The sequence below is a fragment of the Nyctereutes procyonoides genome, unplaced genomic scaffold (assembly GCF_905146905.1).
Source record: "Nyctereutes procyonoides isolate TBG_1078 unplaced genomic scaffold, NYPRO_anot_genome, whole genome shotgun sequence".
Taxonomy (NCBI): domain Eukaryota; kingdom Metazoa; phylum Chordata; class Mammalia; order Carnivora; family Canidae; genus Nyctereutes; species Nyctereutes procyonoides.
The window spans coordinates 15948841-16093019 of NW_026575043.1; the positions used below are offsets into that span (position 1 = coordinate 15948841).

At 42.4% G+C, this 144179-nt stretch overlaps 3 protein-coding genes and 1 non-coding gene across 5 annotated transcripts; all 4 read right to left on the minus strand.

Moving 5' to 3' along the window:
* Positions 1-27181: 27181 nt before the first annotated feature.
* Positions 27182-59960, minus strand: LOC129508007 (N-acetyllactosaminide beta-1,6-N-acetylglucosaminyl-transferase-like). Its single transcript, XM_055322877.1, has 3 exons — positions 58776-59960; positions 34274-34366; positions 27182-29792 (listed from the first exon to the last, which is right to left on the minus strand). The coding sequence occupies exons 1-3, from the start codon at positions 59683-59685 to the stop codon at positions 29602-29604; spliced, it is 1194 nt and encodes a 397-aa protein (XP_055178852.1). The 5' UTR covers positions 59686-59960; the 3' UTR covers positions 27182-29601.
* A 1252-nt stretch (positions 59961-61212) lies between these two features.
* LOC129508008 (N-acetyllactosaminide beta-1,6-N-acetylglucosaminyl-transferase-like) lies at positions 61213-108036 on the minus strand. 2 transcript variants are annotated; one of them, XM_055322878.1, is made up of 2 exons: positions 107081-108036; positions 61213-62025 (listed from the first exon to the last, which is right to left on the minus strand). In XM_055322878.1, the coding sequence occupies exons 1-2, from the start codon at positions 108003-108005 to the stop codon at positions 61883-61885; spliced, it is 1068 nt and encodes a 355-aa protein (XP_055178853.1). In that variant the 5' UTR covers positions 108006-108036; the 3' UTR covers positions 61213-61882. The 2 variants fall into 2 exon arrangements, with proteins under 2 accessions (XP_055178853.1, XP_055178854.1); XM_055322879.1 differs by lacking the exon at positions 61213-62025 and adding an exon at positions 92735-94443.
* LOC129507811 (N-acetyllactosaminide beta-1,6-N-acetylglucosaminyl-transferase-like) lies at positions 82676-83695 on the minus strand. Its single transcript, XM_055322555.1, has one exon. The coding sequence runs from the start codon at positions 83693-83695 to the stop codon at positions 82676-82678; it is 1020 nt and encodes a 339-aa protein (XP_055178530.1).
* TRNAK-CUU (transfer RNA lysine (anticodon CUU)) lies at positions 94510-94581 on the minus strand. Its single transcript has one exon. It is a non-coding gene; the product is annotated as a tRNA-Lys (tRNA).
* Positions 108037-144179: the final 36143 nt, after the last annotated feature.

Here is a 144179-nt window from a genome sequence, read left to right on the forward strand (position 1 = left end):
TAAAGGAAACTTTTAGTGTACTGAAAATGTGCCTTGCAGACCAGGGCTAGTCCACTGACTCTTTACCAGTCTGCAGCAAGGTTAATGCAGAAATTGAGCAGCTTTGGAAGCTTTTATAGCAATCATCAGATTGCTGCAACATCCAAGCAACATTTTATTTTTCTAATAATTTACGTCATTGGTTTTTTACAAATTCATCACTACACAACTTGTTGGAGAGAAAATACTGGCTTTTCACCACAGATGGTTAACAACCACTTTATTTTTTTAAGATTGCTTGATTAATTGATTGATTTAGAGAGTGAGAGCATGGGTGGGGCAGAGGCAGAGGGGGAGAGAATCCTAAGCAGACTCCATGCTGAGCCTGGAACCAAAAGCGGGACTTGATCTCATGACCCTAAAATCACAACCTGAGATGAAACCAGGACTTGGATGCTGACTTTGCCACCCAGGCTCCCCTAACAACCACTTTTAAAAAGACCAATGGCCCAGAGACATTGTTCTCATAGACATTTTGATTTCACAGATTAAAAAAAAAATTTAAGATTTTATTTATTCATGAAGGATACAGAGAAAGAGGCAAAGACACAGGTGGAAGGAGAAGCAGGCTCCCTTCAGGGAACCTGATATGGGACTTGATCCCGGGACCCCGAGATCATACCCTGAGCGGAAGGCAAGAAGTTCAACCACTGAGCCACCCAGGTGTCCCCCCCCCAAAAAAAAATTAAGTGAAATCTATATATGATGGCCAATTTTCTGTTTTAGCATTTATTTGTTTGTTTCATTGTTTTCAGATTTCCATCATCCATTCTCATCATTTCATTTTTAAATGTGGCATCTTAAAAATGAAAGAGGAAGAACTTAATTTCAAAGAAGGGACAGTACTTTACAGTTAAGAAATCTAGCTTTATGAAAAACTTGCTACACTTTTTTCTTCTCATTTTCCCAAAGACCAGTGAGACCTTGTCACCTAATGACATTCTCAGTAAACCAAGCTGTGAAAACGACTGACAGAGAAATATGAGTTGTTGGGTTCTGACACAGAGAGGAAGAGGTAGTGGGAGGGAGGAAGGGCTTTCCACAGACTGTTCTCTAGAAAGTGACTGAGAACAAAAGCAGAGCAAACCTCTGTTGTGGTTCACAAATAGGAGGTCATTTTCATACCGTTGTATATATCAAGGATGAGGCATGAACCAAGAAGACAAAACATGTCAAAGAATTTTTGTAAATGATGCCATATCAAACATATGTACGTGAGTGGGGAAGGCTGGTCAAATGTTAGCACTTAGAGTGACCTCCTAGGACTTCCAGGGTTCTATGGAGCTATTACTACAAGAAACTAGATTTAAGGGGAAGCGGGTTATGGAGACGAAAATCTTAGACTCAAAGTTAGGATGGCCACATTTGGTGCCTGGTTCTGCCTCTCACTAGCTTGTCATTTAGTCTCTCCGTTTCAATGTCTATAAAATGAGGGAAACTAGAGGATTTCCAAAGTTTCTTAGAGTCCTAAAACTCTAAATCTCTAAGATAAAATAATTACTGTGGATCCACTGCCATGTTTTTGGAGCTATTAATTCTTGATCACTCACTCTGTGACCCAGACACAATTATTGTAGCTAGACCTTCTCTTTCTGCCATTCCATCTCCTCTTTTTATTCTCATGGCAAAAATGTGGCTCCAATGAGGGGGAAAAAATGAGAGGGTGAGTGTTCCCACGGCAACTTTTATGAATATTTTTCTGGAAAATGCACTTGATGGTTCTAAGACTCCTATCTGAGATTCCTAGGGTCCTGGGTCCAGGGACACTTGGAGAATCAGTGAGGAGAAAGCCAGAAGAACTAAAATAAACCACTGGAACTTGTGGAGTTTCCCTGAACAAACCATGTTTGGAGGGACCTTTTATGAATTTGAATGGTTTTTTTTTTTCCTTTGCTGTTTGTTCTTCCATTGGCTCTTTTTCTTTAAAAAACAGATCAACCAACCAACCAGAACCACTCTTTCCTTGATCCACCTCTGTTCATCTTTGACTTAATGAGATACTCAAATTTAATACATTAATTAGAGATTTCATTTTTTAAAATATAATATGTTGTTAGCCTTTTAATAAATATGATTCAACATCTATAATAAAGATTCAAACACAAAAGCCTCTTTGAATTTCTCATGAAACAGTAAAGGAAAATTGTAGCAAGGACAGCACCTCTTGAAGGTCAGCATGCACCAGTATCACCTGGCCAGCCAGCTAGGTAAACACATATGGCTCTCCTCTCACCCAGAGCACTTCTGATTCTATAAATCGAGGCCGGAACCTGAGAATTTGCATTTCCAGCAAGTTTCCAGGTGGTGCTATTGCTTCTCCAGGGACCATATATACTCTGAGAATTGCTGAGTTACAAAGCACCCTGCATCTTGATGAATTTATTTTTTAAAAAAGATTTTATTATTTGAGAGGTGAGTGTGAGTGTGAGTGTGAGTGTGAGTGTGAGAGGGAGCTTAAGCAGGGGGACGGGCTGATGGAGAGAGAGAAGCAGACTCCCTCCTGAGTAGGGAGTGTGACACGGGGCTTCATCTCAGGACCCGGAGATCATGACCTGAGCCAGAGGCAGACACTTAACCAACAGAGCCACCCAGACAGCCCTCAATGAATTATTATATTATGTGTTGTATACTTGTTTTGTAGAGGAAGAGGTAATACCCCCCCCCCCACACACACACTGGAACACACAGTCTTTCTAAGATAAAGAAGGAGTTGGGGAGATTGGGTCCTATCAAGTTTCCTTGTAAATAAAGAGTTTCACATATAAATACTAAATCTGCTACTTCACCATCCTCTTCCTCTCTCCTGGTATTTCTGTGGCAGCAACTTTGAGGTGGTCAGCCCTCAGTTCCAACTCCCCTTCCCATCCTCCTCTTATTCTTTTGTAAGCTGCCTGTTGATGCCATTTGCACAATTTTCTATGGAGACAGTCCTCTCATAGATTTATAATTGCCCTCTTTATATAAAAAGAGAATATTAAATCGGTGTCAGTTATATATGCTAAAATTATTTTTCCCACCTTGTCTTTTCTCTTGAACATTTCTTGTTCAGATTATTTATGTGTACTTCATGTTACTGGGATCTTCTCCTATTATATTTCTTAGAGATATTCCAAGAAAGGGATTGGATTTCTTATGTTTCAGTTTGTTCATTTGGCTAACTTCTCAAGCTCTCTTTTTATTTCTAAGGCAGTTAACCTAGCCTAGTAAGAGGCACCAATGTCCATCTTTATAGGAAGTCACATAAGGATAGAAAGAAATCAGTAGTCACTGGGGTTCCAGGTAACTCAGAGATTGCCCAGCCCTCTGACCAGTTCTAAGACAACCACTTGGCCAGCCTCTGCTGTGCTTAAAAAAAAAAAAAAAATGAATGTTTGGTGGACAGTGTGCAAAGGAGTCCAAGGCCTTGAAGAAGAGGGGATTTGTATCATAATATTCTGATGTGTTGGGGCTCCTGGGTGGCTCAGTGGTTGAGCATTTGCCTTCGGCTCAGGGTGTGATCCCCGGGGGTCCTGGGGTTGAGTCCCACATCGGGCTCCCCACAGGGAGCCTGCTTCTCCCTCTACCTATGTCTTTGCCTCTCTCTGTGTCTCTCATGAATAAATAAATAAAATCTTAAAAAAAAATTCTGGTGTGTTGTGATAGCTTACTAATGTTCAACTAGAAGGAAGGCTATTGACAACATTTCTGTGTCTAGTCCCTGCATGCTACCACTACCTGTGAATGAATTGCTGGGCTTTTGGAAAGCTCCCTAGACTACACAGTCTCCAGGTTTAGGGAAGATGTAATTCATTTGTCTCAGTTTCTCCATTTGTGATCAACATTTATGACCAATATTACCAGAATGGGAGGACTCAGATTGTAATCTGGGGCTCATATCTGAACACACTGTCTGTTTTTTGAAGCCACAGGTTACAGGAGAAAAAGTGTTCATAAACATGTGGTCCTCACTCTTTCCCTCTGCCAGGAACACACAGAGTCTGGGGCCTTTTAGCAAATGGCTGCCTGTGACAGTGAAAAAAAAAAAAGACCTGGGGAGAATGACTTTAGGGCATTCTGAAAATTTCAGGAAGTTCAACAAAAAAAAAAAAAAAAAGAAAAAAAAAGAAAGAAAAAAGAAAAGAAAAGCCTTATTTTATCACTGGAAGCTCTCAAAGGAAAGATGATTCAAAAGGGGACAGGAAGTTCTAAAGAACAAGAATCAGACAACACAGTCATGAATGACTCCAGGGAAGAAGAGTGGGAAGTGGCTTATGAAATTTGGGTAAGGTCTATTTGATGGTCCCGGTTCTAATATAAGTATAGGGGTGCCTGAACTGCTTAGTTGGTTTAGTGTCTGCCTTCAGCTCAGGTCATGACTCTGGAATCCTGGGATCAAGCTGCACACCAGGTTCCCTGCTCAGCATGGAATCTGCTTCTCTCTCCTTCTGTCCCTCCCCATACTCATGTTCTCTCTCTCTCTCTCTCTCTCTCTCTCTCTCCTCTCTCATTATCTCAAATAAATAAAAATAAAATCTTTAAAATTTTAAAAATAAAACAATAAGTATAGAAGGGCATACAAATAAAAATAAATTGTGTGAGCATTGGGAAAACAAATTTTGATCCTGAATGAACGAAGGCTTGTAGAAATTTGAAGAAAAACAGAAAGGGCCTCTTTAATTATATTGAGTTCAAGGAGAGAAAGAAAGAAATAGATTAAGCTTAAAAAGCCAAAGACTCTAGAAGAGTCAAAACAATCTTTAAAAAGAAGAAGGATAAAATCAGAGGACTTATACTTCCTAATTTCAAAATTTACTACAAAATGATGGAAATCAAGATGATGTGGCACTGCCATAGAGTAGATATGTAGATCAATTGAAAAGAATCACCAATCCAGAATAAACCCTCATAATTATGGTCAATTAATTTTCAATAAGGTTGTCACAACAATTCGACCGGAAAGAATAATCTTTTTTACAAATGATACTAGAATTGGGGCCCCTGGGTGACTCAGTTGGTTAAGTGTCAGACTCTTGATTTCAGCTCAGGTCATTATCTAAGGGTCATGAGATGGAGCCCCTTGTGTGGGCTCCACACTGGGTGTGGAGCCTGCTTAAGATTCTCTCTTTCCAGAATCCCTGGGTAGCTAAGTGGTTTAGCACCTGCCTTTGGCCCAGGGTGTGATCCTGGAATCCCAGGATCAAGGCCCACATCAGGCTCCTGCATGGAGCCTGTTTCTCCCTCTGCCTGTATCTCTCTCTCTCTCTCTCTCTGTGTGTGTGTGTCTCTCATGAATAAATAAATAAAATCTTTAAAAAAAAAAGATTCTCTCTATCCCTCTGCCCTCCCCCCACTCTCTCTCATATATAAGAAAAAAGATACTAGAATAACCTACTATCTACATGTAAAAGAATGAATTCAGACTCCTACCTCACATCATTAACACAAATTAAGTCACTTCCTGATAAAATTTTATATATTCACAAAGGCAAAATCTTCAGATTCCATATAGAGGAGAGAGAATAAATTAGCTATAAAGATCTCATTGGGGATCCCTGGGTGGCGCAGCGGTTTGGCGCCTGCCTTTGGCCCGGGGCGCGATCCTGGAGACCCGGGATGGAGTCCCACGTCGGGCTTCCAGTGCATGGAGCCTGCTTCTCCCTCTGCCTGTGTCTCTGCCTCTCTCTCTCTCTCTCTCTCTCTGTGACTGTAGTAGGTAAATAAAAATTGGGAAAAAAAATCTCATTGGTAACAGATTACTCATTAGTGACACTAGATGCTACAAGTGATCAAAGCAAAGCTCCAAGAGAAATTATTTTAAAATCAAAATTATCTATACAACTAATACAATATTCAAGAGTGAGATCAGTGCATTGACCCAAATAGTTTATACTACCTTCAGGACATTTATTTAAAAAATCACCCAAGGATATACTCCAACTCAATAAAATATCAATCTAAGAGAAATGAGGGGCTCTTGGCTGGTTCAGTTGGAGGAGTGTGGGACTCTTTTTTTTTTTTTTTAAGATTATTTATTTGAGAGAAAAAGAGAAAGCACATGGGGAGGGGCAGAGGAAGAGGGAGAGAAGTAGACTCTGCTAAGTGCAGAGCTCAATGCAGGGCTTCATCTCACCACGCTGAGATCATGACCTGGGCTGAAATCAAGAGTCATTCGTTCAACCGACTGAGCCACCCAGGTGTCCCAGAGTGTGGGACTCTTGATCTCAGGGTCATAAGTTCAAGCCTCACATTGGGTGTAGAGATTACTAAAAATAAGTAAGCTAATTAACTTTAACAAATAAGAGAGAAATGGCATAGAAGAAAAAAATAGAGAAATTAAATGCATAGCTAAGTCTAAGTAGTTGTTAATGACATTACTTTGAGGCTCAGGGCAATTGTGAAGAAAATGTTCCCAGAAAGTAGTAGAGATTGGATAGACATTGTGAATCCTCCCCTCCTACGCTAAATCCTACCTACGCTAAATCCCTTCCTACGCTAAATCCAAAGATTTCTCTCTTTCTTAGGAAAGATATGTATCTTTAGATATGATTAATTATTGGCAGCACTGGAGGATAGTAAGAGTAACTCTGGAGGTCCTTTGGAAGGCAGAGAGCAGTAAATCAAGTTCAGAGCTTATCTGAGGGATGTGTTCTGGTCAGAGTAGGAAGGGTCCTAGGATGGCATCAGGCACAGAAACAAGTGGTCAAGAGGAAGAAGGTAGGACCCTGGGCAAATGTCAGAATAATTGGTTATAAAATGAAATTAGCAGGAATCTGATAAGTAAGTCCTCTCTTTCATCCTCCACTTATGAAAGAGACATTTATTCCAGGTTAGAGGAAGAATGTAGAATCAGAGCAAGGGCTGGCAAACCATGGTCCACAGACCAAATCCACCTGTGAGCCTGCTTGTGTTGGCTGCAGGCTAGCTATTTTTACATTTTACATTTACATTTTACATTTAAAACATTTTACATTTAAAACATTTTAAAAAGGCAAAGAATACACAACAGAGACCAGAGGAGGCCTGCAAACCCTAAAAACTTTATAGAAAAAGTTTGCTGGCCCTTGTTGTAAATGTCTGGGAAAAAGAAGTTGTGCTCTATCTGAATGACCCGTGATGCTCAGGACGAGTAAGAGCAAAGCTATAAGTGAAAGGGTACAACCTGCACTAGCTGCAAGCACATCTTGCTGGTTCCCCATAATCACAGGCCATGATGAATATGACCAATGTGCACAGACAGGAGGACAAGGCATCTTAAAAACAAGGAAGCAGACATACCAACAAATATCAAAACAATTGAAGAAAATGGAAACATGAAGAATCCCCAAATTCAATAACAGGAGCATGAATACCTAAGAAAAACAGTTAATAAAGAAAAGGACAACTAAAATAAAACTATAGAGCCATTCTGTTTGGGGTTCTTTTACTGGCAGATCAGTACTAGGAACAGCTTATAAAGCTCTGTTAAGAATCCTGCTGTGATTTTTATTGGAACTGCAGGGAATTGGGAAATTAATTTGGGAGAATTGCCATCCTTAATATATTGAATCTTTCAGGGCACCTGGGTGGCTCAGTCAAGCATCTGCCTTCAGCTCAGGTCATGATCTCAGGGTCCTGGAATGGGGCCCTGCATCGTGCTCCCTCCTCAGAGGGGAGTGTGCTTCTCCTTCTCCCTCTGCTGCGCCCTCTGCTTGTGCTCTCTCTGTCAAATAAATAAATAAAATCTTAAAAAAAAAAAAAAAAAGAAGAAGAAGAATCACACTGGCTGGTCCAGCCACAACATTGGCCCTGTGAGTAATACAGTTGGGATGAGTGGCTCAGGCATTGCTAGCCGATAGCATCATTATCAGGAGACTGGGACCCATACCACATGAACACTCCAAATGTGGCCTCACATCTTCCTGAGCATCCTTTTTCTATTCTGTGAAATATTAGGTTGTAAATTTTTTCCTACATCTTACATCAGATTAATATTACGAACATAGCGGGATGAGCACTTGGTGTTATGCTATATGTTGGCAAATTGAACTCCAATAAAAAATAAAAATAAAATAAAGATTATGAGTATAAAACTGAATTTAATATTTTAAACATTTAAACATAATTTAATAACTAATAAAAAGAGCTGGAAAACATACTACTTATTCAAATACTTATACTACTTATTCAAATGTTAAAAAAAAACAAAAACAAAAACAAATGTTAGTACTGCCTGTAAGGGAAATATTCATTCAACAGTGAACATTTAATGTAGCCAGGTATAAGGAATTTAGGGCATCAAATAAAATCTGGTTTCCTCTAAAAGGATTTCCATCCTGGATATGAAGAGAAATGGACACTAAATTTATAATGAGATATTTCCAATCACAGAGGAATAACAAAAGTGCTATGAAAATAGAGTGATGATTATTCTATCTGCGAGAGTCAGAGAAATGAATCTGTGTCTAGTTCTATTTACTTCAAGCTTACTCAAATATCTCCATTCTGGAATGTTCTCTGGCTAAGGCAATGTGGTATACACAGAGAAGAATCTGATACAAGAAATGCTCCTTGTTTAGAAACTAACTGGAATATGGTAATCAGTGGAAAGAGAAGAATGCAGAATGTCTCAGAACATTGTGCTTGAAGATGAATAAAGGAGGAAAGGCAGTTTGGGCCAGGATGGGGGAGCGAGGGATTGGGGAAGGGGGAGATATCTTTGGGAAGAGATATGTTGGTGGGGAGATATCCTGGAGATATGTTTATGGGGGCAGTTAAAGGAAGTGAATCTCCTGAAGTCACCTGTGAATTTTTGAATCCCTAAAATGGAGACAACCAGACATGATATGTATCCTGACTATGCAAGATGATCCCCTTGACCTCCTGGCCAATCTAACCTTAATCTAATCAAGCTTTTAGATCTAATCTCCAGTCTGTAAGCAACTCATGGGATAGAGAAAATGAAAATGAAACAGGAAAGCAATTAGTCAAATCTAGAATGTGGGATGTTCTGCATGAGTAAAGATCTGTTCTAGAAGAAAAGAAACTTAAAAGAGCTTTGAGATGTCATAAACAAATTCAATTGGTGAAACTTGTTCAGATCCTTATTTCAACAAACTAACAGTACAAACCTTTTCAGACAATTAGGAAATTTGAATTTGAATTGAGTATTCAGTGACATTGAAGAGGTATTGCTAATTTTCTTATATGTGTTAATGGCATTTTGTTGAGTAAGAAAAGGTGTTTTTTTTTTCTTTTGAGATGCATACTGAAGTTTCTAGAGGTGAAAAGAAATAATGACCTGGGATTTGTTTTCAAATATTGAAGTTAAAGAAAATGTGGAGGGCAAATAATTGAATCAAGTATAGATAGCATTATATGGATCATTCTTTTTTTTTTAAAAAAAAAAAGATTTTATTTATTTGAGAGAGAGTGTGCATGTGCACACCAGGGGGAGGGATAGGAGGGTAGGGATAGAAGAGGAGGGTCAGAGGGGGAGGAAAAAAAAACAAGCAGATTTCTTACTGAGCACAGAGCCTATTGTGGGGCTCAATCTCATGACTCTGAGATCATGAGCGGAGCTGAAATCAAGAGTCGGACACTTAACCAACTGAGGTGGCCAGGTAACCACCTGGGTGGCCAGGTGTCCTGGATCATTCCTAAATCTGATTGATAGGATTATGAGGTTCATCATACTCTATATTTAAAGTATGTTTGGATGCTTTTATATTAAAATATTAAAAATAATTTGCACCAGGAAAAAGGCTGGGCATGGAGCTGAGTAGAGAGTAATAAAAGTAATAGGCTAGTAATAGAAATATACGGCAGGGTTGCACCACTCAAAGTGGACAGCTACAGCTTTATATTCCAGTTGAGGGTGACTGAAGGATAGTGCTAATGGGAAATCCTCCAATAGGCAGACGTTTGAGTGTATCTGGTAGTTTGCTTTGTCTGGAGGGAGAGATGGCCAAAAGTATGGATCTATACTCACTACATGGGCAGCTGCATAGTTGGGCTGGATGTTAGGGACTTGGGGAGAAATAGGATTGGAAGATGGGTGACAAAGAAGTCTGGGGAAGAGGCATGTAGATGGGTCTCTCACAATGGGAAAAGACCATGAAGATATTTGCGTCTAATGTGAATGCCCACCAAATGCCATATACTGCAATGGAGGCTCTTAATTATCAAGTGAAGCAAATGACACATTCTGTGTATATTAGCCAGCCACTTTTCCCCGTCATCCAATCTGTCTTCATTGGGCCCATGAACAAAGTGACTCTGGTGGAGGGGTGGAAACTAAGCATGGGCTCAACCATGTGGAATTTCCATTACCAAGGCTGACCTGGCCAATGCTACCGCTGAATGCCTAACCCACTAACAGCAGAGACTAATACTGAGCCAGCTATATATATATAGCTATATAGCTAGCTATCAGGTGTCAGGGTAATCACACTGGACCTCTTTCATCATTGAAGGAGTAAAAATGTGCCCTCACTGGAATAAACATACATTCTAAATATAGAATATGGATTTGCCTTCCCTATCTGCAATGCTTCCACTAGCCCCACAATCCATAGACTCATAGGATGACTTATCTATCATCATGTCATTTTATATAAAGGTCAAGAAACTCATTTTAGAGCAAAGGAAGTTTGGCAGTTCACTCATGTCCATGGAATTAACTGGTCTTGCTACCTACCTTATCAAGTATGAGTGGCTGGCCTAATTTAAATTTATAATGGGTTTCTGAAAACTAATACCAGCTCCTCTTGGAAGGCAAAATCCTGAAAGAATGGAATTCTTTTATAAGGGATGCCATATATACTTTGAATCAGAGATGTTTATATTGCGGTCTTTTTTTTTTTTTTAAGATTTTACCCATTTATTCATAAGAAACAAACACACAGAGAGAGAGAGAGACAGAGATACAAGCAGAGGGAAAAGCAGGCTCCCTCCAGGGAGCCCTAAGCAGGACTCGATCCCAGGACTCTGGGACCATGCCCTGAACAAAAGGCAGATGCTCAACCACTGAGCCACCCAGGTACCCCTTATATGGCAGTTTTACCTGTAGACAGAATACACGGGTTTGGGAATCAAGGACTGAGTCCCATAGAATTTTCACTTCTCATCCTGGCAACGTTGAATTCTATGATTTGGAAGTCTTGGTTTCTAAGGTGGAGTGCTCCCTATAAGGGGCACCACAATGGTTCCACTGAATTCAAAGGTGAGATTTCCTCTTGGTCATTCTGGACTCTGTGCACTGAACCAACAGGGAGAAAAAAATATTACTCTAAGAGAGAGAAAAAGAAAAAGCATCACTCTACTGGCTGGAGTGATGACCGTTTTCAAAGGTAATTGCATTGCACTTCCCAGTAGGGACAAGATGGACACTTTTGGGAACTGCGGGAATTCTCTGGGCATTACCTCTTAATATTCCCATGCCCAATAGTAAAGGTTAATGGAAAACTATAGCAACCAAAAAGAGGCAAGATGATAAAGGACTCGTACCATTTAGGATTGAAGACTTGAATCATGAGGAAGCTGAGAACATGAGGAATATGGGATGGGTGGTGGAAGGAGGAAGTCATAGCTATAAATGTGCAAACTTGTGACTTTTTATAAAAGTGAGGACTGTAGTTGGGAATGTAAAATGGTGTAGTCACTATGAAAAACAATGTGGAGTTTCCTCAAAATATTAAAAGTAGAATTATTCTACAATCCAGCAATTCCCACTTATGGATACACATTCAAAAGAATTAAAAGTAGGATTTTGAGGTTGTATTTCCATACCCTTGTTCTCTTCAGCATTATTATTCTTAATACCCAAGAGGTGGATGCAATTCAAATGTCCATCAATGGATAAATGGATAAAGAGAATGTGGTCTACACATACAAGGAAACATTATACAGTCTTTGAAAAGGAGAGGAGAGAAGATATGACTCTACTTTTATGAGAAATCTCTAAAGTAGCAAACTCATAGAAACAGGAAATAGGATGTTGGTTGCCAGAGGCTAGCAGGAAGGGAAATGGGAAGTTGTTCAATGGGTATAAAGTTTCAGTTTTAGAAGATGAAAAAATTCTAGAGCTCTGTTTCACAATAATGTGAATATTCTTTTTTTTTTAAAATTTTTTTTTATTTATTTATGATAGTCACAGAGAGAGAGAGAGAGAGAGAGGCAGAGACACAGGCAGAGAGAGAAGCAGGCTCCATGCACCGGGAGCCCGACGTGGGATTCGATCCCGGGTCTCCAGGATCGCGCCCTGGGCCAAAGGCAGGCGCCAAACCGCTACGCCACCCAGGGATCCCTAATGTGAATATTCTTAACACAATAGAACTGTACATTGAAAAAATGTGATGATAAATTTTATCTCATATATTTTTATTTTTTAAAGATTTTATTTATTAGAGAGAAGGAGACAGAGTGCATGCATGCATGCATGCATGAGAGGAGGGAGAGAGAATCTTAAGCAGACTCCACACTCAATGCAAAGCCCAACTTAGGGCTCGATCTCACGACCATGAGACCATGACTGGAGCCAAAATCAAGAGTTGGATGCTTTACTGACTGAGCCATCCAGGTGCCCCTGTTATAGATTTTTAAGCACAACTTAAATAAATGATTTAAAAAACATTGAGGCCTATGGTAGTTTTTCATGTTTTCTCATTGCTTGTGTTTATTTGTACATACTAACCGTTTCTCTCATTCTTCCCATTATTATGATTATTATTGTATAGATTTTTATGTACACAAGTTATTTAAGGTTAACTTTCCAATGTTTTCCTTAAGCAATGGGATGTTTAGTGGGACTGTGACTACACTTGAGTAATTAACATAGCCAGTAACTGTTTCGACTGTGGGTCCCCCAATTTTGAAGTGTGAGGTCCTCTTACATAAGTGGTAGCCAGATCTTGTTGGGTGGAAACAAAGAGTTGTTTAATTGTTACAGGGAAGTTCAAATGTGTAGAAAAAAACGACATCTAAGCTCCAAGTACATCCCGTGTGATACTAGAACTGGACCCTCGCTTTCTCTTATCATTTAGCTAATTCAGCTCTGAGTTAAAGACTTGAGTAGTTCACAGAGGGATATAAAGAAGAGGCAGGGGGCACCTGGGTGGCTCAGTGGTTGAGCGTCTGCCTTCAGCTCAGGTCATGATTCTGGGGTCCAGCGATCAAGTCCTACATCAGGGTCCCCTCAGGGGTCCCCTTCTCCCTCTGCCTATGTCTCTGCTTCTCTCTATGTCTCTCATGAATAAATAAATAAAATCTTTCTTTTTAAATGCTTTAAATAGAGAAGAGGCAGATTTTCCTTCATAGATGTGTGTGTGCCTTTGTACGTATGAGTGTGTGTTCCAGTTTCTTGACACTGGCATGTGTAGCCAAAAAGACTAACTATATAGACTCCAGATTAATGAGGTGTTACTATACATTGATATTTAGTTTTCAAATAGTCTCAACCCAGGGATATGTAAACACTATGCCTTTTCCTCCCAGGAGGCATGGCTCCTAAATGTGCTACTTTAACTCTCCTTGTCTTCTCCAGGGCAAATTTGTTAATAAATAGCACCGTGAGCAGATTCTAGAATTTCCAGGTCACACCCAGTTATTAAAAATCCATTCCCTTTAAAGCTACAACCCCATTCCAACCTAAGGCTTTCCTTCCCCTACCACTGACCACGTTCCTGAATCGAGGAAGCTAAGGTCTGTCTTTTGAGCCCCCTTGCACCTCACCTCTGAGTGTGTGGTCTGGTGGAGAAGAGAGGATATGTGGTCTGGCCCTCACTCTTCTTGGGAACAGATGAGTGTCTCCTACTGATCTGGCTGCTGGTGTGGCCTTTTGTTGGCTGTGGCTACTTGTTTTTTTCACTCCAGCTGGTTGTGGATACCTACTTGTTGGCAGGTCACCAACGACTCTCTCTTTGTGGCATGGTGTATATTCTTGGGGAAGCCTGGAAGCCTCCCTATTTACCACGTTCTCTACCCCGGGAAGTTTGACCCCTGTTCAAACGCTTTTACAACTGATTGGGTAGTCTTTGGGGCAGGATGCAAATCCTCTTAGATGAAATTACAGCAAAACCAATCAAATCCAGTTTCCTTCCATAGTGACCCCTGGAACTAAGGGAATCCTGCACGTCTTCGTCACAGCAATTGGTTGTTCCTTCCTCCGCTATAAACTACCTCGCTCTGCCCTGCCAACTCCAGTTCTTTAGCTTGTTTACCTAGATGAAGTTCAGAGCTATAAGTTCACTCCCTGAAAGAAGATCTAACTAGAGCAGGAGACTCCAGTCTTCCCTTCAGGTACACTTTGTATTTTCAAGTGATTTTCTTGTCTCCCTCACTTTGCTCAGGAGTAGAAAGTGGGGGGGGGGGGCAACCACGGCATTCTCGTTGGGCTGATAATTCACATCTTTGATGATGCTCTTTCTCCTTCATCAGTCTTAGCCTGATATTAGGGCTGTGTTTAGATCAGGAGTCAACAAACTATAGTTCATGGGACAAATCAGGCCCACGGCCTATTTTTGTAAATAAAGTTTTATTGAAACACAACCACATTCACATATTGTCTATGGTTGCTTTTGCACTACAATGCAGAGTTGCATAGTCTTAACAGAAACCATACCCACATAGCCTGCACTATTTACTATCTAGTCCTTCACAGAAAAAGATTGCTGACCTTTGAGTTAGAGAATCGTGGTTGATTGTAATAAGACTGGTTTTGGGGATGCCTGGGAGGCTCAGTCAGTTAAGCATCTGCCTTCAGCTCAGGTCATGATCCCAGGGTCCTGGAATCTGGGCCCCACATCAGGCCCTCTACTCAGTGGGGAGTCTGCTTGTCCCTCTCCCTCTCCCTCTGTGATCTCTCTCACTCTCTCCCAAATTAATAAATAGAATTTTAAAAAAAGAAAAGATTGGTTTGCCATATCTTAAGAATCCCTGATGAAGATTTATGACCCCAGGAATGTGGAACTTAACCCCTCTTTGACCTCAGTTCTGGCTCTTGTCACTAATTCCATGGACAAGAAGCTAAATCCTATTTAATATTTTGTTACAGTTGCTTACACACACACACATGCACACACACACACCATTCGAAATTTAACTTTTTGCTTGATACTTTATTCTTTGGTTCATAGACTAAAGTGACCCATTTAAGTAATAATTAGATGAAACTTTTTTAAGATCTTATTTTTAAGTAATCTCTACACCCAACATGGGGCTCAAATTCACAACTCCGATATCAAGATTGCATGCTCTACCACCTGAGCTACCAGGTGCCACTAGCTGAATTATTTATAGCCAAGATTCAATGTGAGTTTCAGAGACAGAAAGAAATAGAATTATTTCTCACTCTACCCTTCTATCCACTCTACCTAAACTTATGTCTGAGACTTCTAAATAACAAAGAATTAGCTCTTGACTTTGTTATCTTTATTGTATATTATTTCTTATTTCATTAATTTCTGCTATCTTTATAATTTAATCTTCAGGTGCTTAGCTTCTCTAACATATGCATTTATTCCTATAAATTTCCCCCTTAGCACACTTAACTATAGTCACATACATTTTATCAAATTATCAAAATTGTAAATTATCATTATCAAAATATTAAAAATATCTTCTACATTATAAAAATATCTTCTAGTTTTCATTTTGGTATCTTCTTTGACCCACGGGGTATTGGAAAGTAAATTGCTTAATTTCTGAACATATGAGGACCACCTAGTTACTTTTTAAACATTTCTTACTTAATTGCTTTTTGGTCAGAATATATACTCTGTCCATTACCAATTCTTTGAAATCTGTTGATTCTTATTATATGAAAGATAAATTATTGTAAATGTTTCAGGTGTGCTTGCCACAAAAATTGTTGGTTAGTGTTCTTTTTATGGACAATAAACCAAATTTGTTAATTGTGTGTTCTTAAGTAGACTCTACCGGCAATATGGGGTTTGAACTCACAACCTTGAGATTCAAGAGCTGCATGTTGCACCCACTGATTCCAGGAAGCATCCCTGTTAATTATGTTTTTAAAATCTTATGTAGCTATACTGTTTTTTTCTGCTTATTTTATCAATTAACAAGAGAATGTGTTAAAATCTCCTCTTATGATTATAAATGTGGCTATTTTCCCTCATTCTGTAATATATTTTGAGGCCATGTATTGGGAAGGTATAAATAAGAGTAGTTTTATCTTCATGGTGAATTAAGCCTTTTATGAAATGACTCTTCTTATTTTTTTTAAAGATTTTATTTACTTATTCATGAAAGACACACACACACACACACACACACACACACACACACACACACAGAGGCAGAAACCCAAGCAGAGGGAGAAGCTGGCTAGGGAGCCCGACGTTGGACTCGATTCAGGGTCTCCAGGATCACGCCCTGGGCTGAAGGCGGCGCTAAACCACTGAGTCACCCAGGCTGTGCCCAACTCTTCCTATTAATACTATTTTTTTCTCTCAATGACAGCTTTTTTTTCTATATTTACGTGGTATGCCTCCCATTATTTCAACTTTTGGTTTCCTTATATTTCTGATGTGTCTATTGTGAAAAACAATTTTTTTTCTTTTAAAAATCTTATCAGACAACTTAACTGGGACATTTAGTTTACTTATAATTAACTTGATAACTATGACATTTGAATTTAATTTGCCATTCTATTCCATTTTATATTTTCCCACCCTTTCCTTGTTATCGTCCCTTCGTTTGACTTTTTTTTTTTTTAAGTTTTATTTATTTAAGTAGTCTCTACACCCAATGTGGTGCTTGAACTCATGACCCTGGAATCAAGAGTCACATTCTCTTCTGACTGAGCCAGCCAGGCCTCCCTCTTTGACTTTTTTGAATTATTTTTATTGTGCCCACCACCCCACTATTTTTGCTCTAGTAGTTCAGAATGTATATACTCCCATTAATCTTCTCATGGTTGTCCTATAAAATATGATATGCATTCTTGACATCTTAACATTTAATATTAATTGAAACTTTTACCCTCTTCCCCAACAATGCTATAGAATACTTAACATTAGAATACTCTACCTACTTAATTTTGAATACTATAACTCTATTTATCTCTTCCCAATTTATATGCTATAATTTGCCATGAACTTTGGTTACCAATATACTTTTAACCTCATAACATCATTATTATTATTTTATGTAGCCAATGCTCATTTTACCATTTTCACTTCCTTTCATTCCTTCTACTATCTACAAGCTTTCCATCTCGGATTTTTTTTTTCCCTGAAGAATATTCTAGAATTTCCTTTAGCATAGCTCCACTGGTACTAATTACCTTGTGTTGTTGTTTTGAAATGTCCTTATTTTACCTTTATTCTTGCATGATTTTTGCTGGGTTCTTACTTGTCACTTATTTTCCTTCTATTTATTATAACGTCTTTTAACTGTATTATGGCTTCCATTGTGATTTTGAGAAGTCATGTGTCAGTTGAACTCTTGCTCTTTTGAGGATAAATCCAGGAACCCCACCCAGCTCTTATTTTGGGATTTTTTGTTTTGTTTTGTTTTGGGTTTTCCACAACTTCTCTATGGTGTCTCTGGGTGTAGAATAATATTTGCTAAATTTCATTGATTTTAAATTTCACTTTTTTCCTTCATATTTTAATATCTCTGAAATCAGGATGTGTCTTGTAACTAGAGGTCTTTTACAAAAAGCTGCTGGCCGGGCTGCAATCCTGGTGTAATTGTCATTGCTTGCACATGGGCAAGGTCATGGCTAAGCTTGTGTGAGCTCAGGGCTTCCATAACCAATTGTTTTGAATTTTGACTTTGTTTTTCAGCCCAGGGTTCAGCAAACTCTGGTTCACAGGCCAGCTGCCTGTTATTGTCCATAAAGTTGTATTGAAACATAGCCACTCTCGTTTGTTTATGTATTTTCTATGACTGCTTTTTTAAAAACCTTTTCAAACATTTGATTCCCAAAACTTTGTTTCCAACAAACAATCCTGATCACTAACTACATGAACAACCTCACTGATAACTCTTTTCTGTTATTATTACATACATTTTTTGGTTGTGGTAAAAAAAAATACACACAGAACATAAACTTATCATCCTAACCATTTCTGAGTGTACAGTTCAATCGTGCTAAATATGTTCACATTGTTTTGTGAAACAGATCTCCAGAACTTTTTCATCTTACAAGCCTGAAACTCTATATTCATTAAATAACGATTTACCTTTCCTCCTCCCCGAGCTCCACATATTCTCATGACTTTCCTTCCTTGTTAAGGCTCAATAACATTCTGTTGTATGTATTTACTACATTTTGCTCATCCATTTATCTGCCAGTGGACATTTGAGTTGTATTCACCTCTCGGCTATTATGAGTCGTGCTGCTATTAACATGGATGTGCAGATATCTCTGCTAAAACTAAAATTTTATTCTACAGTGACAAAATTGAATAATTATGACACAGAACCAGAGACTGTATGGTCTGCAACCCTAAAATATTTAACATCTGGACTTTTAGGAAAAAAGTTTTCAGACCCCTGTCCCAAACCAGTCAGATTGTTAGTGGTGCTGTTCTGACTCTCAGCTGTTTCATCTCCCAGAGCAGAAATCTCTGGATTTCCATTTCTATGGTATCTTGGTTTAGTCCTTCCTCACTATCTTGCCATCTCTGTGATGCCGTTAGGAAGGATACATTTATATTTCATCCAGCTTTCTTAGTTGTTTTCAGCAGAAGGGTTGGTCTGCGTTGCCCAGTCTATTAAAAAAGTAAAAGTCAGGGGTGCCTGGGTGGCTCAGTCTGCTAAGCATCTGACTCTTGGTTTCAGCTCAGTTCATGATCTCGGGGTCCTGGGATGGAACCACATCAGGCTCAGTGCTCAGAAGGGAATCTGCTTCCCCCTTTCTCCCTCCCCCAGCCCCTCCCCTCCTCATGCACACACACTCTCTCTAAAATAAATAAATACATCTTTTAAAAAATTAAGATCACCTCTAGTACCTTTTAATAAATCCCTTTTCTGCTTAAATCAGTCAGAATCCATTTCTTATCCTGTAGGGATAACTTCAATCATACCACCAGATGAAGCAGCTTAACCAGCCGAGGTTTAGGGTATATTTCGCTGGTTGATTAGTTGGTTGGATTTTTGGCAATTTTTCATATTGATCTATTTTCATACTAACAGAAAGACTGAAATAGCAGTACAAGGAATTCCCTTATACCATGTCCCCAGATCCACTAAATGTTTGCATCCATCCCCTTTGCTTTACCATTCTTTGTGGATGGATGTATACATTTTTTGAAACTTTTGAGAATATGTTGGAGACATTATGCTACCTTATTCTCTAAACACTTTGGTATAAAGTACGAAGAAAAAACTTTTTATATAATCAGGAAATTTAACATCGACACGATAATATTATCTAACCCATAATGCATATTCTATTTTTCTCTGTGGTCACAGGAATGTCCTTCACAGCTTTTCTTTATATCTCCAGTTTAAAATTGAATCCAGGATAATACATTGCATTGATTTTCAATTTCCTTTCATCTAGAACAATTTGACAGTTTTTCTTTATATCTTTGAAGAGTCCAGGGCAGTTGTTTTGTACAATGTTGACCAGTGTTGGCTTGTTTGATGTTTTCTCATGACTCTAAATTCAGTATGTGGTTTGGGTAGGAATACCACTGCAGGGATGTTATATCCAACTCTGCTTTCTTTCAGGAGGTATGTGAGTTGATTGTCCCAGGGTGAGTCATGTCACTTTGCTCACTGGATTAGGTCATATGTCCAGGGTCTTTTCTTGCACTGTAAAGTTAAAAATCTACCTTTACAATTAATAAGTAATCTGTGGGAAGATATTTTGAAACTATGTAAATATTCTATTCCTTATCAAACTTTTATCCATGAGTTGTAGCAACCATTAATGATTTCCTAACTACATCACTCCGTCTGTATTATTAGTTGGACTTTTACTGTAAGAACATTCCATCCTCCTCCATTTATGTATGTATGTATGCATGTTTGGGTTCATGAACTCATTTTATTTTGGGAGTTACAATGTATTATTCCCTAAATATGCATTTTGATGCTCAAAGTGTCCCATGGTGGCCTGTAGGAGCCCCCTCAAGGTGACTCTGGCGCCTACAGGCCACCATGGACACTACAAGCATCAAAATGAATATGTCCCTCTGAGGAGAGGCCTTGCCTGACAGCCTAATCTTTAAAAAAACAAAACAAAACAAAACAAAAAAAACCAAAAAAGGGTCTTTTTCTTACTTGAAGTATAGTTTATATGTAATATTCTATTAGTTTCAGATGTACAACAGAGTAATTCCCATTTTTATGCGTTATGAAGTGACCACCATGAAAAGTCTAGCTAGTCAGCATACAAAGTTATTACAGTATTTTGACTATATTCTCTACCTTATACTTTATATCTCTGTGACTTACTTATTTTATAACTGGAAGTTTGCACCTCTTACACCCCTTTTACCTGTTTAACCCATCTTCCCACCCCTATCTTCTCTGGTAACCACCATTTTATTCTCTGTACTTATGAGTTTATTTCGGTTTTGCTTGTTTATTTGTTTTACTTTTTCAATTCCATATGTAAGTGAAATCATATGGTATTTGTCTTTCTCAGTATGACTTATTTCACTCATCATAATGCCTTCTAGGTCTACCTATGTTATCAAAATGGAAAGATTTCATTCTTTTTTATTGCTGAGTAATATTCTATTGTGTATACATACACATAAAAATCTTCTTTATTCATATATCGGTGAACACTTAGGTAGCTTCCACATACTGGCTATTGTAAATAATGCTGTGATACACACCGGGGTGCATATATCCTTTTGAATTAGTGTTTTTGTTTTCTTTGGATAAATACCCAGAAGTGGAACGGCTGGATCATATGGTATTTCTATTTTTAGTGTCTTGAGGAAACTTCATACTTTTCCCATAGATCCTGCACCAATTTAGATCCCCACCAACAGTGCACAAGGGTTTCCTTTTCTCAACCTCCTCACCAACACTTGTTATTTCTTGTCTTTTTAATACTAGTTATTCTGGCTGGTGTGAGATCATATCTCATTGTGGTTTAGCTTTGCATTTCCCTGATGATGAGTGATACTGAGCATCTTTTCACACATCTGTTTGCCATCTGTATTTCTTCTCTGGAAAAATGTTTATTCAGATCCTCTGCCCAGTTTTTAATTGCATTGTGGCGAGGTTTGGGGGGGGGGGTTGTTTGTTTGTTTGGTGTTGACCTGTATGTGTTCTTTATATATTTTGGAAATTAACTCCTTTTTGGATACATCATTTGTAAATATCCTCTCCCATTCAGGAGGTTGCCTATTTCATTTTGTTGCTGGTTTCCTTAGCTGTGCAAAAGTTCTTCAGTTTGATGTAATCCCAACTCTTTATTTTTGCTTTTGTTGCCCTTGTCTGAGGACATGATCCCAAAAAAATATAGCCAAGACCCAAGTCTAAGAATTTTCTCCTGTTTTTTTTTTTTTTTTTAATTTTTACTTATTTATGATAGTCACAGAGAGAGAGAGAGGCAGAGACACAGGCAGAGGGAGAAGCAGGCTCCATGCCCCGGGAGCCCGACATGGGATTCGATCCCGGGTCTCCAAGATCGCGCCCTGGGCCAAAGGCAGGCGCTAAACCGCTGCGCCACCCAGGGATCCTTGCTGCCTGTTTTCTTTTAGGACTGACAGCTAATCTAAATGATCCCCTCTCCTTCTCTGTCTGTTGATCTCTATCAACTCACTTTGCTTTATCTACTTCACAGAACTAATCACTATTTAAAAGTATCTTGTGTGTTGATTATCCTTGTAATTTTTCTATCTCTTCAGCTTGAATATAAAAGATCTATCAGTCCTAATACATAGATATATTACTAGAAGCTGAACCTGGCACAATTTCTTTCTTTGTTAAATATATAAATAAATAAATGAAATCTTCCTGCTTAAAAATCCTATGAAAACATAACATATTTCTGTACCCTTATTTTACATCTAGACCACTCTCTTTCACCATACACAAAGATAAACTCAAAATGGATGAAAGATCTAAATGTGAGACAAGATTCCATCAAAATCCTAGAGGAGAACACAGGCAACACCCTTTTTGAACTCGGCCACAGCAACTTCTTGCAAGATACATCCACGATGGCAAAAGAAACAAAAGCAAAAATGAACTATTGGGACTTCATCAAGATAAGAAGCTTTTGCACAGCAAAGGATACAGTCAACAAAACTAAAAGACAACCTACAGAATGGGAGAAGATATTTTCAAATGACATATCAGATAAAGGGCTAGTTTCCAAGATCCATTTATGAAAGTTTTTCAAGTGACATTTGCCCTGACTCCCACCATTCCTCAGAGAAGTTTCTTGATTACACATCCAAGTAGGAAACTTTTGATGTATGGTAAGGACTACCACATTAGTGTGTGTTTTTTTTTTTTTAAATTTTGAAAGATTACTTACTTATTTACTTGACAGAGAAAGAGAGAGAGAGAGCACAAGCAACAGAGAGGCAGGCAGACGGAGAGGGAGAAGTAGGTTCCCTGCTGGGCAGGGAGCCCAACTCTGGCTGATCCCAGGACCCTGGGGTCATGAAGGCAAATGGTTAACCGGCTGAGCCACCCAGGCACCTCCCACATTGGTGTTTTAAATTTCCAACATTTTCATAGATTTGTCTACCAGTCTCTAACGTATTTAAGCCACTCCATTGTTCTTTGTAACTGTATCCCCAGAAAATCTCATGCTATTATTGTAGTTACTCTTTAAACCATTCTTCTTCCACTGGGTCATCTCTGATACACGGCCATGCAGGCGGAAAGTCTACTTTAAATACTCCTTGCTGAGTCCTCTGTAAAAGCCACCACATGAATGCTAATTGTGGAGCTTCCATGCCTGGCCCATTCAGAGGTATGCAGAAGGGGATCACCAGAGGTGGTAAGCGTCAGAATTTCAATGTGTAGACATGGCAGTAATCAGTGCTTTTCCTCCTAGCTCTTCATGACCCATTAAATCTATTTAGTGAAATCCTGAGAAAATGAATCTAAATTAGAGTTTTCCAACCAGTGACCTGTAAGATACAAGATACATTTTAACCACCATACACCTTTCTTCTCCACCACTTTCTCAGTGATATGACTTTGGATCTGCTCTTTTGTCTTTTTCTTTTATCTCACTTGCATAGCCTGGAATAGAGAATATATATAGAATCTTCTTTTCTGTAGCACAATTTTCATCAGGAAATACCACTTGAGACCAGTCCCTCGCTCTCATTTGGTCTAATATGATGGTACTACATGTTATTGGGACTCATGTACCATCTAGTCTGTCCTGTGCAAAGGTAAAAGTCAGTTGGCTGCAACCCTCAACACACAGCCAGTACAGAGTTAAAAACCAAACAAACTGGTTTTGTTAATGGAACTTTGGTTATGTAAGATGTTAGCATTAGAAGTGGCAGGTTGAAGGAATATATAAGAACTCTTTGTAATTTTTGTGACTTTTTCTCTAAGTTTAAAGTTATTTCAAAATAAAAATTTTTAAAGAAGCCCTCTAAAACCCTACATTTTTGCCTTGTGTACCTGGCCTAAAGTTCACTGATAATTCATTTTAACTGAAACAAATGGCCCGAAGTTCATAAATAATTCTCTTTAATCTTGCACTAACTTTCTTAACTGTTTCTCCTAATATCCTCAGCTCCTGATGACATTATGCTCAAAATTCCCTTCTACAGTTTGACACTTGACACTGTCCATCAGCTTCTGGATTTTGTATTTTCTTAAGAACCCTTTATTTTTGGATCATTCAGCCCATTTATCTGATATAACCCTTCTCAAGGATCCTTCCCAAGATGTAGGTTAGGCTTCCTGGGCTCAGCAATAGGACTCATCAGATTAGTCTTCCAGATAGCTACAGTGGGTGCCCCACTTTCTAAGTGTGTAAGTGTTCCTCATGGAAAAGTGAGCATGGACAGCCTCACCTCTTACCATCCTGCTCTCAGAGATAACGCTGTTAGTCCTCTTTCCAAAACCAGAACTTGGCTCTGAGAGGTTGACTTCTGCTCTATTTTCTGTTGGTGCTTAATCCCTAAGCCATCCTGACCAGAAGAGGGAGTAGTTATGATAAGGAACCTTCCAGCTCAGTCAACATTAGTCTCAAACTTCAATTGCTTGCCTAGTCTGTTCAAATGGACCCCTGCTATAGTTTCCTATTTGGCATAGACTACTATCGACTTACTGTTTAAAAAGATTAGGAATAGTAACTTTTTGCTCTTATTTCCTGAAATAATATATGCAAAGAAAAAATTTTAAAAACCACTCACCCATAAATTGCACCAAGCAACAAAAAAGAGATAGCAACATATATATGTATGAATCATGATATATTTCAATGTATATTTATTTCCTAATATTCTCTTCAATAAATAGTATCTACCAGAAACCTATATCAAAACTCCAACATCATGCACAAAAGTTAACATGCCCTTTAATGTTGGGAATAACTCAAGGATAACTGCTATCACTGACACCATTTAAAATTGTATCACAAATTTTTGCCAATGTAAGAAGACAAGAAAAAGAAACAAGAGGACTTAATATTGGGAAGGAAAAGACAAAACTGGTATTTATAGATAATTACCAGAAAATGTGAAGTATAATAGATTGAGAAACTATTAGAAAACACATGAGGGGGTGGTGCCTGGATGGCTCAGTTGGGTATCCAACTCTTGATTTCAGCTCAGGTATCAATCTCGGGGTCGTGAGTTCAAGCTCCACATTGGGCTCCATGCTGGGCATGAAGCCTACTTAAGAAAAAGAATGGTAAGAGATTTCTTGTCTTGCCAGAGTAGAGATCTACCATAATGTTTGAAATGTCATTTTGGCATGTGGATAGACCAAAAAAATCAATAGAATTTGATTCTATTTGGTGGATAGATTCCAGAAAGAGACTCCCAAATTTATGAGAATTTAGTGCATAATCTTCAAATCATCCAGGAGAAGATGGTATTGGCATAGCTGGTTTTCCTTAGGAGAATAAAAATTTAGGCGTCTACCTGAAATCATATGACAAAATAAATTCTAAATGGTTGAAGTCTCGAAGAGTTAAACATAGAGGGAAAACAAACAAACAAACAAACAATGGGAGTTAAAGAAAAAAATATAGGTAAATTTTTGTATCATCTTTTGTGTGGGGAAACATACTCCAGGTAGGTTCTCCAAAAATCAGGCTCTAAAATGGAGATTAGTGTCCAAGGGAGCTATTCACATTCAGTACTTATGGAGGAATGGAAGGCATTGGGATTATAGAAAGAAGCTGTGCTGTGATACAATTATAGTAACACCTCGCTTCACCCCAGAGAGCTAATCAGGTGCTATGGGCCCAAGTTAAGGTGAGGGTTTTGGCCTTTATAGCCCCACACCCTCCTGGCATTGGGTGTAGGCTGACCCCAGATGGGATGTGACCTGGGATGGGGTCACTTTCCTAGGCTGAAGGTAATTCCCAGAGAAGGCTGACAGCCTAAGTCCTGAGAAAACCCCATTTGTGCAGTGCACCATCCACACTTGAGCAGCTTGGATCAGTATCTTCCTATAAACTTAGGGGGCAGCTCCTCCAAATCCTTGGAGTGTCTTTTCTTGGGGGAAACTAACAAAGGGAAAATTAGTGGAATGACCTACAGCTTCCACCATTGCAGCTGGTCTTGAAGCCCTAAGATACCCAATGTCTCCTTCTCTCTCTCATTCCAGACTCTCCATATCCTTCACCAGCACCTCTGCTAGTCTGTATGGCCTACTTGGTGAGGTGATCCAGACCCTCATCTGAGAGTCTGAGCCTCTGATCACCATGTACTTCTCATGCCATTGCTATTGTACTTGTCATGCATCCTCAAAACTGAGTAAGAGAACAGTAAGAGTTGCTTGAGTGGAGCATTGTGCAATGCCAAAAAATAAGAGTGTTCAAGAAAACACCCACAGTCTTGAGGATATGTCAAAGAGATTCAGGAGCTGACTGAAAGAACTACCTATGGCCACAGCTGGAACAATTGGAGGAATTGCATTATAACCTGAAGTTTAAAAGAAACATCTATGAGCCCACATTGATATAAATTTTTAAATAAATTAGTAAATTGGGGGAAAGAGAAAAATCTCCTTTTTTATTTCTAAATAATTTTTGTAGGTATTCTACTCTAAAGAAGGTAGAGCATAATTCCCCATTCCTTATGTACAGTTGTGAATAATGACTTGAGTACTATATGGAAAGGGGGAGAACAGTAACTCTACAGTGGAGAAACTGACAAACACTACTTAAGTCAGGTGATCAAGGTTAGCCTCAACTCTGAGAAGTCATGTCAATAGAATGTACGCTTTGTATGATGTGATGAAAATGGCACTTCACCTCTGTGGTCTTCTTCCTCCAAACCCAAAAGTGCAATCTGATCATGAGCAAAACATGAGACAAAACAGGGGGGCAACTTTACAAAATGCCCAACTAGTACCCCTTAGGATTGTCAAGGTCATCAAAAACAAGAGAAGTCTGAGAAACAGTCATAGCCCAGTGAAGCCTGATGATTAAACATGATGTGGCATTCTAGATGGGATCTTGGAACCAAAAAAGGATATTAAGTAAAAATTTAGGAAATCTAAATAAAATGTGCCATAGTAACATATTATGTTGATAATGGGAAACTGAGTGGGGTGTGTATGGGAACTTTCAGTACCATCTGCCATTTTTCTGTAAAACTAAAGCTATTCTAAAATTAGAAGTTTTTTTAAATTTTCATGTATTTTTTTAAGATTTTATTTTTAAGTATTCTCTTCACCCAACATTGCGCTCAAACTCACAACCCCAAGATCAAGAGTCATGTGCTCCATAGACTGAGCCTGCCAGGCAACCCTTTATTTGTATTTTTTAAAAAAACACTAGAAGAATTAGCTTGTTAAACATGGTCTTTAGTGGATGTTAACCAGCCATCAAATAAGAATACACAAAAGCGGGCACCTGGGTGGCTCAGTGGTCGAGCATCTGCCTTTGGCTCAGGTCGTGATGCTGGGGTCCTGGATCGAGTCCTGCATTGGGCTCTCCCACAGGGAGCCTGCTCCTCCCCCTGCCTGTGTCTCTGTGTCCCTCATGAATGAATAAATAAAAATCTTTTAAAAAAATACACAATAGCCCCAAAGGTGGAAAACAATATATTAATTTATTTCCAAGACAATAACACAGAACATCATTGCAAACAAGGACGGATTTAGTAGTTTCAGCCATCCCCATGGGCTAGCAGAAACCCACTCTCCCAAACACTATAATCTTCCAATATTAAACTATTTAAGACATAGAGATGACCAGCAAGACATGTAAACATCTTCTATTCCAAAAGGCTTCTCATTCTAGATGAGAAAGATCCAGTGTAAAACATTTCTTCTTCTCAGGTGGGGTCATTTAAAGAAGTTTAAAAAAAAAACAAAACAAAACATGATTCTTGGACTCCACCATTAACTCCAGGCGTGTTCCCTATGCTCTAACCCTTTACCACTCCATACAGCTCCATCTTTTTCAGTAGAAGAAAGAAAAGAAGACTTACTTCAAAGGCATTCCCATAAATATGATTAATATTCAACAGGCACAATCACAGAAAAAATAATAAAATTGTGTTAATTAAAGATATCATTAGTTATAGCAACTTTTTCTTCTGTTAGAATAAATAAATATTGAGGAGCTCAATGGATTTAGGAGTACAAAAGTAGACTTCACATTTTTCTGAGGTGACGGCATGTGTTCTCATTTAACACTGAGACCATTCATAAAACCCACCCTCTCTGGTATACTAAATATGGCTTTATTTCACCTTCTCCAAATCTTCCACCTTAGGAAACTGAACTAAGGAGACCAATGAGAACATCCCAGTCCTCAGAGAACTTGTTTCCTAATGCTTATTAATAATTTCTCTAAGACTACTTACTTCATCTGCAAAATGGGGGTAATCACGTGGGCCTCCCAAGAGTGTTGTAAGGTTTTAATGCAATGAGCCATAAGGGAGCTATCGGGATGCCTACAACACAACTGGCTTGAGCTTCTATTCCTTGCCTTCTTTCTTTGGAATCCTCTCTGATTTCAATATTGATTTCTTTTTTTTGTAATATTTTTAAAATTTATTTGAGCGACAGAACAAGTTGTGGGGAGGAGTAGTGGGAGAGGGAGAAGCAGACTCCTGCTGAGCAGAGAGCCTGAGGTGAGACTCGATCCTAGAACGCTGGGATCACAGCCTGAGCTGAAGGCAGATGCTTTAACCAACTGAGCCACCCAGGTGTCCCTAGACCTCAATTTCTAATTACTCTTATCCTTGGCCTGATCTCCCAATCTACAACTCTGCACATGAATGTGTTAAAATATAAGCAATCCATGAGATTCTCTAGTGTAGCCTTTCCAACGTTGATGCTATGACCAAGAATTTTAGAGTGGAAAAGCTCTGTCTTCCTTTTCTCCTGTGTCAAACATGGGTCTGGCTTACAATAGACTCTCAAGAAATATTTACTGGCTGCATGCTGAATGAATGAATTGGATAAAGGAAGGGGATGGGGGTTAAGTGACACAAATGCTCATTCACAATTGAAAGCTCTTAAAAATCTAGGCACTCTTATTAGCACTTAAGCATTGTAAAGCTACTCAGAGACTACTCTCTGAGAATAAGCTACTCAGAGAATACTCTGGAGTCCTTAAAGCCTCATGGCATAGAATTTGGACTCCATTGTGCAGGTAAGATCACTTTGGTGGGGGTGGAGGATGGTGACCGAAGAGGAAAGTGATTCATTCTGAGGTTAGAGACTTGGGACAAGATCCACGCCATAGCACCTGTCTTCTAGAAATCTCTTCGTTCTGTGGGAAAGTTTCACTGTTCTCCACAGAAAGCAATGGCAGAGGGACTACAGTACATTCTGACCCACAATAAGAAATGCCCTGTTTCCCTGGGATTCCTTTGCTGAAGCGGCAGGCAGTGGCCACTGTCTAAAAATGCATCCTGCCTTCTGCCTGTGACTTTACCTCCCATGCAGAACTTCAGACACAGTAAACCGGAAGGGCTTGGGAACAAGACCGAACTCTCCATTCTGTAGCTCAAGTTGTAAAGGAGACTGCTGAGTTGCCCCAAGAGCTGTTTCTACGCTTATGTGTGACTGAGCAAAGAGGGGTGGTGTCCATGCACACGTGGCTATAGATCTGTCCTAAACGATTCCTTCTTCAAAGAAATGCACCTATTTTCCTAAACAGTATTATCTATGGTTCTTTTCATGAGAACATTTCCCGAGGATGAGTATCTGGTGCAAAGGTTTGATGCCAGTTAAACTGACCACTGAGCAGGACCTTAGCCCGCCGTAGAAGGGGCATCAGGAGGCTGCCAGGGGGGCCAAAGTGCCAGCATCGCCCTGCGCAGTCATTCTGATAGCAGAGTCCACAGTGTCCGGTGGATGTTTTCACAGGGGATAGCACGGCCAGGTCCTGGGGCTGCCACCTTGCTTGGGCAACTCTCAACACCAGCAGGGCAACGCTCTCTCCCAAAGAGAGGCTCTTCTTGGCTGCGGGGGCCTTGGAGCCTGCGCTCCAGAGGGTCAGAAATACCAGCTGGGCTGTATCACCGTTTCACTCTGGTTCAGAGTCCTCTCTCGAAGCCTCAGCTCCAGGCATTCCACGGTGAGGGGGTAGGTCGTCAGCTCAAACTTGTTAGCGAAGAGGCTGGGTGAATCAATCAACCACTTCAAGTCCCCATTTCCATAGATACAAATGCCACGTACGTAGCGGCCTGCAGGGGAAGCACAGGAGACAGTGAGGACACACTGGTCTTCCAAAGTGGGGGGGCAGCTGCCCCGAGGTAGAGGCTCGCCTGCCTACCGAGTAGCCGAATGTGTGCCAAGTGCTATGGGATTCTAATGGAATCGGATCGTGCAGGCCCGGGCCACAAGGAAGTTAAGCCCTTTATGGGAAGACAAAGGGTAGGCATACATACTTAAAGAACAGCAGGGTTAAACAATACAAGGCAAGGACACAATAGACTTCACCAGACAATACGTGTATTATCAAATGACAGTGATGGATGGAAGGTTCTAGAAGGGTACAGATGGGAGAGGTCGTTATGGGTTGCTCTGGTCAAGCCTGTTCTTTGAGCCCTGGCCTCATTTACCCAAGTATCTACTTTTATCTCTGCTTGCATGAGAATCAACCTCACTGGTGTGACCCATCAGGCCTCAACTCCTAACCCCCTCCAAGTGTTCCCCATGTAACCCACAGCAATCCTATTCCTCAGGGCCCTTTCTCCTCCTTTCTCCCACAGCCCTCACCCAATCTATCAGCAACTCTGTAAGCTCCACCTTCAAAATACAGATAGTACACGAGCCCTTCCCACCTTCCACCTCTACTGTCCTGACCCATGGCATCTCCACCTTCCTGTCTGAATTATCACGATGATAACTGGACTCTACCATCTCTACCTTTGTTTGTTAGTCTATACTCAGCACGACAGCCAGAATGACTGTCTTGAATATAATAAGCACATCATGACGTCTCCTCTGCTCAAAACCCTCCGAGGGCTTCTCATCGCACTTGGAGGAAGAGCCGAAATTCCAGCAATGGCATCGAAAACTCCTCAGAGTCTGGCCTCTACCTCCCAGCACCTGCTCATTTGCTTACAAACTTTGACAAGCATTGCTCACTCACTGTGGCCACACTGGCCTCCTTTGCCGGCCCTGTGCACACCAGGCGTGCCCTACTCAAGAGTCTACTTGGCTCTGCCCCCCTCTCCCCTTCCACCAGACCTCCCAGAGGCTCCCTCCCACACTGCACCCTGGGATCTGCCTCAAGGTCGTGTTCTCAGTGAGTTCTCTCTGACCCCTCTTTCTTCCTTCCCTGATTCATTTTTCTGGGCTCTTGTCACCAGATAATTATTTATTGTCTCTCTCCCTAGGCTAGAACATTAGGTCCAGAAGAGCTGGGCCTTGAATCTATTATGTTCCTCTCTGCATCCCTGGCATCTGGGACAGTACCTGGTAACTATCAGGTGTTTTGCTAATAGCTGTTGAAGGAAAGGACAGAGAAGGATGAGTGGAGAGTTAGTGGAAGGACAGACCTGTGGGGAGAGGGAGTGGCATCAGGGGCACGGACGGTGGCTTCATTGGGGACAAGGCCTCTGGAAAAAGGTGCCGAGGTGGGAATTTTCTAGTAGAATTGGGAGTTTGGTTGGGAAATGGATTAGGAAAGAATGGTAGGACATCGAACCTCTTTTCTAGAGGTTTCTTGGCATGGAGTAGAACAATTACAGTTGACTGACTAAAACAAACTGAAGGGCTGGGCCCTTTTTACCCCATAAATAGGGAGAATTTTTGAAGGTCTCTGAATGGAAGACTCAAATGGTGAAACAGACTTTAGCAAGATGAATTTCGCAAAGCTTTGCAAGGTACATTAGGAATCAATCATGAGGCCACAGTAACAATTTAATGTAAACCAGAGAGCTGGTTCAAAGTTAATGGTGGCCATGAGTGGGAAAGGAAGGGTATTAGAACAGAGGAGGGGCTGGCAGGACTTGTGATTAATCTGATGTGGCTGGGAGGAAGTACAGGGGAGAGTGGAAACCTTAGGGCACAGAAGCCAGAGGTATGGGAAGTCAGAGAGGAATGGGGGGGGGGGAGTGGTGGTGCTGAGAACTGAATACACAAGCAGTGTGCCCATGCTTAAGAAAATAAACAAGAGAGATTGTTTCTGCGCAAGTGAAGTAGAAGTAGCACAGACAACTTGGTCTTCAGGCCAGAGGCAATCTTTACACACTTGGCAGAGGGAAAAGAATCACTACCCAGCAGCCCAGAAGGCAAGGCAGGAATGCATGGAGAGTGAGGGGATCACTTAGAGGAGCCTGCACAGAGCTGAGACCCCAGATGGGTGACCCTAGTTGTGAGGATGCGTAGCTTTTCTTCAGGACACAGGAAGGAACAATGAGAGGGTGAGATGGAGGGATGGGCATGACAAACTGGTATGGGGATTTTGATCAAATGTCTTGAAAAGGGATGCCTGGGTGGCTCAGTGGTTGAGCATCTGCCTTCACCTTAAGCCGTGATCTGGGAGTCCTGGGATCAAGCGGTACATCAGGCTCCCCACAGGGAGCCTGCTTCTCCCTCTGCCTATCTTTCTGCCTCTCTCTCTGTGTCTCTCATGAGTAAATAAATAAAATCTTAAAAAAATAAATTAAAAACCCCCACAAATGTCTTGAAAGTTCTTCCTCAAGTTGAAATCATTATCTTTTGAGAGTGGGAAAGGCCATTTTAGCGTAAGATTGAATTTAAAGCAAGCAGGAAAGATGAAAAGGACACCAGGAAGATAATGAGATCCAAAAAAAGAATAAGTAGGCGGCCAGGAGGGTCTAGCCTCCCTTTTGGGGCTGAGTTTGGGACAATTCTCTAACAGTCTCCAGTAATGCTTTGCTTAGGCAAACACACGTTGTAAAGCAGATGGTGGTAATTGTCAGGGATAGGAATTGACCTTGTAGGGTCAAATGCAGGGGAATCTGGAATGTTAAGTGAGAACAGCATGGGATGGCTGACCCAGTACACAGTCTGGACAAGGAGTCCTCTAATCAGAGGACTTGGTCATGAGCTGGACATGCTCATTTCTCCTCTGGAGAAAGTATGCTGGCTGATTAAGGTAAAGACATGATATGCTGAAGAGCAGACTGTATGGTGATGTGAGGGTGTTGCCCTCCACAGTGGAAGAGGACGCTCAGAAAGACAGGAGACGGGGACCGGGTGTGAAAAAGAGCTGCAGACAGGCAGCCATTAGGAGGTTTTCCTCAGAAACATCAGGTCAATGAGATGCACCTGAGAGGGAAGCCAGAGGCTGCGGATGGACAGACTGGCAGACAAGTGGAGGAGGCCAAGCTTTGTAACCATGGGGAGCAAACGTCAAAGCCTCGCACCTACTTACTCACTTAACCACTCACTCACCTCCTGTTATGAGCTGAATTGTCCCCTTCCCCAAATTTGTATGTTGAAGTCCTACCTCCACACCAGCCCCCCAAGTACCTCAGACTATGACCGTATTTTAGACAGAGAGCCTTCAAAGAAATATTCAAGTTAAAATGAGGCCGTATAGGATGGGCTCTGATCCAATATGAGGGATTTTGGTATAAAAAGAGATGAGGACCCAGACACACCCAGAAGGAAGACAAGTCTCTCACGAGAAAGCAAATCTGTAGCCACCTTGATCTCCAACTTCTAGCCTGCAGGAGTGTGAGGAAATAAATTTGTTTTTTTTTTTTTTTTTTAAGATTTTACTTACTTATTCATGAGAGACAGAGAGGGCGAGAGAGAGGCAGAGACAGAGAAGCAGGGTCCATGCAAGGAGCCTGATATGGGACTCAATCCTGGGACTCTGAGATCATGCCCTGAGCTGAAGGCAGAAGCTCAACCACTGAGCCACCCAGGCGTCCCTAAATTTCTGTTGTTGAAGCCACCCCGTCTCTGGTACTTGGTTATGTTAGCCCCAGTTAATGAATACCATGCTCGCTATGTACCAGGCAAGAGAGTGAATGGACTGTATAAAGTCCAGGACTGATAAAAACCCTTCTTTATAAAGTTCTGTGGAAATGAAAAACTACTTAAACTTTCTCATTCTTGTGTATTTGGAGAACTATCTCTTTTTAGTGTTGCCTGCCATCATGCAGCAAATTCCTCAGGGCGAGGAGAGGCAGAGGCTGGTGTGAGGGGTAGGGGAGGCTCTGCCTTGCTCTGTGGTGAGAACATGATCTCACTTCTCATCCTGACCACTTTCCCTCCTAACCACTACACTCCCAAAAGGAACAGAAAGATGAATAAATAAGAATAAAGCAGAAACTAGTAAGAAAGTACTATGATAAGTTGAGCCTACCTCTATGCCCCCTCATTGATCATGAGCTGGAGAACATCAGTGAGATACTTAAATTTACTTTTCTTTTCTTCTTCTTCTTTTTTTTTTTAAATTTAAGTAGGTTCCAAGCCCAGTGTGGAGCCCAACGTGGGGCTTGAACTCACAACCCTGAGGTCAAGACCTAAGTTGAAATCAAGAGTTGGCCGTTTAACCAACTGAGCCACCGAGGCACCCCCTAAATTGACCATGTCTTGAAGCCTCTGGTTACTCTAAGAAATCACAGATTATTCTAAATAAACCAGCAGTTCTCTCCATGAGAACCCCTGTATTCCACAATGACCTTCATACCAACACCAACAAGCAGTGCAGCCTCCAAGTGTGGAACTAATGGCTCACCATGGCAGCCTCCATGTTTATCTTCCATGTCAATCCACTTTATAGCTCTGAGGTTACCAGCCCACGATGCATTTGGCATGGATCCAGGGACACCTGCGTGTTAATAAAGAAGAAAAGCAGAAATGAGAACCAAGAGAGAAGGGTGTCATCTCATCAACGAAGCCTCCAAGTTTTGCTTATTTTTTTTTTTTTTGGTAGGTCATCTTTCAGGTTAGATTTTCCATCATCAGTGCAAGACCTCAAAAGCTTATGGTATGAATATGTGGGGGTCATGAACTCTACCTTGCCACCAGTACAAAAAATACAGACATACATATATATATATATATATATGTATGTCTGTATTTTTTGTCATCACGTGTGCCCAAGTCTGCAAAATGAAGTTTAAGAAATACCACAGTGTGAAATCGTAATGCAGATAGCGGAGTTGGGGGATTTGGAGTTCTCTCTCAATGGCCTTTAACTGAATTGACTTTCAATCCTAATATTCTACAGCTTTGTAGGATTTTCCAGATGACTTCTATCTTAAAATGAAAGCTCAGAAAGCAGGCTGCCCTTTGTGCTAAGTGCTAATAAGTGAGAGGAGAGACGCCTGGGTGGCTCAGGGGTTTGGCGCCTGCCTTCGGCCCAGGGCATGATTCTAGAGTCCCAGGATCGAGTCCCACGTCGGGCTCCCTGTATGAAGCCTGCTTCTCCCTCTGCCTATGTCTCTGCCCCACCCCCCTGTGTGTTCTCTCATGAGTAAATAAATAAAATCTTAAAAAAAAAAATAAGCGAGAGGACTTCCAGGGCTACTCTTACATGAAGTTGCAATATTAGGCATACAGAAGGAAAATAGTTTGTTCACTACTTATAAACTCAAATCCCTTAGCACAGTACCCTTTATAAAATTATTTTAAATTTTTTACACCCAACGTGGGGCCCAAACTCATGACCCCAAGATCAAGAGTTGCATGCTCCACTGACTAAGCAGCCAGGCGCTCCCAACACATGATCCTTTTTTATTGGTTAAAGTGCTTTTTGAGCATTTGGTGTTGCCAAGCATTGTGCTAGGCCCTGGGGAGAGAGAGACAGAGAGAGAGAGAGACAGAGACAGAGAAAGAAGACATGATTCTCCAACACCCAGTGCAGATGACCTGTTGACCTAAAGTAGTAGGTTTCAAGGTTTGAGTTTCTCCTAGGATGATTGCACTGACCTATATCCAACTTCTCTATTTCTTTCAGCTGTTCTTTGGCCAAAAGTTTAGTGGCTAACCCATTATGTAACTTGTTATCTAACTCATCTTTGAAATGTAAAGAGTGTTAAAAAAAGGAGAGGAGGACTTTAGGTCACCATCTGGCTAAGCCAGGGCTTTTCCACCTTGGCATTATTGACACTTTAGATGGGATAATTCCTTGTGGTAGGACCTGCCCTGTGCATTGTATGATGTTTAGCAGCATGCCTGGACCCCACCCATCAGATGCCAGTAATACATACCCCTCAATTTTAACAGTCAAAAACATCTTTAGGTGTTGCCAAATATCTCTGGGAGGAAGTGGGAGTGGGCAAAACTGCCCCATTTGAGAAACACTGTGCTAAACTATTTCTTTTCTTTTTTCTTTCTTTTTCCCCACTGAACATGAAGCCCTATGCAGGGCTTGATCCCAGGACCCGAAGATCATGACCTGAGCCAAAATCAAGAGTCAGACGCTCAACTGATTCAACCATCCAGCTGCCCCTGTGCTAAACTATTTCAAATTACCCTCTCCATCTCAGTAAATTTTGGATATGTCACAGAGACTAAAGGGTCTATTTAATTCTAGAGAGTAATTTTACCCCCAAAGATTTCCATTACTGGAATGTAAGTATATGGGAATCAAAGGTAAATACAACAGAAGAATAAATACTTTGCTTCATAAGAGCTCCAACAATTTTCACCAGTGGGCAATGCAATCTGAATGTCACTTTGATGTAATGGCACCATACGCATGACATCTGTACCCAGACTGCAATAGTCCTTTCTCAGAAGACCCAGTAGGCAGAATAATGCCCCTCCCCATGACATACATTCAAGTCTAGATCCTAATCTCTGGAACTTGATATTATGTTATGTTACAGGGCAAAATGGAATTCAGTTTGCTAATCAGGTGACCTTAAAATAATAGGAGATTATACTGAATTATCCAGGCTGGCCCAGCCCAATGTAATCACGAGGATCTTTAACAGTGGTCTTGGTTTTTTTTCTTTTTTCTTTTTTCTTTTGTGTGTGTGTGTTTACCATTTGAAGGTAGAGAAAGGAGCTAAGGAACATGGGTGGACATTAGAAGCTGATAAAGGCCCAGATCCTACAGAAAGGAATGGAGCCCAGCTGATGCTTTGGTTTCAGTCTGGTGAGACCCGCGTCAGACTCCTGTCCTACAAAATTATAAGATAATACATTTGTGTTTAAACTGCTAAGTCTGTGGTAGTTTGTTCCAATGGCAAAGAAAAAAAAAACTAGTATACATACTAATGAGAGAAATATTATCCAAGATGATAGATATTTTTTAATAACTGAGCAAAACCAATATCTTTCCTAAAGTTTAATTGGATTAGGCACATAAACATGTTTCCTCTTTAGAAACATTAATAAAAATGTGCATTTTCAGAAGAAGAAAGCTCTGTGCTTTTGCCCTGATGTCACATGATATTATATGATGATCTAAATCAAGAATTGTACCAAGGTCTCCCAACTAAAATTAAATTTTGCATAACCTTTCCTGTAAATGGCATGAATCCTTACCCTAAGGGCTTGCTATAAGACAGATTCTTTTCTTCTCGCTGCCAAACTCAGAAAGTTTGCTTAGAAATATTGAGCGGTCCCCAAGAAAAATACCATTTATTTAGCAACATTTCTTTCTATTGCTTTGATTTGCATTTATTACTTTAAAAATCACTTTAGCAAAAAAAAAAAAATCACTTTAGCATTTGCCTTTCCCAAAAGAAGCTTCCTTTATTCTGCAGCTGAGTACTCCAGGTGGGGATGGGGGTGGGGGTGGGGTGGGGTGGGGAGGAGCTTTCCTGCCATTGGGCACCAGGCAGGGAGTCTCGTGCCTGTTTGGCATCAAGGTGGTGGGAACTTCAAGGTGCTCTCTGGAAGCTCCTGAGCCCAAGCCCCTGGCCAAGGGACACAGGCAGGAAGTGTCTAGTGCACCAGGGCAGGTGCCGCACAGGTGTTACAATGTGCACATTGATAACGAATAAAACAAGCCTCGGTTAAGTTAGTGGGGGGGGGGGGCGGACCAGGAAACAAAGAGATAATGTGGTATATTAACTTGTGCCAGCAAGATTAGCTGACACGGAAGTGATGTTTATGAGTCTGTTTTGATGAAAAGCTACCGCAGAAGAGTGTGAAGAACACGCTACCATAACATCAAGTCCCTACTTTCCTTTACATGATTACAGTCTTGAAAGGACAAGGTATTCTTTTCCTCATTCATTCTCACCAATATTGACCACCATAAACAGACTCTTCCTCAAAAACACATTTCAGTATTCTAGAGATAAGATGGTGACATTTATAATTAATGACCGCTGTCTGTAAAATAAACACACAACTCGTGTGAACCTCTGCTCATGGAATTACAAACCTCAACTTTCTTTCTTTCTTTCTTTCTTTCTTTCTTTCTTTCTTTCTTTCTTTCTTTCTTATTTATTTATTTAATTTATTTATTTATGATTTTATTTATTTCCTTGAGAGAGAGAGAGCACAAGTAGGGGGAGCAGCAGACAGAGGGAGAGGGAGAAGCAGACTCCCTGCTGAGCAGAGCCTGATGTGAGGATTGATCCCAGGACCCTGGGATCATGACCTGAGCCGAAGGCAGATGCTTAACCAACTGAGCCACCCAGGTGCCCCGAAACCTCAACTTCTATACTTTCTGTTTAATGACAAATCTCAAGCATGTCTGTTTAAATATTACTCATACCCATGCATACAAAATTACCTTCTTTTTGTTATATATATATATTAAATATTTTATTTATTTATTCATGAAAGACACACAGAAAGGCAGAGATGTAGGCAGAGGGAGAAGCAGGCTCCAGGCAGGAAGCCTGATGTGGGACTCCATCCTGAGACCGCGGGTCATGCCCTGAGCCAGGGGCAGGTGCTCAACCACTGAGCCACCCACGTGTCCCTTGGTATATTTTTTTATTGGAGTTATGATTTGCCAACATATAGTACAGCACCCAGTGCTCATCCTGTCAAGTGCCCCCCTCAGTGCCCGTCACTCACTCTATCCCCCTGCCCACCTCCCCTTCCACTACCCCTTGTTCAAAAATTATATTTTTAAAAGTAGAAGAGGGGAGAGGGACAAAGTCAAATTGTACTGTGTCTTCTCTCGCAAAGAATCCTGAGGTCCAGAAATACTGGGCAGGAGCGGGCACAGCCTCTGGCTTTGCAAGTGTGGTGGCTGCAGGCCTGGGCACTTGGGCATCCCCTGGGAGCTCGTTAGAAATGCTGAACCTCAGGGGCACCTGGGTGGCTCAGCGGTTGAGCATCTGCCTTCCCCTCAGGTGATGATCCTGGGGTCCTGGGATCGAATCCCTCATTGGGCTCCCTGCAGGGAGCCTGCTTCTCCCTCTGCCTGTGTCTCTGTCTCTCTCTGTGTCTTTCATGAATAAATAAATAAAATCTTAAAAAAAAAAAAAGGGGAGTTGAAGCTCAGACATTTCACATCAGAATGGGCATCTTCACAAAGATCCCTAGAACCTCCTGGCACACGAGCAAGTCTGAGACGCTCTGGGCTGTAACCAGCATTGCAAAGAGGACACAGCTTCTGTCTCCTGTCTCCCTGAAGCCCCTCCCTCAGCCTTCACCAGGTTGCCATCTACCTTTTCTCTCTCCTTTGCCCGCATTTTGCCCTCCTGAAGACATCTGGTACTATGTAGCTGCCATCCTTCAGTTAATTTAACAAACCTGTTCCCACCTCAGGGAACACAGGCCTGTGAGCAGACCTCTCAAATCATCACTTCCTTGAAGATGAGCAGCCCACCTCGTGTGGGAAAGGCCACTCTGAGCAGAAAATGGGTCCTCATGGTGCCTCTGGCTTCACAGCTTTGGGCCCACGGGGGATTCTCGGTCCCAGGTAAGGGAGTGAGCGAGTGTGGCACACAAGGGCTGCCCATCAACTCAGTCCCTGGGGATGACGGTAGGGCTGCTTAGCTTGTCTGTGGGTAAGACAGGCCTGCTTGCCATCTTGGTTTCCCACCAGGTCACTGTACTTGGAGGTGTAATCATGCTCTACCTCTCGGTATCAAAAAGTATTTTTGATACCCTCTTAGCCCGGGCCAACCTGTTTCAGTTTGCCCTACAGCAATTGCTTAAGTGGCCATCAATCACCCAATTCTCCACATGGGGCCTTCCAAGGAGCTTAGGGAGGTGGTGAAACTCTCAACAAGACTTCTGGTGACTCCAGCTCTAATATCAACTCAATGTGTACGCTTTTTTTTTTTTTTTAAGATAATGTGTCAACGTCCAGATGCTCCTCTACCTCCTAAAAGTATCTACTAAGCATAATTTTCTCCCAGAGATTGACCTGAGGCGGACACCACCCCTAGCCCACCTCACACATCCCATCATGAAACACACTGGCCTTCTCACTGGGATTGGGGGACTTAGCCCTTACCCCAGCTTTGTCACTAACCAGCTGTGTACCCTGGAACATCATTTAACGCCACACAGACTCACCTTTCAAATGAAGTATAGAACAGATTCAGTGGCTTTTCAGCCTTTTAGACTGCAATCCACAGAAAAACGACTCTATACCATCGTAGGCACACACGCGTGCAAGAAGTAAACAAGAGTTTCACAAACTACTTAGGCATATTACGTGCAATGCACTTGTTTATGTTGTGTTATTTCCTCATATTAAAAATTCTGGTCCACACCTACTAAAGTGATTTCTGGATCCTCTTATGGGAAAGAGTGCTTCTTAAAGATACTGGACTGGATGACTGTGTTATTATTGCTGTTATGACTATGCTCATTATTACTTGCCAGGGTTCTAGGAGGGTAGTTATGAGGTATATGGATAAAGTCTACCCTCAATTCACCAGTCTCCTAGGAAGGGTCTATTTTGCATTATTTCTAGGATAGGGCAAAAAGAAGGCAGCAGTATCATCAGAGAAACCACTTTAAGCTATAAACCCCAATTCTCTCATTTGCTCTTCATAGGCTTCTTTAAACAAAATATTTGAGATGAGTTTACACAATAATCAAGAATGTTTTCCTTGGAGCTTAGCCACTATTAGTCAAATAGCTGCATTTGTTGAATAAATGAATTCTTTGAAATGCAAGCTTTATTTATATTGACTTGAGTTTCTCCTTGTTCTTACACAGGGTGGTCCTCATTTTGGGAAACCTACTTGTGGTAACAAATTCCAGAAACTGCTTCTTACCGATGGTCAGATATATACTTTTTAATGTATTGAATAAACAAGGAGTTTTGTTTTTAAATGTCAAAAGCCAATGCCGATGTCAGTGTATTGACAAGGGTTTTCTCACAAATTACTGGTGGTGCTCTAAGTTGTTATAACTCTCGAAAATCAATTGGGAAGTATGTAGGGAAAGCCACTATAATCCCCAATTCCCTTTGGCCCTTTAAACCAAGAGCTGCAAAATAAGGTAAGGAACTAAGCTTTTAAGTGTAAGTATCTGTATACGAAGATGTCCATTTTGACATTATTTACACATAATGATGAACAGCACGGGCTTTGAGGTTAGAGTCAACATTTCAAATCCTTATCTTTGCTATGACTGGTTGTATGACTTTGAACAGTTAGCAATCTCTTTAAGACATCATGTAGTAATCTTCAAAACCTTACAGGGTTTTATGAATATTAAATGAGAGAATGTGGGGCACCTGGGTGGCTCAGTGGTTGGGCATGTGCCTTGGGCTCAGGTTGTGATCCCAGGGTCTTGGGACTGAGTCCTACATCGGGCTCCCTGCTCAGTGGGGAGTCTGCTTCTCCCTCTGCCTATGTCTCTGCTCTCACCCTGTGTCTCTCTTGAGTAAATAAATGAAATCATAAATGATAAATAAATAAATAAATAAATAAATAAATAAATAAATAAGAGAACGTATGTGTTGTGCTTAGCACAGGGCTTGGCATACTTCACTAAATAAGTGGTTGAAAGCATAATCCCTCTATTAAAATCATGGGGACAGTTGTAGCTGTGGAAGAGATTGCTTCTTTACTAGAAGCAGAAGCAAGTTTACCCACCTTGGTGCTACGGACATCTGGCTGGATAATTGCTGTGGGGGCCTGTCCTGTGCTTTGGAGGATGCATAGCAGCCGCCCTAGTCTCCCCTGGTCTCTCTGCCCTAGATGCCACCAGCAGTCCCCACACCTGTTCCGTCCTCCTACCTCCCACTCCCTGCCCCGGTGATAACCCAAAATGTCTTCAGATGTAGCCAAACTGCAAAACTGCCCTGACTGAGAACATGAAATTGTACATTATTAATAAAATCATGTAAATATTTGTGCATAAAATGAACATATTCTTTTTAGTTTACAAAACCTTCTTTAATGTTCTTTCTCTTATACTTCTAATATGTTTATTTATGGACCTCCAAGGCTTACTGGCTTTGCTGACTTAGTAACTGTACTTGCAAATATCCTAAGTCTAATTCAACAAAAGAAAAAGAAATGCACAATGTTCACTGGTGATTCACTTTAACAACAACGACAAAAAAAAAAAAAAAAAAAAAAAGGAAACTACCTAATAGGGAAATGTAGTGTGGAGTAATGCGTAGCCTTTTCATTGTTGGTTGGGGTCATGTGTAGCAATAAAAAGGTACGTTTTTGTTTTTACCTACAAAGTGTTGCTCGTTACTCAGCTAGGATTTTTAACACACAAAACTTACTAAAAGAGATCCTGTCTTTTTCCTATGGTATTTTCTAGAGTTCTGCTGTCTTTGAGATCACAGCATGGTATCCTTAAAACGACACCTGTCGGGGCTCCTGGGTGGCTCAGTGGTTGAGCATATGCCTTCGGTTCAGGTCCTGATCCCGGGGTCCTGGGATCGAGTCCCGCATCAGGCTCCCTGCATGGAGCCTGCTTCTCCCCCTGCCTGTGTCTCTGCCTCTCTCTGTGTGTCTCTCATGCATAAATAAATGAAATCTTTAAAACAGAACAAAACAAAACAAAAAAACCCCACAACACCTCCAGTTATTGTCAACAAATTGATTCTTCTTTGGTTGTAAAAGGAAAAGATGAAATGAGTAAAGGAAGAAAAACCCAGAATTTTAGACTTGAAGGGATTTTAGATATTTTAATATGCTCTAGTATTGTAACATATTCCTTCTCATTGGCATGCTGTGAAAACTAGAGCCTAGGAAACTTAAGTGAATTGCCCAGGCGTGTGGACGTACTAAATAACTTACTGATTTTTTTTTCAAGATCAATTACCCAGTTACTCAGTTTTCTTGAATGTTTCTTGTGTTCTAGACTAGATGTTGAGGGTAAAGCTATGAACGAGATGTTCTTGGAGCCTTTGGCCTACTGTAACCAGAAGGGCTTATATTTATTAATATTTCTACTAGCACCTCAGACACCTATATTCGCCTTTCCTGGAGAGTGAAGAACAGAGAAGGTCAGTGACACATTTAGGAAGGTGGAAAATCTTTGACCCAGAGCAGTTCACGTTTCATTACAATCCTGACCTAAAGGCTGACCTTGACCCATTGACCCTCTGCCTACTTTTCTCTTTGGCTGCTTATCACCTTTACATCTTGTGAAATACCCTTTTAATTACGGCACATTTTTCTAAGACAGTGAAGACCTTCAGTTTCACTACTTCCAGGCTAACAGGCTGTCAACTTGCCTTTCTTTCCTCCACTAAACCATGTGACAGTTTTCAAAATCCTTCACCTTCCCAATGAACCCAAACCCAGTAGTGAATCCCTTCCAGCCAAGACTTGGCCATTTGGTGCAGTAAGGGAGCCCCCAATTGATTTCCAATGGACCAGGGTTTCTTTAAACTCTACGTGGCTTATAACAGTGATGATTCCCTTTGCTGGCGCTGTCCTAATTCAGGGGCTTGAGATCTCTCACCAAGAGAATTATGATTGCCTCCACTCTGTCCACTTCAATGGCGATGCCACTACATGGCTTTTTCTATAATCAGTGTTGACCTTGTGCCCTCCTCTTTTATTTTATTTTTTAATTTTTTTTTATTTTTATTTACTTATGATAGTCACACACAGAGAGAGAGAGAGAGGCAGAGACATAGGCAGAGGGAGAAGCAGGCTCCATGCACTGGGAGCCCGATGTGGGATTCAATCCCGGGTCTCCAGGGTCGCGCCCTGGGCCAAAGGCAGGCACTAAACTGCTGCGCCACCCAGGGATCCCCCGTGCCCTCCTCTTTTAGTGAGGGATGCAGGAGTACTTTGAACCTCCGGCCCTTTGTCTGTTTCTTCAAGCCACTCTGAGATGCTTACCCACCAACCACTCATCCCCCAACAAATGAAAGCACATTCAGACTTGCCATCATCCCAAACCTCTCCTGTGGGTACCCATTCTACGTCTTACAAGAATTCTGACTCCTTACACCATTACTCATTTTACAGGGCTGCTTCTGCCCCCACACCCTCCCACCCCCGGACCCAGTGTGACATTTATCTCCTTCCTCAAAAGCTTGACTCTCAACTGGTATTTTTAACTTTTTTGCTTCAGACTGTCCCTAGTCAAGCAGCCAGCCCCAGCTAGCTCCTCAGAACCGAAACCCTACCTGGGACCATTAGTTCGATGCTATCGTTCGCATCTGGCCAGGAAGATATCGAAATACTGACCATGACAACAAAAGGATTGTTTCGACCCTGTCCCTAGACTACACACAGCAGACTGGCAGCTCATAAGCCACATCCGATCGCAGGCCTATTTGGTTCAACCCTCGTAGAAGTGGAGGTTGAACACTGAAAAAAACCAGAAGGTTCCCCACAGAAGTTTGGACTGCCAGTGTCCCTTGACAATTCTCTGGGGCTTTAAGAAGCCAGGAAATCTCCTACCACCCTGGTCCCCTACCATGCTCCACTCACTCATATTGTCTATCCGGCCCTGTCAACATGTAGTTTGTAATACTCAGTTTCTAGACCTCATCTTTCATGCTGCTCACCTCACCGTGCATCACTGTCCACACACACTGGGCTGTCCTGCCACCCTTTTGGGAATTCCTGAATTGGTCTTCCATCTTCACTGGTCAGGGGTAAGGTCCAGATACTGTTGTTTTTGAAAATGCCCATATTATTTTAATGCATAGCTAGAGTGGAGAACACTTGTTCTTCACAGGATATTTTATTGAACATCTCTTCGTAAGGATAATACTTTTTAGCTTCTCAAATACCAACCATTGTGCCTCAGTAAGGAGCGATTTCATTTTTCACCAGATAAAGCAATTTTAAGTTTTAGGGATTGTAAAAGCACATAAAAGTTCAAAGAGACCAGTTGTTTATTTTCCAGCTCCCCCAAATTAGCCAGTGTCAAGCTTTGTGGCACATCCGCCTGGTGAATCTTTCCTTTTTCTCTTCCGAAAAATATTACTCATTAATTTGTGAAAAACTGAACCCTGGTCATTAGAATGGGTTCAAATAATGCACAAAAGTACAAAGAACAAAAGTGAAAGTTAAAAAAAAGAAACCAAAATGTCACAAAATCTTACACCTACAGATCACAATCATTAAGAAAACACAATTTCATAAGAAACAAGTGTTGAGGATGTGGAGAAAAAGGAACCCTCATGCACTGTTGGTGGGAACGCAAACTGGTGCAGCCATTGTGGAGAACAGTATGGAGGTTCCTCAAAAAGTTAAAAATAGAACTACCCTATGATCCAGTAATTGTGCTACTTACTGGCTATTTACCCGAAACCCACAAAAATACCCTGCTATTTCTAGAAACATTATTCACAATAGTCAAATTATGAAAGCAGTCCAACAAGTGTCCATCAATAAATGAATGGATAAAGATGTGGCATATTACTTAGCTATAAAAAAGAATGAAATCTTGGGGGATCCCTGGGTGGCTCAGCAGTTTAGCGCCTGCCTTTAGTCCAGGGCGCGATCCTGAAGTCCCGGGATCGAGTCCCGCATCGGGCTCCCGGCATGGAGCCTGCTTCTCCCTCCTCCTGTGTCTCTGCCTCTCTCTCTCTCTCTCTCTCTCTCTCTCTCTGTATATCATGAATAAATAAATAAATAAATCTTAAAAAAAAAGAATGAAATCTTACCATTTGTAACTATATGGATGGAGCTAGAGGATATTATGCTTAGTAAAATACATCAGTCAGAGAAGGACAAATACCATATGATTCACTCATACATGGAATTTCAGAAACAAACAAACAAAAAATGGGCAAAAAGAGAGGGAGAAACCAAGGAACAGGGTGATGTATGGCAGTGTTGAATCACTATATTGTACACCTGAAATTAATACAGCACTCTATGTTAACTATACTGGGATTTTTTTTAAAAAAGCATTTCATAAAGCATCTTCTTAGACAAATAAATACTTCCATGTCACCTTAAGACTTCAACACAGCTATTAACTAGTTGACTAACCTATATTGGCTATAGATTGCAAATAACCTTTCACAAGGGGCTTTTATCATGGGGTGCTGGGGCGGGCACCTGGGTGGCTCAGTCAGTTAAGCGTCCAATTCTTGATTTCAGCTCAGGTCATGATCTTAAGGTCATGAGTTCAAGCCTGAGATGGGCTCTACACTGCTGAGTGTGGAGCCTGCTTAAGATTCAATCTTTTTCTTTATCCCTCTCTCTGTCCCTCCTCTGCTCACATGCATGCTTTCTTTTACTCTCTCTCTCTTAAAAAAGAGACTGGCAGCTCATAAGCCACATCTGATAGCAGGCCTTAAAAAGAGAGAGAGAGAGAGAGAGAGAGAGAGAGAGAGAGAGAGAGAGATGGGTTAGGGTTCTTTAAATGAGTCTGGACAGTCCTTATGTACACATTTACCACTTTCATAGGTTTATCAATTCAAAAAACTGTTTCCTTAGGACTTAAGTTTTGATAGATTCTAGAAATGAGAGATTCTGTTGTGACTTGCAACATATAAACATCAAGTACTATCATTTTCTTTGTGATTTAAACAAATAGATATTTGCAGCTTCAATTAAGTTATTTGCCCTTCCACTTAGCGGGATGAGCACTGGTTGTTATGCGATATGTTGGCAAACTGAACTCCAATAAAAAAAAAATTAAAAAAAAAAGTTATTTGCCCTTCAAGTGGCATTTCCTAAATTTTATGTGACTCTTTCAAATAAAAGCATTCACCAGATAGACCTCTTCTCACTCCATTACACGATAAAGGATTTCATGTCAGGGTTGCTCTCTATTGGAGTCACCAGAGCATAGCATGCCCTGTACTACTTCATTTGTTGTCTGGGAAAAGGTTCTTAATAAATCAATTAGACAAATTTTCATCTTGTCCAGGAAACACTACCTCCTTCACCTTCAAAACAAGGACCAGGCTACAAACAGTTGGACGTAAATCAAGAATTATTCGTAAATTGTAAAACATTCCTTCTAATTCCATGTAAATGCAGCCAAATAAAAAATCATGCTGGCATTAAGACTTGTCTAATTTTAATCCCTATTTTCAACCCAAGACAGGTCCAAAGGAGTTAAAGGTCAGTGGTAAGTTCCATTTGTTGCTGCATGTACCGGGGTATATATAAAGGTTGCTAATTCTGGAAACTAAGTGCCTATCTATAGCAAGCCATCTTTTATACAGAACTGGAGAAGTAGTTCTTCTGTTTACAGTCTTCTCCTGCAAATATGAGAAACATCTAAATAAACTTTCAAAAGAGAAGAAACATGGGAGGAAGAGTCTTGGGATGTGCCCCGGGTATGTGGGTATCCCCCACCCTCCATCCCCTTTCCTGCAACCCCTATTCTGCAGCAGTTTTTAGAAATACAGAAAGTCACAGGATAGGCCTAGCATTTCTTCTGGAAACATCTATTGAACCTGAACATTTGGATAAGAAGCACTGGGCTACAATTCAAAGTTACATAACAACACAAAGACAGGCAAAAGTCATTTAAGGGGTGGGGATGGCTGTCACTCTTGGAAGTGCCTGGAAGGCTTTCCTGGAGTGCTAGCTGTAACATATATTCTTGTGCGGGTTACTCAGGTAAGGATCAGCTTGAAAATTCAGCGATCAATTCCAATAAGTGCAGTTTTACGTATATGTAATATTTCAGTAAAAAGTTTAGGAATGTTATTGATGTGAAGGAATGTGATATTTTTATAAATTTGTAAAATAAAAGATGAGACTTCAAAGAAAGTTTGGCCCCTTCGGTGCCTTGCCTGCCCCCTTTCCTCTGCCCAGGGTCATCCTTGGGATCACAGTGCCCATTTTGAGTGTCCAGCTTTCAGTTTTCGAGGCCCTGATTTTTAAGTACTTGATTTCTATGTTAATTATTTCAATATTTTAGAAACTCTGACTTACGGACATATTTAGATCAAGACCAATAACTAATACATCGTTCAATTTATAGTAAAAGATAAACTCAAGCCACCTACAAATCTAGACAAATCTTCTATATGAGTTTTTTTGTTGGTTTGTTTTTTAAGTAGGCTCCACACCCAATGGGAGGCTTGAACGAACAACCCTGAGATTAAGAGATTAAGACTTGCATCTTCTACCTACTGGGCCAGCCAGGAGCCCCACCAAATGAGTTCTGATAAGAGATCATATTGGGATGTTGTGACTTGCTCATTATGATGTCCTGGTATGCTGACTGAAAGGACTCACAATGGAAGTTTTGTGAGTCACTTGTTTCTGGAATAAAAGTGAAATAGCTTTTGTTATTCATATATTCTTCCAATTAAGATTGTGATGTTACAAATTAAGTTTGTTATTATTGGATTAAGTCCCAATAAACCCACTCTAAATGGAAAATATCAAGCTGAAGGGCGTCTGGGTGGCTCAGTCAGTTAAGTATCTGCCTTTGGCTCAGGTCATGATCCTGGGGTTCTGGAATCAAGTCCCACATCGGGCTCCTCACTCAGTGGGGGTCTGTTTCTCCCTCTCCCCCCTGCTCATGCTCTCTCTCACTCTCTCTCAAATAAATAAATAAAATATTTTTTTAAAGTTAAAAAAAGGAAAATATCAAGTTGAAAATACATTTAATACACCTAACCTACGGAACATCAATGCAGAGTCTAGCCCACCTTGAAAATGCTCAAAATACCCATATTGCCTTTGGTAGGGCAATATCACCTAACACAAAGCCTATTTGTTTTTGAGGGTTTTTTAAAAAGATTTTATTTATTTGTTTATCAGTGAGAGAGCACACAAGCAGAGGGAGTGTCAGGTGGAGGGAAAGAGAGAAGCAAACTCCCCACTAAGCAGCAAGCCCCATGTGGGGCTGAAACTAAAAGGGGAAAATCAGAGAGGGAGATAAACCAGGAGAGACTCTTGACTCTGGGAAACAAACTGGGAGTGGCTGTGGAGGGGTGGGAGGATACAGGGTAACTGGGTAACGGGTATTAAGGAGGACACGCGATGTGATGAGCACTGGGTGTTATACTATATTGGCAAATTAAATTTAAATAAAAAAATAAAAACTCCATTTTGTAGTGTAACAATAAAATTTTTCACTTGAGAAAAATTAATATTATTTTTTTGATGAATTCCGAACACGTTTATAGAATCTGACCATTAACATCTATCTTTCAGTATTAGATAACACATATATCAAAATGTTACATCCTTTTTGCTCCAAAATCTAAAGAATTTCAGAGAGAAATTGTGAGAACCACTAAATGGACGGACCATTGTATTATGACTTGGAAGTCCCATCTTCAAGACCCACTTCAGCTGCTAACGCAGGTGACCCAAAAGAATCACCTCACCTTCCTGGGCTTGGTTTCTCTAAGCCTAAATGATGGCAATATCCCTTCCAACTCCAGAATGAAATTACACAAAGTCATCTTGTTTTTCGTGAAGTCACTGTTCCAAGTTCTTTACTCTTTCTAGTATGGTCCATTTAAACCAAAACCAAAACCAAAACCAAAACCACATTCAGTGAGCACCTTCTTTTGTGTGTCAGGAGGGGCATTCCAGGCTTTAGAGCTATGACTGGAGTTATAAGTTACTAGTTCTAGAGTTATGGTACAGGTAAGAGTTACTACTTTATTTATGTCTTTCAACACATGCCTCCTTTCCCATCACTACCATGAGATTAGCGGTATCATGCTCTGGTTAAGGAAATGAAGTATGAAGAGTTGAAGGGATTTGTCCAACATCACAAGATAGAAGAAGCCATGATTTGAGTCCCCTCTCTTTTGTGGGAAGGGGACCCACATACTTCATTCTACCCCAGTTCTCAATTCCATGTGGACCACTGGAGGACTCTGAAGGTCAATGAGGCCAAGTCTCTTTCATTCGGCACCCCCTTACTACACGTGTCCTTATTTGTTTTTTAGTGTTTTTAAAAACATTTTTTAATGAAGAAATAACCCCACTCCAAAATACAGACACACAATTAAATAGCTTAATCACTTCACAATATAAAATGTCCCCAGGAGGTTCCAACACATACATGCACACACCACAAACACACACACAACTCAATGGATGGAAGTTGACAGGGAGATGGACCAAATGTCCCTTACCGAGACACCTTGTTTCAGGGGGGCACCTCATTCTAGAGGAGACAATAGTGCTTTTTTTTTTTTTTTTTCACTTGGGGCAGAGAGAGGAGATTCAATTTATCTGTAAGTTGCAGGTATCCTCACAAGTCAAGATGTCAACATAGATGTAGGATTGTTGTTGTTCACCTGTGTTTCTTTGCCCCTAAGCACGAGTTTGCGCACCTACCCATGATGCACGTGAGACAAGCACTCTCACTAACCAGTGTCCTTACCATCATTACTCTGTTCCTCTTATTTTTCCACATGGAACAGTAGTATTGGAAGGTGAGGGGAGGGGGAAATTCAAGCTGATTCTGAGTTCTAGAAAATCGTCCAGATCCCTTGTAGTAATTTCAGAAGCCTCTGCATCATAGGAAACTTGCATTTTTCCAGTACCTGATGTCTCTTAATGAGGACAACGGGGTGGAATAAAGAAACAAAACCAAAATAAAAAACCTCACAGTTATTAATACTTACCAGGCACCAGGCACCATTTTTGGCAACTGATATGTATTACCGCACATAATTCACTGACAATGGTAGGTACGATTTTCGTCCCATTTTACAAACACAGAAACTGAGATTCAAGTGATTATATCATTTGTCTCAAATTGTATACAATAGGAATCTGCAAAACTGCATTTGAAGCCACTCAGTCTGGCTCCAGATGGCCTTGCGGCTCTGCCTAGCTCAGTATTTATGGGTGTGCCCAGAAAATACTCTCCAGAAACAAGGAGAAATGTGCCCTTCTTACATGGTCCAGTGGCTGGAGTTTGAAGAACTTGTAAAAAGGAAAATGAAACATTCATACCAGGCTCATGACACTTGTCCATTTCTTTAGTATTCTGCTGTTTTTAGGTGTGTGGTGTGAAGTGTTTAAAAACTCAAAGCCCACACACTGCTATTCTAATTCTTTTTTTTTTAAGATGTATTTATTTACTTCAGAGGGGTGAGAGAATGAGGGATGGGAGGGGAAGATAGGGAGGGAGAGAGAAAATCTTAAGCAGACTCCCTGCTGAGCTGGGAGCCCTACATGGGCCTGGATCGCACAGCTCTGAGATCATGACCTGAACCAAAAATCAAGAGTCAGAGGCTTCAGGGACTGAGCCAACCAGGTGCCCCTGCTGTTCTGATTCTTGAGTGTCCTTGGGAGTCATCTAAAACTCTCACTGTTAGAGCTACCCAGAGATTCTTCTGGCTCTTTTACAAACATCTTTGAAAAGAAATAGTAGCAAGTCAGAGCCACTGCTGTGAAATGCATTATTCTACATATATATATTTTTTGGTGGGTTGGGTGGGGGAGTTTAATTGAATTCTATGAGAACAAGTGATAATGGAAAATACATTCGTATGTAGCCGACAGCAAAATATCCTTGTGTCATTTCCACAGTCAAACATACAGAGACTCCTAAAATAGGAAGACTATCTGTTTATCCTTTTCCGCCCCCTAAATAGAGGCAGTGGATATTCAGTAGTAGCAAGAGAGGAACAAAAGTATCACAAAACACTGCACATGAACAGTCTATCCCGCTAAATCGGTTTACTACTTTTAGTAACATCGTCCTCCCATTTTCCCTGGGCAGGAAGAGGAAGAGGAAGGCCAAGAGAAGAGAAATATTAACAAGCATTATTCTGACTCTTGCTTGTAAAGGCTAAAGGCTTAAAGAGTCTGTAGATTCAGCTTTGTTCATAAAAAAAAAAAAAAAGGAAGACAAGAACAGTCTGGTTGATGTCATATATCCTATAAGATTAGGCTGGATAAAAAGATTTTCACTTTTCAGGAAATCATTATTATGGGATATGTAGAAAGCATATTTTATATTTCCTTAGGAACTTTATATTGGAATTTTATCTTTCCTTTGAAAAGAGGAAGCTACTCATTTTGGAAAATTAGAATCAATTCAACGATTTTTCATAGATTTTGTTTTCTGGCTTTGAGTTTGTGCAGAATGTTGGTAGTTGTAGAAACTGACTGATGGGCACAAGGGGGTTATGGTGTTGTGTGTTGGTGAATTTCGTACTGGAGCTCATAAATTATCCCTGTGTAAGTAGCTAGGAGGGGCAAAGTTTGTTTTCACTTTGAGGAAGTTGAACACCCAAAATGGGAAGGATGTGGCTGCGCCAGCAAAAACCTGTATTGAATGATTGCGAAAAAGCTCACATTTCTTTTGTGTCCTGGCTGTGCTGATTTCCTTTTCTAAGAAATTATATTATGTTCTAAACAAATATCTCTGTAAGGCCCATCTGGTTCACCATATGCTGTCAGAAAACAAAACAACCTACTAATCCCGATTCCTGTTCCTTTCACCTGAAGTGATCACAAAAATAAAGTCTCAAAGACACTACCGAAACCCATGGCACCATACACATTATCTCACTTAATACTTAGAACTTCTTTGGGAACTAAGTGCTGTTTATTATTCCCATCAGTGGGTAAACTGAGAGGTAGCATACATCAAAGCCAATACCACATAGTTAGCAAAATGGGAGCCAGGACTTAAACTTTGTCTGGCTCTGAAGCCCTTTACTTCTTTTCTTTCTTTTCCTGTTTTAACCCTCTGTCTCATTTTTTTTTTAATTTAAATTCAGTTTGCCAACATATAGTATAATACCCAGTGCTCATCACATTCTGAAGCCTTTTTCATAGTACCACGTGGACTCAAAGGGGATAGAAGAGATGTAGTGGTGGTAGTGGTTTAGAGAAATAGACATATTTCTGTTAGATAATGTTGACATTATAATACTATACATCTATGAGGGCTTTGACACACAAAATATTTTATTGGATTGCTTCAAGAGTCATTGAAATGACATTTTATGTTTTTGTTTTTAAAAAAGGCAACTACTGCTTCTAGAAAATATTTATCTTATACAATTAGTAGACAATGATGACAATGAAAGAATGTTGGAAAAATGGTCTTGCCAGTTCTGAAGTGGTAGCTCCATTAATCCTTTCTGCCAGGATTCAAGTCATGTTAAGCTCTGTGAATGTTTACCAATCATAATGGTATTTATATTTAATTAAATCTTCATATATACTTTAATCCAATTTCTTCTGTCTTGCATAATGTTGTTCTGGAGATTAGAAATTAAAAGCTAATTAAGAGCAATTGTTTCCGGATTATTTCCTTCACAGGGGTGGGGAGCAAAGAATGTTTGGGCACAGATTCCCCAGTAAAGATGATTCAAATATTACAGCACAGCCAATGGCTGGAGGCATCATAAATGATCTTTCAACTGTCTACAGTTTCAGCAGAGCTTAATTATGTAATAGCAGGCAACCTGCCTAAAGTTTCTCTACCAGGAACTCACCATTTTATGATATAAACTCATCAGTCTAGGTACTCAAGAGCCAGGATGAATTGTAAATTATAAATCTTCCCCAAATTACTGACCTGAGAAGAGCCTAGAGCTCTTTTCTTTCTTTCTTTCTTTCTTTTTTTTTTTTCTAGAGCTCTTTTCTAATGGTGGAATAAAAGGCCCAAAGGCCCAAATCACTGATACAATATTTTTAAAATGATGCACAAATGTATTATGTGTAATTAGTATTTTCTGGCTATACAAAGTGGTATCATTTATTTTTTATTCTTTTAAATATTTTTTTTTGAGAGAGAGAGTGTGCATGCGTGCACAGTGGGGGGCAGAGGGTGGGCACAGAGGGAGAGGGAGACAAGAGTCTTAAAACAGGCTCTACACCCAGCCTGACACAAGGCTCCATCTCATGACCCTGAGCCGAAATCAAGAGTCAGATGCTTAACCGACTGAGCTAGCAAGGTGCCCCTAAAGGGGTATCATATTAAAACTCTGTTAAATAGATAGGAACCCGCGGAAGTTGTTGTTTTATATAATTTCTCCTTCAACGGGAATTGATCTCCGTATTGACAAAAGAAGTACCAGGGTGAATTGACATCCGGCCCCATTCACAAAATCAGCTTTATGGTAGACCTGACTGTTCTAATGACATTGAGACTCGATTCCACTAGTCCATCAATGTTTCCTCATTCTCCATCATTGGTACAACCGGCATGACTGAATGCACCCTTTGTGGTTCTAGAAACTGATTTTTAAATTTAGGCTGATGTACAGAGAGCACAATGCATACTTTGAAAAAGACTGGGACTGATCCAGCCCCGCCCAGATTTAAGGGCCTGGTAACCTTTCTGTAGAGAACACATACCTTCTCAATGGCTCAGTGTTTACATTTGCTGGGAGCTACACCTGGAGAAATGTTTCAAGTTTCTTTCTATTGTTGTCTTTTCCTAACCTTTCATTTCCTTATATTCCTGGCTGGTTGTTTTGTTTTGGCTTTTTTCTTTTTTTTTTTTTCCCTAATCCAGTAGCTGAGATGCAGCCTAGATCCAAATAAGACAGTAGAAGCCCACTGCATGAATGGTGAGTGGGCCAGAAATAAATACTAACAGCGGGCTTGGATGGGTGCCAGGTGGTGGGAGAAACTCAAACCAGGTGCAGGGAAGGTAGGAACTAACTGGAGGCGCCCACATAGGGTGCCAGTGCTTTCTCTTGGAATCAGATGCAAATGCATGATGGGCCCCCCGGAGTGGCTACCTGATAACCAGATTTTTTTAAGGAGGAACTTTGCCCTATGAACTTTCCAGTTGGAACTCTGGGGCTTGCCAGTTCTTAAGGTCTATCTGATACCTTTATCTTTCTCTTTACTGGTATCACTTGAGGGATTTAGCTATTGTGGAATTATACCTCCAAGCAGTATCTTATCTCCTGTTTCTCTAAATCCTTCCTATCAAAAATTAACCCCATCTCACCCACATACAGGACCCTTCTATACATCCTTCCAATCTTCTCATACCTATCCAGCCCCTCTCCAAACCTAACCCACAGCCACCCAGCAAGCTCCATTTCCTCAAATCAGGATGGGTGGTAGTATGGGGTAGTGATGGGGAAGACAAGGACAGTTGTCCTATTTCTAACCCTTAAGGAACTCAAACACTGAGGGTGTAGGGCAGAGGAGAGATTCACTTAGCATGGAATTATAATCCAATGCTGGCAGCAGAGACATTGAGCAGAAGAACCCAGAGTTGGGGTACCAACCATTTAGGAAGTGAGTGATTGGAGATGGTTTCCAGAAGTGCCATCCAAGGTGGGTTATAAAGGATGAATCAGAGTCAGGCAGAGATGGCAGGAGGGATATATTCCAGAGAGGACATCACAAAAGGCCACCACCCCTCAGCCCTAAATTAAGTGAAAATTGCAAAAGTGTGTGGAGCCAAGAAGCCTCTTGGAACGTAAAGTCCGAGGCATCAAGTAAAAAGAAATGAAGGTAGAAAGAAGGGTCGGGGAAGGGTAAAGGGAGGAGGAGTCGGGTCATGGAGGTCATGTCAAAATATGAATTTCAACGTGATCCTCAAGATAATGAAAAGTGACTGTAACGTTTTAAGTAAGGAAACAACACATATTTTACTGGCCTGAGAGTTCTATGCACTCAGCATTGTTGGAGTCTGGGAAGCAAAGATCCCTGGTGCCTTTGTCCCGCAAAATTGTTTGGGTCCAGATTATAAAATGCTTCAAAATAAGAAAAACTTAAGCATTTAAATTAAAATTAGCTCCTTAAAAAAATAAATAAATAAAAATAAAATTAGCTCCTTAAATATTCGCATATGATCTATGTAAATAAAGAACACATTTGGTAGTCTTTTGTTTCTCACAATTGGGCACCTAAAATAAAGATCAATTTTCTTTTTCTGTGTATTTTTGTAGTAAACTTAAAAACAGTGTATGTAAACATTGTTTACATACAAGAGGGGCCTGGCAGGCTCAGTCGGTAGAGCATGTGAATCTTGATCTCAGGGTTGGGAGTTCAAACCCCACACTGGGTGTACAGATTACTTAAAACAAAAAAAAATCTTGGGGCACCTGGGTGGCTCAGTCAGTTAAGTGTCTGCCTTTGGCTCAGATCATGATCTCAGGATCCTGGGAGTGAGCCCTTCATGGGGCTCCCTGCTCGGAGGGGAGCCCGCTTCTCCCTCTCCTGCCTGCTGCTCCCCCTGCTTGTGCTCTCTCTCTGTGTCAAATAAATAAATAAAATGTTAAAAAAAATCTTAAAAAAAAAAAAAAGAGGACCTCTCTTCATTGTAAAGACAAAGTCCTCAGGATGCCTTGGTGGCTCTGTGGTTGAGCATCTGCCTTCCGCTCAGGGCGTGATCACAGTGTCCTGGGATCGAGGCCCACGTCGGGCTCCCTGCGAGGAGCCTGCTTGTCTCTCTGCCTGTGTCTCTGCCTCTCTCTCTCTCTCTCTCTCTCTGTGTGTGTCTCTTGTGAAAAATAAATAAATAAAATCTTAAAAAAAAAAAAAAAAAAAAAAAAACAAGACACAGTCCTCAAGATGCTCCACACAGTGATTAGGTTCAAAGTCAGCCTGGCTGCTTCTCCCCTCGCCAGCCTTTTCTAAGAACATTAACAGAAAAACACCCCCCAGTTCCACAGGCTCACAGAAGGAAGAGCCAGACCAAAGCCTGTTCCAGATGGGGACCGAGGAGGCTGGCACAGCAGCCTGTGTGGGGCTAGTGAGCAGTTGCAGGAAGGCCACCTTCCCATGACTCCAGCTAGCACAGGGCCCTGCTACACCGCAGCATGTTCACTGTGTTCCTACACACACACACACACACACACACACACACACACACACACACACTAGCACTTCATATTCCAGCGAACCTTCTTTCCAGCAAAAGTTTGCTGGAAAGTGAAGGGAAAGCTAACTTCCCCTGTTTCCCCACAACTCCTCGCCCCCCCGCCCCCCCCCCCTTTCTGGGATTCAGCAGGGAACTTGCTTTAGATATAGGAAAAAAGAAGTGACTATTCCTTCCTTTCCTGGTGCAAATTCAAGCTTCAGGTCACACAAATCCTGGATTAGATCCCAGCTTTGCTTGGGCAAGCCGTGTAAAGATGAGCATGTTTTAGTTCAATCTCTCTAAGCCTCCTTTTCTTCCTCTCTACATGAGGGTAACAATGATTACTTCTCATCCTTGAAGAAATGATGTAGAGCCTACATCTGGAGCAAACTGGATCAACCAAGACTATATCAGATGCCACCTACAGCCTATTGACATGGGTTTGAAATAGTCATTTGTAAATAATAAGAATGAACACTTACTACACTGTGATAAATGTTGGTTTACTCCTGCTCCTACAAGTCTTTGCGATCTGACAATTCGGTGACCCATGGGAGAGCATACGTCTCTGTTCCTCGTCACCTGGCCCACCCTCTTTGTGCCCTGAATAGATTTTTGTGACCACCACTCCAATTTGGCTCTTAGGAATGCTGGGTTATTGAGAAAAGAGGCACCGCTATGAATCCACTTTCAGATATGAAGGTAGCTTCAAACTGCACTCAAATGTGCCCATGATAATAATACTACATGTACAAGCAGGGAGTTATTGCACATATTGGCAGGCACAGGGCCACCCTCACACAGGGCTGATACACACAGCCTTGCTGTCACAACAACAGAAACTCGTTTATTGGGACATCACCAGAAACAGGTGCTGCAGGCCACACAGGTGTTCTTAGACAACACACAGAAAACAAAATTTTGAAAAGAAGCTCAGTCCTGAATTCGAAGAGGGAATCTGGTGCTGTTTCCTGCCTTCAGTTGCCCAGTTTATTCCTTGGACCCCCTTCCAAACGATCATAAACAATGGGAAAGACTTCACAGTATATGAAACCAAGAGACTGCCGGGTGGAATTTCCAATAATCTGTGACTTCGAAATTGGGAATTTCCTTTGGATCAACTCTGTATATTCCAACTCATTTTACCCATTCTTCTCGACAACGAGATATCAGACTGTTTCTGTTGAACCCAGTCGGTTGAGACCTGAGTACTTGATGAGGTCTTAGATTAGAGACATTTAACTGACGAGATAATTTATCAACTTCCAAAGAAGAGTCACAGATTTCTAAAAACAGCCTCACCAACTTTGAGCAATGACTTTGAGGATTAATATGATACTGCATCAATGTGCTCTGAAAGAAACACTACCTATTTCGACCCATAAATTCTAGAAGGCTTATTAAAAATCAATTTCATCATGTTGTAGCCGTGCTTATCAAGGGCTGTGAAAAGCATTTGTTCACAAGACTGAGCTGGTGTATGTCAATTATACCTCAGTTAAAAAAAAAAAAAAAGACAAACAGGGAGGCCTGGGGTGGCTCAGGGGTTGAGCGTCTGCCTTTGGCCCGGGGGTCCTGGGATCCAGTCCATATCAGACTCCCTGCAGGGAGCCTGCTTCTCCCTCTGTCTATGTCTCTCCCTCTCTCTCTCTCTCTCTCATGAATAAATAAATAAAATCTTTAAAAAAAAAAACTTTATAAAGACAAAAAGAGTGAGCTACATGATCCATGATCAGAGACAGCTTTGCCAGAGCTCCTGTAGCTCTGCATACTTCTTCCATCGCTGTATTGAACACAGTTGCAAGACAACACAGTTGGCATTAAACTGCCACTAAATGGGATCCCTGGGTGGCTCGGCGGTTGGGCACCTGCCTTCAGCCCAGGGCGTGATCCCGGGGTCCCGGGATCGAGTCCCACATCGGGCTCCCTGCGTGGAGCCTGCTTCTCCCTCTGCCTGTGTCTCTGCCTCTCTTTCTCTGTGTGTGTCTCTGATGAATAAATAAAATCTTTAAAACAAAACAAAACAAAAAAACTGTCACTAAGTAGCAACTTAGACTAACAGTTTTCTAAGCATCACAATTTTTCCCCCGAATAACTTCAGATGAGTCTGTTCTCTCTCGAAGAGCTGAATGCTGGCGCGCTCCATCTGTGAATAAGAAAAACCGGCAACGGAAATTGGCACATACCTGGAATCCTGTTAAGTGTCACCCAGAAATGTTCATCGGGGCTGTAGGTATCTTTGGACCAGTGGAGTAGATCAATGGCCCTCTTGTCATGGAAGATAAAGTCGACAAACTCTCTGGTGAGGGCCACATAGGCAGTGCCAAAGTAGATGGTCATCTGATGTGGAGGCGAGGTCTTCAAAACATTGGTATTTTTCACAAAAGAGCCATCCTTGCCTATGTGCTCCTGGTGCACGAATTTCGTCCGCTTAATGGCATGACTGGGGGGCAGCACCCCGGGGGTGATGTTTTTCCCTTTAAAACCCTTCAGATGCCGAACGATCTCCTTGTTGGTCTTCAGGGGGAAATCCTGGCCACACGTGTTGATGGCGTACTTCCAGGGCACCTGGGAGGCCGCCAGGTCCTTGAGGCAGTTCAGGTCGGCCTGGAGCCTGGAGATGCCCCCGTAGACCACGGGCTCCATCCTCGAGGCCAGGAAAGCGTTGGGGAAGCAGCTCAGCAGCTGCCGCACAGAGTCCTTGAACTTGGCCGTGGCTTTCTCATCCACGTGCACACAGTAGACATTCTGGGGCATGTAGACGGCTCTGAAGAGCCTTTCGAAGGTCTCGAAGTTCTTGTGGATGACCATGACATAAGCCAAGGGGAAAGCAACCTCTTCCTCCGACAGGGCGCTGGTGATGTAGTGGTTCTGGAGCAGGTAGTCCTTACAGGGGACACTGCCCACGGGCGACGGCAAGGTGTTGCCCCACAAGAAAGCCGCCTTCCCTTCTAGGGCGACCTCGCAGGCGTGCAGCCTCACGTGCCTCGGGCCCGGGCCACTCCGCGGCAGGTGCAACTGGCTGTGATAGACCATCACCAGGATAAGCACGCTGAGCAGGGCGAGAGCGAAAAGGCAATACCTCCAAAAGTTCATGCTTTTCACTTCCTCGGGGGGAGGGACCTCTGTCTCCAGGGGCCGAGGAGAGGTGGCCGGGGGCCCGGGCCGCGACGGCGGAGGGGCGGCACCGACTCCTCCCACGGGGCCTGCGGGCCAGGCGGGGGCAGCGCCCGGAGCGCGCTCGGGGGTCGGCGCTGCCCCGCGGCCTCCACGCTCCGGGGCGCGGACGGCCCGGGAGATGCTGCGGCGGCCGCGCCACTCGCCCGCCCCGGGTGCCGAACCCCCGCCGCCCGCGGCTCCGACCCGCGCCGCCCGCGAGGTGCCCTCCTCATTTGCATACGAAATGCGAGCGGCGGAGCTCGGCAAACCGCGTTCTGGAATCGTCCTGTCCACCCGGGCTGGGTTTCCCTGGCTTCACCCCGCCCCCTCCCCCCTCCTCCCCCCTCCTCCCCCCTGCCTCCTCCCATTCCCATCCCATCGATTCCCATCCGATCTCCCGTCGCTTCTCAGGCTCCCTCCCCGCCCCCCCCCCCCCCCCCCCCGCTCAGCCCTGCAACCAGCTAGCAGCCCTTGCAAACCACGCTCTTCAGGACTCCTGTCCCACCCCACCCCACCCTCCACCCCGATTTTAGAAATAAAAGCGTTTATTCCCTTTTCCCGTTCCGCAGCCCCTCGTTTGCATTTCGGTGGCATTTCTACCTCTGGGCACGCGGACGCGGGTGGGGGGGTGCGGGGGATGCGCTTGTAGGGTGTGAGTAAGGAGATTCCGTGGCGAGGTGGGTGCGCCCTGGGTCACCGGAGACCGGTTCCGATGCGGCTCCAGCGCCTGGACGTGCTTGGGTAGGTTTGTGGGGAGAGGGAAAGAAGAATCCCACCCTCGGGTTGGGGGGGGGAGGCCCGGGAGGAGGGTGGAAGGGACCTGGCGCTGCCCTGACTTGTGCCACCAAAGGAGCCGCGTGGCTGCCACGGGTGAAACAGTCACACCTCAGCCTGCACGCCGGAGGCAAGGGGATGGTCACCGTTCCCAGAAGGCGGGTTCCCATCTCACTCGAACTCATGACTCGGTATTATCTGCATCTGCAGCACGTGGCGTCACTGGCCACTGGGTCTTTCGAAAAGACTGGCTTCTTGATTTGAGGTCATTTCACAGAACTCAAAGGAGCCTCCTTCCCACCCAGCCCCCCCCCCCCCCCCCCCACACACACACTTCCTTACTCTGAAGCAAGAACAAAGGCTTCAGGGCTGCTGCAAAATTCCTGGAAGTCTCAGTCAGTGTAACTCAAGGGGAGGCAGGAAGGGAAGCAGGTCTGGTCACATTACAGAGGGGTTGTCATAGCTCACCTGTGCCAGGTGCCTGGAGCACTCAGCAAACACGGAGCCCGTGGTAGACTTAGGAGGGCGGTAAGGACGTTTCTGGGGGAAGGTAAGTGGGTCAGCTCAAAAACCAGTTGTGGCAGCCTGGGTGGGATGCTGCAAGCGGCCTGCTCCCATCTCCGGCGCAGTCACCCAGCCGTCCTACCCGTCTGGGCACCATGTGGCAATGGCAGCAGGTGCCTCTGTTAGGAAGGGGTTCGGTGTACAACGCAGCAATCTCCCTGCCCCCCTTCCTGTCCCACACGCCCCTTAGCTTACTGTCATTCGCGGAGCTAATAAATGACAGCAGTGCCATGGAGATGATGGATATTGATTTGGAAACAGACTCAGAGAGCTGGCAGGGACTTTAAAGATCATCTAACATGACCCTTTATTTTACAGATGAGGAAATGGAAGCCAATAAGAATATTTTTTTCCAAAGTCATTCAGCTGGATAGAAGCCAGAAACCTGCACTCCGCAGCTCCCTTGTCCAGATGCTGAAGCCAGTCTATTTGGCTTCAAATCCCCACTGGTCAGTGACCAGCTGTGAGACCAGGATAAAGTAATTTAACCTCTCTTGGCCCTGGGTTCTTCATCTGTGAGATGGAAAATCACCGTGGTTCCCATTTCGAGTGGTTGTGAGGAGCAGTGAATGAGAGGACTCTCCTGTTCAGGGTTTGTGTATATGATCTCATATGTTCAACACCCATTGCCAGTTACTGTTGTCATTTCTCTTTTGAAAAATATCCAACATTTCCGACCGACCCTGTGAATGAGCTGATACTTTGACTTCTGTTCTTAGTAATAGAGAAGAGAAACATTTATCCTGCTCAGGCTTTTCCACTGGGTTGATTTATTCCCACTGAAAAAGACGGGACTCTAAATCTCTCTCTTTTCCTTTCCCATCGCAGAAATATGGCCATAGGAAGAGAAGAACTGAATTGTCCATTTGGGGGTGCCTTCACTTCCCTTTGTTCTTATTAAGCCACGCCCTTTTCTGCAAAATATATCCTTGGCCAGACCTGGGGAGAGCAGAAAGGGAAGTACTGAGGAGGGCAATAGAGATTATAGGTTCCATGGGTTGTTCCCCCCTTTTAGCCTTGAGCCTTGGTACAAGAGGGAGCCCGGTGGAATGCCCCTCCAAATAAAACTCAGCACATCTTTAATCATGATTTAGCCAAGGCCGATTGCAAATGGGGCAGGGAGTGGTGCGAGGTGATTCATGGTTCAAAATGCCAGCACCCCAGAAACCCTCCTATAGTCTGTCCTGCCTTATTTACAGTGGTTTAGACGAACAACCTGACATGAAAATGGGATGCCTGCTAAGCACTTAGCCCAGCGGGTAGGTTTGTTTTGCTTGGTATCTGTGGCAACTGAACAGGCATTTTCTTCTAGCAAATCATTGGGCGGGCTAAGCTATTAACTTCCACCCCGTACACTATTTCTGCTCTGTTCACTTGAGTTGGCTTAACATTCTGAACACTGTCGTCATGTAGACATTCTATATCACACTCCCTGCCTCTCTCTGTCCCGGGATAATTTTTAACAGCACCAACAAGAAGACAGCACCGGGATGGCAGCTAGCAGCACATAATCAGCTCAGCTGAACAGTCAAGAAAGAGGCGAGGCTATCTGGGGCTTTCTGAGAACACGGTGGGATGTCTTTCCCTTATGTTCCCATAGTTCTCATTAACCTTCTAGGAGCTACATAGCCCTGGCTGGGCCATGAGAGGTAACTGCAAATGCTGGTTCAGTTGTCACGGGGGGCCAGGGAGGAATCCGGGCCCGACTCCTCCTTTCCAAGTGCTTAGAGTCCTCCTTTACCTCAGATTGCTTCTCTCAGCTTAATTATTGCTACTGAATCAAGGTGATGCTTTTGGTTGGGTCCCCCACATCTCCACCAAGCATACACCGTTCGGGGTCAGTCTGCCAACCCCCAACACGTTGGCTTCAGGGGAGACCCAGAAAGCAGACAAGAAAAGATCTCCCAGCAGCCAAAACAAGGATCACAACTCTGTGGACTGGACTCACACTGGAATGCGTATAGGAAGATAAATAAAAAGAGGAAGCGAAGCTGGTGGAGGAAGGGAGAGACGGGCTCGTAAGTTCAGGAGTGGCAGCCAATGTTTGGCCAAGGTGTCATGGCCATAGAGGGAGGGTGGGGACCACAGTGAGGAGCCTGGGTCCCACCCAAAGCAAACAGCTCCCTCTCAACGCTGGCTATTAATGCCATGTTGGTCATCCGGCCAGTGCTGCTAGCTCTTCAGATATTTTTAGCTGAGAAATCTGACTTTTATATATTAAAAAAAAAAACAACCCAAACTCTTTCAATGTTACCAAGTAACTAACACATTTTTAAGACACAAGGGCACGCATACATATGCATCCTGAAGATTGCGTTTGGCCCAAAGGATCCCAGTTTATCATCTTCGCTTTAAGCATTAAAGGTCATGTCCTTTGAATCCCTCTGGAGACTTAGCCTATGAACTTTTAGTTTAGACACAATCCTAACAAACCCACTCAGAACTAAGCAAATAAAAAGCCACAAATTAGGGACACCTGGGTGGCTCAGCAGTTGAGTGTCTGTTTTCAGCTCAGGGCGTGATGCCAGGGTCCTGGGTTCGAGTCCTACATCAGGTTCCCTGCACAGAGCCTGCTTCTCCTCCCTCTATGTCTCTGCCTCTCTGTGTGTGTGTGTCTCTCACAGATAAGTAAATAAAATCTTAAAAAAAAAAGTCACAAATTAAAAGAGGAATGCAGCACTGGGAGATCGGGGCACGCCATTGTCAGCAATGGGTGGTAGACAAAAGATGAGGTAGGTTCCAGAAAAACTCCAGAAGCGGAGCAGTGCACAATCATTCAGTTAAAGGGTGACTGCCACTCATACAGCTTGGTGACCATTTTATTACAGTCGATCGGTACCTCCAGTATTTGTAAATTATCAAATAAGTTAATATATATGAAAGGGCTTGACAATCGTAAAGATCAGGGCAAACATTGGGCCAACCAGATCTTGTCTGAAAACAAGCAGAGTCCTAACATGTAGTGAATAGGAATATAGATGTATTTCTATATCTTATCCATGTGTGCTGGATATGCTATTTAAAAAGTCATTTGTGGGGGCGCCTGGGTGGCCCAATCAGTCAAGCATCTGCCTTAAGTTTAGGTCATGATCTCAGGGTCGTGGGATGGAGCCCCGAGTTGGGCTCCCTGCTCAGTGGGGAGTCTGCTTCTCCCTCTCCCTCTGCAACTCCCTCTGCCTGAGATCTCTCTCAAATAAATAAATAAATAAATAAATAAATAAATAAATAAAATCCATAAGAAAATTGAAAAAAAAGTCATTTGTGAACTGTTTATTCAGAATCTTTTTTTAATTAACCATTTTCTGCACAAAAGGGGAGGTGTTCAGTTATTTAATAACCTCACAATTATGACAAATTTTTTGCTGAAAGTATTAGGTAACTATGTTGACCACATGATTCTACATCAGGCATTAGCATTTTTTCTCTTTTTTTTTTTTTTTTTAGCATTTTTTCTGTAAAGGGCCCCGTAGTAAATATTTTAGGCTTGTGGGACTTTTGGCCTCTGATGCAACCACTCAATGCTGTTACCTTCACAGCATGAAGGTAACTATAACAATATGTGCCTGTGTCCTGCTAAATCTTTATTTGTGAACACTGATATCTCAAGTTTGTGTAATTTCCACTTCACCAGACAGTCTTTTTTTGATTCTTCTCCAACCATGTAAAAATGTAAAGTCACTCTTAGTTTGTGGACAGTACAGATAGGGGCCAGATTTAGCCCATGGGCTTTATGTTGTGTGCTAATCTCTGCTCTAGATTGCAATTATGTTCCTCCAAGGTCCACATTTTGCAATATTGGAGTCTTTGCAGTCACCTGTAATTCCTGTGTAATTTCTGTCTTATCTTTACAGATAAGGAAATGTGAAATGAGGGCAAAGAGTAATGTTGGTAAAGACTCCTAACTCTGGGAAACAAACTAGGGGTGGTGGAAGGGGAGGAGTACAGGGGGTGGGGGTGAATGGGTGACGGGCACTGAGGGGGGCACTTGACGGGATGAGCACTGGGTGTTATTCTGTATGTTGGCAAATTGAACACCAATAAAAAATAAATTTATTATTTAAAAAAAAAGAGGAAAAAAAAAGTAATGTTGGTCCTTACACCTGCACGAAGCCCTTTTATATACACCATCTGGGTTAGAGTGCAGGGCACTGAACTATGTACCTCGGTGTCCTTCCTTCTTCTATAAAATGGAGATGTTAAGAAGCCTGATCACATAGAGTTCTAAAGAGATTTAAATAGTATGGGACATAAAAAGAGCTTAAAACAATGTGTCTGCTAGAGACACATAAGAATTACTCAACACATATTAAGACATCTCTCTGTTGGTAAACTTGGTTCGACTAGGAAACTACCTGCCCTGCCTGCCTTCTTAGGTATGTTTAGTGCAGCACAGCAGCTGTGCTTGAAGGGTCATTTTGCTGCCTATGCTGGGGGCACCTTAGTGGCTCAGTTAGTTGAGTGTCCGACTCTTGATTTTGGCTCAGGTCATGATCTCAGGGTGGTGAGACAGAGCCCCATGTTGGGCTCCAGTCTCAGTAGGGAGTCTGCATGAGATTCTCCCTCTGCCCCTTCTGCTCATTCTCTCTCTCTCTCTCAAATAAATAGATCTTTCAAAAACAACAACAACAACAACTCACAAGGCTCTGCTGCTTTCTACATGACCCTGAAAAAGTCTCTTAGGATCACTGTGCCTTAGTTTCCCAATTTTTAAAAAAGGAGTAGTCTATCCAAGTGGTGGAAAGTAAATCTGGCTAAGAAGGCTTCTTCTGCATCTTCTTCTCCTGCTATGCCACATACCACCATCCTAGCCCACCTCGTTCTTCTGGGGTCACGCTCTTTGTCCTACGTCCCTGGAAGCCTGCTTCAGGTATCAAAGTTCTTTCCCTTCTGGGGTTAATCGCCCAGATTTAATTCTATTTTTTAAAGATTTTTGTTTATTTATTCATGAGAGACAGAGAGAGGGAAGGGAAAAGACACAGGCAGAGGGAGAAGCAGGCTCCCTGCAAGAAGCCCAATGTGGGACTCAATCCCAGATCCCGGGATCACGCCCTGAGCTGAAGGCAGATGCTCAACCACTGAGCCACCCAGGCATCCCCCAGATTTCATTCTAATTGCCCAATCAAAAACAAAAGTAAAAATCAAATAAAAAATGCAAACAAAAATTATATCGTTGGTTGTAAGCTGTTAAGTTTCAAGGAATGGGATGGGTGACTGTCTCCTCTGCCCCTTTTCTAAATATCTCCTTTGAGGAAAAAAAAGATTGCGAATTCATGAAGGGAGCTTGCATGTCCAAGGTCCGTCCAGATCCAGGATAGTCTCCTGCCTCCCTTCTAATACCAACTACCTCCAAACTCCTCCACCTCCATATTTTTGAACATCGCACTGACATTGCAACGGGGATGGTATTTCTACTAAGAGACAGTATTTTATCATTCAGCAGCTTCCAGAGATCTGTATCTGGAAGATACCCTTTATCTTTTTAACATTTTCAAATAAGTGGGAGCCAAACAGTCTTAAAATAGAGATAGGCAGTGGTTCCCTCCAACTTCTACTTTTAATAGCTCTATTAAATTCTTGACTTGTGCTCAGTTTATTCAAACCACTGTCCTACTAGCTTTTTTCCCACAGAACCTGTTATTAACTTGGGTTTAGACTGTTTATAGGACAGAGGGCTTGGATCAATCCCAAAAAGCAGACACTTCTTTCTTAGACATTAGAGCTGGAACACATTTTTCTCCAAGATATGTCCTGTGCGGTTTATTGAAGATCTTTGCATTTGATTCTCCCACTGGCTAACATGGTTTTCGATTCAGATTTTATGTGTACCAACTTATCCTTTTGAATGACTTCCTTATACTCTATCCCTTCTCCTCAAAAACAATGGAAAAATTGTTATAAATAGAGTAGACTTGGTCCCAGGCTGCTTTGGTTAGGGCCCTCGTGACTGTTAGTACAGTTTCAATCACTACCTTCCAATGAGTCTTCGGTATAATGGAAGCTGCATACCTGAGTGGTTTGTTTGTATCTCTCCCCCAGTTTATTGATCAGTGCTGTTCTATGGAACACAAGTATCTAAGGCTCTAATTCTTGATCCTGAGATGACCTTGGCATTGGGAAGTGAGGAGGAATGTGCTGGGGCAGCACTTAGGGTAACCATCTGTCCCAGTTTGCCCAAGACTGAGGGACCTCTGGGGATGTGGGATTTTCAGTGCCACAGCTGGGAAAGTCCTGGGCACACCAGGACAAATGGGTCACCCTAGACACCAGCAGTCCTACCCACTCACAGCTGAAATATATTTGACTAAAGAGTATACAATAACTGATCAGTGTGTTGGGTTCTTGGGAGGCTCAGTCAGTTAAGCATCTGACTCTTGAATTCAGCTCAGATCATGATCTCAGTGTCCTGGGGTCAAGTCCTTCCTCCACCGCCTGATGCTGGGCATTGGTTAAGATTCTCTCTCTTCCCCTCTCTCCCTGCCTCCCCCTCAAAAAAAGGAAAAAAAAGGTTAAAAAGAAAATACGAGGTGCACCTGGGTTGCTCACTTTTTTTTTTTTAATTTATTCATGAGAGACACAGAGAGAGAGAGAGAGGCGAAACACAGGCGGAGGGAGAAGCAGGCTCCATGCAGGGAGCTCGATGTGGGACTCGATCCCGGGTCTCCAGGATCACGCCCTGGGCCGAAGGCAGATGCTCAACGGCTGAGGGTAGCTCACTTGGTAAAGCATCTGACTCCTGACTTCAGCACAGGTCGTGATCCCAGGGTCATCAGAGCAAGCCCACAATGTGCTCTGTGCTCAGTGGAGTCTGCTGGAGATTCTTTCCCTCTGTCCTTCCCCCTGGCACACTCGCCTCTCGCACCCCCCCCCACTCCGCCAATAAATACACATTTTTAAAAAATAACTGATCAGTGTGGGAGGAAAAGAAATGTTCAAACCACTGATCTGGGTTGTGGAGCATACAGGCCATCAAAAGTCTGCAAACTGGAATGCATAAAAATTGCATACCCCTTCCCCACATATCCCAACCACTGAGGACTGGGGACAAAGCGATTAGTGTTTGCGGGATAGCTTCACCGTGAACAAAGAGAACACACACATTAGTTGTGCTACCTGCACAGATGCTCCCCCAGTGGATATAAAAATGTCTTAATAAAAACCTGGGTAATGGAGGGAGAACCTGAAAGGAAAATAAGTGTTAATAAAGTGTTAACGGATTCTGAAATCCCTTCCCTCCACATCACATGTGAATTGAGAGACATTGTTTCTATTAAGAGGAGACTAATAGAAAAACATGGGAAGGGGGGTTCTTGTGAATAAAAATGCTCATTTTAACATTTGCAACAAATGGGCAATAAAGCCAGAAAATGTTCACTTATTTACAGAGCAGCAGAGTCAACCAGCCATTTGAGCTCTCCGGCTCTCAATTTCCAAATTTGTACACCCTTAAGATTGGAAGTAGACGTTCCCTCAGGCTTCTTTCAGCTCTAAATGCTGTGATTATTCTAAATGCTGCCCAGAATAAAGAGGAGGCTGTCTTTACAGAAAACTGCACTGGGGAGTTTTGTTTCGATTCACTAAGTGCAGAGGAAAGTCCAAAATGTGGTAGGATAACTGACCCGAGATAAAATCAAGAAGTTTTGGAGGTGGGGTGGGGGGCAGGTAAGCTCAGACAGACCAAGTCGGGAAAGGAGAACCCACATGGGGGTGTGCAGCCTCTCCAGGAGACTACCTGACACTTAGCCAGGACTTCAGGGTCTTAGCTGGACAGTTTTCACATGGGATGTGGGAGAGTGTTTGGGGTCCTGGGCAGGAGGGCTTTCCTTCTGTAGACTCCCAAGGAGCTCTGACTTGAATTGAGGTCAGAATTATAGACTTTCATGAAAGAGGAATCCTATGAGTTTGTGGGGCTAAGGAAGGGGGTGGCTAAAGAGGAAGCGTCTAGAAGAGGCGACTGATGATGGCAGGAAGCCAATGCATTAGGGTGATCTGAGTATCTGCAGCTTGATTAGTAAAAATAGGCAGTTTTGGAGCACCTAGGTGGTTCAGTCGGTTTTGGCTCAGGTCATGATCTCAGGATGGTGGGATCAAGCCCTGCATCAGGCTCCGTGCTCAGTGGGGAGTCTGCTGGAGAGTCTCTCTCTCTCCCCCTCCTTCTCCCCCTCCCCTGCTTGTGCTCACATGCACACACGCTCTCTAGCTCTCTCTAAAATAAATAAGTCTATATAAAAATGGCAGTTTTATCCTCCAATGTATTCACAATTAAGTTCTGATCTTTTAAATCTGGCTGAAAAGAAAGATTATGGGGAATAAATATCATCCATCTATTCTCTGAAAACATGGCACTGATGTGGATACGGGATAAACAGATTTGGGGGAAAAGCTTCTGCCACTAATGATGGCTTTTGTCCAAAAGCATCTCAAGAAAGAATGTCATATACTCTGCAGGTCAAGAAAGAATGTCATATACTCTGCAGGATGAGGGAAAGACAAGCTTATAAACAGCTCTGGCACTGAGAAACCGCACGAGGAAATGGTTAGAAAACTAATCTATTTACTGCTTTGGATGTAACTTTCTAAGATTGCAAATTGTCTACTCAGAAAAAAAAAATCACCTAAAATCTTAACAAGGTCATTTCCTTTATCAATTGATGAGTTAATTCCATTAAATAAAACAGCCCTATGGGGCATCTGGGTGGTCCAGTTGGTTGTTTCTGACTCTTGGTTTTGGCTCAGGTTGTGATCTCAGGGTCGAAGGATGGAGCCCCGAATTGGGCTCTGTGTTCAATGTGGAGACTGCCTAAGACTCCCTGGCCCTCTCCATTGCACTCTCTCTCTCTCTCTCTCTTTTTTCTCTCTCTCTTTCTCAAATAATAAATAAATCTTAAAAGAAAAAAGCAGCTTTATGAAAACCCAGATCTGATCTTTAAAGCAGGGCCTCTACTATTGAGGTTTTCTTTTTACTTCTTTGGTGCAAGTAAGCTGGTAAGCTTTGGTAAGCTCAGGCATGAACTTATGCTTCAGACATGAAGCATGAACTTATGCTTCAGACTGAAGCATAGTCTGGCTTGAGCCAGTACGGTTCCCAAAATAAGATTGGCATTGCGAAGCATTCCCAAGGTGAGCAAGATGCTTTGGAAAAACTGAAGGAGAAAGAATAGTCCCATTGCTGTTGACCAGGAGCAAAAAAGACTTCAGGAAATGTCTGAACATAACTAGAAAATGCTATCTGAAACTGATCCTTGGTGGTGGAGGGGATGATGATTTGCAGCTGACTGGGCAGCAGGGCTGAGGGGCATACTAAAAATTATTTCCATTTAGAAAGAACAGCATTGGAAGTATCACAATTTCAGATGTCAATATATACTGCAAAGCTGTAGTAATCAAAACAGTTTGGTTCTGGCACAAAAATAGACACATAGATCAGTGGAACAGAGTAGGGATTCCAGAAATAAACTCCAGCTTATGGTCAATTAGCCCATGGCAAAGAAGGCAATAATATACAATGGGGGAAAAGACAGTCTTTTCAACAAGTGGTGGTGGGAAAACTGAGCAGCTACATGCAAAAGAATAAAAACTGGCTTTCTTACACCATACACAAAACTAAACTCAAAATGGACTAAAGACCTAAATGTGAGACCTGAAATGGTAAAAATTTCTAGAATACAGTGATTTCTTTGACATTGGCTATAGAAACATTTTTTCTAGCTATGTCTCCTCAAACAAGGGAAACAAAAAATATGTAAACTATAAACTATTGGACTATACCAAAAATAATTTTGTCAGTGCAGGAAAGCAACAAAATACAACTTATTAAATGAGAGAAGATATTGGCAAATGATATACCTGATAAGGGTTAATATCCAAAGTATGTAAAGAACACAGAAACTCAACACCATAAAAACCCAATTTGACTACAAAATGGGCAGAGGCCCTGACAGACATTTCTCCAAATAAAAAATACAGATGGACAATAGACACATGAAAAGATGTTCCACATCACTCATCATCAGGGAAATGCAAATCAAAACCACGATGAACTATCACCTCACACCCAACAGAATGATTAAAATTAAAAAAAAAAAAAACAAGTGTTGGTGAGGATGTGGAGAAAGGGAACCCTCATGTACTAACTGTGGGAATGCAAACTGGTCCAGCCACTCTGGAGAATGGTACAGAGGCTCCTCAAAAAATTAAAAATAGACTTACCATATGATCCAGGAATTCCACTACTGGATATTTACCCAAAGTAAATGAAAATGCTAATAATTTGAAAAGACATATGATGCACCTTTCTGTTTATTTCAGAATTATTTACAATAACCAAGACACAGACGCAACCCAAGTGTCCACCTATAGATGAATGGATAAGGAAGATGGTGTGTGTGTGTGTGTGTGTGTGTGTGTGTGCGTATACACAATGGGATATTACTCAGCCATTTAAAAAAGAAGGAAATCTTGCCTTTTTTGACAAGACCATACAAAAGGAAACAAACAAGAACCCAGACTCTTAAATACAGAGAGCAAACTGGTGGTTGCCAGAAGAAAGGTGGGGGGAGGGTGTGGATAGGTGTTAACAGATAAGGAGGGGTAATAGTACACTTATCTTGATGAGCACTGGGCAATGTACAGAACTGTTAAATCAATATATTGTACACCTGAAACTAATATAATATTACATGTTAGTTATATTTGAATAAAAAAATATTTCCATTTAAATCAATTCAATAACTATTCTCACCCTGCTGGATGCTCACTATGTTGGGCTGCCAGAAATGTAAAAGGTCAGTCAGGGCAATATGATATTCACATAATTATAACATAGAGAAGACTGTAGAATGACATAAAGAAGTTACAGCAAAGGTTTACAAAGTGTATAATTGGAAACCAAAATCAGGAAAAGCTTCCTAAATGACAAGCCATTGAATGCAGACATATTAAAGTCGTCATTTAAATGGGAGAGGTGGAGGAGAATGGTCCATGTAGAGAGGATGACCTGAAGAAAAGTGCCAAAGGCAGGAATACAAGGCACAGTGGTTTTTCTGGAACATTCTTTTCAAGGAAAGCAGCAGTGGGAATTGACAGTGAAGTGATATTGTGATAATGAGGTGATATTTACTAGGAATATGCTGATATCCAATACGCCATGTTGAGATGTTTATACAGAGTAATTCAATAAGCTGTGGGAACTCCCTGAAGCATTGGATTTGAGAAGTTATTCTTAGAGCCATGCCTTGATTAGAAAAATATGTCAAGAGTGTTAGAATGGTTTGAAGAGGGAGACCTGGGCTAGAGAGCCCACTTGGACGGGTCTAACAATCTATTTGAGAAGCACGATGGGCTGGAGTTTCAGTGGTAGTGATGGGAACAGGGGGGTGATACTCACTAGAAACCATCCCAGACAGAATGTACAGAATGTGCTGATTAGATATGGGGCAGAAAGGCGTTGGCTAATGCCATTAGATATGGGGAGAATGGTGGTACCAGTTACAGAGACTCTGGAGAACCGAGTTTGTGGGAGTAGGGAGGAGGAAGGGGAAGCATCTCAGAAGGTGCCAGTGGGAGTCTCAGGAGGAGATATCCAAAAGACAAGGAGAAAGGTAGGAGAGGGCATGGGGAGCGTGATGCAGGATTATGATGCATTAGTACCCAAACAGTGTTGAGCTGTAGACATAAATTAGAATCACCAAGGGAAAGAGAACAGTAAGAGCAAAAAAAAAAAAAAAAAAAAAAAAAGCAAGCTGAGGAAAGACTCCAGGGGGATGCTTCCTGAAAATTCAAATTTCCCCAATTCTGAATTTCTCTGAGAATAGTGACTCTAAAATCAATTATCAACCAAGTCTTAACTCAATAGTCAGTAACCAAGAGTATGAAAAGAACAAAATTATCCATTTAAATACAAGTTTCTCAAAGAGGGATTATAAAAGCAACGCCCTTTAACACATTTGGCAACATGATAGCCTTTCCATAATGTTGAAATCATTGCTGAAAAAGTTAAAAATAGAACTACCCTATGATCCAACAATTGCATTACTAGGTGTTTACCCAAAGAATACAAAAATACTAATTCACAGGGATACATGCACCCCATGTTTATCTCAAAATTATCTACAATAGCCAAATTACAGAAAAAACCCAAGTGTCCATTGACTGATAAATGCATAAAGAAGATGTGGTATCTATATACAATGGAATATTACTCAGCTATTAAAAAAAGAATGAAATCTTACCATTTGCAGTGGCATGGATGGAGTTAGAGAGTATTATGTTCAGCGAAATCAGTCAGAGAAAGACAAATACCCTATGATTTCACTCATAGGTGGAATTTAAGAAACAAAACAAATGAGCAAAAGGAAAAAAAGAGAGAGGCAAACTTACCATAGACACACACTCTTGACTATAGAGAACAAACAGATGCTTACCAGAGGAAAGGTGGGTGGGAAATGGGTGAAAGAGGTGATGGGGATTCAGGAGGGCACTTGTGACGAGTACCCAGTGATGTGTGCAAGTGCGGGATCACTATGTTGTACACTTGAAATTAATGTCACACTGTATGTTAACTAACCGGAATTTAAATAAAACTTTAAAAAGATCATATACTTCTTCCAATATGTAACAGATTATAAATAAATAAATAAATAAATAAATAAATAAATAAATAAATAAATCTAGACAGTCCTCAAGAAAAAAAAATTGCCATGACAAAGTATCGTTCAAAGACTACTGGCTTGAATCTTCGGTAATTATTTCCTTGTGGCTCTTACCCTATCTGCCTTTCTAAGTAAAAATGACTTACAGAAAAGTACAATTCTATACATGAACTGTAGGGAGGAGACAAAACACTGGATTAGCCCTAAAACAAACTGAATTTGTGTTCTGACTGTGCCAATGACCAGCTGTTCAATAAACTCACAATATATTGAGAGAAGGATGTGCATCCTACAGGGAGTTTAGGTTGAAAAGTCAGTGTATAAAGGGGAAACAACATTCAGTCAAAATTCCTCTGGAGAAATCCCTTGGGAATGTGCCACATTAAGATGACACAGAGTCTCCATAATCTCAACACGACTGATTTTTCCCTTTAATCTTAGTCCAGAGGGTGGTTTCTTCTAACAAGAGCCAGATGAAGAAGTTGGCTCGAGCTGAAGAGCTATCTTATGAGATGTACACGATGTCTTTAACACTAGGGAGCTGTGGGAACCAAACCCATGGTGGGTATAAGTAGAATCCACCTCATACTCACTCTGAGCCCCAGACAAACTGGGTGGAATGGAGGGCAGAATGGCAAAACCATTAAAATTTATGGACACTGTGTGTGTGCCTGTGTGTGTGCATGTGTATGTGTGAAAGCAGTTGAGTTTGTGCAAGTGAAATGAACATAAGTTGAGACTCCATTGTATTGAGCATTGCTCATGTACCAAGGGTTGTGCTGGGTATAAAGAAAACAAAAACTAGCAGGTGCAGCTTCTACCTTTGAAGCTCAGCCTAGAAGGCTACGGAGAACACAAACACAGCTCTCTAAGACTAAGGATAGTACAGTGTGATACGGGAGGAGTGAGTCCCCAGGAGTGAGAATTAGGAAAGTCTTTTTACAGAGTGACTTTAAGCTGAATCTTAAAAAATAAAAAAGTCAGTCAAATGAGTGAGAGGGAAGAAAAGCCCAGAGATCCTGTCAGGGGGACTGGCATGAGTCAAGGCAGGGAGGGTGGGAGTGGCACATCTGGGACTCACAAGTCATCCGGTAGAGCTGGAGTACAATATGGGATGGGGTGCATAGCAAGAGAAGGTGCTGAAAGGCTGAGAGGCCAGACTTCAGTGAATGCCCTGTGCCCAGTGAAGGGGCTGAGATGTCAGATTGGAGATGATGAGGCTCCATTGAAGGTTGTCCAGGAGAGAGATGATTGCATGATCAACCTTTTTTTTTTTTTTTTTTTTTGCATTATCAGTTTTGATAAAGGTCATCCTGTCACTATGGAGGATGGGTTAAAGCAGGCTGGGAATGGAGTCAGGGGAAATACAGTCAACCCTAGAACATTGCAGGGCTCAGGGGTGCCAGCCACTGGTGCAGGAGAAAATCCACAAATAACTTTGGACTCTCCCCAAACTTAACTATGAATAGCCCACTGTTGACGGGAAGCTTTCCCAATGACAACACAAATAGACAACACAAAGTTTGTAAATGATACGTATCGTATACGATATTCCAACAATAAAGTGACCTAGACAAAGGGAGGTGCTATTTGGAAAATCATAAAGAAGAGAAAATACATTTGTAGGACCGTACGGTAAAAATGTGTAAGTGGACTCACCGAGTTCAAACCCACACAGTTAGAAAGAAAGGAGACTGTTGTGTGTGTGGGGGGGGGGACAAGGGGACACAGATGGGCAGCACCAGGGGTGCAGAGGAGACAGGGAGCCAGATTCAGTTTATTGACTGTTTAGTCTGTATCCAGCGCGGTGCCAAGAACTTGTACTCATAGTCTTGTTTTGCCTGTTGCCAGGTCATGTCATCCCCGTGGCCGTCACATGAGGGCCTGGCCCACCTCATGCCAGGTCCAGAACTCACCATCACTCACTTGGCCACGACACACTGATTGCTTTTCTGGCTCCTGAACCCCAAGATCTCCTGCTCCCCCAGGGACATTTGCCCCCCACCCCTGCCTGGAAGCTCTTTCTCAAGGGCTTGGCTGGCTCAAGATGCAGCTCTTGTGCTACTTACACCAAAAAGCCTTCCCCGACCCACTCCATGTAAAGCAGGTCCCTTTCTGACCAGCCTGCGTTTCCTTCAGAGCATCTACGGTAATCTCTAATTATTTTATCTGTCTGCTTATTCTTATCCGTGTTCCGCATCTGGAATATATGCTCCGTGAGGTGGGGGGGCCTTATTTGTCTTGTAAAGGACTATATCCCAATGCCGAGCCTAGTATCTAGGTGCTCCACAAATATTTATTAAACGAATATGCATTTTATAGATGAAGACATCATAACAACAGTAACAGTAATAAAAAGTAACGCAGGGCACTGGCCCAGTTCCTTTAAGCTTCACATGCTTGATGTGATGTAAGTATTGATGTAAATATTACTCTCTTCTTCATTTTATAGATGGGGAAACTGAGGCCCCCAGTTCAGGTAACCTATCCAAGGTCACACAGCTTGTAAATGGCACAACAGGCATTTAAATGCAGGCAGTTTGGGGACACCTGGGTGGCTCAGTGATTGAGTGTCTGCCTTTGGCTCAGGTTGTGATCCCGGGGTCCTGGGATCGAGTCCTACATCAGGCTCAATCATCACACAGAGCCTGCTTCTCCCTCTGTCTATGTCTCTGCTTCTCTCTCTGTCTCTCATGAATAAATAAATAAAATCTTTTAAAAAATTAAAAATTAAAAAATTCAAGATAAATAAATAAATCCAAGCAGTTTGGCTCCAGGCTGCCCAGGCTTTCAATACCTTTGCTCTACTACTTGAAGACTGTGCTTTTTTTTTTTTTTTTTTTTTTCCCTAAATAAATGTCAGGCTGCGTGGCTGGGAAAGGAGGAGCTGAGATTCCAACCTGGGTCTCTCCAAGGCTTGGAACCCAAACTCTAGGGAAAGTCAGGTCCACAGAGATGAGGCAATGAGAACTGCCGAGAGAGAGAGAGAGAGAGAGAGAGAGAGAGAGAGAGAGAGAGAGACAGAGAGAGAGAGAGAGAGAGAGAGAGAGAGAGAGAGAGCGCCCAGGCCATGAGGCAGAGCTAAGAGAGGATGGTGTGGGATTCGAGGACACACAAAAGTGAGGGTGTAGACTGAGGTCCAAGTGTGCAGGATTTGAGGCGCTCTCTCCTTCGCTGTGCCTTCTGCTTTTGGAGCGAGGCACATAACTCAACCCTTCCGATTCCATCTTCACATCGGGTTCAAGTACTGACCAGACAAGATTCTTGAGATTAAACTAAGATAACGCAAACCCATTGGCAGATGTTCAGTAAATAGGCTCCTCATTTTTCCTGTACCTCTCACTCACACGGAAAAGCCCGAGTTCCCGGAAAATGGCCTAACTATCCAGATGACATAAGGAACAAGACAGGACATTCTTGGGTGGCCCCAGCCATATAACCAGCCATATAACCATTTCACAAGCTTAAAGAGACTTAATCAATTAGCAAAGTTGCATCTTTTGAACATTTGCAGTTTTTGCAACAATTAAATGAAGAATTCATAAAACTCAGTACCATTTAATCTAAATGTATTAACACAGGTCTCACCTCTCCTCCCTTTACATGTTTCTTATTATTTTTACTTCTTGCTAGGTATACAAAATATTTGCCTTTGTCACGTATTTTGATCTTCGAGTTTCTCGTCTGCAAAATAGGAACGATGGTCCTTTTATAGGGGTCTTACAGGGGTTAAAGGAGATCATGCGTAAGTACTTTTCGCAAAATATTCTTCGAACATAACAAAGGAACATTATTAAAAATATTTTAATGGGGCTGCCTCACTGGCTCACTTGCTAGAGCATGTGAGGTTTTTTTTTTTTAAAGATTTATTTATGTGTGTGAGAGAGAGACAGCAGGGTTGAAGGGCAGAGGGAGAAGGAGAGAGAGAATCTCAAGCAAACTCTGTGCTGAGCATAGAGCCTGACTTGAGGCTCAATCTCACGACCCTGAGATCATGACCTGAGCCAAAATCAAGAGTTGGATGCTTTACCAACTGAGCCACCCAAGGGCCCAAGCGCCCCAAGCATGTGACTCTTGATCCCAGGGTTGTGCTTTTGAGCCCCATGTTGGATATAGAGACTACTTAAAAATAAAATCTTTAAAAAAAATCTTTTAGGGCACCTGAGTGGCTCAGTGGTTGAGCATCTGCCTTTGGCTTAGGTCGTGATCCCGGGGTCCTGGGATGGAGTCCCACATCAGGCTCCCTCAGGGAGCCTGCCTCTCCCTCGCCTATGTCTCTGCCTCTCTCTCTGTATCTCTCATGAATAAATAAATAAAATCTTTTTTAAAAATGCTTTTATGAGGCAGAAAGGATAAGCTTATTGAGATCATGCCACCTCCACGAAAGTAATTTAACTAGTATTCTCCAAATTACAATTGCCCAAGGGCTTAAAGTTTTATAACTCGGCTAAATCTCGCCCTTCAAAGACCAGGTGGAGATGCTCATTAGCACTCTGCCCACAGGACCAGGATCCATGTTGCAGTGGGGAGTTGTGCTGTCACCTCACAAGTGTCACCCTAAGGAATCATCTTCCTCCATTGCCTGCCCTTTGGGAAAGTGACCCAAGAAGAACTGGTCAGCATCCTTCACTGCACCCCCTCCCCATCCAGTTTAATTAGGGATAGGAATTGAGACTGAGGAGGTCCAATCTGAGGACTCTCTTAAACTATTGCTGGAACTCTCAGGAAAAAGACTTTCTTGCCTTTCTTGACTTTCTTGAATGGGGGTGACACAGAAAGAGAGGGTGACCAACTTGTTCCAGTGCACCTGGGACTTTCCTAATTCTAGCACTGAGCATTGCTCAGACCTCCCTTTAGCTCTGGAGAAATAGGGATGGTTTCTAACCCCCGGAGAGACCACCTGGCAAGAGAGAGTCCTGAATACATTGTTTCCACTCTGCATCTAGCTTTATTTGGAGCCCTTGAGCATCTCAATTCTGTGACCCAGGGGGTTCTGGGATCTATTTCAGCAACTTTCAGTTGTGTTTCTGTCACTTGCCACTTAAGGAGTCAGAGCACACTCCCAAAGAATGTGCCCATATAAATAAAACTCAAAGTGAAAAAAGCAAAATAAATTGAAGTAGGAAACACGCTATTTTTAGGTTTGAAAAATGCGGAAATGTGATCACGCGGTCACTTCTGAGGTTGAGATAATTTATTTGAAGAAGGGGCTCTGAAAAAAAATGTATACAAAATGGAAAAAGGAAGAGAGGCAAATGAAAACATTCTTATGGAAGAAAAACCGCATGGCATGAGAAAGGTCAGAGTAATGCATGAGCAAAAATTCAAAAGAACAAACTTACGCGAGAGAGAGGGTGGTGGTGGGGGAAGTAGCTGGGAAAGGACTGGCCCTAAAGTGGGACCAGAAGACAATTTAGCCACGGGAATGGACTTGCAAAACAGCAGCCCAATAGCTGTTTCTCCAGATACTGATCAAATCCACAAGATTGAAAGCAAAGACTTAAATGGCCTCTGGCACGTGACCATGGGGCAGGTAGGCCAAAAACAATGTTATAGGAATAACCAGAAAAGTTAGAGAACTTGGTCTTTTTCCGAGGTGACATAGATCAATGATTACAAAGATCTGATCAGTTGGAAAATAAAAGCACACACCAGAATTCAAGGTGGACTATTGCTAAGCAGAGCCTGGTGTTCTGCGGTGTCGATCAGAGAAATGTTGAAAATTGTGCTCCTGGAGGGTTTTCTTTGGGAATATGGCCTGAGGGAGAGGTCTAGACTGTTTGTCTGTCCAGGAGCCACATAGAGTGGCATCATTCCAACGATGCCACTGCTGAAGCAGGATGTGAGACTGGGGCCTCTTTTCCCCAAGGGACTCTTTCTGGCCCATTTCAATACCGTTTCTAATTCCATTGCAATATGGGAAAAGCCTAGGGGGTTGAGAACCAAGAGAGAAATCATTTTCTCAATAGAAAGAGAACATGAGGGGAAGAAAAGCTACATGAAACTATGTGATTCGGTGCTACCTCTGTGAAGGTACTTTTTATTGAGTCTTACTTACCAACTTAAACCAATTTCACTTGGTTTTCTGCTGTCATCTAATTATAAGGAGCTAGTCATGTTCTTGGTCCCTGTTACTCTTGTGGGTGATTTGGAGAATCTGATGCACCCATGCACCGTCTTTCTAACACAACCCTTTTAATTTAGGATGTGTGGTAGAAGAGAGGAAGGGACTTTTGAAGGAGGAAAGGAACAACACTATTTGTACTTTAATTTTTTGAGAAAAGATGTTGACACTGTACTTGCGGAAGGACTTTTCTTCTCTCTCTTTTTTTTTTATAAATTTATTTTTTATTGGTGTTCAATTTGCCACCATATAGCATAACACCCAGTGCTCATCCTATCAAGTGCCCCCCTCAGTGCCCCACCCACCTCCCTTTCTACCACCCCTAGTACGTTTCCCAGAGTTAGGAGTCTCTCATGTTCTGTCTCCCTTTCTGATATTTCCCACTCGTTTTTTCCTTTCTTAACCTGACATTGAAAACAGAAGAGCTAGTATCGTTAAAGGTTGGTTGGTAACCAAGAACCAAATTCACACACTAAATCTTAAGTCACGAGGAATATTCAAGCATAAAACCCCGGAGTTACTTGAGTGTGTGATTGGATTTTACATTGCCTTTGAAGATGGAGACATCCAGCATGGGTTAGAGCGTTTGATGAATTGGTTTTTTTTTTTTTTTTTTTTTTTTTTTTTTAAACTTGCAATTCAGGAAGGCCCCACCTACAAGCAGGATATCCTTTCTCCCTGAACCAGGATGCCATCCAGCGTCTAGGAAAGGAAGGAGGCAAAGCCGCAGGAGACGTCCTGTTAGACTGTAATGCATCCCTTGCAGAATCACCTGAGGGATCACTGATCCTGGGTGGTACTTGCCTTCCTCCCTGGAGGATGTCCTTGGGGGAGCTCTTCCTTTCCTCCAAAGGAAATGGGATGCATTCACCAAGGCTAATGGTCAACCCAGAATCCAGACTCACCAGAATTTTTACCTTCCTACAAATTCCATGGTCTTCTGCAGTGAAAGGCATAGGTAGAGACAAAGGGGGGTCTTCTTACCTGGGTCCTCATTTGGTAGTTGGAGAGATTTGAGGTTCCAAGAGGTTATGTGATTTACAAGGAGTCATACAGTCACTCTGAGAAGCTATAAAGCAGCATATGACAAACCTATGGCAAAAATGTTTTCCTTGGGATCCTTGGGTGGCTCAGCAGTTTGGCGCCTGCCTTTGGCCCAGGGTGTGATCCTGGAGTCCCGGGATCGAGTCCTGCATTGGGCTCCCTGCATGGAGCCTGCTTTTCCCTCTGCCTGTGTCTCGGCCTCTCTCTCTCTCTGTGTCTCTCATGAATAAATAAATAAAATCTTTAAAAAATAATGTTTTCCTCTCCTGTGCTTATCTACATATCAGTCTTGGTCTCTCACCTTGTCTATTGGACTAGGTCTTGAAAAGAGAAGGAGGCTAAGGAGATTTAAAAAAAAACAAAAAACAAAAAGGAGGAGGGTGAAAGATTCCTTCTTCCCTTGGTTTTCTTCTATTGATTTGACAGACTGACTGTCCACCTGTCACAGTAACCAGGGACATTTAACTCCAGCCCAAATCCACATTTGTCGTTTTTTAAAAAGGAGAGATTCCAGATTTTGTTAAGTTCATGAAATGCCTTTATCTCAGACCATATGTAAGGAACCACATAGCTAGTACTGACTTTTTAGACATCAAAAGGGAATAGTGAGAACAGAAAGGGACTACATATTTAAATATGAAAATCAGCCTCTACGGACCTGAAGCGCCCAAATTATCTGCAGATGATGGAACAACAGACAAGAGGTGAAAGTGGGGTCATGCAGAGAGGGAGGTCAGGAGAGAGAGAGCTCACAGTACAAGAGCAAACCCTGTTCACCAGGCCAGTCACCCTGGGATTCAGAGACCAAACACGGTATTTTCCAGAGAATACTGGCATGTTTATCGCCCAGCAGGCCCTGCCCTGCAGCCTGAGAGCACCTACCAGTGTTTCCAAGTTGGCAGCCCCCCAAAACCAGAACAATGATTGCTTTTCTCTTGCTATAATAATGCTGTTGAGTTCATCAGAGATCCATTTAGTACTTTTCATGGAGTCCAAAGCCATGCGATTTCCTTCAGAGGAAATCCTATCATGTTTTATGTAGCTTAAAAAATAATTGATCTCGTCCATTAGTAAAGGCAGAAATGTTTTGATGAGAGAAGGAGCTGCTTCTAGAATCTCATTTGTGATCTGAAGTAAGATGTTAAAAAAAAAAACCCACAAAACTCTACACATGTGATACAGTATATGCATGAGTCCAAATATTTTCAATTCAGTGGGTCTTAGGGAGACAACCATGGTGTGAAGCCTTATGCTTGTCCATTCATTCATTCATTCATTCATTCATTCTATCACTCAATCATTTATTTAATTTATCCACCATGCAGTAGACAACAAGATAGAAAATGACCCCAACATCATGGAGCTTATAATACAGAGGAGGCCAAGAACAAACCCATGCAAATAAGTAAATATGATTATTCCAAAAGAAAAAAATGATTGTTCCAAATTCCTTTGAAAGAACAGGGTGGGGTGGTGAGCTCAACCTCTGTAAGCTATAGACATCTGGCTGACGAAAAGCCTATAAAGGTCTGGGGGTAAGAAGGAGATTGGCTGAGGCCACGGCCCTGGTGTAAGAGCGAGTCTGACAAATCTGGGGGAGAGCAAGGCCACCACCATGGACTGAGAACAGTGATACCTATTGTGGCAAAGATGTAGCAAGATGCACACAAGAGACCATGATCAGTTGTCAGGCAATACTGCTGAAAGGTATTACTTGGCCACGCCAGACCCCGATTCTGCATCTGGAAAGGATCCAGAGCGAGAACCATGGATTTCACTTTTCATCTTCTACGTCCACTACGAAAGACCAGGCTCTTGAAAAGCCTTTCCAAGTACACCACGTCGCCATTATGTGAAACACAGAATCGCACATACCTGGGATCCTATTGAGCGTCACCCAGAAATGTTCATCAGGACTAAAAGTGTCTTTGGACCACTGGAGCAAGTCAACAGCCCGTGGGTCGTGGAGGACGAAGTCGGTAAACTCTCTTGATAGAGCAACATAGGCAGAGCCAAAGTAAATGGTGAGATTATGGGGAGGGGGTGGTTTCAACGCTGTGGTTCTGATCACATAGGAAAGCTCTTTGCCCAGGTGCTCCCGGTGGACATACTTGGTGCGGCCAATGGCATGACTGGGGGGCAGCACCCCGGGGGTGATGTTTTTCCCTTTATAACCCTTCAGATACCGAACGATCTCCTTGTTGGTCTTCAGGGGGAAATCCTGGCCACACGTGTTGATGGCGTACTTCCAGGGCACCTGGGAGGCCGCCAGGTCCTTGAGGCAGTTCAGGTCGGCCTGGAGCCTGGAGATGCCCCCGTAGACCACGGGCTCCATCCTCGAGGCCAGGAAAGCGTTGGGGAAGCAGCTCAGCAGCTGCTCTACTGCATCTTTAAATTCCGCTGTCGCCTTTTCATCCACATGCACACAGTAGACATTCTGAGGCATGTAAACGGCTCTAAAGAGCCTGGCAAAGGTCTCGAAATGGTGATGGATGACCATGGTGTACGCCAAAGCAAAGTCAGCCTCTTCTTTAGATAAAGGGGCCGTGATATAGTGGCTCTGGGTCAGGTAATCCCTGCACGAAGTCCTCTGGTGTATCATCAGTTTGTTTCTCCACGGGAACGGCGCTTTGCCTTTGATAAAGGATGTGCAAACCTGAGTCAGCATCAGAGCCTCTGAGTGATTCAGCTTCTGGAAGCTTTGCTCTCCCCCAGAACCCAACATGTAGCACACGATAAAAACAATCACGCAGGAGACCGAAGCTATGTAGAGGTAGCGCGTGGATGAAGGCATGCCTCCCAGGGGGGCGAGGCTGCAAGACGGCCAGGATCTGCAAGTCCTTCCCCAGACTTTCTTCTGCCTCGGAGTCCTGGCTGTGGCACATGCTCCGGTGCCTCCTGGCCCAAGGGAGCGCGGGGAACTGAGTCAGTGTCACCCGGGAGGCCTCCCCGGGCTGATACCAGCAGCCTCGTTCTGCTTCTGGATCGCCTTTGTCCACAGCCCGGTGGCAGGTCCCCGAAGCCCAGCCTCCCCCCCCCCACCTCCTGCCTGCACCTGCTGGCCGCCACCCCCCAGCTCCGGCAGCTCCTGTCCCCCCGCAGATTTGGCTTCTCAGATGTCCTGCCTTGGAGTTGCCAGTGTGTCTCTCCCCCCACCACCCCTGCCCCCTCGTTTTGGCTATGCAGGGAATTAGCCCAGCGAAAGCCAAAGTTGAAATAATGTGCTCTGGCAGGCGTGCTGCTTCCTGCTAGTCATCCCCAGGCCGCTGTCCCACGGGGCTGTCCCCTCTGGTGGCTCCTGGCAATCACCTGGCCCTGCGACCCTTCCTGCACAATCCGCGGGATGCAGCGCGGCCCCCCTTCTCAAACCCTTAATGAGAAAAAAAATGCTCTAATGACAAAAGCCACAGAGGTGACAAGATCTGAAATGAAAAGCAACAGCATCCATCGCGGCTCCTTTGTAATGCTTTGGGGCCCGCCCTACCTTTTTCTAGAACAAAAGATGATGGGATTTCCAGTCCTAGGGGATGGGCCACTACAGATTCCCCATCCTGGGACTTTGAGATTAGGTGCCAGCCCCTCTCCTCCCCTTGGGAGGTCCACAGCGGTGCTTTGTCACAGGGTGCTGGAGCCACAGGAACAAGTCCCAGGTGACCTCCTCTCATTTACTTAGGGCTTTAAAGCTTCCCTGGAATGAATTTGAATACTGGCCACAAGTGATGTTCAGATTAGGGGACCTGGGGGGCACTCGAGTCTTAAACACCCAGAGAACATCAGCTGATCCTCAGAGAAGGGCTTTGTACCTGCCCACGCAGGCTTGTTGACCACCTAGGAAATGAACGCTGTTTCCCCCACCTGTAAAGGTAGTGTTTTGGCTAAAGAATATCAAGCTCTTTGACTTAGAAGTTTCTCTTCTTCAACCCTCCACATTTCTAACAGCTGGGTTTTTTTTTTTAAATGTAGATGAATATATTTTATTTATGATGACTTCTAAAATGCAGGTTCAACTCCTGAATGCCTTCCTGTTTCTCCTCACTCTGAATGTCATACCTCAGACCCTCCACCCTATGGCATTAACCCACAGAATGAGCCCCCATCCACCCTATGAAGAAATAAAGTCCTTCAGTGTGCTTTCTCTCCCTCCTTTTGAAAAGTCCCTTCCCCGCTATTAATGGAAGGAAGAGGACAGTAGGCTGACCCCTTGCTTTGGCAGGGGTAGGAAAACCAATCCAAGCTCCCATGATTCCAGGCACCGAGCTCCAAATGATAGACACACCACTTCCTGAGCACACTGTATTGTTTGTTTGTTTATTTTCATTTTTTAAAGATTTTATTTATTTATCAGAGAGAGAGAGAGAGAGAGAAGAAATGGGGGGAAGGGCAGAGGGAGAGGAGAAGCAGGCTCCTCTCTGAGCAGGAAGCCCAACATGGGGCTCGATCCCAGGACCCTGAGATCATGACCTGAGCCAAAGGCAGACGCTTAACCGCTGAGCCACCCAGGCGCCCCTGTTAGTTTGTTTTTGAAATAAACTCTATGCCCAACATGGGGCTCGAACTCACAACGCCCAAGATCAAGAGTCTCGCATTCCATGGACCAAGCCAGCGAGGCGCCCCTCTGTAGCTTTCCTTTCTGCCACTTTCCATTGTTCCTATTTTTCATTCTTCCAACTTGTACTTTATTTTCCTCTCTTCATCACTAAATCTTCCTCCTTCTTTAAGACCCACCACAAATGAACTCCATGTAGAACCCACCTTCAAATTCTTCGGCAAAGTAGAAAAAAAAGAAAATGTAGCCATTATGAGCTAAAAGGCAGGGAAATATAATTCTTAGCGTCTTCCACAGAAGAGGAATAAAGCAAAAAAACATGACAGAGGTGTGCATGATCATGGAAAAGTCAATCCCAAGCTTCTCTTTTTCCCAATAACACCTTCAAATATTAGGTTATTGTATATTTTGTTTCAAAACAACAGAGTAATTTCAGCATCTGGCTTGGCAAAGCTTCTTGGCTTAGAATGACTATTAATATATTTGCAGCCTGACGAAGTGTTCAGGGTGCAGATGCATAACTTAATTAGGCCAACAGAGGCTGTTTACACTGTTGTTTCCAACTGGCCTGCAGCACAGGGGTTTGCATCTACACAGGGTTGGGGACAGACATTATAGTGCCATGATATTAAGAAATATACACTGGCCAAATTAGGAGCTGCCCTAATGTTTCTGAATTCACTCTATTACTTCAAATGGCATTGTTTGTGCGTTGAAAATTTAGCTGTTTCTCCTCTCTGCCCTTTTGGCTGTCCTGGAGCCAACTTCCCCCACCCCCAGGTTCTGCTATTTAATAAAAACCAAGAGAACCCACAGGAGAACTTTTTAAGCAACCGCATGTCGAACAGAGAAAGGCTGTAATTGTTACCTTTCCCTCCTAATAGGCCCTAAGACCTGCTCACCCAGAACAGACACCGTGTATTTTTTTGATACTGAGACTGAACAGCTCAGCCTTCCTTCCCTACACGCCTTTGACTGAAGGCAAGGACCCGGCTGGCACCTGCAAGCCTAGCAACCGAGCCTTGTCACTCACCTTGGAAGCAATTACTCCCGAACTAGCCAATTAATCAGGCGAGACATGTTTACCCTCCCTGGGGCCCCCTTAAACACTTGCTCTTTCTTCCACTCAGTTTTTATTTTTTGTGTAAATTTGTAAGGAATTCTTCTAGTCATGGAGCTATCTAGAACAGAGCTCCAAAATTAAGAGAGTATCCTTTATTTGGAAGGATAGAAAATTCTGAATCTCTATGAACGAAAGAAATCGCCAAGGGGACAAAAGAAGATCCACTGGCACCTCAGTACCATGAGGCTTCCCATGTGAAGGGGCAAGGTGGCAAGACCTGGAGAGCACTGAGTTGAAGCTCTGTTGTGCGTGGCTAGGCAGGCTGTCATAAAAGGTCTTGCATGAAAAACTTGGCCTTCATCTTGTTGCAAAGGGAAACCATCGAAGACATTTTTGGGTGGCGGAGGGCTCCCAGGCAACAAGTGCCAGCCAATGGAGGGGCAAGAAAAAAATAAACCATGGTGAGAAAGTGTGTGTCAGCCCATAAATGCATATTGCACCTGTTGATGATAATAATGATAAATGTAAATAAAGCCTCTTAGACTATGAGGTAAAGGTGCTAGTGACACCTTAATGAACAATGTCTCCTAGAAACCACTCTGAGGCTTTGGTGAGGCTCTAGTCGTGTAAAATAGCCACAGAACATCAGATACTGCATCTTTTGAGTTTTTTCTTAAAGAAAGAAATACAGATAGAAAAAGGATTTAAGTCCCAGGGTCACTGGGACCCCTGGGTGGCTCAGTGGTTGAGTGTCTGCCTTCAGCTCAGGGTGTGATCCTGGTCCGGGGATCGAGTCCCACATCAGTTCCCTGAGAGAAGCCTACTTCTCCCTCTGCCTCTCTCTGTGTCTCTCATAAATGAATAAAATCTTTTAAATAATTTAATTAATTAATTAAATAAATACATAAATAAATAAATAAAGTCCCACGGTCACTGAGGAATTAATGGGCTGGGAATTAGTGGAAAGTCTATCCTTACTTTTCCATTCCCTCAACCTTGTAATGTATAAATATGTATGTTACCATATTTATACTATTGATTTACCTATTTGTGTGTGTTGAATGAAGGAATGAATGAGTGAATAAAAGAAGTCCACATCTCCCTTGGTTCTGGGCCCCCATTGGTAAGTGTACTCCCATTTTTTAAAAAAGCTTTTATTTATTTATTCATGAGAGAGACAGAGACATAGGCAGAGGGAGAAGCAGGCTTCCTGCAGGGAGCCTGATAGGGGACTCGATCCCAGGACCCCGGGATCATGACTTGAGCCAAAGGTAGATGCTCAACCACTGAACCACCCAGGCTTCCCGGAAAATCACTCCTCACTGGAATTGGGAACAGAATAACTGATACCTTTTATTTTGACAAACAAAAACCTGACCAGATAGTTTATTGAAATGACATTTAAAAATGCACAACTTTCAATCAAATTTCTGTGAGAAATCGTGCAAGCTGTGTTTTCACTTGTGTGATAAGAAGAGTTGCCCAGGGCCACCTGGCTGGCTCAGTGGGTTGAGTGTCTGCCTTTGGCTCAGGTCATGATCTAGGGGTCCTGGGATCCAACCCCGAGTCATGCTTCCTCCTTAGTGAGGAGTCTGCTTTTCCTTCTCCCTCTTCCCTCTCCTCTGCTCGTGCTCTCACTTGTGCTCTCTTTCTCTCTGCCAAATGAATAAATAAAAAAACTTAAAAAAATGAAAGAAGAAGGGCTGCCCATGAACCTGAGTAGGACAGAGGCAAGGTAGGGAGAGACAGATAGGGGAACATGGAATCAGGCTCACAAAAATCCCAAAAACATGGAGATGAAAGGAAATCAGAGATAAATAAAGCAGACCATCCTGCCCAGGTGTCAGAGGTGGGGTCTTGTTATAACAGCTACTTACGACCAACGAAGAATTACCAGACACTAAAAAGGAAGCAAGCCATTGAAGGTGCTATCCCTAGTCCTTACTCAATGGTGGTATCCATAGAGGTGTTAAAAGGATTTGGGTTCCTTGGTTGGCTTTCAATACAAGACCAGCCCTATAGAACCCCCAGTGGCAACCCTGTCAGGACCCCTCTCACTTCTGAGAGCTTTTTCTCTAGCCTCACTGAACAAAATTCTATCGTTTTACTCTCTTTCGTCCTCAAGATTCATTCTTCGACTCCATGAGACCAGAACCTACTTTCCCGCTTCAAACCCTCCCAATATTACCAATTGGCATGGTGCAAAAATCGGGACACCTGGATTCTAGTCATTTCTCTGACTTTTACCGAGTACGTGATCTCAGGTCCCTACTTGCTTCATCTTTAAAAAGGATATTCTCTATAGTCCCTTTTCATTAAAATGAGCTATAATTCAGGATGTGAATGGTGAATCCACTAAGTAAGGGTGACAGTATCCAGGAAGTGTGCGGAATGGCCCCTGTCCTGTAGGAAATTACATCTGTATGTACGTACACAACCTGCAAAAACACAGAAGACTGTGGATCAGTTCCAAATGAGAGGATATCCACGAAGTGTTCTGAGCGCTCAGAGGGGAAAAAGCTCCTTTGGAGGATGGGGAGAAAGGGCTTCCAGTGGGTGGATTTTGACACTCAGAACATGGAGAAGCCATTCGGATTGGAGAGATGACAACAGCAGAGCAGTACAGAGACAAGAAAGCCCAATGCAGGGAAATTTCCCAGGCAGAGTTGTGAATCTGGAACTTCTCTGGCATAGCAGCAGATAAAAACCTCCCTTTCAGCCAACTGTGACCTCAGAGTACGGGTCGTGGTTAGAAGGTGGACTTCTTCCCCAGCAACTCAGTCTTCTGTTCTGGCGGGTGGGCCATTTGGCATACGCTGCGTTCAATGCTTGTTGAACAGGTCCAGAATCATCCGGGCATTTGAAAAGAACAGTTTTCAGGCTCCCTCTGCCTATGTCTCTGCCTCTCATGAATGAGTAAGTAAGATCTTTAGGGACAAAGATGAAAAGGGCAGTTTTCAGTGATGGAAAAAGGAGTGTTAAAAATCTATCTTTGCCCATTGTTTTAATTTGTGTTTTAGCACAGCATAGGAGAGCCCTCCATGATTTGTGATTTTACTGTTCCAGTAATCCATTTTTTTTTTTTGCTCTCCTGTCTCCGTGTACACCTACAGAGACCTCACTATGAACGTACCACATTGGCACTAAACTCTTTGAAGTGGCACCTCCTCACACACCTTTTCTTTGCTTAATTGCATGTACTTATGCAAACTTCATTATAGTTTCATAATTGTTCTGGGAATTGTTTTTCCATTCTCAATTAACTTCTGTCCTTTACTTGGGAAAGAAATGGAGGGGACACAGTCTTGTGCAGGCATACTACATTTAAAATGTTAAATAACAGCAGGAAGGGCCCCATAAGGACAGAGTCTGATGAAGTTTATCAAAGTAACATTGAAAGCGTAAGTCCCGTGGCAGAAAAGGTTGGGTGAATGAGGTGAGATGTTATCATTTCTTGGGCTCGCTGATGGCTGTCCTTTGGAAGGACATTTTTGTGTGGTGTCCTTTGTTATTGAAGCAGGTCAAATGACTCAGGGACTCACTCTTAACTATAACATGTTGGGGAATATGTTTTTCCCTTGAAGTAAGAGCAATTCACAAGTAAAGTAGAGAATGGTGACAATCCAATTCACTTTGGACAGCCAACTACATAATTCTGTTCTGGTGGCCAGATAGTTTGCAAATGGAGGTTTTTGGTTTTCTTTTTCATGATGAATCACAATGTTAAAGAGAAGAAGAAAGAAGACATTTACAAAACACCTCTTCAACTAAAACAACAACTCCCATAACTGAAGAGTCCTCTGATGGGGTTCTCTGGGGAAAATCCACCTCTCCTGAGACCCAATCATTTTGCTTTCTGTACTGTTCATCTAATTAGCAACAGAAGAAGTTGTTGTCTAGATCACCGAACCCAAAGCATTATTTCAAACTCTCATCTCAGAGGAAGGAAGAAGTTTAATATGCAGATTTTTAAAACCTAGAGAGCAGGTCCAAGGGATGGTTATGTTAGACTGAACCACGGCAGTGTGAACTGAAGTGATCTGCATCTGATTTTGATGGAGCAAAGGTATCATGGAAACACTTCCTGGATACTTAAGAATGCTACGCAAATACTTGCAAGAGATAGCATATACATATTCAAATAGGCAAATGTCCAAGCATGCGTAGATAGGCGGCAATGTTCTGGTAGCATAAATGTAGCAATTGGAAATATGAAGATCCTGAAATTTGGAGGTTTAGGCAATGAAAACAAAATTACCCCAAATAAGCCACAGCAAATTAATATTCCAAGATGAAGGTACACTTCATCTGAATTTACATATGGAAGTGAATTGCTTAACCCTGGAGAACCAAAACATTTGTTTCTATAAGTATGTAGCCAAACTAGGTGTGTCTGTGGCTTGGGGATAAGGATTTTCCAGGTCAAAAGTATGCAAACTTCTGCCAAGCATCCCAACACCTGGAGGGGCTGTAAAAATACAGGTTGCAAGGGCCCTCACCCCAAGCGGTCAGTAAATCCCAGGTAGAATTTAATAGTCCACTTTTCTTTTTTTTTAAGATTTATTTATATATTGAGTGGGAGAGGGAAGGGCAGAAGGAAGAGAGAGAAACTCAAGTGGGCTCTGACTGAGTGTGGAGCTAGACTCAGGGCTCGATCCCATGACCCTGAGATCATGACCTGAGCTGAACCCAAGAGCTGGACACTTAACCAACTGAGCCATCCAGGTGCGCCAATAATCTATGTTTCTAACAAGTTTTTGGAACCAACTGTTTGAGAAACAATAGATCAAAGACCAAACTCTTTGATTTTGTTTTTCCTCAATGACCCTACTTGATCTCTTTTCCTGTGACTAAGTAATTTAGCCAGGAAGAATGGAAGAAAATGGACATACAGAAATGTGTTAATACTGCTATTTAAGCGAGAAAAAAAGCCCAGGGGGCACCTGGGTGGCTCAGTCAGGTAAGTGGTTGATTCTTGATTGCAGCTCAGGTCATCATCTCGGGTTGATCTCTGGTCGTGAGATTAGGCCCCACCTTGGGCTCCATGCTCAGCAGGGAGTCTGCTTGAGATTCTCTGTCTCCCTCTCCTCTGCCCCTACCCCCCACCTCTAAAAAAAGAAAGAGAGCAAAGCTCTAGCTGCAAGGGGTCCTGCCCCAAATCCCTTCTCTAATTTACTGTATACAGCAAGCACACCTGTGCATAATTCCAGTCTCCTGCAAAAGATGGAACAGGATTACTTACTGAGAAACACTGATGTTTTGGGTATCTAATGTGACATAAACTGAATTAGAAGAAGGGTATGAGAGAGATTTAAAAACAACAACTCAGGGGTGCCTGGGTGGCTGAGTCAGTTAAGTGTCAGACTCTTGATTCCAGATTGGGTCATGATCTCAGGGTAATGAGATCAAGTCCTGAGTCATACTCCATGGGTAGCATGGAGTCTGCTTGTCTCTTTCCCTCTGCTCCCCTTCCTGCTGACATGCACTCTCTCTCTCTAAAATAAATAAATAAAACCTTTAAAAATATATATAAAAATAAAAAACAACCCCCCCAAAAGAGAGAAAGAAACAGAAATACTAATTATTGGGGGCAAATGTGGGACAACCTGAACCTCACATGCTGCTGGTCAAAGTGCGAATGGAAAAAACTCTGGAAAATGCAGTAACTTCCAGAGCTGAGCACAGGCAGATCCTATGACCCAATAATACCATTCCTGGGAATTTACTCAACAGAAATGTGTACATGTTTATGAAATGACCTACAGCTCAGTATTCACTACAGCCATGTTCACAACAGACCCAAATGCCCATCAACCCAAATGCCCATCAGGGTTTCTCAACCTTGGCACTACTGGCATTTTGGGTTGAATCTGCATTGTTGTGGGGGCTGTCTTGTGCATTGTAGGATGTCTAACAGCATCTCTGGCCTCTACCCACTACATGACAGTAGCACCCCCTTGCCTCCAACTGCAAGTTGTGACAACCAAAAATATTTTCAGATATCTCCAAATGTTCCCTTGGTGTGGGGGGGACAAAATCATCCCTCCTCACTTCATGCCCCTCCTTCTCTCTACAGAGCAATGAGGGGAAAAAATATATTGTGTTTGCAACACAGAAAATGAATCTCACAGACATAATATTGAGCCAAAAAAAAAAAAAAAAGCCAGACAGAAAAAGAGTACAGGCTGTTTATTTCCATATATAGAAAGGACAAAAACAGGTCAAAGTAATCTATGGCATTAGACATCAGGGTAGTGACTGGGATGCAGATCATGTTCTGGGTCTTGATGGTTGTTACTTGAGTGTGTTCAGTCTGTGAAATTTTATCAAGCTGATCACTACTGATCTGTGCACTTTCCCATGTTCTACAATTCTTCACCAAAAATGAATGAATGAATGAATGAATGAAATGAGTCATGGTCCTTTTCCCAGAAAAACTCTGCTAGGTGAGTCTTCTAGGTGAATGGGGATCAGGAGTCCTAGAAAAACTAATATTTACAGGTTATTATCCCTTGTGATTAAATGCGCTGCAGTGCCACGTGCAGAGCCTACTCGCTTCCTCAAGGGGACGGATTGCTAAGGGTGTCTCTGTTCTGGTTCCTGGCACCAGCCACTCTGGGCCACGACCCAACCGGCCACCTCTCCTTTCTGCCAGTCAGCAATGCCCAGAAGAAAAGGAGTCAAGAGAAAACAGAACAGGAAGTCAAAAATTCAAAAATTCAAAAACTCTTCGCGCTTATCAACGGGGAGCTGAGTGCCAGCCACTTGTAACGTGGAGCAGATGAGGAGAGAGGGAACACCCACAGAGACAAGCAGAATGTGTGTTATCAACGGGTATGATGACTGCTGGCATCTGGGGCCATCACCCTTATCTGCCCAGCGAGGAATTATGACTCAGGGATCTCCCGTCCAGGGTCACTCAGTGGGGAGGTGTGACCTGGGACTGGATAGTGAGCCACTTTGCCATCCTGTGCCCCATCAGGCAGGCCCAGGAAGGCATCAGCACCCAGATGGCTCCATGGAACCATTGTGAGAAGGAAGTGGGCCTGGGTTCACTTCCAGGGAGACGCAGGCTTTCCTTTTCTCCAGCACTTCTTTTTTCTGTTTCAAGTTCAATCGGTCAACAGTGTTGAGAAAGCACCTACGTCAGAAACACTATGGAAATTCTTTCCTTTCCACTGCTTTCTTTCTATAGCTCAGAAAAACCATCTGGACAAATATTTTCCTTGCAGCTCGTATTATGATTGATTTCCAATCTCCATCCCTCCCTCCCCTGTGCAGGTGACCACACTGCTGCATGTTCTGACTGGTCACAAGCAGAAGACATGATCCAGGTAACTCTTGGCTCCAGGTGAACAGGGTTCCTGAGGCCTGGCCCTTGAACTAATTACCAGGTGCTTGGTAAGAATCTGGAGCCCAGAGGCCCCGTGAACCATCTTCTCTCTCCTCTTTCTGCAGAGAACAATTCCCCACGCCCAAGGTTCTCCTTCCTCTGTTCTGACTTGGGGACACCAGGTGTTCAGATCTTGCCTCATGCTTCCTGGATTCCCAGCCTTTCGCAATCCTTAGACACCTGCTGTCCCAGTGACTTTTGCTAAGTTTCTTTTCCTTTCTTTTTTTTTTTTTTTTCAAGCTTTCCTTTCTCCGGGAGACTAGGTCTGAGGCCATCCACATGACTGTTTTATTTGACTGGGGTTTGATACACTATTGCGAGAATTCCACCACAACATAACCCCGCTCCCAAACTTGAAAAACAGTGTTGAATAGCTCCCATGCAGTCCTTTTATTTATTTAAAAATTTTTGTTGTTGTTGTGGGAGCACCTGAGTGGCTCAGCTGATTGGGTGTCTGACTCTTGATCTCAGCTCAGGGCTTGATCCCGGGGTTGTGAGTTCAGGCCCCACGATGGGCTCCACACTGGGCATGGAGCCTGCCTAAAAAATAATAATAGTAATTTAAAAATAAATAAATAAAGATTGTTTATTTTTAAGTGATCTCTACACCCAACATGGGGCTCGAACTCACACCCTGAGATCAAGAGTCACATGCTCTACCAACTGAGCCAGCCAGGCACCCCTCCATTTGGTCCTTTCAGATCCCTCCCTCTGTTCTCCATCCTGCAGGAGGGCTGATTTATGGGGAGCTTATTAAGCAGCTCTGGCTCTGGTTGGGTTTGCCAATGAGGGCATGAGAGAGACCTCAAGGTGTTTGCTCCCCAGCTCCTCTCTTGCCAGTCACAGCAGGATAGCTGCTTCCTTAGACCGAAGCTCTCCTCAAAGGGGCCCAGTTCACAGCACTTTTTCCAACCACTCCTTCTTCCAGGCCTAGAAATGGTAATAGTCCCATTATCACTGGCTCTGGGTATTACCATGCACTTTATGGTTTCCCTCCACTCTGCCCACCTTGTCAAAAACAGTCCCTTCAGTAACATTGCATGCCTGCACGGCCTCATTTCTCTGGTACCTTTGCCCAAAAGGCATACCTTGACTCTAATCATGAGGAAACATCAAAATTGCAGTCTTCAAAATGATAAGATCTGCGGGGACAGAAATTTTCTGAGAAGTTGTTCCAAATTAAAGGGGATTAAAGAGGTATGACAGCTAAGTGCAGCTTGAGATCGTTAATCAGATCCTAGTTTAGGAAGGATGTTCTCAGTACCACCAGTAAGACTGGAATAGGGTCTGTGGTTTGAAGAATCATGACATTTCACTGGATGGTTGTGCTACGGTCATGTAAGAGATGACTGCGTTTAGGAAACACTGCTTGAAATAGTAAGGAATAATTGGCAAATGGTGTAGGAAAAATAAATAAAAGAGAGAGGGAATAAAATAAGGCCAACATGGTAAGATGTTATGGGTTGGAGGATGTGGGAGTAAAGGGTACCAGAGAGCTCTAAATTATTCTTGTAAGTATAATAATTTTGAAATGAGTTTAAAAGAAAAGGTTAAAAACTCATTAAGATCTTTAAACATTTTCTAAATAATCAGTCATGTTTTCTTTTTTTAAAAAAATGTTAATTCCAGTATAGTTCACATACAATGTTGTATTAGTTTCGGGTGTACAATACAGCAACTCCGTGGTTCCATATGTTATTCAGTGTTCATCACAACTAACGTACTCTTAATCCCCATCACGTATTTCACCCATCAGCCCACTCAGCTTCCATCTGGTGACCATCAGTTTGCTCTCTATAATTAAGGGTCTGTTTTTTTGGTTTGTCTCTTTTTTCAAACTCATGTTTCCATTAAATGCACAGCTTCAGCTGTGGGAATTTCTGCAGGGCAGCCTAGTGGATTAAACTGATCGTGAAGTAGGGGGTCAACAAACCTAGGTGAGGTCATTTTACCTTCTCAAGTATCAGATTCTGCACCTGCAAATTGGAGGTAATAATATCTACCTCTCTTAGACTATTCCTTTAAAAAAAAAAGATTGATTTATTTGAGAGAAAGAGAGCATGAGCAGGGGAAGGGACAGAGGGAGAGAGAAGCCCAGGTAGGCTCCCTGCTGAACACCAAGCCTGACTCAGGACTTGATCCCAGGATCCTGAGATTATGACCAGAGCCAAAACCAAGAGTCAGCCACTAAACTGACTGAGCCACCCACGCACCCCTCCCTCATAGGACTTCTGTGAGGCTTAAATGACTCAATCCATGAAACATCAGTCTTAAATCTTCTGCTTTCTCCTCGAGAAAGCATTTGTTCTATAGAATTTCTTCTTTGAGAAAAACGTACATTATTGACATCAACAGAATTGCCAACATTGGGGCCATCTAGAAAGTCGAGATATCTCCATTTTATAGAATTAACATTGGACAACGATGCTACTTAAAGATCCATGCTTTGTTATTGGATTCAGCTCTTCCCTACATTTTATGACCAAATGGAAAGCTTGCCTCTCTGAGATTCTGAAATCTAGGGTCTAACATGGGATGGCATAATAAGGGAATACTTTCGCACAGTTTTTACCCTGTGACATATACTGAAAACAATCATGTGTCTGGCACTTGTAAAAAATATGGTCCAAAAAAAAAATATATATATATATGTATACAAAGCTCTCTCAGCCAGAAGTGTCTGGCCAAGGGACACCAACTGTCTGGGGCCTTGCGTGCCATGCGTGCCATGCGTGCTGCCGGGATCAATATGCAGCTGATCGGCAACTACTGCCAGCACATCAGCACACAGACAGCTGGGAAGTTCAGCAATGAGCACGAAGCCTAACAAGGGAAGAGGCTGTTGTTACAGGAGACGGTTTTGGAAGAAGCTGAAAACACTCCACACACTCTGGGAAAAGACTGAGCTGCTTAGTGGGGCCTGGGTGGCTCAGTCATTAAGCATCCGCCTTTGGCTCAGGTCTTGATGCTGGAGTTCTGGGTTCAAGCCCTGTGTTGGGCTCCCTGCTCAGCAGAGGGTCTGCTACTCTGTCTGCCCCTCACCCTGCTTGTGTTCTGTCTCTCTTGCTTTTCTCTGTCTCTCAAATAAATAGATAAAATCTTTAAAAAAGGGAAAAAAAAGAGCTGTTTCCAGCAGTACTATGCATTCAGCTGTGTTGGGTGAACCTATGACCTTCAGAACAAGGCAAGGTCTCTACTCTCAGGACCCACATTTTGCCAATAGTGACCTATCATTGTAAGTAATTTCCTTCCCGATCCTGCCTTGTCCGTGATTTCATTTCCACTCCTACCTAATCTTCCCTTTTATGGCTTCAGACCAGGAAACAAGGACAGCCATAAACCCCAACCCTCGCCTTGCCTTTGCCTGATTCATGACACTGCAGACACTGGAGTTTCACACACCAGGAAGGAGCCCCAAGAAGTCGCAAGAGCAGCTAAAAACGGCTGCACAGGTTCAGCCTGGAAAATTCTACCAGGGTGACTTTACCTTCCATAAAAACTGTTACGATCTTTCACCGAGGCTTGAAGGAGGTTAGTCAGGATTGCACAGATTATAGGAATTTGAAGCTTGCTTCTTTCCTAATAAGGAGAAAACTGCAGAGATGCATTTAGGAATCCTCTGAAGTAAAAACAACTGGTTGTGAAACCCTGTCCAGTGCTGCCCAGAATTTGCCAAGCTCAGTAACACAGAATGAGCATTTGGAGCAGCAAACGGAGGTGGATTTAAACCACCCATCTTCCTCAGCGTCCAGGTGTTGGAATGCAGCTAGCACAGAGCAATGAGCACCCCCAAAATGGAGACCACAGCCATGGGGAGGGACCCTTGAGAAATGGAAGGAACAAAAAATAAAAGCTGCAGAAACTTCAACTAGGACTTCAGCACAAACCCTTCCTTATAAAGACTGGGGAGGAGAAGGATGCAGGCTAAAATAGCCCATAGGGTTTCCTTAGAAAAGAAGGATTGGTGCCATTTGCTTCTTAAAAAAAAAAAAAAAAGGAGGAACCACAGTCTGCATTAGTCCAGAGAAAAAGTAACTGCATATTATGAGCTCCCTTATTTATTTTTAAAAGATCTTCTTTAAGGCTTATTTATTTAAGCAATCTCTACACCCAATGTGGGGCTTGGACTCAAGACCTGGAGATCAAGAGTTGTGTGCTCCACCTACTGAGTCAGTCAGGCACCGAGCTTTATTTATTTATTTTTAAAATAAGTCTTAGCCATTGCTTAATCAGGGGATTCAGGAGGCAGAAACTTTAACATTTGGGGCCACAAGGTATGTTCTTAATCTGTGTTGCACAATTTCATCTCTTAACCCACTCCATCTTCAAAACAAATTTAATCATCTTGACTCTTGCACTTACAAGCTGGGTGTCTTTGGGCAAGTACCCCCAAATTTTCCATTCTTCCATTTTCTCATCTATAAAATTGGATTGCAAGTACCGAAATTCAAGGAAATAATGACCAAAAGGCAGTTCATCCTCTCAGAAGAAGATATACCAAAGGCGAACAAGTACATGAGAAGACGCTGTTGTTCATTGGAGATATGCAAATCTAAATCACAGATGTGATTTTACAGCCACTAGAATGGTGTAAATAAAAAGACAAGCAGTAACAAGTGTTGGTGAGCATGTGGAGAACTTGGAACCTTAAGGACTACTGTTGGGAATGTAAAATGGTGCACCTGCTTTGGAAACCAGCTGGGCAGGTCCTCAAAATGTTAAACATGGAGTTGCCACATGGACCAGCAATTTCACTCTTGGGATCTACCCAGGAGGAAAGAAAGAAAACATATGTCTGTACAAAGACTTTCTCAGGCATGTTCTCAGTAGCACTATTGGTAATGGCCCAAACATGGAGACAACCCAAATGGGTACCAATGGACGAATAAACAAAATATGGTACATCCACATGATAGAATAGTAGGTCACCCATATAATTAAGTAAGTACTGATTCGTGCTACGACATGAATAAACCTCAAGAATATCACACAAAGCAGAAAGAGCCAGATATGAAAAAAATACATATAATTTGATTTATATATAGTCCAGAAAAGGCCTATCCATACAGACAGGAGAGTAGGGTTTGGGTGTGGAAATAGAAAGTAGCTATAAAGGACATGAGGTTCCTTTTGGAGGTGATAAAAATATTCTAAATTAGATGAGGGTCATGGTCGCACGATTCTGTAAATACAGTAAAAATTGTTGGATTGTTCACTCAAAATGGGTGAATTTATTATTCTACGATATGTGAACTAGACCCCTGAATCACATACCTCACTTTTGTGGTATGTAAATTATACCTCAAGGAAGCTATTAATCTGGGGGTCGGGGGAGGTAATTTATCCAGTGCCTGATACTGCAAGGGCTCAGACCTTCTGGAAAGGCTTTACAGCATGGAAACCTGAGGCTGAGAAAGCAGCTGGTAATCCTGTCAGCCTATTGTATGCTGTCAGTGACTTGGACAATAGGAAACTTCTGGATTTGCATGCAAGCACCACCCTATTTATTTTATACAAACAACATAAGGTGAATCGAATTCAACCTGACACCAAGCTCTGCGCGGGTTGAGGCTTGCAGAAACGTAAAGCTCTCATGACCCTCTAGGACTGCATTCCATCAGGCCCTGTAGATGCTAAAAGACAAAAACCTAATGAGAAGGGCCATCCATCAGGTAAAAACTGAGTAGCCAGGGTACAGAGGACACAGGCCCTCTCTGCTTGGGGCTGTGGATTGTCAAAGGTTTCACCGACAGTACCAGTCAGCTGGGCCCTGGAAGATAATCAGGATTTCTCCAAAGAAGGGCCCAGTGGGGAAACTGGCGTAAAGGCCAAGAAATCTGTTTGGCGCCTAGCAATAATTATTAAAAAGAGTTCAAGTGGTAGTCAATTAAACCTCTTTGCCTGTATTTTCTGGATTGTATTTATTCATCTGTTTGTAGGCAAAATATTATCTCTGCACCTTCAAAACCAGGTGTTCCTGGGTTCTTGGGGTCACACATGGCTTTAGTACAGTAACACTAAAACCTCAAAAATCAGTGTCCGAGGAGTTAGTCTGTTCCCTTGGACACGGAGTTCCTACAATAGACCAGAGCCTTCCAAAAGGCCTACAAGGAGATATTTCATCTTCAACATAAGGTGAAGAATCAGTCTCAGAGAAATTAGGCACCTTGCCCAAAGTTACAGAGTGTAGGTGGCAGAGCCAAGGCTGTCTGCTTTTAAATCCCACCAGCAAATGGAAGCCACCCTTTGAGTCCACAGAGTAAACAGATCTTTAGAGCATTTATTCAACCCACTCCACAGACCACTTACATTTAAAATGCGTTCTAGTTGACCACTGACTCTAGTTGAGTTAGGCCTAACCCTTACTTTTCTTTCTCTTCAGTCTACTTTTATCTTCCTCAGTATAAAAGTAAGATGGGTTACCACAGGAAGAAATGTTATCTCTGAATATTAAATATTAATAATATTTTCATTAACTTAATTGAATCTAAATATTAATATATTAATTTAATTAATCTAGGGTCATGTCTCTGGCTATTCCTCAGAAATCCCAGAAGACGCTCTAATTAACAAAGTGAAGTTGTTCATATACATCATCATTATGATGTAAACCATTTTTGACAGTAATATATGTGGCTATGTAAAATGCATATAAATCAACTAATCAACTAAATGCATATAAACCAACTAAACTTAGGGCAATTTCTGACTTGTGGAAATTAACATTTTGGGTTTTTTTTTTTTAAGATTTAATTTATTTGGGAGAGAGTGAGCAGATGCTTAACCAACTGAGCCACCCAGTTGGCTCAGAAATTATCATCTTTTTGAAAACTCAAAAAGTACCCCAGAAATTATCATCTTTTTAAAAACACAAAAAAGTGTCAAGATCTCCAGTGGTTCTTGATTCTCAGTCATATAACTTAAACCATAGAAGACACTGAACTTCTAGGTGCCCTCAGTCCTATCAAGGTGTAATTGTCAAGATGACAAAGGTCATCCTCTTGAGAGGAAAGAACCAGGAAATAGTCTAACTTAGTAGGAAGGATAAAGAGGAAAGTTAAGGATAGAGTATGAGCCACAGAATGCTCAAAGAGCAAATCCTACGACCAGGGAAGGAGGGCAGACACAAGTATAGCACAGATAAGATCATTCAAAGGTTACAAACCACTTCCCCCTGCCTTGCCCCCATTTCATCTGGAGAAATAAAACTAATACCACCATTTCCTTGATAATCTATCTACATAAAGGTGAAATGTGTCATGCCATTTATCACCTTCTCAAGGGACTGTATTTCCTTGAAAAGAACTCACGGGGGCCCCACGCACTGATTTCCTTTTCTGTAAGTTGACAAAATTGGCATTTTCTGGCAGACATAAAAAAGATATTGTTCAAGCTAATAGTAAGACTTAACTCCCCGCCCCCCTGCAAGTCTACCCATATGCCCGGTGAATCTGGGAAGCTCTGTGAACGTAATGTGTTTGAGCAATATAAATTCCCTCTGGCAGCCAAATCACCAGGGCCACCAGCACAAGATCCCAGGACCACTGTGATTCAGATCTGCTCTCCCCTGACTCTTGAGAGAAGCAAGAGCTGGGCACCTCAGCCCTGCATTTCTACAAAGATGGAAACTAAAGAGATTAGCCAATCTCAGCTAAGGGTAGAGTCAATCTAGTGTGGCCTCTACAGGAGGCCCTCTATCAAGGGCACAGGGGTATGACACACAAACCATGGGGCTGGTCTGTAGGCTGGCTCCAGGAGGAAAAGAAAGAAGAAGCAGGGAGTCTGCCTTCCAGGTCCACTATCTTGAACATTCTTCCTTTTTCTGTTTCTTCCCCTCAGGCACCTTGGCATGCCTTTCTCCTCCCATCTCCAACAAAACCTATAGTCAGGTTTTGTTTTTTCACTCATTCAGATTTTAATATGAATTTTGAGTAAACTCCCACGGAATCATATTCCAAATACTCCTTAGTAGCAAGTGAGGCAGTCATCATCGGTCAGTTTTTAAATCTTGAAATCCAAGGAACCCTCGGCGAATGTCACAGCCACTGGAAGTCCTTAACCCAGGTAGAACCACGCAAGCCAGAAGAGCTCAAGAGAAGAAACTTAGAAGGAAAGTGGGAGGCCAAGAACTTGCACCTCGACCTACAAATGAATCTTTTCCCCAACTGGACACCATGCCCAGCTGAGTCAGAAGATTAAGGGGCTGCCATCTTGTGACAGATGGATTAAGGAAAAGAAGTGGGGGAGAAGAGAACTTGGAGAAAAATAGGGGAAAGACGGAGGCAGAAAGAGGAAGCGGGAGGGCAGGAAGGCCTAAGTTCATAGCAGCTGGTGAAGTTTATTGGGCAACCTCTTAATTTGTTTTAATTTTTATTTATTGTGAGAAGGGCAATCTCTTAAGACCATAGCTGGGGGAGCCCGGGTGGCTCAGTTGGTTAAGCATCTGCCTTCGGCTCAAGTCAGGATCCCAGGGTCCTGGGATAGAGGCCCATGTTGGGTTCCTTGCTCAGCGGGGAGTTTACTTTTTCCTCCCCTTCTACCCCCACTTCCCCTCCTGCCTGTGCACACACTCTCTCTCAAATAAATAAATAAAATCTAAAAAAAAAAAAAAAAGACCATAGGTGAACTCCTTTCCTATCACCCTTCTGTCCTCATGGACACCCTCGCCTGTGTAGGCTATGCACAAATCCTTACCTTCTGAGGCTTCCAGAGGACCTGCTAACTTCTTAGGGAACTGATGATGTACAGGGGGCCATGTTTTGTTTTGTGCTTTAAGCCACAGCTGCCCAGAACTATCCGAGGCCTAAACAAGTGGCAGCCAGGCACACGGTAGGCAGCAACACCCTGTGAGGTGACGTGAATACTCGCCATGTAGTTTCTACATGACCCAAGGAAAGCAAGACCCTCCAGGCATATCTGAAGAGGACACAGTGAGAAACTGCCATCAACGGAACAGTCCAGAATCTGGCAGCCAAGTGGGAAGGCGCCAAGAGTACAAGCCATGGGACCATGGGCACCACAAACGACACCACAAACGAGTGGAAGCTCTGAAGCAGGGGTGAGGATCTCAGACAAGGAAAAGGAAGCAGGCAAATCTAAAGAAGCAGAGGTGGAGACGCTGAGACACAAGCATGGTTGACTTCTCGATGCTGCTGGGAGGGCACCACGGCTGTCTGACCATTTAACCTGGAAAGAGGAGGACCCCGGTTCACGTACACCCGGTACAGGAGCCACCAGCCACAAGTACAAATAAATGATAATTGGGGTATACTGGATTAAGTACAATATTTATTTAAATCAATTTCCCCATTTGTGTTTGTTTGTGTAGACTTTATTTATTTATTTATTTATGAAAGACACAGAAAGGCAGAGACACAGGCAGAGGGAGAAGCAGGGTCCCTGTGGGGCTCGATCCCAGGATCCCGGGATCACAATCTGAGCCGAAGGCAGATGCTCAACCACCCAGGTTGAGCCACCCAGGTGCCGTGTTTGTTTCTTTTAATGAGGCTACTAGAAAATCTAAAATTACATACATGGCTCACATTATATTTCTATTGGATGGTGCTGTTCTAGCTCCCTGAGGCCATTTTGGTTGTGAGATATTTTTTGTCCTGGCCTATTCTTTGAGAATCCTAACAAGCCCCCGATCACTGCGATGAACTAGAACAATCTTAAAATGTCCCAAACAACCAACCAGCCAATTCATACATCAATAAGGAGCCCCTTCCAAACAAAATCTGATTTCCACAGAACAGGAGTAATAGTTAAACAAGACAGCCACTTCGGTTTCAATTCCCTTCCCTCTTCATGAGCAGGCCCTGTACTCAGGCTCACCCAGGTCCTGCATGTGCCAGCTGCACCAGTGAGAGGGCACTGGCTTCCAGAAAAGATCCTTCATACATATAAAACAGAAACTACTTCAAGGGCTGTCTTCTAAGTTTTTGAAAAGCACGGAGCAGTACATTGACTTTCTATAGCTTCACTGCTAACCAGAAGTGTAAGAATCCATTGCTAGTAGATAAACCAGGGTGAGAAAACAGGCTTTTATCTTTAGGTTTCTGTTCAACGAACTGATTAGAATCATCCTTTAGAATCTAACTCTCGGAGTGGAAGAGACTCACAGGCCATCTTGTCTAACACTTGATAAATGAGCTGCTTTTGCAGCATTTCCCCTCTGTTTCTCCATATCACTTGGGCTTGTTCACCACTGAGGAAGCTACTCATTCCAATCCCAGATTGACAGGTTTTTAAATCTCCCACCACTGACCCTAGATTCTTCTTCCAAATGAACAAATTTTTTAGTTATATGAAGACAACGATCCTTCTTCAAATCTGTTTCAGATTGAATAAACGTTTTGTCTTGGTTCTTTCTAGAAAAAAAAAAGAGGGGGTACTGGCCTTTTATCCTTCTTGGGTACCATCTTTGGAACTGCTTTGTCAACATCTCTCCTTAAAATATGGTGCTCATACCTGAACAGTCTACATCATGCTTTATCCTCACAACACTTAAGACGGAAGTGGGGTTTTTCCTCCCTTATTCTGGACACTATAATTCTGTTGAAACAACTATATGCTTGTGACTCCTCCACCTCACTTTCTTGAGTCCTGATATCTTTTATCACTGCAACATTACCCCTTCCAGCTTTTGGAAAACCACAGATTTAAAAAGCACTCTATGAGATAACACCTCACACTTGTGAGAGTGACTATTATTAAAAAGACAAGAAATATCAAGTCTTGGAGGATGTGGAAAAAAGGGAACCCTCTTGTACTGTTGGTGGGAATGTAAATTGGTGCAGCCACTCTGGAAAACAATTTGGAGGTTCCTCAAAAAATTAAAAATAGAACTACCCTATGATCCTATTGCTGGGTATTTATTTGGAAAAAAATACTAGGTAAAAAAGATATGGCACCCATGCTCATTGCATTATTTATGATAGCCAAGATATAGAAATAACCTAAGTGTCAATAAGTGGATGAATAAATAAAGGAGATATGAAATCTCTCTCTCTCTCTCTCTCTCTCTCTCATCTATCTATATAATGCAATGTTACTGCACCATAAAAAAGAATGAAATCTTTCTATTTTTAAAAAATTTGTCTCATGTCAATTGAATTATTAGACCAGTCAGAAGAACTTTGAAGAAGAGGGGTAAATTTTTCCTCTCTGACAGTATATTTGAAAATTGCTAAAAAAGCAATTCTTAAAAGTTCTCATCACACATACCAAAAATTCTTGTCACAAGAAAAATAAAGTTGCAATTATATGTGGTGATGGTTGTTAACCAGATTTCTAGTGGTGATCATTCTGCAATATCTACAAAGAGCAGTATACCTGGAACTAATATAATGTAATATGTCAGCTATATCTCACTTAAAAAATAAATCTTTAAAATAAGTAAAGAGGCTGTTTTCAAGTGTTTGAAAAAAAAGGGTCCTAAGTCTATAAAGGTTTGTAAACAACAGTTAAGTATCTGCAGGGATCCCTGGGTGGCGCAGCGGTTTGGCGCCTGCCTTTGGCCCAGGGCGCGATCCTGGAGACCCGGGATCAAATCCCACGTCGGGCTCCCAGTGCATGGAGCCTGCTTCTCCCTCTGCTTGTGTCTCTGCCTGTCTCTCTCTCTCTCTCTCTCTCTCTCTCTCTGTGTGACTATCATAAATAAATAAAAATTAAAAAAAAAAAAGAAAAGTATCTGCAATGATTCACAGCCCTGGCTGTCCCAGAGAATTACCTGGAGACAGAACAAACACCTAAGGTGAGGTCTACCCTAGAAGTTAGGCCCTATGGGAAGTGGGGTCTGGCCTTATGTATTTTTAAAAGCTCTGAGTGAATGTAGAATGCATCCAGGGTTGAGCCACTAATCTCAAGAAACCATGAATCTGGTCCTCATATTGATTCAAGTTACTTCTCCCTTGAACTATGAATCTGAATTTTTATTTTGAATTGAACTAGTAGGACTGAATCAGTTCACTATAAACAACTAAAGGTCATTCAAATCGGTTAGAACTTGGACCAAAGGAAAGGTGCAGTTAATTTAGTAACAACTGAGATCTAATGGAAATAAAAAGAACATCAGGCTTAGGAGACCTGGTTTATATCATTTGCATGATCATTCACTAGCTGGGTAGCTTTTGAGCATATCACGCAATCACACTGCAGTTTCTCTGTCTATACAATGAAGGCACTGGTCTAGAAATCTTTAAGGTGGAGATCCCTGGGTGGCTCAGTGGTTTAGCACCTGCCTTCGGCCCAGGATGTGATCCTGGAGACCCAGGATCAAGTCCCACGTCAGGCTCCATGCAGGAAGCCTGCTTCTCCCTCTGCCTGTGTCTCTGCCTCTCTCTCTCTCTCTCTCTCTGTATTTCATGAATAAATAAAAAAAATATTTAAGGCCTTCTAAATTTCTGATTCAATTCCAGGAAAGAAATTGCAAAGAAGTTTTAAAGTCATACCCTGCTCCCAGTTTGAAAGCCTGTGAATTTAGCTATTGGAACTTCAACAGGAGCGAAAGTATTATTAAAACGTACACATTGTCATTCAAATTTACTGTATAATATTTATCTCTGATTGTAAATGACATCACACTTCGGGGAGAATTGGGTTTAGTCTTTCATATGCACAGCAGGCTTTCCCTCAATCCTTTGCCCTATCCAAGGCTGCAGCACACATCTGACATGGGTCTGTGGATCCAGAAATGCAGCTTGGCATATGAGCAAAATCCAGTTAGACAGCTGAGCTCCACCTCTGCCCTGCTAATCCCTACGCCTTAGTTTCCTCATCTGTAAAATGGAGATGAATTATATCATCAGTGATATCTGTGAGCAGAACTGCTATAAAGTTTTTTTTTAATATTTTATTTATTTCATTCATGAGAGACACAGAGAGAGGCAGAGACACAGGAAGAGGGAGAAGCAGGCTCCCTTCAGGGACCCCAATGCAGGACTTGATCCCAGGACCCCAGGATCATGTTACAGTTGCCTGTAACACCCAGTGAGGCAGATGCTCAACCACTGAGCCTCCCAGGTGCCCCTATAAAGATTTTTTTAAATTAACATTTGAAACTATAAAGATCTTTGAAATAACCTTTTGGTTTTTTACTATTTTTTCAAAAGCAGCTCATTCAGTATTGACTGTGCAATGTTCACTCAGAAGAACAAAAGTTAAGAGACTCACATACCTGGGATCCTATTGAGCGTCACCCAGAAGTGTTCATCAGGACTGTAAGTGTCTTTGGACCAGGAGAGCAAGTCAAGTGCATGCTGGTCTTGGAGGACAAAGTTGGTGAATTCCCTGGTGAGGGCCACATAGGCAGTGCCGAAGTAGATGGTCATGTTGTGAGGAGGTGGGGTCTTTAATTGTGTTGTTTTAAGCATGTAGGAATTCTTTTTGCTTAAGAGCTCCCGGTGGACGTACTTGGTCCGTCCAATGGCATGAGCAGGGGGCAGCACCCCGGGGGTGATGTTTTTCCCTTTAAATCCTTTCAGATACCGAACGATCTCCTTGTTGGTCTTCAGGGGGAAATCCTGGCCACACGTGTTGATGGCGTACTTCCAGGGCACCTCGGATGCCCCAAGGTCTTTAAGGCAGTTCAGGTCTGCCTGGAGCCTGGAAATCCCACCATAGACCACGGGCTCCATCTTCGAAGCCAGAAAAGCATTTGGGAAGCAGCTGAGCAATTGCTTCACTGCATTTTTAAATGTGTCTGTTGCCTTTTCATCCACATGCACACAGTAGACATTTTGGGGCATGTAAATCGCCCTGAAGAGTCTCTCAAAAGTGTCAAAGTCTTTGTGGATGGTCACTGTGTAAGCCAGAGGGAACCCTGCCTCCTCTTCTGATAGTGTTTCTGTTATATAGTGACTTTGAGCCATATACTCGTAACAGGTAGAGTCACTGAGAGTAGTTTTCAGTGCGTTCCCCGTTGGGTAAAAAACCCTCCCCTTAAAAATCTGGTGACAGACTTCTGTTAACGCCGAAGCATTGGACAGAGATGCCCTCAGAAAATGCTTCTCCTCCCATAACTTGTGATTGTAAACAAATACAAAAATCAGGGCAGTGATAAGAGACACAGTGAAAAGGTAATGCTTCCAAGAGACCATCATTCAAGACCAGAAAGCAAGGAAAATGTCTCCTGAGATCTGATCAGAGTGTAGATATATTCAACTTACATGTTCTCCAGAATCCGTAGATCATCCTCTTGGTTGACGTGATTCTGAGCAGCTATTCCCAGTGCCCTTCCAGGTAACCGTTTGGACCTTTTTCCTGTCTTTGCTTCTCATTCGCTGCTGTGTTTCATTTCCACCTTTCTTTGACACATTTCTGAAGTAGCTCCTTTGGATTTGCTTTGCTCCGGCTCCCAGTTCACCATGCAACCTGTTACCACACGAAAACAAGCCGTCTTGGGGAGGTTCTGATTCTGAGGTGTCCACCTTTCGCTGCTGGAAAGTCAGCGAAGAGTGAGGTCACCATTCTGCAAGTCAGCGCCCCCAAGACTTTCTCTCCTAGCCTTTTCTTCCAGCCAAAGGTTGGCAACTGTGTCAGTTCCCCAACTTCCTGTTAATCATTGCGTTCAACTGACTGGCTTTGTTTGCTTAAACAGCACTGCCAAGTTAAAAGCTTCAGTTCTAAGCATGTGAACACTGCCTGGAGAGACATTCTGTCAATAAATATTTAGTGCTTAAAAATTAATCGCTTAACCTGTCTTTTTCCACACACACACTCCGACCTCCCTATATCGACTGGGTATGCTATAAAGCAAGACATGTGATTGGCTGTTGAGCCAAATTCTTTCCAGGGCTTAATTGTCTCTGCTGCTAGTAAGGTCCTTAGAAAGGCACATTTGCAAAATTACCTCACCACCTAACTTATTACACAAAGTGACTGGGGTGCTTGATGAATTAAGGTTAATTTAAAAAAAAATATATATATATATATATATACCCCCCAAAACACCCCACCTCAAACATCCGTCCCTACCCCAAAGTTATATAAAGGCTAAAACTGCAGTTTGTGAAATGCCAAGTTGATCTAACCTGAGCCCAAGTTGTGGGTATGTAGAAAGCTAAGAGAGAGACAGCGTCTCAATCTGGGAAGTTCCAAAACTCACAGAGAGAGGTTTTTATGAATTTACAAACCCCCACAAAGGGTTTTTCCCTATGAAAAAAATGAAAATAATTTTACCACCTGCCTAGGTTAGTCATGAGAATAAAATGAAGTAACATGAAGAGTTCAGGGCCTTGCCCAGCAACCAGTTGAGGTGAGAGAGAAGAATGAACAAAAGTCCCTTCCCCATCACGTGTCAAGAAAACGACACAATCACCCCCACTCTGTTGAAACCTTTTTACACTTCCCTTATTCTTCCTTCTGTGAGCCCGAGCCTGTTAGATGAAATGTCAAAGTTAACACTGATCAGTTTTAGTATATTTGGTGGTTAGCTGCATGGGGGTGTGAACGTACGCTGTGCATACTTGCAGAAGTGGTGGGTTAGCACTGAGCTCACATAACCTTCATCTGTTTCTAGCTCCCACCACTGTCTGCACATGCTAGACAATCAAATATGTATTGATCGAGTGCTCTAGTTTTCATTTCTCTGTTTCCCTGATCACATTAGCATGAGATTCCAAATATTAAGGACTTCTAATCTTTATTTGTATCTATGGATGTGGGTACATTCAACATACTTATTTTCCCAATACATCTTAGTTATAAAGACAACATACTATTACAGAGAGTTGGTAAACACAATGTTTTCATGTCTGGTAGTCTATTTACCTCTTGCCCACAGACACACACATTTTGATTTTTGTGCTCAGGGTAGATGCAAGTGCACATCCTGCATTTTGTGTTTAATGTCATAGCCTAATATTTCCATGGTGCTACTCAGTCTTCATGGGGTATTGTCTTCACAATCATTACCTTAGTTCTAAGACACGAGACTGGGATAATTATTTGTTGTTTTTTCCCACCTCAGTTGAAAGCTTTATGCATTGGTGAAGGGATCTTCGGGAGCACAGGAAATAATGATAAGAATAGATGCTGGGAAATTCTCCAGAACTAGGTACATCAGTCTCACTGGTTTCTGGAATCTGATTCTATAGCATGATTCAGACTCACCATCTTGTCTATATGATCCCAAATAGAATTAAATCAACCCAAATACCTATTTCCATAACTATCTCTCATGTGCGTACCTACAATTCTTTTGTACTAATCATCTCTTCAGTAAGGTACTCATATAAGAATAATCTTTTCTGAAATGATGACTAAAATTTCTCTTGTTTAAAAAAAAAATGTTACTATGCCTCTAAGTCTCTGTCCACATCAAATGAAAGGGACCAGGGATGATTAAATGAAGCCATCAATACCTAACATGCTTATCTAAACTAGCCAAATTTTTACGGCTTCTCCTCTTAATATATCCAAATAACTTCCTGTGTTTATTCAGGCTATCACCTCATTCTTGGCACAGTCCCATCCCTCCAGACATTTCATATAGAAATGCATCTCTCACAGTTTGCTGGCTCTCCTCTGAATCTACAATCCCTGAATTTATAGTTACAGGGCAAAAAACAATTACAGTTTAGTACTCTGCTTAGTAGTTAACTGTACCTCACCTGACCTGCTACAAGGGTCCTCTGATTTTAAGCTCTAGAAACATTCACAATTAATTAAAATAGAATCTTCAACAATACTAAACATTTATTTATTTTATTTATTTATTTATGTTAAAGATTTTATTTATTTACTTGATGGGATGAGAGAGAGAGCAAGCATGAGCAGGTGGGGAAGGTTAGAGGGGGGAAGGAGAAGCAGGCTCCCCATCGACCAGGGAAGCCCATGTAAGGGCTCAATCCCAGAACCCTGAGATCATGACTTGAGCCAAAGGCAGATGCTTAGCCAACTGAACCACCCAGGTGCCTGGTAACAATGCTAACCATATTTTAAAGAATTAGTACCTAGCTTCTTCTTTTTTTTTTTTTTTTTTTTGTTTCCATCAACCCAATCTATCTGCTGCTTAACTTCCTGGTAAGCATGTAGGAAATGTGGGAAATGCTTGTTCTGATCCTCCTGGCTTTCCTGAGGCCCTATGCAATGTACCTCTAATCATCCTTCTAAATCCTGAGCTCTGGGCTCTTGCACTTATGAGAAATCATAGAAGAGGATGGTAATGGGTGACCATAAAAAACAGTGTGATTCTTCATCCCAGCTTGAGCATTAGATCCAAATGAATACCCTCAATTCTAAATTGGAGGCAGTAATCAAGTAAGATGGAGTTCTGAAGAAACGGAATTTGTTCTGACTGGTGGCTTGGTCACTCAATAAATAGTAGGTGTATATTTACGTCCCCAGAGTTCAGCCTGTGCTTACTTATTAGCATTCTTTTAAGTTTATTTTTTAGTAATCTCTACACCCTACATGGGGCTCGAACTCCCCACCCCAAGATCAAGAGTCACATACTCTTTCGACTGAGCTAGCCAGGCGCCCCATTATTAATGTATACTATAAATCCTTATCCTGGGCATAAATTAATTTTTGGTCCTCTAAGAAAACTGCGCTTAGAGTTTAATCTCGACAACTGATTTTAGAAAGGGAGCAGAAGGGCCCCATTTCTACAGATGTGGATAAGCTACCCATGATCCTCATTTTACTTATTCTTGGGGCCACAGGATGCCTAAAGCACTTTTTACATACTTCACCATGACATCGCCTCTATGCTCAAGTTAGAAAAACTAGGGAAGCCACATGGATATTTGCTCAGAGTCTACAAAAGTCTCGTTGAGATCGCAGGGAATGAGCGTCTTGGATTAAATTGGTTTTACATGCTCTTGACATTTTGCCTTTTTTCGTTATTCCAGCTCTTGCCCTGCCCTGGCTCTCCTCTCCTCCTCTTCTTTCTATTGATGTATTTACTATTGTTAAATTCAGTACCCTGTCTTATCCTCACCAATACTTTTTTATAACCACAGGAAACAGCCTGAAACAAGAATATAGACTAGAAGAGCCCTGGATTCTGTGTCAGAAAGTCTCCAGTTGGACCAGTACCACCATGGATAGCTCAGAGCCCCTGCACAAGGTATTGGATCTCACACCTCACAACTGGAGTTCAGACCTCACAGGAATGTCATGGGGAACTAATGAAGTAAAAGTACATTTTAACCACCAGACAGTGCCAAATACTTTATTAAAGTCTGGAAACATTTTCCCCTTGCTGAAAGAAAACTGAGGAACATACTGTAAATCATTAAATTAGAAATGAACATTGTCCTTTAATAAAAATTAAAAGTTGTAATTAAATATATGTGGATATTAATGAGTTAACAGGACAAATGGAAAAAATCCCAGTCCCCAGTAAGTACATGGCATAATGGGACACACTACTCTGAGCTAGTCTTTGAAAAGCCTTTAGAAATGGAAATCCTGTGTACCACTATCCAATGATTCATTCACTCATTCGACAATCATCTTTTGTGGGCTAACTTTATGCCAGGCAATGTGCAAGTTTCTAGAAATATAAAACATAAAGGCAACCCACATGAATATAATTCTATTGGGTCGTATACTGTTTGGGATTAAACAGAGATAACGGTGTGCGCCTCTCCCTCCAATCTCTTCTCCCCAATAATTTTTCCTAAATTAATTTCTCTCTCTCTCTCTCTCTCTCTCTCTCTCTCTCTCTCTCTCTCTCTCTGTCATTCCCAGGTAGATGAAGTTGCCCAGATGCATTCCAGAGCAAATACCTCCTTCTCTTCAAGGTAAAGGCAGGTTAACCAAATTAACCTTAATATTTAGAAGTGGGGTAACGAAATGTGGAAGCACAGTGCTCTGTTTGCCTTTAGTCCCACCCCAAAGGACTGGCCTGGGAACCTAAGAAGGATCTGTGCCTGGACTCTTGATGTGTCAAGTCACTGTTATCTAGTTACTACTGGTTTATCCCTTCCCTTCAGAATCCAGAAGGGCTTTGAATCTAATGCTTCCAATCCCGAAGAGGTTAAAAGCAGTTGCATAGGGAAACAGCCATCCTTGCCATAACTGGATCTCCCACTAGGACGCTTTCATGTAGGATGCATGAGATTTATTCTCTGGGATTCTTCTGAGACTGCCCATCCATTTTCTCCACTCAAAGTCTGCTTTTGCCAGAGAAGGGATTTTTGGATTTTCTTCAAAGATCATTGCTGCTTATGGTTCACCCTTAAACTAAGTTCCAGATGGGAAATCTGTTGGTCCCAGATCCAGAGTGAGTTAGCCTGGATTTAGATCTGTGTTCCTCCCACAGATCTGCCCACTAAGGACAGGAAATCATAAGAAAGCAACAGAATTTAGTAGAAATATCCTGGGTTGGGTGTTAAGAGGCTGGATTCCAGCATCCCTAATGCAAGTTGTCTACCTTGAGCAAGTTACTTTTTTCACAATGAGCCTCAGGCCAGGCAAACTAGGGTATGTGAGCTTTACATACCCTTCCAGAAATGAATCATGGCTCGAGTTCCAGCAGAACAAGCAAGGTGACATTATACTTTTAGCCAGGTTCCCCTCTTCCTGTAAATGACTAGAAGCAACTTATAAAATCCAATGGGTTTTTAAAAACAACATTTGCAGTGGAGTCAAGAAAAGCCAAAGGAATAGCATGTCAGCAATTCTCAAAATAACTTTTTCCCAAAGAGACTAAAAGAAGCCCAACTGTTTTAATAGAGTTTTCTTTTAAGTGTTGGGATTCTGAGAAAGTACTGCTTTTATGTACTTGTTCCTGTTTTTCGTACTTACGGTCATGGATTATTTTTCTAATCGGAAAAGAAAAATTGTAACGGCTTCAGCTGGTTATCTTTTCCTTCATCCCCAGCCCCACTGTGTGTGTTGGACATAGATCGACAATTCAACTTCCTCATTAGCATTCAACTTCCTCAACTTCAAGGCCTAACATTCTGTACCACTTGCAAAAGTATGAAAAAACAGACCCTACTCCATAGGAATCTTGCTAGAGAAGTAAATACAATGCTTTTTTAAAGAAAAATTTATTCATGAGAGACACAAAGAGAGAGGCAGAGACATTGGCAGAGGAAGAAGCAGGCTCCCTGTGGGGGTCCTGATATGGAACTCGAGCCCAGGACCCCGGGATCATGACCTGAGCCAAAGGCAGACGCTCCCACTGGGCCACCCAGGTGCCCATAAATACAATGCTTTATGGGATCTTACATCTTTTACCAACAAAGGACAAAAATCATCAGATATCTATTTTTGTATACATTGGTGCTTTTTGGACTCAGCTTTTGAAGGTGAAGGGGGTAGGGGTGGGGAAGAAGCAGCTCTTCTGAAGGTTAAGGATTGGGTCCTCTCATTTTGAAAGAGCCAGTCGAGCCAAAAGATCTCAGCCAAAGCTGATTTTCCATTCCTTGGCAATGACTTTATTACTTCACCCTACCGGTTAATAGATTGTGCCCATTCGAATTACTTCAGGACTTCCCTGATCTTTAGGGGGCTCCATTCTCTTTTCTGAATACCCTCATCCTTCCTTCCTCTTGATCCACCTAACTGACTCTTCTCCATAATTAACAAGAGAACATTTAAATTCCACGCCCTCCGTGGAGAAAACTGGCCACCCATAAAGACAAAGAAAAATGGCTAGTAGACATTAAGAAAGGATCAGCTCTCAATGAATTGCAAATAAAAACAACAAAGCATCTCTTTTCTCTTTAATACAAATAGCTTTTAAAAAGAAACACCTAAAATGGGATGCCTAGGTGGCTCAGTGATTGAGTGCCTGCCTTAGGCTCAGGCGTGATCCCTGGGTCCTGGGAGGAGTCCAGCATCGGGCTCCCTACTGGGAGCCTGTTTCTCCCTCTGCCTGTGTCTCTGCTTCTTTCTGTGTGTGTGTCTCATGAATAAATAAATAAAATCTTAAAAAAAACAACAACCCACAAACACCTTAGAGTACCCCCTGGGAACAGAGGTGTGATGACATAAGCCCTCTTGTACACTGGTGGTCTGATTGATAGTTAAAACATATTTTGAAATGCAGTGAAAGGGTTCAGAGTATGCTGCTCAAAGTCTGCCATTTTGACCTAAAGGATGATTGTGAGCTCAAGTGATTCAGAAGAAGGAAACAGAGGAAAGTCTGCCCTTCCTCTCTCTAGCAGGAAAAGCAGGATGATCCTTCACACTTGATCTTGGCCAAATGGCCTTGAAGTGATAGGATGGTCTTAATCCCTGACACAACTCTAGACCCTATGGAATAGCACCAGAGGAATCTATATCACAAACTGTACTAACTAGCTCTTATTTTCCATAGTGTCCCCCACATATTCCTTTTACTACAACTTGCTGCCTCCCCGAGAGCCTAAGCTCCTTTTCCTTTGTCTTAGCACTTTTCTACAAATGTATGGTTCTTTGTTAAGATGCTGTAAACACTCCAAGTTTCAGCCATTCCTCTGAGTTACTCACCCCTGAATCTCTCCTGCGTGAATGTGCGCTGCATATGGTAATAAACTTTTTCTCTTGACTATCTGTATTGTCAATGTAGTTTCTAGAACCCTTAGGTGAAGAACCAAAGCAGGTAAACCCAAGGTTTTCTTTTCCCTCCCTTAGACAATTTTACAATATATATCAAGAACTTAAAGTGTTCCTAGCTCTCAATTTCTTTTGTTAATTGTTGTTATGATATTTTAACTGAAGTATAGTTGACACACAGTGTTACATTAGGTTCAGGCTTATGACATAGTGATTCCACTATCTTCTGATTCGTGAACTTTTTATTACAAAGGCAGTAACACGTGTGACAAAAAGCTTTATGTGAAAAGGTGTTACTTTACTTTTGATGTTCTTCAGCATCGATTATAACATTTTCCACAGTAGGAAAATGGAAATAAACGCTCAACAACTGGCAAATTATGCTTCATCCATACTGTGAAAAAGAAAGTGATTACATCATATTTCCAAGAAGACAGGGCAATCATTCTCATATATTATTAAGAGAAAGTAGCAGGAAACAAAATTATATAAATCGATATGACCTAACTACAGGGGTGCCTGGGTGGCTCAGTCACTTAAGCATTTGACTCTTGATCTCAGTTCAGGTCTTGATCTCGAGGTCATGAATTCAAGCTCCTTGCCAGGCTCCACATTTGGCATGGAGCCTACGAAAGAAAGAAAGAAAGAAAGAAAGAAAGAAAGAAAGAAAGAAAGAAAGAAAAATACATATGACCTAACTACATAAAGCAATACATGGAGAAGGAGTAAAATAATACACTTTCACAGCAATTGCTTCTCAATTTGTTAATGTGTAATTTTTGTTTCCTTACAATTTCCCCTTAGCAATTTTACTTTACTCTTTTCTTCATTTCTCAGATTTTTTACAATAGGGCTGTATTTTAGAATAAGAAAAAAGTGTTTTTAAAATTTTTCTGCTCATCAGTAACTAGTGGAGTTTTCAAATTTCACATGAAGGGTAAGTTCCTGAAGGCTCATCCACACCTGGAGTACAGAGCTAACATTGGATGGCAGGATTTCTATTCACCAAGCAAAGTGAGGCTGCTGCATGACCGAGCGTAAACACATTTGGCCTACAGTGCTAAATTCTTGAAATTCTGAACAGCTTAAAAAAAATTAATTTGGACAGATTTGCATTATTTCAAATTGTTTTTATAGGGATCTTATTGACATTTTTCAGATAGAAAACTTCCCAAACTCACATAATTCAAATTTGCACAAAACAAGACCATAACAGATAATCCATGTTAAAGATAATTGAATTCCTAAACCACACAATGTGATTGCTTTAAAAAGTTTCGTGTGTCCTATCAAAGATTAGTGACATACAATGCAGTAAAAATTTAATAAGTATGTTCTATAAGCAAACAGCATATTTATTACTGATATGTAAGAAGTATAATTTATTTTATATGAATTCCATTGAAACAGACACACAAAACAGTCTATTAGGATGTCCATAGGGACGCCTGGGTGGCTGGCTCAGCGGTTGAGTGTCTGCCTTTGGCCCAGGACATGATCCTGGAGACCCCAAATCAAGTCCTACACCGGGCTCCCTGCATGGGGCCTGCTTCTCCCTCTGCCTGTGTCTCTGCCTCTCTCTCTCTCTCCTTTTTGTCTCTCATGAATAAATACATAAAATCTTTTTTTTAAAAAAAAAAAAAAGGATGTCCATAAAGACTGGAATATATATAATGCCATCAAGCTCATTTTCAAAGTGTAAAACATGCACACACACTGCTTCCAGACTTTGTGTAGAATGGAAATCAAGTTTCATGTACCTCTAATCCTCATGAGTGTCACCCAGAAATTTTCATCAGGAGAGTAGGAGTCCTTCAGCCACCCAAGTAAATTGATAACCCTCTGGTCTTGAAGAACAAAATTAGCAAATTCTCTTTTAAGGACCGCAAAGGCAGGGCAGAAGTAAATGCCAGGTTATGAGGAGGTGTTTTTCTCATCCAAGCAGCATAAAGTAGAGCAAACAGCATCTCTGCTCTGAGTGCATGTATCTGGTCCTTCTGATAATATAAGGAGGAGGGAGCAATCCTGGAGTTATATTTTTTTTCCCTTAAAATCCTTTCAGATACTAAACTAGTTCCTTATCGGTTTTCATCTTGCCCACAGGTATTGATAATAGACTTCCATGGAACTTCAGAAGCTACAAGTATTGCCAGGTTGTTATGATGACTGAAGCCTGGAGATTTCTGCATAAACCACAGACCCTCTCTTGGATCTGAAAGGTATTTGCAAAGCAGCTCAATAGCCTTCCCATCGCATCTTTGAAAGCAGGGATGACTTTCTCATCCACATGAACACGGTAGAAATGTTGAGGTGTGCAAATAGTCTTGAAGGGACCTTCAAATATATCCAAATCTTTGTGGATGGCTATGACAGATACCAAGGAGAACTCAGCTTCATCTTTATTTTTTAATTTATTTTTAAAAAGGGTTTTATTTATTTATTTGAGACAGAGAGAGGGAGCACACATGGGGTGAGGGGCAGGGGAAGAGGGAGAAACAGACTCCCCAAGGTCTGGGGCTCAATCCCAGGACCCTGAGATCATGATCTAAGTCAAAGGGAGATGCTTACTTAACACACTGACCACCCAGGCACCCCTCAGCTTCCTCTTTAGACACAGGTTTCATTAGGTATTGATTTTAGATTCAGTATTGTTGGCAAGTTACATTTCTCAGTGGTGTTGATGGGATTCAGGGCAGCCTGCCCCAAATATGCTTCTTTGGCATATTGATTATTTTGAATTAAAATTACTTAAGAAAAAGCTGGTGCAAGAAAGATGCGCTGACTCTCCTTTGTTCTCCTGGAAACAGGAAATAAATATCTCAGGTGGAAGGTGCCCTCCCTGTATTTACTAGGAGAGAGAGGACATCCTTACCACTAGAGATAGGGAATTTAGGGCCAAGAAGGCCACATAAGCAAACTTTGTTGTTTTTTCACTAATTTACTACCCCTGACCAAACTTTTTCATCTTTTTCAATTCTTCACAAATTTATCGTTTCTTTGTCTAAATGGTATAAAAGCTGCCTGCTTGGATCACCTCTTTGAGTCTCATATTGCTATGAGCTCCCATACATATGAAATTAAATTTGGTTTTCTCTTGTTCATCTGTCTTATGTCAATTTAATGACTAGACCAGCCAAAGAACCTAGAAGGGAAGAAGGGAAATGTTTTCCTCCCCTACAGAGTCACTGGCATATTTTCATCCCAGGAGATTTTTCTATCCTTTCATGTCACAGGACTTCTGCAAACACTGGAGTTTGAGATTTTCCTCACTTGCAGCTATTTTTGTGAAACTGAGTTAGTAGAGAGGAATAAAAGAGTTATAGAAATGGCTGCAAGACCATTAACAAAACCAAACACCTTCAGCTTTATTTTTCCTACCATCTCTTCTTCGTTTGTCACTTGCTGGACTTCATACCATTGCCGAAGTCAGTCTGCAGGTCTATCCCTAGGTTACTAGGGAATCTACTCCAACTTGTTATTTTGAGCAAAAAGAGAAATGTTGCAACTCACTTAAGGGGATCAACTGGGAGTCTGAAGTTCTTCTCTTACATTGAATGGGTTAAGCAGATCTGAGAACATGAGCAGCTGGGGCCAATGGAGCAAGAGCTGGACAGTGTTGAGTACCTTTGTCTAAGGCCAATCTCAAGGTTAGACCCTGACAAATTGGACACAGCCTCCAACTCAGAGGGGGGTATTCTCATGTGGGGTGAAGGTGGAACGTTTGTCCATCTTGCAGTCCCTTTACTCCACAGAGGGGCCACCTTCAGAATCTCTTGATGCCATCTTTGAATACAAAGGACAGTATATTTCTTCAACTTTGGGCACTTTCAGTTTTGGTGAGGCAAGTCACCATTGACATTGACAACATCCAGAATTGCTCAGTGGCAGTGTGTCTCTTTATTTAAAAATTAAAAATCATGAATTCGTAGAACTTCAGGGCTGGAAGGAATGTCGCACATTATTCAGACTAACTCATTTGATTCACAAATGGAGAACATTGACTATGAACTATAATTGATATTCTATTACACTCTAGTCTCTGTCTTCTTACTGACAACTGATGAAGTAAGCATTAACATTATATCCATTTGGGACACAAGGAGACACAATGGAAGCCCAAGGGTATACTGACTTGCCTGATGGCCAATAATGAGTTAATGGTAACCATCAGGTCTCAAACCTAATCCTTCTGACTGTACGGGTTTTCTACCTGAAATATTCTCTCCCTCTACATTCTCTTGATGAGTTCGACCCATCCATTAGGTCTCCATGTGGTACTACTTCCCTGGTGTCCCTTCTCTATTCTCCCAAGTCTGGGTTAGGAGGCCTTCCACCTTCCTAATAGGACTTTGTACCTTTCTAATTGCTTGTTTGCTCTGGCACTAGTCCTGGAAGACTCTTTGGTCTACTGATGACTGTATTTTCAGCACTTATCAGACAATAGGCAGTGATTCCTCTTCCCTCTACACAAACCATGACAGGGGATGCGGAGGGGGCCCCAATCTAGGCCTCCACGTATTTTTGTACAGCCTGTGTACTAAGAATGGTTTAATATTTTTAAATAATTGAAAAAAATCTGAAGAAAAAACTACTTCATGACAGGTAAAAATTATACGGAATTCAAATTTTAGTCTCCATAAATACAGTTTTATTGGGACACAGACACGCTCATTTGTTTACAGATTGGCTATGGCTGCTTTCATGTTGTAACAGCAGTTGGCTAGCTGGAACACAAGCCATCTAGCCACCAAAACCTAAAATAGTTACTATGTGGCTTTTGACATAAAAGGTTTGCTGATCTTTCCCCTGAAATTACCAATGTCTCTGCAAATCCTTGTGTTTTCACCTCATCAAGGTGATTGTTGTGGACTTGGTACAGCTGTACAACCTTTTGCTTTATTTTCTAGATTTCCTCGCGAATGTTGTAATAATATTTAATAGCAGAGCATGGGTTTTAAAGAGGGACTTAGGTGGTTCTGCTGGTTCCTAGCTGACTGACCTTGGACAAGTTGCTTTACCTTTCTCTTTCAGTTTCGTCATCTGTAAAATAAAGACAATACCAGTAGGATTTCTTGTGAATTAATGAGTTAATAAGTGGGATGCACTTTGGACAGACTCTGACACATAAAAAATATTCTCAAATGCTGGTTATTATTATCTATACATGGTCACTTTTGAAGTCTACCCGCACCCCTAGTAAATAAAAATTCATAGCACAGTGCTTTGCCTGACTCCGTTGGGCCCAAACTTAGGCAAGATGTGGTGCTGCCACACAGTGGCTCCATACTGTGTAGCTGGACATGTCTCTTCTTTCCTCTCAGTGGTCGAAAATCTTGTGAATGGGAGGAGAGAGAAATTTCTTACCATTATAGCATTTTGTTCCCCACTAGACTGGGCATAACTTGAAGGAAAGTACATGTCTTCAAAGACATGGGAGGAGCACTCAATGTGGCATTGGATGGGTACTGGAAAACACGTCCCTCTCAAGGTCTCCTTCCCAGCAGCCAACCAAGGGATCCAGAATGCTACTTAAGAGGTCTCATTAGAAGGCACATTGTTTAAGTGAGCTATGCAAGAGGGATGACACAGTAGATATTTCTTGGTATCTCATTAAGCCATTAGCAACCAATGATACTCAGTAGACCCTCTGAAAAAAATGGGTTGAGGACAGGTTAGATTAGATGGAAGAAATGTAAGCGAGGCCTGGGGTATGGAGTGCTACTGGGGACCCTTTGGAGCATGCTGGCAGGGAGGGCAGACAGGACAGACTATGAGGCCAGGAAGCTGCAACCAGGGGTCATGCACCATCACTCATATTATCATTTTCAGAATTAGATATGTCTTAGAAATAAAAATTCCCCCAATGTCCTAGGTACACTCACCTCAAAATTCAAGTTTCATTTCAATTCTTTTCATACCATTCGGCTGAATATTAAATTTTCAACTCTATTTCTTTCTAGAACAGTTAAATGATTACAGAAGAGAACAGTCCAAGGAGACAACTGAAAGAAGGCTAGAGGGCCTCTTATCCCATGCTGTCACTCTACAGGAGGAAGCAAGACGCCAACCAGAGGGAGAAAGTGACTTGCCTAAAGTCACACAGTGATCGAGCACCAGCCCAGGAGTGACAGCTGGCCCATGCCATCAGCTACTTCCAAAAATGTTTCCTTCCTTGGTCCGATAGAGAAGACTTTAGAAAACACAATTTCACAAGCACTTGCCTCTCCTAGTTCTGAAAGGCAAATTAAACAAGGGATGAGATTATGTTAGCTTCATGGGCTTTGTTCTTATGTTCAGTTTCTACCCTCAGAAACCCAGGCTAAAGGTAATATTTGTGCTCTTTGAAGAGGCTGGTAAGATATTTGCACTCTGAAGCACAGTGAGATAACGCTTCATCTGGTTAGTCCTATCAGGACTGGGAAAATATATCCACAGCAAAACAATGATTTTGGAAATTTTGTGGCCAAAGCCAATAGGTATGTTCAAAACTCTTGTGAAGAGCCCCTAGTTGTCCTGACATTTATGTTTATGAATGTTCTCTTACTCCTCAGTTATCTTCTGAAAATAGGTTATTTCTGTAAAAACAAGAATTAACCCAACACATTGGTGTATTTCCAAGCTCTTATTCAACGTCTCCTCCATGAGGTTCCGCTGTAGATCTTTTCACCTATCTTTCCTCCTGTGGCCTCCACCCTGTCCTCCCAAGGTTGACCTATGCTTGCATTTCTGTCTGATTGGCTAGAACAGGTGCACCTACAGGAAAATCTGACACAGAATCTTTTCCAGCCCCTAATGCTGAGTCTGAAACCTCTAAAATTCAAATCCAATCCGTAGTCATTGACGTGGAAGACTTGCTAAATCAATTCCTTTTGTGATATAAAAACACATAAAACTTGCTCTCTTAACCACCTTTAAGTGCACAGTGCAGATGTGAACTATACGTATATTGTGCAACAGACGTCTAGAACTCTCATCTTACCTAACTGAAACTCTATACCCACTGAACGATTTCCAAATTTCTCTCGCCTCACAGCCCCTGGTAACCACAATCTGCATTTTGTTTCTGTGAATTTGACTACTTTAGATACTGCATTATAAATGGAATCGTGCAGTATTTGACTTTTGGTGACTGACTTATTTCATTCAGTAATATTCCCTGAAGCATTTTTCTTAAAGATTTTATTCATTTATTAGAGAGAGAGAGAGAGAGAGAGAGAGAGAGAGAAAGCGAGAGAGCACAAGTGGTGGGGAGGGACAGAGGGAGAAGCAGGCTCCCCGCTGAGCAGGGAGCCTGACTCGGGGCTCAATCCCAGGACCCTGCGATCATGACCTGAACCAAAGGCAAACGCTTCACTGACTGAGCCACCCAGGCGCCCCAGGCCCCACCCCCCAAAGCATTTAACATGCACTAACCTACCCAACAATCATGAGGTGAGGGCCTAGTACTGGCTACTGTCCCAGGAATTACTGTTGTACTAGAAAAATCTACTTGTAAAATAACAAAAATAGCAGCTTGGATTTGTCAAGTGTTTACGTTCATATATTATGCCATTATCATTAAAAGCAGAGTGTCTGGGTCTCAACACTGCTGACATTGGGGGTTGGATAATTCTTTGCAGAGGGGGAGCTGTCCTCTGCATTGCAGGATGTTTAGCATAAAATTTCTGGCCTATGCACTAGACACCAGTAGACACCCCCAGCTGTGATAACCAAAACTGCCAAATGAATGTCCTTTGTGGGACAACCTTGGGCCAGTAAGTTAATTTCTAAAAGCAGTAAAATGAAGGCAACACTACCTACTTCATGAGATTTGTATAATGACTAGTAAATAACACACGAAGCTACCTGGGAAACAGCAGGCACGAAATAAATGAGTCATCACTTAATAACAATATTACACCAAGGAGATGAAATTGAGTAGCGGCCTATTGATTATGATTCATTAATGTAACATTGGACACAGATTCGCCGGATGGGACTGTAATATTTTTATTCTACATCTGGTTCTACCTCTGATTTGCGAGTGATGTTGGCAAAATCCCTGAGACCGTGTCTCTGGGTCTCAGTCTCACCCACTGTGAAGGAGATTAAATAAACTTGCCCTGCGTACTTCATGAGGTCATAATGAGGTTAAGATGATATAATAAAAGGAAGGTACTTTGAAAGTCGAAATGTATTACAACTGCAAGTCATTGCTATTACCATATAAGGTTTTCGTAGAGTCTTTAAGGAGATATAATTCATGTACTCCCTAAATAACCCATTTGAAACTTACCTTTTGGTGAACTTTCCTTATATTTACAAGGTTATACTATCTCACCACTATCTAGTTCCGTAATATTTTTATTATCTCTCAAGGAAGTCACCTACCTATTAGCGGTCACAGCCCTAACTGTCCTCCAACTCAGACCCAGGGGAACTAATCTAACTTTTCACAGATTTCATAAATTTGCCTGTTCCGTAACTGTCATGCAAACTGAAAATGATACGAATTTAGTGTGTATAGTTTTATAATCTTTTATACATGAATATTTAGTTGTATTTATTGGACGTCTCCTCTATAGTGGGGATAAAGCTCAGCATGTGCTCAGTGCTTGGGAGATGGGTGAGAGGCAGACTTTCTTGCCACCCCCCCCACTGGAATGTTAACAGTGGTTATTCCTGGGTTATAGGAATACAGATTATTTTTGTTACCCTCACTCCATTCCAGAGTGTACATCGCTTTTATTCATGGGGAAAATATGTTGTTTAGTCTCATTTTTAAGAGCTAAGTACTGGAATTCAGGAAGAGCACAGTGGAAGCGACCTCGACTCTAGGAGTACGGCGGTGTGCTAAGTGTGGACATCCTGAAGAAGGAACAGTGTTTCCAAATTATTGTGGATCTGAAATTCCTAAGAGAAATATCCAGAGACTTCTGGTGGCAGACATTCATGAGAAGAAAAAGAAATCGTATCTGATATTTTTATTAAGTTCTTTTCTGTGTCCTGGATAATTTGATTCAGTTTAATGAAATTAAGAGATTAGTCAGGAAGAAATAAAACACTGTCTTTCTTTCGACATGTTCTTTCCAGAGCCAAGAAAAATTGAGGGGGGGGGGCAGGGTAGGAGCAGTCATGTCCTCCAGTTCCTCCATCTGCCCTGTCCTTGACTCTGACCTTGTGGCTACTGAGTGAGGCACACAGACCACCTGTTCATATCCTTCTTGAGCCACAGGCTTCTAGAGTGGGAGCTTGGACTCATTAAAACAGTGCTCACTATTAGGGCTTGTTTCATTTTGTTCTGCTGCCTTATATTTCAAGTTTAAATGCCTACTATTTATCAACTTTTATTATGGATTTTACTCTGCAACAACAAAAAAAGTAATTTAAGAAATACTAATCTCCCTCCTCCAGGAGTGACAATTCTAACTAAGCCGTTAAAGGTTCTGAGATGCCCAGTGGTAAAGAAACCTGCTGCACTTTGTTTAATCCAGTATTGTCCCAACTCCTATTTTAGCACTTGATTGTTTGTTTTACCGTGGTAAAATATGCATAAGATGAAAATGTACAATTCAGGGATAGTAAGCGCACTCATAATGTGGTACAACTATCTGCACTATTTCCAGAACTTCGTAATATCCCAAACACAGATTCCGTACCCATTAAGCAGTGTCTCTGCATCCCCACCTGGGCCCCTGCTAACCTCTACTCTGTTCTCTCTCTGTGAATTTGCCATCCTACATACCTCATATGACTTGCAATCATATATTTATCCTTTGGGGTTTGGCTTATGTCACTCAGCATAACATTTTCAAAGCTCATCCACACTGTCACGTATGTTAGAAATTTCATTCTGTTTATGGCTGAGGAATCTGTTGTTTTGTATGCTACACATTTTGTCTATTCGTTCATCTGTTGCATAAGACTTAAGTTGTTTTAAACTTTTGGCTATTGTGAATTGTGCTGTTATGAACATTGGTGTACAAGTATCTGTTTGAGACCCTGTTTCCACTTCTTTTGGATTAATCCTTAGGACCGGACTTGCCAGCCCATATGGTAATGCTCTGTTTAATTTTTTGAGGACTGGCCAAACTGTTTTCCATGTGACTTATAACACTTTACATTCCCACCAGCAATGCGCCGATTTCTGCACATTCTCACCAATACTTGTTATTTTGTTGTTCGGCTAATAGCCACTCTAATGGGTGAGTGCCCATACTTGTTTTGACACAGAATGCTTTTGTTCTAGGAGTCCCATCAGTAACCCAAGGAGCTAGTTAAGGTCACGTAGAAGGCACTTGAGCAATGCTGGGTGGTCCATTCAACATGTGTGATATACTACATTCCAACTATACTCACATACATGTCAGGCACACTTTTTTTTTAAAGATTTTTAATTTATTCATTTGAGACAGAGAGCACGTGAGAGCACAAGCAGCAGCGAGGGGCAGAGGGAGAGGGAGAAGCAGACTCCTTGCTGAGCAGGGAGCCCAATGGACGCTGGGCTGGATCCCAAGACCCTGGGATCATGACCTGAGCAGAAGACAGACACTTAACCAACTGAGCCACCCAGGTGCCCCTGGGACACACTTGTCTTTTAAAGAATTCTCAATAAGGGCTTTTACCTCCTTTATACCAGGGCAGTAGACACCACCAACATATTCAATATCTTGATTCCTATTTTTTATATTACTGTTGCTTTTTAAAATATATTCTAGGTTAGTTTCTCCTCACACCATAGCCCTGTCTAGCATAAAGGGCAGAGATTACACAGGTGTAAATGCCAGTATCTCCCTCTCACCTTTACCCATTTTGTCCATCCTCCCCACCTTCCTCCTCTCTGGCAAGTTTTATGTGTTTTTATATCACAAAAGGAATTGATTTAGCAATCAATAACCATCAGCTTATTCTTTGTATTTATAGGTCTAATTCTCTTTGTTTACTCATTTATTTGTTTTTTTTTTAGATTCTACATATAAGTGAAATCATATGGTATTTGTGTTTCTCAGTCTGACTTATTTCATTTAGCATAATATCCTTTAGATCCACCCATGTTGTTACAAATGATAAGATATAATCCTTTTTTATGGTTTTGCAATTTTGCAATTTGCAATATATATATATATATATATATATATATATATATATATATATGCCACATCTTCCTTACCTATTCTTCCTTGATGGACACCTGGGTTGCTTCCATATTTTGGCTATTGTTAATAATGCTGCAAAAAACATAGTTGCATATATATCTTTTGAAATTAGCTTTTGTTTTCTTTGGGTAAATACTCAGTAGTGGAAATACTGAATCATAAAGTAATTTATTTTCTTGAGGAAGCGCCATACTGTGCTCCATGGTGGTTACACCAGTTTGCATTCCCATTAACAGTGCACAAGGGTTCCTTTTTCTACACATCCTCCTAAACAGTTGTTATTTCTTGTGTGTTTTTTTAAATTTTAGTTATTGTGACAGGCATAAGGTGATACCTTATTGTAGTTTTAATTTGCATTTGCCTGATGATGAGTGATGTTGAGCATCTTTTCATGCATCTGTTGATCATCTATATGTCTTCCTTAGAAAGATGTCTTTTTGCATCCTCTGTCCATTTTTTAATCAGATTGTTTGGGGTTTTTTGGTTTTGAGTTGCACGTCTCCTTTATATATTTTGTATATTAGCCCCTTATCAGAAATATCATTTTCAGGGGGGCCTGGGTGGCTCAGTGGGTTAAGGGTCTGCCTTTGGATCAGGTTGTGATCCTGGGATCCTAGGATTGAGCCCCGCATCAGGCTCCCTGCTCAGTGCTGAATCTGCTTCTCCCTCTCTCTCTGCCCCCACCCCATTCATCTCTCTCTCTCTCTCTCTCTCTCAATAAATAAATAATTTAAAAAAAAGAAATTTTGGGATGCCTGGGTGGCTCAGTAGTTGAGCATCTGCCTTCGACCCGGGGTGTGATCCTGGAGTCCCGAGATCGAGTCCCACATCTGGCTCCCTGCATGGAGCCTGCTTCTCTTTCTGCATATGTCTCTGCCTCTCCCTCTCTGTATCTCTCATGAATAAATAAATAAAATCTTTTAAAAAAGAATACCATTTGCAAATAGAAGATAAAGTCTTTGAAAGGGTAATTAAAATTCAGTGAGGTCTTTGGAATGGGCCCTAATCCAATAGGACAGATGTCCTTATAAGAAAAAGAAATAAGTACATAGACACACACAGAGGGAAGACCATGTAAGGACACAGTAAGAAGGTAACCATCTGCAAGCCAAGGAGAGAAACCTCCGAAGAAACCAACTCTATTGACACACACCTGATATTCAACTTCTAGCCCTCAGAACTATGAGGAAATACATTTCTGTTGTTTAAACCACCCCATCTGTGATTCTTTGTTATGGCTGCCCTCAGAGAAGATCACCAAGGGCAAGACCACTTTAAGGACCAGAGGTCTGTGATAACAAGAATGAAGGATTTCCAGGGTCAGAGTCAGGTGCCAGCCCAGCTGGTGAGGATTTTAGGATTCATGATTGCAAAAGATAGAAATTTGTTGGCAAATGACTTCTGAGCTCTCTCTCAGAAGAGCAGACCACCCTCTCTGCTCACTCGGCCACTTGCACATGGTCTCCTTTGGCTGCCCCAAATCACAAGCTCCTTAAACAAATCTACAGAACCTTTGAAATCAGCATCTCCACAGCTAACCAACTAAAGCACTAATAAGATACTGACTTTAATAGAAATTCCTAGGGAAAAATGTGCTAGATTAATGTAGGTTGGGTCAGTTTTCCATCCTAATAGTTGTGATTGGGAATGCTAGAAGAGTAGAGAAGGGCAATGGGTATAGTTCTAGGTCACATACTCTCATGGAAAGAATAGGTTCTTTTAAATTTTATTTATTTATTTTTAATGATTTTATTATTTATTCATGAGAAACACAGAGAGAAAGGAAGAGACACGGGAAGAGGGAGAAGCAGGCTCCCTGCAGGGAACCCAATGCGGGACTCCATCCCAGGACCCCAGGATTATGACCTGAGCCAAAAGCAGATGTACAATCACTGAGCCACCCAGGCGTCCTAACAGGTCTTTTTCAAAGGAACTATGAGTGGAGAGAAAATTCTATCCCTGACTTGGAAAGAAAAGTCTCCATTGCATCAGATCCAACTAAAATCCAGAAGAATGGATTTGGGACTCAAACTTGTAAGAACTTCACTCTTCTAGGGGTATAGGACTAATAGTTGGGCCAGGCCTACCAGGCCTAGAAAGTGAAGTGTATAAATCAGGAAAGCCTGAATTCAAACAATTCAGGAAGGTAGAGAGGCCTGTGGACTATAAGAAAATGGAAACCTGTTGTCCTTGGGAAGAACTATGAAGTCACTTACAGCATCTCCTGGAGGAGGAGCTGTAGTGTTTCACCTGCTCTGATAATAGCCCACTTTCTTTTCAGAGAAGTCTCCCCCAACATCACGTAGTTCTCTTGAGGTTACAATCCACAGTAGCCTTCTTTTCTCACACTACTAGGATATGTAGGTTCAGAATCAAGAAATACTCTAGTGTATACATTATTCAAAATAATTCAAATAAGTTATTAATACAAAATGAAAGCTCAGTTAGATAGCTTTCAGTAATCAGGAGACACACTTCATCTTATTATTGCTAACAGTTTTCAAACATAGGATATCAGGTGGACAGGACAGTGACCCCTGAGGAGGGGCTGTCACATGCAGTGAGCCCTATGATTGCTCCAGCTTACTGAGAAGGGCGAGTTTCCCAACCACAGAGTGGGAAGGAGGAAGCTGGGTGGAGCCTGCCATATTCCTGAGTTGTGCAAACAGATTTGAGAGTTCTAGGAGGTCAAGAAGCATCACAGGAGACAGTGTTGAAAAAGAGAGAGTAAGAGGGCGAACCCCAGACTCATACAGATGGTCCCCTCAAGTCTCAAGCTAAGTACTGATCATGAAATAGGTATAAGAAAACTATCCCAAGTCAGGGAAAGAACAAAAAATATTAAAGAGAAGAATCACCAAAGCTTACATGGGGTTGGCAAGAGTGTGTGTTCCTACCAGCTAGAGTTGAAAAACCTGGGGGTGCTTGGGCAGCTTAGTCAGTTAAGCATATGACTCTTGACTTCAGTTTAGGTTATGATCTCAGAGTCATGAGATTGAGCCCCGCCATGGACTCCTTGCTGGGCAGGGAGTCTGCTTGAGATTCTCTCCCTCTTCCTCTGCCTCTCTCCCCAACTATGAACTCACATGGGCTCTCACTCTTTCTCTCTCTCTCAAATAAATAATTAAATCTTAAGAGAGAGAAAAAAGAATGAACTCTTGGTACATGCAGCAACGTGAATAAACCACAAAATATTTCTGCTGAAAGCAGCCATACAAAAAAACCTAGTACTTACTCTACGATTCCATTAATATACAAATCTATAGCGGCAGAAAGCAGGTGAATGGTTTTCTAGAAATGGTAAGCAAAGACGGGAGAGGTCACAAAGAGAAACAAGGAAACTTTGAGGTCTGATAGATATGTTGGGTATTTTGATCATGGTGATTGTTTTATGAATATATTAATATGTCAAAGCTTGCCACTTGTATCCAGTGTATGGTAGGTCAATTATACATCGATATTGTGGGGGAGGTCTAACAGAAGAAAATGGATATAGCAATCTATAGGATAGTTTGATAGTAAAATAATGCATATTGCATTTTTATCTCAATGCCCAAAATATAAATGTATGGAAAGATATGGAATATTTGCCAATGTGCTGGGCACTCTTTATGCCCTTTACCTACAATAAATCATTTGAAACTCACAGCAACTCTATGAGAGGAATATTATTATTATCCTCAAGAAAAAAAACCTGAAGCACTGAGAGGTTAATGACCAGCCCAAGATCACACAGCTCAAAGCATGAGAACCAGTCTCAAAGGCAGGCAGTTTGGAGCAAGGATCCACACTCTTGGCAGCTACACTGTATCATCTCCTTGGAGGAAGGCAACTAGCATTTACTGAACATCTACCATGTACCATACATTGTACTTAGTACCTTAGTGTTTGTTGTACAGCTTAATGTTCATAATTGCTCAGAAAGATATATTATTCCATTTTTTAATTCCATTTTTTAAGAAGAAACAGCCTAAATTCAGATAATGACCTACAGCGATTTGTGTGTGTGTGTGTGTGTGTGTGTGTAAACATAAACCTTGTTTGGTCTGCCTCACCTTTCATGACTTGTTCACCAGTCTGTTTCCTATTCACCTTCATGTCCTATTTTCCCGATTTAACCGCTAAAGCAGCTATGAAATAATAGACACATTCCGTATCCCATGACACAAATAAATGGAAAATTATAAAGAGGGTAGGATGGAGCAGAGTGATCCCCCACTCTTGAGAAAAAAAAAACAAACAAACTAATTATTCCCACCTCAGGAGGTTGAGTCCTTGCCCATAGGCTGGATTCAGCAACTCACTTCCAAACTTTAGAGTATGGAAAAAGAAAAATCATGACTTTACTAGGGAGAAATCTGGCAAACATTACCTTGACCACATGATCAAAATGAACACCTCAGTGTCATTATATGGATGTCAGGGACTCCCTGAAATGATAGGATGAGCAGGGCATGTCACTTCATTCTTCCCCCCAAAACTCCAAATTGCAGGATAATTTTAAGAAAATACCACAGACAAACCCATATTGAAGGCCATTCTAGAAAATATGTGGCCAGTACTCCTCAAATCTATCAAAGTCGTGAGAAACATGGCAAGACAGAAATGGTTAGAGACCAGAGGAGCCCAAGGAGTCATGATGACTAAATGCAATGAGGTATCATGTGTTGAATTCTGGGCCAAAAAAGTGTGTGTATTGTGGGGGATGGGTCTATAGTGAAAAACCAGTAGAAGCAAATAAAGTCTGCAGTTCAGCAGTAGGGTACCAGTGTTAGTTTCTTAGTTTTGGGAAGGGTACCCCAAATGTAATGTGAAATGGTAACATTCGAGAAAACGAAAACCAGGTGAAAGGTATCTAGGAATTTTCTGTACTATTTCTGCAACTTTTCTGTAAGTTTAAAATTGTTCCAAAATAGGATTTATTTTTAAAGAATCTGATTTAGTAGCTCTTGTTCAGGCAAAAGCAGCGAGATATTTAGGGACACTGTGGATGCAGCCTGGCTTTCAGACCATCCAGTGTTGCTGACGGGTCCTTTAGTCCTGCACTCAGGTCTCCAAGCACAAGCCCGAAGTCTAGTGAGTGCCAGTCGGCTGACGTTAGCATTCTGTTAGGGTGGCTTAAACATTGACAGCTTTAGTTTACTTCTAAGTAGAAAATTGACCTCAGGTCTTGTGTCCATAAAGAGGGTAAGGGTGGGTGTTCTTTCATTAATTTTGGCATCCATTGATAATCTGATTTGATAACATTCCAGAAGAGTTTGGAATGAAGTAAAAAAAACCAAACAAACAAAAACAGGAAAAACTCTGGGTGTACTGGGTTGCTGCTCTGGTAAGAAGGGCAGAGTTTTGGTTCCTACACTCACTGTGTGAACTTGAGCGAGATTCTCAACTGAGAACAACTTGGAAGATAAATAGATGATAGATAGTAGATAGAGAGATACGTAGACAGACACAGACCTTACAGGTTTATCTCTGGGCAAACTCCCTTTTTTTTCTCATTCCCTCCTGGGTGGCCATCCCACCAGGCATAAGTGGTGCTATGTCAAAATTTCCAGAACTCCACATCTCTTCGTAAAATCCCACCAATCTCATATCCTAACTCTACAGAGCTGACTTTTGTTTTGTTTTTATTTTATTTATTTATTTTTTTGTTACAGAAATCATGCATTTTTTATTTGGTAATACAACAGAAATTAAGTTTCCTCAAGTTAATCTATATGTTATTATAAATCCAAAATGCTAGTATTTTATTTTTTATTTATTTTATTTTTATTTTTGGGTTTTTTTTTTAAGATTTTATTTATTTATTCGTGAGAGACACAGAGAGAGAGAGAGGGGCAGAGAGAGAAGCAGGCTCATGCAGGGAGCCCGATGTGGGACTTGATCCCAGGTCCCCAGGATCATGCCCTGGGCCGAAGGCAGTGCTAAACCGCTGAGCCACTCGGGCTGCCCCTTTTTATTTTATTTTTTTAAAATATAAGCAGCATTAATCAATGCTAATAAGTACTAATAGCTGCCCTTCTCAGGACAGCAGACAGGTTGTAGAGTTCCAAATAAAAGTAAGTTTAAGGGCACCCAGGTGGCTAGGCTGTTAAGCATTGAACTCCTATTTCAGCTCAGGTCCTGACCTCAGGGTGGTGAGATTGATTCTGTGCTGGACATGGAGTCTGCTTAAGATTCTCTCTCTCCCTGTCCCTCGGCCCCTCTCCCTCCCTCTTCCTCTCTCGCTTTCTCTCTCTATCTCTCCCTCTCTGAAAACCAAAAGTAAGTAAGTTTGGCTGAGTAGGGCAATGAGGGTGTGCTTGGTGATGGGTTGCCTATCAGATGCTGTGTAGATATAATACATTTCAAAAATAGGCAATAAATCATATGATTTAAAAAATACTCACTTGAGACAATGCTTTAGAGTAGATCACACACACACGTGTGTGTACACAGACAGAGAAATATGTATGTATGTACATATGTTGTATGCTCCAGAGAAAACATGACCTTTTCATAGTCTAAGGATTCCAGGCATTTCTTGCTTTCACTTCCAGAAAGTACAAATGATTGTTGCTGGCGGACATTGGCTGCAAGAATTCATTAGCACTAGCATACCACATTTGGTACCAACCCAATGGAGATGACTAGCCTTGATGATATCAGAACTCTAGCCCTGTGTTGCTTTTATAAAGGCCACTCTAAAGCAGTCACATGAGCAGAAGTGAGGACTTGCCTGGCTTTGGGCTGCCAGGACATGATTTCACAGAAAGGAGCCTGCTGCCTTAACAGGCTCTTTCTAAGGCTGGCCAGAGCCCTTAAGGATAATGAAGATGCTCCCAGGAGAATCTACTCTAAATTGAGTTACCACTTACTTTCATTCAATTAAATTTCCTATCCCATGACTATGCTTTCATGCAAAGAGCCAAATACCTGAAGTCTTTTTTAAAAAATCTCAAAGCAAGACCTAGGTGAGAAAAAATGCTGAAAATTCATACAAAGAGTTCAAGAGCAGGCTCTCTAGTTACGCACCACGATTCATGGAGCCATGATGCCTTCCTGTCTTTGTAGCCAGGCACGTACTGGGGAGTGAGGAAGGCTCTGATTCTTGATGCCACCTTCTTGCTCTCCTTGCAGGACTGAGGCCCTCTGACCCCCATGGTTTTCCCACAAGAAAGTCAGTGCAGCAGCTCCAAAGCTTTCCAGCCCCTGGGAGGCTTCTCTGAGCCTGTGGGGCAGCAGAAGCCCCAAGTGGGTCCATTTAGGCTTTTTCCTTTATCGATGCACCTGTCAGCAGGGTTCCTTTCTGACTTGACATGGAAAGTAAGTAAGATAAATGCTTCCAGAACTAAAGGCAATGGAGAATAGGACTAGTGAATCTTTGAGAGCCTTCCCCCTGTCACTGGGAGAGAGGAGAAGGCAGGGTTCCATGGTGACTGCCCAAACCTAAGAGGCAGGAGATAATCACTCCTCAGTTTAGAAAGGAGGGAATGAAAATGACCTGTTTTTTCAAGGCAAGGTTCAAGTTGGGGCAAAATCAAACTTGCCAGAGCACTTAGTCCTTCAACTTCTTTTGTATCACAAGAAGACAATCGTTGATGGTTCTAGAGAACAGGCCCTGGGAGCTGGGTGTGCTGTGTGGGCACACTTCTCAAATGTACCTTCTCTTTCCCGAGCCTCCAGATGCCAGCAGGGGCCCCATCCATCAACACAAAGAGACAGAACCAAATCCTAGTGCTCTTAGTCAGTGTGAAGGTGTTAGCTGAACCAGAGTGCCTCAAAATCCATTTACTTGGCTAATTAACAGGAACTGCTCACCAGGATTTGCCATCGCATCCTACACTAAGCCTGAGATTGAGATGGTGGCTTTGGGGTCACCCCTGACCAGCTCACCTCTGCTCTGGTGAATTGTGATTTTATTACCTCAGTAGCCAGTCCCTGTGTTGGTAACATCACTAAAAAATTGGCTACTTAAACCTTAGAGACTTTTTTTTTTGCCTTTATCTCTCCTTTAATCTTGATTTTTTTTTTTTAAGATTTTTATTTTTAAGTAGTCTCTTCCCCAAAGTGGGGCTAGAACTAACAACCCCAAGCTCAAAAGTCAGGTGCTCCACAGACCAAACCAGCCAGAGGCTCCTAATCTTGCTTTCATCATGCACAGATTTTTATTATGCATTTCAAAAGTATGTTAAACAATTAAATGGGCATGTGGGGACACTAGCCCAGAGGACATGGTATAGTGCTGGCAAACAATCCCGTAATAACCTTCTTACGGGAAAGAAGTTCCTTATAAGAGGAAACTGAGTGTCCGTGGGGGTCAAACAACTTGCTGTAAATCATAGTGACAATTCTGTTCTGAACCTGAGTCTGTCCTGGCTTCAGAGTCCACGAGCTGTTGGTCACCTTGACCTTCCAAAAGAACCTCAGCCAAAGGGCAACAGTGCCTGGCAAAAATCCCACCACTAGAGGCTCTTAATTCCATGTCGGGGTGGCAGCTAGGAGTTACTCTGGAGTCAGACTCCCTGAGTTTGTTCCAAATGGTGAAGCTTCTGGAAAGCTCACTTAAGTTCTGGAAGCCTCATACATTCAAGGAGGGTGATGCTGTACTTCACTTATAGAACAGTGTTGAATATCAAGTAAACAATGCACCTAAAGCATGCCTATTAAAAAAAATAATAAAGCATGCCTATTGCTAACAAAAGACAGAAATGTTAGCTGCAATGGGGACCAGAACACATGTGTCTTTGGGAAAGGCATACTTAAGTGGGCAGGTATCTATTTCTCTCCTCCCTCTTTGTCTGGAGCTACGCCGCCCACTAGGAATATACTCATCCAGTGACATATGTGATGTTAAGTTTTCTTGTAGCCACATTGAAAAAGTAAAAGGGGGACGCCTGGGTGGCTTAGCGGTTGAGCGTCTGCCTTCGGCCCAGGGCGTGATCCTGGAGACCCGGGATCGAGTCCCACGTCGGGCCCCCTGCATGGAGCCTGCTTCTCCTTCTGCTTGTGTCTCTGCCTCTCTCTGTGTCTTTCATGAATAAATAATAAAATCTTAAAATAAAAAAAAAAAGAAAAAGTAAAAGGGACGGGTGCCTGGCTGACTCAGTCGATGGAGCGTGTCACCAAGTCTGAGGATGAGGACAGGTGAAAGAAAAGTCCAGAATCCTAGAGCCATTTGAAACTGGGTTGAGAAAGGAAGAGGTATGGAGATGAGGAGGGTGTCCCAACAGCATTAGCAAAGCACTGGTTTTCAGGCACTGTTGGAGAGCCCAGAGCCCATGTCCCCTTGGTGTACCTCTTCTGTCCTGAAAGATGTGATATATAGGGGCCCCTGGGTGGCTCAGTCAGGTAAGCATCTGCCTTCACTCGGGTCATGATCCCAGGGTCCCGAGATGGAGCCCCACAGCCCGCTCCCTGCTCAGTAGGGAGTCCACTTCTCCCTCTCCTGCTGCCCTGGCTCATGCTCTCTCCCTCTCTCTCTAATAAATAAATGAATAAAATCTTTAAAAAAAAAAGATGCGCTATTTGGAGGTTATCATTCATTCAACAAATACTGACTGAGTGCCTACCCCATATGGGCAGTTTGCTAGGTCCTACAGGATAAGTCAGAATAAGGAAAAAGCTAGAACGTAGCAACGTACCATGGACTAGAACAGGTGAGAAAGTGTGTATGGGTTGTGTGTGTTGAGGCACAGGAGAGAATGGAGCTTCCCTTCCCTTAAAAATGATTTATCAACACAAATTTTTTTAAAAAAATGTTAAAGGGGAACTTCCACATTAGTGAACAATGCTGACTACCTCAGGGAGGTGTTGTAGGAATTAAATTTGAGGAAGTGACTGAAGCCCAGCCCCTGAGCACCTGAGCACTCAATACACATCACAGACCCTCCCATCCCTTCCTTCTGGGAAGACAGAAAGGAAAGGCACAGAAGGATTTTCTCTTTTGTAAGAAATCCACCCCATGAAATACAAGTATCAGAAACAATGAAAAGGGATAAACCCAGAAAGACACATTTACACGTAATAGGGAGTCTAAAATGAAAAAAAAAAAAAAACCTGCCCATATAGAATGAACTAAGAAAACATTGTGACACCAAAGGGAAAGTTGGCGCCAGCGCACAAACACACCTGCAGTGCAGGAGATTCAGCAGCAAACGAGCAAATTACCAACAACGAGTTCTGAAAAATTATGAGCATTAAGGGAACATGGAGGAAAAGCACCTGCTCCAGTCGGCCCCGCCACGTGCTGCCCGCACCTGTCCCGTACTTATGGGAGAGAAGAGAGGGCTTCTGCAGTAGAAAAGCTGACAGCCCCTGGGCTAAGACCTTGTCTGGGAAGAAAGGGTATTCAAGGCAATTTCCCTCTTTTTGAGACACAGCCCCCTTTCCGAATTGGGTGAAAGCTGGGAGCCCTCTCTTTAAAACCATGCAAGTTTAGGGGTTCACCTACTTCTCAGAGTCCATCCCTGGAGGGTCAGGAGAAGCACTCCTTATTCTCGCCATAAAAAAGAAATAATTCTGTAAGCAATCATATTGAGATATATGAATGTAACAAATCAATGTATTGTACAACTTAAACTGACACAACGTTACATGGGAAATATATTTCAATTAAAACACACACACACACACACACACACGCACACACACCAACCCTGCTTGAGAGTGTGTCTGGGGACAGCTGTGGAGAAAGTTCCTTGGGTCTGTATTTCTCAACGTTGGCCGCACACTGGAATCATCTGGAGACTCATGTGGGGGATTGGAGGACCAACGGACCCTGAAGAGTCTGAGCCAATTGGTCGAGGTGCAGCCTGGGCATTCGAAGCTCTCAGAGCTCCCCAGGTGGGTGTTAGCAGTGCTCCTGGGCTGGGATCTAAGGATGAGCAATGGGTGTTATTCTATATGCTGGCAAATAGAACACCAATAAAAAATAAATTTATTAAAAAAAATAAGGCATTAGGAGAAAAGATTGCACTTGACGGGATGAGCACTGGGTGATATGCCATATGTTGGCAAATTGAACTCCAAAAAAAAAAAAAAAGACCACGGGATGAGCACTGGGTGTTGTTCTATATGTTGGCAAATTGAACATCAATAAAAAATAAATTTATTATTTAAAAAAAGACCAAAATTCCTAAAAAAAAAAAAAAGTTGCAAGGATCAGGGGAGGGACAGGAGCTAAGTCTGTGGGAGAGGAGGAGCAGGACCGTGTCAGACACAACAGGAAACCAAACCCAAACTTGAAAAATGTTACTCCCCTTGAAAATCAACATACGTGAAATAATGAGCCCTGAGCATAAGGGGATAAGTGGTGATGACAAAGATTGTTCTGAACACCACTGCGGGAGGCACAGACATTCCCAGAACTCTGAAAAACAACCTTGATACAGAAGACTGAAGGTTGAGCAATGCTGAACGTGCCCCTCCCCCAGCAGATCCAATTCATAGCCAAAGTACATTAATAATGAAAGTCTCAGTAGAGGCACTAATGGAACCCAGGAAGTGAAAAAGAAAAACCACAGAAAGGAAAAAAGCCATTGAATAATAGGGTGGGTATTAGGGAGGTTTCTCCCAAGAACTTGGAAATAAAATATTTCCCTGACAGAGAGACTGTGAACTCAGAACAGACTGAACTTGACAGTAGTTGTTGATACCAACATTCTCAAGGAGAGAAGAGAGGGTGGAGAAGTCTGGGAAGAGGCACCCCAGAATCTTTCTGGGGAGCCAGTGTCCTGGCCAAGGACTGGGGGGGTCAGTGTGAGAAGTCGGGTGGTGCATCAATCAGGCTGGAACCTTAGATGTTCAGATCCAGGGATCCCTGGGTGGCGCAGCAGTTTGGCGCCTGCCTTTGGCCCAGGGCGCGATCCTGGAGACCCGGGATCGAATCCCACATCGGGCTCCCGGTGCATGGAGCCTGCTTCTCCCTCTGCCTGTGTCTCTGCCTCTCTCTCTCTCTCTCTCGCTCTCTCTGACTATCATAAATAAATAAAAATTTAAAAAAAAGATGTTCAGATCCAGTGATGCCTCTTGTTTTGGCGCACTCATCAGACCACCTTCTGATCGCATTTCATTCTCCATGTGGCACGCCTTCGGTCTACATGCCCTGGCCGGGAGGCACTTACAGTTCTCAGGGACATGGTACGTACCTGGAGTCCTGATCTCATAATAGTCTCCAGGGTTTGGTGATGCCCATTTCCCCAGAGGCAGGTTTGCTCTCAGTCTTTCTAACCAATTGGATTCTGAGCCTGCACGGTTGAGGAACAGTTTCTGGATCATAGATGACCCTTCTGTTAAATGTCTTGGGAAATAGCTTCTTGGCATGGCATGGGCTATGCTTCCCACCCCGTTAGAGATTCCTGCAAGGATATTACAAGTCACAGAGACAGCAGGAAGCCCCACGTGGCATTACCATCTATGGACACATTCCTTTCTGGCATGTTCTTGCCAGAAGAGAAACATCATGTTGGATCTGGAGACGGATGGTTGATGATGTTTATAGACTGTGAACGTACATAATGCCACTGTGTACTTAAAAATCATTAAAATGATAAATTTTGTGTTGTCCATACTTCACCACAAGAAAAAAGAAAGTCACAAGGGAGTGGGTGGAGCTTCTGCCTGGAAGGAATGTCTTAGATCATATACTGGGGTCACCTGGCTAAATCCTGTACCGTGTGGCTGTTAGCCCTTGTAGCTGAAATGGGAGGAACGTTGCAGAGATCAAGGACATAGATTTGGGGCTCAGAGAGTAGCACAGGAGAAAGAACAAGCCTTGTTGGAGAAGAGGGTGGTCAGATGCCCAAGAATCTTGCCCCAAACACTGGAGACATGCTCCCAAATTAATAGACCACTGATTCATAGATCACTATTGAATGGGGAAGAATCACCTGGGGGGGGGTGCAGGTCTTGGGCAGAGCCAGAGGCTGCATTTCTAAGTGCCCAGGTGATGCCCATGCCGCTGATTGGTGGAGCCTGCCGTCAGAAGCACCACTGTAGAGGTTCTATGGTTCTCCATGAAAGGCTGGTGCTTCCTCAGAAAAAGACGCCCCGGTGACTTGGAACACTTGCAGGCAAACCGTGTTGGAGATAATTAGACTTCTTGTCCTATGATGGCCTAAGGTCTGTAGATCTACAGATAAAAGTAATGTCTACACACCATTACTCATCCAGTGCCAACACTGATGGGATTCAATGTTCTAAAGTACCGATTTTATTATCATTCAGGTATGGTGAGGCCCACAGATCAGGAGACAATGGTCAATGGAACAATAATTTATTACTCAGGGTTTACAAGAGAAGGGAGCATGCCATGGGGTGGTGGGCACACAGGGAAGCACCGTGGTTTGTCAGGAGGCAGAGGGAGTGGAACAAGTGGGCAGGATGTGGGCAAGAGCCTTTACTGTGGTTTCAGTGGGATTCGATGGAAACATCAGGGGCTGGATTAAGAGCCAACCAGAAAGACACAAGGGACTTTCATAGTGAGCTGGTTTTCCCATCCACTGTTGGTGCCCACCTCACTCCCCACTGTCTCCCACTTGGTCTTCCGTCTGCCTAGGCTCACTCCCTTGGACATTAGAACCTGGTTATGTTCCCACCCTCAGAATTCTCTTTTGGGTGCGTTGAAAATAGGGGAGCAGTTGAGGAAGGCTGTTGTATTTAGAATTTTGGAATTTGTCAGACGTTTAGCAAACTCCCCTCTGACTATGGAAACTCTCTGTGGCATTGGCAGGACTCAGTGCCCTGCCACCTGCTATGGAAAGCAAAGTGGAGAGATTGGGCTCCCATCCTGTCAGCCAGAGCCCAAGCAAGCGATCCAAGATCAGCCGTTTAGATGTTCCAGCCAAGGGCTTGAATTCTGAGCAAGTGACACAAGGATGCAAAGACAATTCGGAGACGAATCACAGCAGCAGCATGATGTCCTGGGCCAACGCGCTTACCTCATCATCTCTGTCGTGTGGCCTTGGCTGTGACTGCCATTGCCTGACCTCCCTTGGGCCCTGTCTAGTTTTAATCCTGGATCTTCAGATTTCCCATCGGTTCTGTGAAGTTTCCTATAGTCTGTCAACGAATTTCATCTCTGTGTATGTTCCTGAGCTTTGCTTTCCTTTGCTGGCCACCAAGACCTCAGCTCATACAATCAGAGACAGCACGTCTGTGTATGTGCTATGCTGGCCACCAAGTTTCTTCACCAGACATAAAACAACACCAATTTATTATCCAACAGTTGGAGAGGTCAGATGTCTGAAATGGGCCCGACAGGCTAAAATCAAAGTGTCGGTTCCTTCTGAAGGCTCTAGGGGAGAATCTATTTCCTTGCCTTTTCTAGCTGCTGGGGGCCACCTGTGTTCCTTGGGTCCTGGACCCTTTCTCCATATTCAAAGAGCAATGCTCCAACCTCACATCTCTTTTCTGACCCTGACCCTCCTGTTTCCCTCTTGTAAGGACCTTTGTGATTACATTGGCCAGTAGGGTAGTCCCGGGTAATCTTCCCATCTGAAGTTCCTTCACTTAACCATATACGCAGAGTCCCTTTTGCTGTGTAAGGTAGCATGTTCCAAGGCTTCAGGAATTAGGACATGGACATTTTCCTGATTCTTTACTCAGGCTAATGAGCAACGGAAAGTCGACATAGAAGTGACTATAGCAACCCTGATGTAGGTCTTGTCAACTAGGACGTCAAGTAGGACTACAGACTTAGCACAGCAACTGGAATCTCTGATTCCTCTTTCCAGGCTTCAGGGAAGCCAGATGCAAGCATCCCCCCAAGATTTGCCTGCGAGACTGAAGGGGCCCCGGGACCCCAACATATGGACATGGGCACTAGTTCGCTGTTAATGTGAGTTTGGGACACAGGCTAAGATACCGTGACTTGGAGAATGAGGAAATCAGCCAGTTTATAAAAATATACTTTCTGCTTAAAGAGGGGAAAATATGTCAGAGAGAGTTGAGAGTTCAGGGAGGCATAAATGCTTCTCTTTTAGCTCTGCTTGTGGAAAACAGAAGCATTTCATGCAGACTACCTCCACGAAGAGAATCATGGCAGGTAAGCAAAGTTGAAGTAGATCATGAGGTTGTGGGTGTTTGAAAATTTAGAGAAGGATCTAGAGGAGGCACTCAATAAATGTTTATGACAGAAATGTATGTTTGGGTGAATGCATACAGGGGTATAAAATTGTGAACCAGGTTATATACCAGACACGGCTGCCTTTGTCTGTTGAGTGCCAGCGTCTCTGAGGAGGGACCCTGCCTCACTCACGTGGCTGACAGGAGCCATGGCTGGCTTCCCAAGAACCATGCTGTCATGCGGCTTGACTTGAAAGATGAGCTGGATCAGTCAAAGTCTTTTGAAAATTTGGAGCAGATGTATCGAGACAGCAGATCAATAACTCATAGATGCTAGAGTTGGAAGGGCTTATGAATCTGGAATCAAATCATTATAGTTCAATCAAATCATTAGTTCAAGCTAAAGCTAAGAGGGGGTGGCCGGGAGACAGGGCACAACAAAACAACCAGACACCCTCATTTCTTCATGTGGAGTGTTTTTTTCCTCTGTGAATTCTCACTTTGTGCTTGTTTCTGGTTTCTGGTTTCATATCATTTGAGTTTGCCTACAGATTTCCTTGTTGTAGTCCCGACCAAGCTCTCCGCCATTGCCATTCAAATACTACTGTTATTTGCCAAAACTTCTGTATTTCTTGGTTCAGTTTCTTGTCTGCTCTCCCTTTGTTGCTCAGCTGCATCTGGACCAGGCTGTGCATCAGGCATCTGCCTCTGACACAATTAACTATGGAGAAGGGGTCACACATTCTGTAGAGCTGCTCCTTACAGGGGTTCTGTGGTCAGGAGAAGTTAAGTAAAAAGAGAGAGTTTGGCCTCACAGACAAATTAACTGGAACTTTCATCATAACCCAATTAACAGGCTTACTCAGGGTTTTCACTCTCTTTCAAACAGGAGGACTAAACTGTTGCAATTCTTTTTTTTTTTAAACTTTAATTGAAGCAATCTTTATACCCAGTGTGGGCTCGAACTCACAACCCAGAGATCAAGAGCCACATGCTCTACCAATAGCCCCAGCCAAGTGCCCCTAAACTGTTGCAATTCCTATTTATTTATTTATTTATTTATTTATTTATTTATTTATTGCAATTCCTTTTTTAAAAAAATATTTATTTATTCATTTGAGAGTGAATGAGAGAGGGTGCATGCGTGCAGGGGAGCAGGGAGGGAGGGGGAGTGGGAGGGTAGGGCACAGGGCAAGAGAGAGAAGCAGATTCCCCGCCCAATGTGGAGCCTTTCTGGGGCTTGATCCCGATACCACAAGATCATGTCTTGGGCAAAAACAGAGTCAGACACTTAACCCACTGAGCCACCCAGGCACCTCTGAACTATTGCAATTCTTGAAGACACTACTGGCTGGTCCATCCAAGTTTACTGGATTTGGAATTCCTTGGGATTTTGTCCAAGACTGCTGCCTCCTCTGTGCTTCCACCAAAACCTTCTCTCACGTTGAACTATGTATCATTCCACAGTTGCTGTGTTTCAGATTTGAGGTTTGATTTCCCTTTTCCCTTTTAGATGAAAATCATTCCACTGTAAAGAAATCAGAATATGACAGCATTGCCACCAAATTCTGGGTGGTGTTTGGAAATGACAGTTTAGCTCAGAAGCTATAGTAGATTGCAAGCTGCCTGCAAATTCTTCCCTGTGGGGACGTGGCATGGTCCTTTGGAGTGTGGCTTTGAAGCTCCTCCCTCCTAACAAGAGATAGAGTCTGTTTCTCTATCCTTGGCATCTAGACTTGGCCTTGTGACTTGCTTTGGCCCATGAGACACTAGCACATGTGATCCAAGCAGAAGTTTGAAAAGTCCTTGGGCATTGACAGTCACCTTCTCTTGCTGCTGAGAGTCCTTCTGGTACGACGTGAACCATGGGCTTGCTTCCTTGAGGATGAGAAGCCATGTGAAGAAAGGCTCCTATCACCTCAGCTGTTGGAGCCGAGGCCCCAGACATATGAGGGAGACCACCCTGGTCCATGCAAGCCCCACAAAACCCATACAGTTAACCCACCAAGTAGTACAAAATAATAAAGCTGCTAAGTTTTGGGGTGTTTTGTTATGTGGTTGAAGCTCCTTGACACGGATGACTTCTGGGGTGGGGGTGGGGGGGAACTCTAGCCTCCTACTTCTCTTCCAATCCTTTGGCTCCCCTTGGAGTCAAAGTCTCAGTCCTTAGAAGTCCAAAGTCGAGGTCCCAGTCCTTAGAAGGTCTACTACCTAGTGATCCAGTGGCCATCTTTAGACTTCACTGCTTCCAACTGCCCTCCAGAACCCATCAACCCAGTCTACTGGTGATTTTCCCATTGAGAAAGCCATGACTCTTGTGTGCTAATGGCCTTGGCACATTATGATATTCTGTGATTCCCCTTTCAGCCAGTTATTGGCAGGAAGAAGGACAGGTATTGTTGGTAGAGAAAAAAGAGAGACTCGCTCTGTGTGTATGACACACAGTGAGATCGGGAGTGGGAATGAGGACATGGTTGAAGCTGTGCAGGGTGGGTGAAAGGAGAGGGAGCGGAGGCCATATGCACCCACCCAAACCATGCCATGTTAGATGTAGTAGGGCACACTGGGCAGGCTCACTGGCTCGGCCATCAGAGTCCT

Bases quoted from the DNA above. Each gene is read 5' to 3' on its own strand.
- LOC129508008 (XM_055322878.1), bottom strand. From the start codon at position 108,005: ATGATGGTCTCTTGGAAGCATTACCTTTTCACTGTGTCTCTTATCACT. The intron at 62,026-107,080 runs GTATGTGAGTCT...TGCTCTCCCCAG, and splicing joins GACGCTCAATAGGATCCCAG to GTCTGGCCAAGGATATATTT.
- LOC129507811 (XM_055322555.1), bottom strand. From the start codon at position 83,695: ATGCCTTCATCCACGCGCTACCTCTACATAGCTTCGGTCTCCTGCGTG.
- LOC129508007 (XM_055322877.1), bottom strand. From the start codon at position 59,685: ATGAACTTTTGGAGGTATTGCCTTTTCGCTCTCGCCCTGCTCAGCGTG. The intron at 34,367-58,775 runs GTATGTGCCAAT...ATTAACACGCAG, and splicing joins GACACTTAACAGGATTCCAG to GTGTCCCTGGATCCATGCCA. The intron at 29,793-34,273 runs GTGAGCCATTAG...CTTCCCCTGCAG, and splicing joins TAAACATGGAGGCTGCCATG to GCCGCTACGTACGTGGCATT.